Source organism: Pleurodeles waltl, chromosome 6 (genome assembly GCF_031143425.1).
Source record: "Pleurodeles waltl isolate 20211129_DDA chromosome 6, aPleWal1.hap1.20221129, whole genome shotgun sequence".
In the NCBI taxonomy this organism is placed as follows: Eukaryota; Metazoa; Chordata; class Amphibia; order Caudata; family Salamandridae; genus Pleurodeles; species Pleurodeles waltl.
In genome coordinates, this window is record NC_090445.1 from 598,271,542 (window position 1) to 598,415,720 (window position 144,179).

Sequence of the window (144,179 nt, forward strand, 5' to 3'; positions counted from 1 at the left end):
GCCCCCTGAAGGCCAGATTCTGGTGCCTCCATCTGACAGGTGGATCTCTGTACTACTCACCCAAGAAGGTGTGCCAAATCATCGTTGCTATTGCATGTTGCACAACCTGGCCTTGAGATGCCAGGTGCCTTTTCTGCAAGAGGATGAGCCTGGGGATGATCGTGTGGCAGCGGTGGAGCATGTGGACAGTGACGAAGAGGAGGCAGAGGAAGAGGATGTGGACAACTGAACTACAATAATCCAACAGTACTTCCAGTGACACACAGGTAAGACACTGTAACTTCACCTTCCATTGCAGTTTTGTGTTAGACATTGTACATGGCAGCCTGATTTCCCTAGTTCCATGGCCACTTATTGTACCCTTTGGTATCTCTATTTTCAGATATCTGTGTCCCACCCTGGGTCCTGGTGTGTTTACTGCTGCCCGCTAAAGGTCATACCTATATAAATAGAACTGTACATTTGAATTGAAATGTTTACAGCTTGTTTAAGTAATACATATTTCAATCAATTGACAGACTCCATTCTTGTATTTGTTCCAAGCGTGTTTATTTCTGTGAGAATATGTGTAGGGGGTATTACAATGAGCTGGGTTGATGGTGGAGAAATGTCTAGGATAGAGTCCAGTCTATTGGTATCACAGGTGCATTGTCCAAGGGGGCATAGGAAGGGGAGCAATGTCTTTCCTGGCGGGGGTCTTGGCAATGTTCTCTGACTTCTGCCTGGATCGCAGGGACCTTTTGCATGGTGGTTCTCCCTCTCCAGTGGGTGGGGTGCTGGTGGCCTGTTGTTCCAGTGGTGGGGCCTCCTGCCCACTAGCATCGGCAGAGGTGGAGGGCTGTTCTTCGGTGTTACTAATGTCAGGAGCACATTGGTGTGCCACAGCCTCCCTCATGGTGTTGGCCATGTCTGCCAGTACCACTGCAATGGTGACCAGGGTGGTGTGGATGTCTCTCAGGTCCTCCCTGATCCCCAGGTACTGTCCCTCCTGCAGCCGCAGGGTCTCCTGCAACTTGGCCAGTATCTGGCCCATAGTCTCCTGGGAATGGTGGTATGCTCCCAGGATGTTGGTGAGTGCCTCGTGGAGAGTCAGTTCCCTTTGCCTGTCCTCCCCCTGTCGCAAAGCAGTCCTCCCAGCTTCCCTGTTGTCCTGTGCCTCTGTCCGCTGAACCGTGTGCCCACTGCCACTGATCCCAGGTCCCTGATTGCCCTGTGTTTGTGGGGTTGCCTGGGGTCCCTGTAGTGATGGACACACTGCTGATTGACGTGTCCTGGGGACAGAGGTATGGGCCCGCTGGGTGGGTGCTGTGCTGGTGTTTCCTGAGGGGAGAGGCTCTGTGGTGGTTTTGAACTGTGGCTGGGTCACCGACTGTCCAGAGGTCCCTGATGGGCAAGGTTGGTCATCCTGATCCAGGCGTGCAGAGCTGCTGTCATCACTGTGGGCCTCTTCTGTGGGGGGACTGGATGTTGCTGGCACCTCCTCTCTGGTGATGTTGTGTGGAGGTCCAGTGGGGATGTAAATGCAGTGTTTCTGCGTGTGCCATCTTGTGCATGGGTATGTTTCCCTCTATGGTTGTTATTAGCAAGGCAGCTTTGGCTTGTGTGAGTAGTGATTTGGTTGGCTAAGTGATTGTCACTAGTGTGCATGCTGTGGTGATGGGTGTCCATGCATGTCTGTGATGGGGGTCCATGCATTGGTGTTGCATGCATGGCTTGGTATTAGGATGGGTGGATTGTGATGGTGGGGTATTAGTGAGGTGGTGGAGTGATGGGGTGAAGGTAGGGGTAGGAGTTTGTGATGGCATGCAGGTAGTGGGGGATAAAGTAGTAAAGATTTGACTTACCAAAGTCTAGTCCTCCTGCTACTCCTACCAGGCCCTCAGGATGCATGGTCGCCAAGACTTGCTCCTTCCATGTTGTTAGTTGTGAGGGAGGAGGTGGGGTCTACCGCCAGTCCTCTGTACCACTACCTGGTGTCTTGCTACCATGGAATGCACCTTCCCCCGTAGGTTGTTTGACCTCTTCCTGATGTCATCCCTTGTTCTTGGGTACTGTCCCACGGCGTTGACCCTGTCCACGACTCTCCGCCTTAGCTCCATCTTCCTAGCAATGGACATCTGCTGCACCTGTGATCCGAATAGCTGTGGCTCTACCCGGATGATTTTCTCCACCATGACCCTTAGCTCCTCCTCAGAGAATCTGGTGTGTCTTTGTGGTGCCATGGGTGTAGTGTGAGTGGTGTGCGTGTGGGTGTGTGGGGTGATGTGTTGGGGTGAGTGCTGTGAGGTGTGTGGATGGTGTATGAGTGATGGTGTTTTGTGGCTCAGATTCAGTGGGTACTCCTGGCTTGTGCCTCTCTCAGTTGGCAATATTTTATTCATTGTAAGGGTTTGTGGGTATTGTGGGGGTGTGTTTTATAGTGTTGTGGGTATGTGGGTGTGGTGTGTGTATGTGTGTCAGGTGTGTGTAGCTTGAATTGTCCAATGTGGTGTAATTTTGTTAGTGTGTGTGTATTTTGAGCACGGCAGTCTGTACCGCCAATGGTTTACCGCAGTTGAATGACCGCAGCAGTGATTCGTGGGTCATGATGCTGTGGGCGTATTTCTGTTGGCGTAACGGTGTGTTTTTTTTTATCACCAGTTTATCACTGACCTTTGGGCTGGTGGACTTATGTGTTGTGTCTGTATAGTGGCAGATTTCTATGTGTGGGTCATAATACCCGTAGGCGGTATACCGCCACGGTCGCGGTTTGTTGGTGGAAGTCAGCATGGCGGTAAGCGGCACTTACTGCCAATGTCATAATGAGGGCCTTTGTTTTTTATTTATTTCCTGTGCGTGTTACGCTGTGGGTGGGTGTTCAGCTGCTGCACCCGTAGATTTATTGTATTTTCCCTCGCGTCCCCTTCTTTTCCTGTTGTTACTGCCATCCTTCTCCCACCTCCTGCTCAATTTCTCAGTTACTTGTGTTGTTTTCTGCATGGCAGCCACTTTTTTTGTTCTACTCATTTACAGGTCTCTCCTTAAGCCATACCCTTGTTTGCCATTGCTCCCACTACTCGTCCCTGATCTGACATAATTTCATCTTTAGATGCTGCGTGTAGGAGGCTGGCCTGGCTTGTAGTGGATACCAGAGGTACTTACACCTTGTGCCAGGTCCAGTTATCCCTTATTAGTGTAGAAGAAGTGTTTCTAGCAGCTTAGGCTGATAGAAGGTAGCTATGGCAAAGCAGCTTAGGCTGAACTAGGAGACATGTAAAGCTCCTACTATACCACTGGTGTCATATGCACAATATCATAAGAAAACACAATACACAGAAATACTAAAAATAAAGGTACTTATTTTTATGACAATATGCCAAAAGTATCTCAGTGAGTACCCTCAGTATGAGTATAAGTTATATACACAAGATATATGTACACTAACCAAAATTATGCAGGTAAAAGCAAAAGGAAGTAATGCAAGCAATGTTAAGTTACAGTAGATTGCAATAGGAGCACATAGGTATAGGGGCAACACAAACCATATACTCCAAAAGTGGAAGGCGAACCACGAATGGACCCCAAACCTATGTGAGCTTGTAGAGGGTCGCTGGGACTGTAAGAAAACAGTGAGGGTTAGAAAAATAGCCCACCCCAAGACCCTGAAAGGTAGGTGTAAAGTGCACCTACTACCCCCAGAGAGCACAGAAGTCGTGATAGGGGATTCTGCAGGAAGAACAAACACCAGCAATGCAACAACAGTGGATTTCCGGACCAGAGTACCTGTAAGACAAGGGGACCAAGTCCAATAGTCGCGACAGTGTTGAGAGTGGGCAGGAGCCCAGGAAATGCAAGCTGAGGGTGCAAAGAAGCTGCCACCTGTTGGAAGAAGCTTGGAGTTCTGCAAGAAAGAAGAGAGCTAGGAACTTCTCCTTCGGGGGATGGATGTCCCATGTCGTGATGATGCTTGCAGAGGTGTCCCCACACAGAAAGACTGCAAACAAGCCTTGCTAGCTGCAAGGGTTGCAGTAGAGGTTTTTGGGTGCTGCTTGCCACTTGAAGGAGGAGACAGAGGGGGCGCCCAGCAACGTAGGGTGCCCTCACAGAAGCAGGCAGTACCCACAGAAATACCTGAACAGGCACTTGGAAGAAAAGTGAACCGGAGTCCACCCGAAGTCACAAAAGGGAGTCCCACAATGCCGGAGGACAACTCAGAAGGTTGTGCACTGCAGGAAGGAGTGTCGGGGACCCAGGCTTGGATGTGCATGAAGGAAATCCTGGAAGAGTGCACAGGAGCCGGAGCAGCTGCAAATCACGCAGTACCCAGCAATGCAGTCTAGCGTGGGGAGGCAAGGACTTACCTTCACCAAACTTAGACTGAAGAGTCACTGGACTGTGGGAGTCACTTGGACAGAGTTGCTGAGTTCCAGGGACCACGCTCGCCGTGCTGAGAGAGGACCCAGAGGACCAGTGATACAGTCTTTTGGTGCCTGCAGCTGCAGAGGGAAGATTCCGTCGACCCACAGGAGATTTCTTCAGAGCTCCTGGTGCAGAGAGGAGGCAGGCTACTCCTAGAGCATGCACCACCTGGAAACAGTCGAGAAAGCTGGCAGGATGAAGCGATACAAGGTTGCTAGTAGTCGTCTTGCTTTGTTGCGGTTTTGCAGGCGTCCTGAGCAGTCAGCGGTAGATCATTTGGCAGAAGGTGAAGAGGGAGATGCAGAGGAACTCTGATGAGCTCTTGCATTCGTTATCTGAAGAATTCCCCAAAGCAGAGACCCTAAATAGCCAGAAATGGAGGTTTGGCTACCAAGGAAGGAGGACTGGCTACCAAGAGAGGTAAGAGCCTATCAGAAGGAGCCTCTGATGTCACCTGCTGGCACTGGCCACTCAGAGCAGTCCAGTGTGCCACAAACACCTCTGTTTCCAAGACGGCAGAGGTTTGGGACACACTGGAGGAGCTCTGGACACCTCCCCTGGGAGGTGCAGGTCAGAGGAGTGGTCACTCCCCTTTCCTTTGTCCAGTTTCGCGCCAGAGCAGGCCTGGGGGATCCCTGGACCAGTGTATACTGGCTTATGCAGAGATGGGCAGCATCTGTGCCCATCAAAGCATTTCCAGAGGCTGGGGGAGGCTACTCCTCCTCAGCACTCACACCTATTTCCAAAGGGAGAGGGTGTTACACCCTATCTTAGAGGAAGTCATTTGTTCTGCCTTCCTGGGCCAGGGCTGCCTGGACCCCAGGAGGGCAGAAACTTGTCTGAGGGGTTGGCAGCAGCTGCAGTGGAGACCCCGGAAAGGCAGTTTGGCAGTACCTGGGTTCTGTGCTAGAGACCCGGTGGATCATGAATTGTCACCCCCAATGCCCCAATAGTATTTGCAGCGCCGTCCATACCACGCCGAAAGAAACGCTTGGAGACATCTGAGGCTTACCATGGTCCTCTAGCCTCTTCTTACTCGACCTCCTTCTCAAAACATAAGACTTCAATTTGTCTCTGGTACTTTGGAATATTGAGCTATTTATCTGCATCATAGCCTTGATAAAGTCTACCCAGACGAAACACGTGTCGGCTGTTGTCTATTTGGGCTGATGTTCATTTGAAAAGGATTTCTGTTGTCATCTCTTGATTCTGGCTCCAAGATGTTACCTTGGGCCACAGATTATTGTTTCATCTAAAGACATCACGAGGAATAAACTGGAACATTATAACCGCTTGGGATGTGCTGTGGTTTTTCTTCTTTGCATAACCCTTAACAGAGGTGGATGACATCTTTTGCCACTGGTCGGCTGAAGTCCATCCTACTATGCACACTTGACTCTCAGGATGCCGAGGGTAAGCATTCCAAGGCTTTTCATAGAGGTAGTGTGGAGGGCAAAAGCACCAACCTCAAAAATCAAGCAACACACAAAATTGCATTGCCCAGCACAGTGCAACTCTTAGTAAAAAGAAAACGTTTTAACAACACCACAATACATAATATTAAAAAGTTTAATTGGGCTCAGCTAGAGAGTTTTGATTTCAATTACGCTTCCAGGGTAAACATTTTCACCCTCTAAGGCACCCTCCTCCCATGTTAGCAGCTTCTTAAATGTCTATAAGAACTCCAAACCAAGTAAAGGTATAGGAATATATGTGCAGATCACTAGGGGGGTCATTGCAACATTGGCGGTAAAAGCCGATTACTGCCGTGCAGAAGACCGCCAATACACCGCCGCGGAAATCCGCCACAGCTATTATGACCCACATCTCGGAATCCGCCGAAATGCAGACACCCACACAAGTCCGTCACACCAAAGGTCAGTGATAAACTGGCGAAAACAAAACCTCCACCGTCACGCCAACAGAAACACGCCCATGCTATCACGACCGACGAATTCACGCGCCGGTCTTTCAACCGCGGTATTCCATTGGCAGTACTCACCGCCGCGCTCAAAATACGCACACATCTCCAAAACACCGCCACATTGGACAATTCCAAATACACACACCTGATACACATACAAACACCACTCCCACACACCCAACACAATATAAAGCACACACCCACATCACCCACAAACCCCTATGACCAAAAATTATTGACGAAGGCCAGAGAGACTGCACAGCATAGACAACCCCACCACACAGAGGCACACAACACCATCACCCACACAACTTCCACGCACAAAACACCACACACCACTACACATCACCACACTCATCACCACATACACCACCCCACACATCACCTACACCACCCCATGGCACGGCAAAGACACCACAGGTTCTCCGAGGAGGAGCTCAGGGTCATGGTGGAGGAAATCGTACGGGTAGAGTCACAGCTATTTGGATCACAGGTGCAGCACACCTCCATAGCTAGGAAGATGGAGCTATAGCAAAGAATAATCGACAGGGTCAACGCAGTGGGACAGCACCCAAGAAATCGGGAGGACATCAGGAAGAGGTGGAACGACCTACAGGGGAAGGTGCGTTCCGTGGTCTCAAGACACAACATCGCGGTACAGCGGACTGGCGGCAGACCCCCACAACTAACAACATGGGAGGAGCAGGTCTTGACCATTATGCATCCTGAGGGCCTCGGAGGAGTCGGTGGAGGAATGGACTCTGGTAAGTCAAATCTTAACTATCATATCCCCCACCCTACCTGCATGCAATCACAGACCCCGACCCTCACCCCTTCCCCTATCACTCCAACTCCTCACTAATGTACTAATAACACAAACTACACAACCCAACACCAAGCTCTGCATGGCACAACAAAGCATGGATACCCCTCACTAAAGCATGCCCACTGCACATACCCATATCACCCCCCCAAACATCATCACACAAGCCCCCACACAGGAATGCTAGCACTGGGGTACACGCTCACCCACCCATTGCACACCATGACACACACAGATGCAATATTCATGCTTTTACACCCCTGCAGGACCACTACCCAACGTCACCAGACAGGAGGGTCCAGACATCTCTACCCCACCCACAGAAGAGACCCACAGTGATGACAGCAGCTCTGGCCAACTGGATCCAGATGTCCAGCCCGGACCATCGTGGGCCTCGGGACAGTCGGTTCCCCTCGCACAGGCACAGCCCAACACAGACCTTCCACCCTCTGGTAACACCAGCACAGCACCCACCCAGCGGGCCAATACCCCCGTACCCAGGACACGTCAATCAGCTGTGTGTCCACCACTATAGGGAACCCAGGATAACCCACCACCCCAACAACAACAGGGACCTGGGGGCAGTGGTAGTGGGTACACGGTCCAGGGGACGGAGGCCCAGGATCACAGGGGAACTGGGAGGGCTGCTGTGTGACAGGGGGCGGACAGGCCAAGGGAACCCACTCTCCACGAGGCCCTCTCCTCCATCATGGGAGCGTACCACCACTCCCAGGAGACGATGGCTACGGTCCTGGCCAAGTTTCAGGAGACCCAGCGCCTGCAGGAGGAACAGTATTTGGGGTTCAGGGAGGAACTCAGAACCATCAGCTCCGCCCTGGGCACCATCGTAGGGGTGCTGAAGGACATAATGAACACCATGAGGGACACCGTGGCACTCCAATGGGCCCCTGACGCTAGCATGGACGATGAACTGCCCACCAGCTCCGCCGGCGCTAGTAGACAGGACGCCCCGCCACAGGACCACCACACCAGCACCCCACTGTGGGGTCCCTATTTCGGTGATTCAAAAACACTTCTATCTTTAAAAACAGAACATTGTGTAAGATAGATCTTCTTAACGTCTTCAGCAAACACTGTACAGCCCTCAATGGTGTGCATCTAATCAGGGTATGACAATCAAATCTGGGAGGCCATGCGATCCAAAGTGAGGTACCCTAAGTTTAAAACTGGCTACTATATGGTCTGATATACTCTCTGACTCTCTTGCTTTTTCCGACTTCTTTTGCTTTGCTTTTTCCTGTTGACTGATATCCTCTTTTTAAAGACTAGCACCTTTCAGTCATGTTGGTTTCAATTCCTCACTTTTGGACATCTGATTTTTTTACTCTGCCATAGCAGATGCCTGCCTATTAGGCAGTGCTTAATTTGAGCCGTTGATTGCTGGTGGGGGGCACCACCACCTATTTTTGAGAGCTGGCACTTACTGCAAGCAAAAGACACATATGGGAAAGACGGAGGAAGAGAAAGATGGAAAAGGGGAGAAAGTACAAAGCTGCAAGAGTGAGCTGACAGTGCAGGGACTGGCTGGAAATTGATTAAAGAGGCCCAAGATGGTTTTAGGATTATGTTGCCGCAATATTCTTTGCTCACACATTTAAATGCAGCAACCGAGTGTTGAGGTTGTGAACTTTGGGCACTGCCACGTTTTTATATACAAATTAAGCATTGCTATTAGGTGTAGACACATGCACTCTAAACCTAAACCTTTATATTTTCAAAATGCCTATATTTTCAAAATGCCATAGCTATCACTCTAGTAAGATACATTTCTGATTGGAGTTCCTTTGCATCAGGCACAGATATGTATAAAGTAGAAGTCAAGGATGTATTTCTTCTACCTCCTTGCTGAATATAAAGGGCCCAATTTAGAATTTGGCAGAGGGGTTACTCTGTCTCAATAGTGACGGATATCCCGTCCGCAAAATATAAATCCTATAGGGTATTAATTGTTTTTTTTTATTTCAGTGGACAGGATATCCGTCACCGTTGTAACAGAGTACCCCGGTCAGGCCCAAAGTGATTTTTAGATTGCATAGTTTTCTAGCCATCATTGCTACAGGATGCAGATCCTACTATATAACATATGTCCTATCGGTGATTATCAGAGTATTTTTCACATTCTATTCCTTGTTCCACTGACGTCTGCTGTGACCTGGTGAAGATTCACTGACCAGTTTGTAACAGACATTCGGATCTTGTCACTGGCATGGCTGGTGCAGTATTGCTGCCTGAGATCTTCTCTACAAAAATGTTAATTTCTTCATCATCACCCATGATTCCTACATTTTGTAACAATGCTTCACCTGGCAGCGAGCTGTGGAACTTGTGGCTGTGGTGAATTGTGTGCTTACCGTTAAGTGATTCCTGCTTGCTTTATGGATCTGTGTTCCACCATTCTCACAGAAGCTTTATTTTTGCTGGAAAACATATGTGTGTAGCACGCTGACTGTTAGAAATGGGGTTTTCGGTTGGCAGTCAGGTTACCACCTGTCTAAGCAAGGAGCTTGGCACTGAGTAGTCAGGCTTAACTGCAAGAAGGCAATGTGTAAAGTATTTGTGCATAAATCATTTCAATAACACAATATAGCACCACAAAAATACACCACTCAGGGGGTCATTCTGACCCTGGTGGTCATGGACCGCCAGGGCCAACGACCGCGGAAGCACCGCCAACAGGCTGGCGGTGCTTCCTGGCCAATTCTGACCGCGGCAGTAAAGCCGCGGTCAGAAAAGGGAAACCAGCGTTTTCCCGCCGGTTTTCCCCTGGCCATAGGAATCCTCCATGGCGGCGCTGCAAGCAGCGCCGCCATGGGGATTCCGACCCCCTTCCCGCCATCCTGTTTCTGGCGGTTCTTACCGCCAGGAACAGGATGGTGGGAACGGGTGTCATGGGGCCCCTGGGCATGGGCAGTGCAGGGGCCCCCTCACAGGGCCCCATAATGATTTTCAGTGTCTGCTTAGCAGACACTGAAAATCGCGACGGGTGCCACTGCACCCGTCGCACCCCAGCAACTCCGCCGGCTCCATTCGGAGCCGGCTTCATCGTTGCTGGGTCTTTCCCGCTGGGCGGGCGGGCGGCCTTTTGGCGGTCGCCCGCCCGCCCAGCGGGAAAGTCAGAATGACCGCCGCGGCCGAAGTTGGAATGACCCCCTCAGTGTTTAGAAAAATGTTGAATATTTATCTGGATATTTGCAGGTCAAAACGATCAAAGGTGCAATAAGTAAATGTGGAGATGTCACTGAAAAGTGATATAAAGTGTCTTAAGTCTTTTTAAAGCAAAGTCTCTTTCAAGCACAAAGTACCTGGTTTGCGTGAAAAATCTCTGCAAAGGGCCACAGAGGAGGAGAAGCGTGGAAGCAAAGGTGCATGCGTCCAGTTCTCGGGCCGCACACGGCGATGTGTCGTTTAGTTTCCACGCAGGGACGGCTGTGCATCGATTTCCGGCTCTCGGTCATGGATCCTTTTCGTGTTGCAGGGTTTTCAGATGCCCCGGGGTCTGTGAGTGGAATCCTGGGCTTGTGGAGCAAAGTCACAAGCACAGCATCATTCCGGTCGGTGGTGTGTGGAAGTTTCTTCCTCACCGCAGGCGCTGCACTGATTTTCCCTCTAGTAGTCGGGCTGCATCGTCCCAGGTCGGCTGTGCATCAATCACTGGTCCGTGCATCAAAGTTCCGGTCACAATACAGGCGCTGAGTATATCTTATCCTTGCGAAGTTGCCCAGCATCGTTCCGGTTCGGCGTGTAGTGAATTTCTCACCACAGGGCAGGCTGTGCGTCGGTTTTAGCAAGCTGTGTGTAAAATGTTCACTACACAAGGAGTCCAGTTTCAAGAGAGAAGTCTTTTTGGTCCTGAGACTTCTGGGAACAGAAGGCACGCTCTATCCAAGCCCTTTGAGACCACTTCTTCACCACAGCCACAGAGCAGCGAGGCAGCAGGGCAACAGCACGGCAGTAGTCCTTCACAGAAAGCAGTCAGGTGAGTCCTTTGGGCAGCCAGGCAGTTCTTCTTGGCAGGATGCATGTTCTGATTCCAGTTATCTTCTCCAGGAAGTGTCTGAGTTGGAAGGGGCAGAGGCCCTGCTTATATACCCAAATGTGCCTATGAAGTGGGGGAGACTTCAAAGAGTGGCTTAGAAGTGCACCAGATCCCCTTTCAGTTCAATCCTGTCTGCTAGGGTCCCAGTAGGGGGTGTGGCAGTCCTTTGTGTGAGAGCAGGCCTTCCACCCTCCCAGCCCAGGAAGACCCATTCAAAATGCAGATGTATGCAAGTGAGTATCCTGTGTTTGGGGTGTGTCTGAGTGAATGCACGAGGAGCTGTCAACTAAACCCAGCCAGACGTGGATTGTAAGGCACAGAAAGATTTAAGTGCAGAGAAATGCTCACTTTCTAAAAGTGGCATTTCTAAAATAGTAATATTGAATCCAACTTCTCCAGTCAGCAGGATTTTATATCACCATTCTGGCCATACTAAATTTGACCTTCCTACTCCTTTCATATCAGCAGCTACCACTCAAACAATGTATGAGGGCAGTCCCAATGTTAGCCTATGAAGGGAGCAGGCCTCACAGAAGTGTAAAAACAAATTTAGGAGTTTTACACTACCAGGACATGTAAACTACATGGGTACATGTTCTGCCTTTTGCCTACACAGCACCCTGCCCGATTGGTTACCTAGGGCATACTTTAGGGGTGTCTTATATGTAGAAAAAGGGAAGTTTTAGGCTTGGCAAGTACTTTTAAATGCAAGTCGAATTGAGAGTGAAACTGTACAGACAGGCCTTGCAATGACAGGCATGAGACAAGGTTAAGGGGCTACTGAAGTGGGTGGCACAATCAGTGCTGCAGGCCCACTAGTAGCATGTAATCTACAGGCCCTGGGCACATATACTGCACTCTATTAGGGACTTGTAAGTAAATTAAATGGTCCAATTGGGTATGATCCAATGTTACCATGTTTAAAGGGAGAGAGCATATGCACTTTAGCACTGGTTAGCAGTGGTAAAGTGGGCAGAGTCTAAAAAACAGCAACAACAGTGTCCAAAAAGTGGAGGGAGGCAGGCATAAAGTTAGGAGTGACCACCTTAAGGCTGTCAGGTCTAACACTGTCCAAAACTGTTAACAGTACTACACTAATTTAAAGATTTCACAGATTTTATAATACTAGCACATGGTCTGTGCGAGGAATTGGAATCAAATAGTTATCGTTTGCGCATGGCAGCTTGCTACAACACATTTTGGTAAAAGACAACTCTTCTTGGACTAACAGACACAAAGCCTAATCAGTGTTGCCAGATTTTAAGACCTGTCCAACGCCCAAAGTTGTCCAAATACAAACCGAAATTAGCCCAACCAAGACTAGCATCAGCCTAAAATAAGCACAAAGGTGCAACTCTCACATTATGCAAATACATAATTCAGAAAACATTTTAAGGATAATTACAAAAGTCTATTTAATATACGTATAGTGGGAGGAGGTACACTAGGCACCAATGGACTAATTCAATTCTGCCCAAATTTTATTAAAAACACTTTTTGTGAAGACAAGCTTCTTCTGTAACCTTCTAATTGGCACTTCCATCACCACATATCCCAACAAGCCTGGTATTAATGAATTAACTCTACAGAAGCAGATTATAATCCACATCAATGAAATTTAAGAAATGGAACAAAAGAGAATTTTCAGTAGTGTGACTCCAAAAAAGAACATTCAGCGGATCTTGCAGAATTAACACCAACAATTGTACACATTTTAAGAAACAACCCTTTTGTGATAGTAATTCTATCATTTGTTTGGCAAGATTTGCATTCTATTGCCTTTCCTGGAGATATTAAAACAAAAAGGCTCTTTTGCAAAGCATTCATGGCAGTATAGTACAAGAATACAAATACGTATTGTGGCAAACAATTTTAAAAGCAGTTTTTATGTAAAACAAGTGTGACTGAATGTGAATGGACATATTGACAGTCACTTATTTTGATCAATTCCCTTCCTTGCCCTCCACTCCAAAGTCATTCCCCATGACTACATAATCTGTCAATAAATGATGTACAGGGCCTGTGTCGTAGCTTTCATGTTGCAAAAACAAACTGGACTAATGGTCCCAGGCGTGACAAGAAGCAGATGGGTTTGTCTGGGGTCTAAATGAAGGAAAGGCTATTGGAGCAGAAAAGAAAGAGTCATTTTCGTAGAACTTTTGGCAAAACCCTCTCCCCAACATTTCAACTGTGACACTCCCTCAACTTTGCTGACACTGTCATTACTACTCTTGTCTTATCCCACCCTACTCAAATTTATCATTAGCACTGTCCGGCTATCATACCATCGCTGACCTGGGCACTCTCATGAGGCTGTTCAGCTCCATTATGGACTTTCAGTGTGGAAGGTCCTACAACTGCCTATGAAAGAGATTCCTATATTCATCTTCTAAACTTTAAAGGCACAAGCATTAATCGCTTTCTTAACAAACACTGGAACAACCCTATAGTAAATCAGGTCAGCAAAGCAGTCCCTGTGTAAATTTCACATGCTTTACTTCACTCATGAGAAAATGTACTTTTTCCAGATGTTGTGTTTCTGTATTTTTGTTTTCATGCAAAAATGTACTTGTATTGAACATATTGTGAACTGAGTCACCTCTGGGTGGTTGGCTGAGTTCGGACTTGTGGGTGGGCGTTTATGATGGGCGCAATTGACAGCCCGAAGGCTGAAGGCAATACAAGTTTCTCCCTGTGCCTGTCAGTGGGTACATAAGGTGTCCACACTACTTACACCTGCAAACCTAGTCCTCTCTGCAGAGAGCACAGAATGTCAGTCACATATATGCCAATTGCCAATAAAAGCAGTATTGCACATGTGCAGCAGGAGGCAGGGTCACGGCCAGTTTTGCATGCCCATCTGCGTGAGGTGAGGCCAGGGCTGTAGGGCCCTTTTATCCCTACATCTTTCTCAAACCCTCCATTTGCATACCTCACGTCATCTCTTTCCTCTTCAGCACCAGTTTGAACTCTCTCATTCTGTACATATTTCCTTTGATCAGTGCAAGAAATGAGGAGGATCAGGGAGTTATTATTGAGCTGGATGTGGACCAGCATCAGTAAAATATTATAAATGTGTCTCTGTGTAATTTGTCTGATTTACTTTCATGGCAGCAATATGTAGAGGTTAAAGAGGGCTGTATGTCAGTGTGTGTAATTACACTAATTATGTAAACACCACCTACTAATTTATGTTTTTATTTAATTTCTTTTATAGTGTGATTCCTCCTATTGTAGGGTGATAAAGCACTTTATGTTACACAAACATATTACACTGAGACAATGAATCATACATGTGTGTAATTCAATGTACATAGTGTTTTTACATAAGCCAATGAGAGGTAGGAGGTGAAGGAGCCATATATCATTCATAGATGGTAGGCATTATATGTGAAGAGCACTTGGTCTGGAGAAACAAAGACATCTAAAACAGAATGCAGTGGTTGCCTGTGCTAGGCCTGATTTACAGTTTGGCAGAGGGCTTACTCCTTCACAAATGTGGCAGTTATCCCGCCTGCCTTATTATATGTCCAATAGGCAATAATGGAATTGCAAACAGTGAACAGGATATCCGTCACTTTTATGATGGAGTAACCTCCTTCCCCAAACTCTAAATCAGGCCCTAAGACTTGTTTGCTAACCAACAAAACCCTTTTTAGCAACCTGGGAATAAGGAAAGCTTTAACAATATAAGATTCTAATCCTATGCCTTGAAGTTTGCATCATCTGCAGTTCCTTGATGAATGTTCATAGCTCAGTGCGATATATTGAAAGGAATGTAACTTATTAACTTTAAATAATATCAGGATGTCTTTGACAAAAACAGTATCCCAGTTAAGAGAACAACATACAATACAAATCTGCATGTTAAAAGTAGGGTTACTTCATGGCCTGATTTTTACTGGCTTGGCCAGTAGTTTAAGGTCGCAGGTGGTACAAAATTGCCAAAAGCCAGAATACTTCCCCTCATATGTACATACTTTAAACAGTAAATAAACATATTGGTCCGTTACTGTTAATTAGTATATACAAAGACAGAAAAGTCATGTTGCCACATCCAGAACTTCGCAGTATCTCAAAACATTAACATTTTTCCATGGGAAAAGAGGCAACCTTACAAGTTGTGTTTTACACTGCCATACTATGGCCAGAGGCCGGAAGAACTTTTTCTGTGGGGGTGCTGCCACAGCCAAACATTTTGCACATAATCGGCAAATAAAACCCTAATTTGTTTAACCTGCCCTGAGAGTTATTTCCCAAACGCCGAAACGGGACAAATATCACCAGTTTGTGCGGGAAATAGCTAAATCTGTAAAGACAGCACCTAATGAATGGAAACTTGCTCTAAGTCCCACAGAAGGTGACGATTGTGATGCAAACATGCTATTTTTTTCTCAAGTTTGACAATGTGGGAAAATCACAGTTATCAGAACATTTTGTGCTAGGTTTAAAGAGTTTATATGAAACATTTCACTCAATCCCTGTCCGAACATGCTTGAACAAAACTAGATACATGAACATTATTGTTTTATATGAATGAATAGGTACTGTGAACCAACAGAAGGAGTCTGATAATTGTTTCAAGTTGTGACTGAAATTTCATCAAGTGCAGAATATCAATAACAGTAAAAATAAAATACTTCATGTGGGTTACAGAGTTTGCAAGAGAAGTGGGCAGAGGTGGGGGCGTAAGTATGAAGGACAAGGGTGATTTACATCTTGGACATGATGGCATTTGCATCAAAACTGTGATCTAGGTAGTGTATATTAGAAAATACACTTTACAGATGATAGAAAATGTGTTTCAAAAGCAACAGTGCTATATCAATGTATGCATATGAAATCATGTGGGAAAACAAATTCTGCACATTGTTAACGATTCCCAAAAATATATAGCAACATAAATCTTCTACAAATCCCCCTCCAATTATTCTGTAATCACAAAAAACACTCAATTAATATGGTTATTTTAATGAGAAATTGTAACACAGTCTACATCAGTTTTTGCTTCTTTCTGGTTGACTTCTACATCAACGTTAACTGGTTGTAAACACGGTTCTTGAGATTTGCCATCTAAAACTCTTCTCTCTTTTGCTTTAATGAACTTCTTTTATCCTTAAACCTACAACTTAAAAACAGACACTCAGTAAATTTAAACAAGATAAATAGAACATTTATGCAAACTATTACAATTATCACAGATGTTAAGATAAGAGTTACCCCCTTTCCCCATTGAAACTATCAAAGCATTTGCCTACCTTGCTAAACCCCTTCGCTATCTCACTGACCCAGGAACCTACTGTTTTCTCAAGTGGAGCTCTAAAGCTTTGGCTTCACGAGAAATGTTAGTAATGTTTTGTACATTGCTGATATCACGTATAAAGGTACAGCAGTCTTTTACCTTCAGTAACTTGCAAACACTGCCTTTATTCATGAGGATGATATGTAGTGTTAAATAGTTTTTTCATAATCATTGCTCGCATTTCAATTAACTCTGAATATATTTGAGTTATTCCTCCAGAGGTGATTTAGAAGAAGCAAGTGTAGACTTGAGTCTAATCTTTACATTCATAGCTACACCTATAAGTGGAATAATGGCACCTAATATATTGTTGTGGGTTCATTTTAGACTCTATTACACACATTTTAGTTTAGCTTAGGCCTACGACCTCTTTTCTTCCACCTACACATGTGCTCTGATTTCTTTTATTCAGTATTAATTTTTAGTTAGCCTCCTTTCAGCAGGGATGTTTTTATTTTCTAATCAGCTGTAATTTTGTGATTCTACGAAAGCATTGTTACTATTATTGTGTATATGACATTTCACCATGTACCTCTGCCCAAGGCTGACGAGAACAGTACATGATAATCCAGGTAGCAATTCTCACCATAAGAATATGTAAGTCCGACACTTAGGCACATGCCCACATCAGGCATTTTTTCATGGAATGAAAATATGTTTCTGATTAAGACACTGTATAGGCCAAGAGACAACAGAGAGGTCATTCAAGCCAGGATTCCGTCCACTCTGCATGCCATTTCATTGCTGACCTCAGCCCTGTCTCTACAGCTAACCCAGGAGATGGTGGGCAGACCGCTTCCAGGTAATAGGGGTGGGTACTCCTCTCATGGACTAAGTACGGACAGATTGGGCTATTGCTCTCAATTAGGAGCTAGGGGTTAGGTAGAATTCATATATATATGTTATTCCAATATGTTGTGATTGTTTATTTTTTTCTCCCTGGTCTCCACCATTCTAATCCTGTTATGTCTCATTGCCCTAATAATTGCAGCTCATATCTTTTATTGTAGATTGCAGTATTTTCATTAAATACATTGAAAACCATCCTGCATCTCTTTCTTTTGCCTATGTGTGTTTATGAGACATTTGGTAAGAAGAGAAAGGGGTGGGACTTGTCAACCACAACTTCCCCTGAGAAGTCATAGAGTCTCATGTTTGAGGCTACTACAAATCACCTTTTCTTTCAGGTTTTGGTGAGGTGCTGCTAGCTAGTCCAAAGGGCTGTGCTGAGAGATGCCAAGATGTTGTGGGAGTGACTCAGTCACCCAAAAACAGTGGTGCTTCCGACCCTGGTTCAGCTTTTACATCACGAGCACTTGATCTGTTTGCACTTTGTTCTGTCCTTCTTTTGTGGTGATATGATGGGGGACTCTTTTTATAAATTTTTGTGTATGAGTAAAGAATATATTTTGTATATATAATAAAGGATGTTTTCTTGAAAGATTATGGGGCTCATTCTGACCCCCGCCGGCGGCGGATGCCACCGGCCTGGCGGGAACCGCCAGAAGACCGTACTGCGGTCGAAAGACCGCGGCGGTCATTCTGAGTTTCCAGCTGGGCTGGCGGGCGACCGCCAGAAGGCCGCCCGCCCGCCCAGCGGGAAACCCCCTTCCACGAGGATGGAAGGGGTGCGACGGGTGCAGTTGCACCCGTCGCGATTTTCAGTGTCTGCCACGCAGACACTGAAAATCTATGTGGGGCCCTGTTAGGGGGCCCCTGCAGTGCCCATGCCAATGGCATGGGCACTGCAGGGGCCCCCAGGGGCCCCACGACACCCGTTCCCGCCAGAACCAGGCTGGCGGGAAGGGGGTCGGAATCCCCATGGCGGCGCTGCTTGCAGCGCCGCCGTGGAGGATTCCCAGGGGCAGCGGGAAACCGGCGGGACACCGCCGGTTTCCCGTTTCTGACCGCGGCTGTACTGCCACGGTCAGAATGCCCATGGAAGCACCGCCAGCCTGTTGGCGGTGCTTCCGCGGTCGTTGGCGGGTCAGAATGACCCCCTATATATCTATGCTGCATGTAAGAAATAAGGGGTGTTGTGGTTGTTATGTTTGTATTTGTCTCCTACGGGGTCAATGTTGTTTTGTAAAAGTTTCTACCCAGACCCTTTGGGTTCTTCATGGGTTACCCTCTGTTGTTTTTAATAGCAGTCTCATTCTAATAATAGAAGTCCTACGATATGGCACTGCCAATGTTGGTAAGGCACTAATTATACAGGTCCCCTGCGTACGTTTGTCTCTCACACACTAAGGTACCCTAAGTACCATTTTACAGAGATACCAGTGGTCTCAGGGAGAATCCTCCTCAACTGAATAGGGAGCTAGGTTGCTCAAGCTTGATTTCTTCATTGGTGTTCCTTACTCTGATACCTATTCCTTAATATGGCACAACCAGTGGTGCTGCTGCCCCTAATCTAGCAGTTTTGTTCTAATAACGAGAGTCTTACAACAATATCTAATACTATCTGTTCAAATCCATGCTTCACTTTTGTCAAACTAACTGCTTCATTCATTCCCCTCTTGTGATAAACTGCAGGAAACACTGAACCACAATAACATGATCCAACCCAATTACAAGGCAAGCTGAAATAAGCAGTCTTACCATACACATAACAGATTTCTCTCAGAATCAACTCTTCACTCACCAGAAAATCACCATGTATAACATAAATCCTTGCACACTCACTTTTTCCAACAAGCACAATTGTCCCCATTTTAGTAGAATCACAATGCAAGATACACATTTTTGCCATTTTTCTCATGATCCTTCGTCAACCTTGGATGCAAATTCGACAATCTAAATTCATCATGCGGCTTAATCTACTCTCTTATCTTCCTTTCATCTCTACAACCTTTCACAATTTTAACTCTCCTCTCATTTGTAGTTTTTAACAAACCTGAGCTTCTCATTACCTAAACTGCTCACATATTCCTGGTTAGTACTTTTAATTCTTTGCTTAATTTGTGGAATTGTGTGCAGAAATGTACATCATCATATTCAGAGATAGATAGCTCTTCAAATGAATCAGATAAATAAAGAGAGAAACATAATTTTTTATTAAAAATACTAACACTACAGGACAATCCGAGAGATATTGGTAATTGTATGTAGGTAGCACCTTCACCTGCAGAAGAGGGAAGAAAGGTACACACAAAGCAATCTTTGACTTCCATAATTTCATCATATGCATTCAACATTTTAGTATATTATCATGAAAACTACTATCTACGTTTTCCTTATGTGTCAGTGTCTTGTGTTTTAATTCATGATATACTGTAGTTAATTCAATGTTTGTGGAGCCATAGCCCACCGGAGAAAGGAGTCAAAACAACAGATCATTAGCATGATTAATAAGATGATCTGACTAAAAAATTAGCAATTTCTGCTATATACCATTTTCTATTTGTGCTAAAAACAAAACGCTATTGCGAGACTCCAAAAGTGAACAAAATTTTCTTCAAAACAATAACATTTTCTTCCTTTTTTATACCTTTGAAAACAATAATCAAAAATCAAAATAAAACTTCAAATGAGTTTTTTTTTTCTTTCAGTTCATTCAGTTTATGGTCTCAAATGATTTTTCCCATTCCTCTAAATCTTGTTTTAGGAATTCTCAATATTCTTCTTCTTCTTCTGGTTCACTTCCAAGGAGTACTGGCAACAGAACGTTGGACTGTTGGTCTCTGGTTCTGGTTCTTCTTCTTCCTCGCATACTGATGCTACATACACTGATTCAGGTGAAACATACTTTTAGTTTAGAGTGTTTTTTCTCATTGGTCTTTTAGCAGCTGCTGATTCACTTTCACTATTTTCAGAGTTAACTTCAATAATTTCAGATTTTTCATTAACTGGGTTTAGTCTTTCACTCTGCCAGTGCTTTCTTTTACAAGTTAATTTTAGTGACTTGGTTACTTCAGCCCATGGATCTTCACTTGTGACTACTCCTGAATTTTCTCCAATTACTGATGAACTTGAACTCTGATCAGCATTACTAGCACAATTCATTTTGAACTGTTTCCTTCCTCTGGAAGTTCTTGTGACTCTAATTTTTAATTGAAGTCTTTCGCTGTTTGCATCACAGATTACTTATTTTGCTGTCACTCATGCCTATAACGTTGACGTTTTGACAGCTCTTTATTCTCATCCTAGCTTTGAAACTGGACACCGTTGCTAGTACCTTCACCAGGATCTTCACTTTCAACAAAAAAAATAATTCTGTAACTTTGTTGTCTTCACTAGTTTCACTTTCAAGTTGTTTTTCAAGTTTTTACCCCCCTGTGGATCCATGTTGTGAACTTGAGCTTGACTTTGTGAATTAGTAGTAGTTTTAACCACTTCTTCATCCACTGCCTTCACTCTTTTCATGTGATCTGCATGGATCCACAGAGAGATTCTAGCACACCTCACAGCAATTTTAGCCACTAGTCTAAAATGACAAGAGCCACACCACCTTTCTTTAAGAAAATTCCTGCACACATTTCTTCTGACAATGACCCAATAGCCTGGGTTCAACAATTTGCATTGAATGTGAATTTATTTTAGCAGTTTTGTTGCCACGGTCACCTAGTGAGAAATTGATTTCACCATATTCGCTTGACCTGTTCAGTAATTGAGAATAATGGCACCAATAATTGAAACTAGTGTAGCTGAAGTAGTATAAGCCAATCTCATTGCTATTCCATTAGTACTTAGTGGGGTGAGAGACCAGTCCTTTTGTTAGGGGTACTTCTAATACTCATCAAAACAAGATGAGGAGTGTCTAGTCATTTCAAACCAGTGAAACCACATACTTTGGCCAGTTTATTTTTTATGGTTCCATTCATTCTTTCAACTAGTCCAGAAGACTGATGATGATAACTACAATTTAATCTCTGATCAATCTATAGATTTGTATAAATCAATTGTAAAATCTCTTTTGTAAAATGTGAGTATCGATCTGATTCAATAGAGGCTGGCAGGCCACACCTCAGTTTTAATTCCCTCAACAAGAGTTTAGCAACTGTCAAGCTGTCTGATCTCTGGGTGGGATAGTCCTCAATCCATATAGAAAGCAGACAGACAATCACAAGACTGTATTTATGACCATCACAAACAAGCATTTTAAACAAAATCTGCTTGAGGTCTTGTAAATGGGCCCTTCCAATATGACTCATAAGAATGCTAGTCTTTTGTTCCTGATTATTCCTTTGACATGTCAAACAGCAATTGCACAAATCTTCTGCTACATTCTAAATTTTGTATTTGGCCAATATTTAGAAAAAGCTTGCACTGTGGAATCTCTCTCTGAATGTGATGTAACATGCAAACACCTGGCCATAAGATAGAACATTTTGTCAGTCAATACATAGTTATATTAAGGAGGGGTTATAGACCCTGGTAATTTTTCTTACACCCCAACATTTCCCATTTTCTTTTTTGAACTCAATTTAACAAGAAGCAATTCACATCTTCTGTGTTTACTATGGAATTTACTCTTGCTTCTTCTTGTTCTGATCCTTGGATTACTGTTTCGTTCTTGATTGCACAATATCTGGCCACCTGATCAGCATATTTATTTCCAGCACTGACCATATCTTTTCCAGTTTTATAGGCAATGCACTTGACTACAGCAAACTCTTTTGGTTGTTGGATTGTTTTCAATAAATCTAGTAAATAGAGACTGTTCCTGATGGGAGATCAGAAGATGTCACAAATCCCCTTTGTGACCACAGTTGTCTAAAATCATGGGCTACTCCAAAGCTATACTGACTGTCTGTATACATTGTCACTTTCAACTTCTAAGACAAGCAGCAAGCTTTTGTCAATGAAACAAATTCTGCTGCTTCACCTGAAGTTATAGTCGTCAGTAGATATTATCTTTCAAGGATTTAAGAAATGGGACATAGTGTATAGACAGGCTTCAGTGCTCCATAATGATCTCTTAACCCCTTGGCAGCTAAGCATTTTTCCCTTAAAATGTTTCACCCTTTTTTTTTTTTGGTATTTGGTATACTTCGCTCCTACAATTCCATAACTTTATTCCGCCTATCTTATCCATGCAAAATTTGCGTATTTTTTCCCCAGCATCATGGATATTCTAGAGGTACCCAGGGTTTGAGAATTTCCCCTGGTGAGGCCAATAGACGAACCAAATGCAGCTGAATCAAAAAACAATTTTTACCACAGTTTTGGCACATTTCACAGAAGTAGGCCATTTTTCATAATTTCTGAGCTTTCAACCTACTTCCAGTTTGTAGTGGAAAATACATGGGTGATCCTGGAAAGTTATACATTTATTAAAACTACATAAAAGTTTGAATTCAGCATAGGGTCTTTGGTGTAGATCCCTCAAGATTTTCCCAAATTAATTAACTGTTACAATAAACAAATATTTAAAATGATTAGGAAAAAAAGCAGTTTTTGATAAGGTTTTCCTCTGTCACATCTTGTTACGATGGGCGATTCATAAAAGCAATATACCATTACGTCCAACAGACCCTTCTTTTCATGGAGATATAAAGGGATTGTAAGATCTTGAAGTTCCCAAGGTACCCAGAGCCAACAAGTGAGCTGTGCCTTACAATGGTTTTTCATTGTATACCAACCATATAGCAGTTCATGTGGTAAAAAAAGATATGAAGGAAAGCAATGTATTTCTGTAATGTACACAAGATACTGAGTTTAAGATCAGTGGTTATTTGCACATCTATGAATTTGTGGGTACTCATACTACTATGTGGTTCAAATGGCATTTTCTTTTAAATGTCTTCTTTCTTATACACTGGCTCACATTTTGAAGGCATAAATGTGGGGAAATCCAACTAGTAATAAAAACGGTTCTACTATTCTGAGTTCCCACATGTCTCCTGATAACGATGGTACCTCACTTGTGGTGAATGTCCATGACAGGAGCTGGCCCAAAACACAATATAGACACAACACATGTTTACACTGAAAACTAACCCTTTTTTTGCAATGAATGTACTTATGGATTTTTAGCCCTAGCTCAGCCAGCACCTTGGAAAACCAGGCAAACCTGTACATTTTTTTAAACTATATACTCTAGATAATCCAGGGTGGGGTTACTTGTGTGACGCCGCAGGTTTTTTAAAATCCAGAAGCACTTGCAAACCTCAAACATTTCTGTGATGTAAACATCCGGGAACCACAAAATTCCTACCGCCCAGCCTTCCTCCCTTGTCCTGCTAAAAATGCTGCCCCACTTGTGTGGCTAGGCCTAGTGCCCGCAATAGGAATGGACCAAGCCAGGGTCAATGGGAGTACTCACAAATGGATTCCCATTGAGCCTGTTTTGATCTGTGCCTGTTATGAGCACTAGGCCTAGTCACACAGGTAGGGTTGCGTTTTTATTGTTACCAGTGGGGGAAGGATGGGTGGTAGGAATGTTGTGGCTTTCCAAGGTTACCGGACTTTTTTCACAGAAATGTTAGGAAAAAGTGAAATCTTAGACAAATTTTGCAGTGTGCATGGCATTGTGAACAAGAAAACGGCATGGATCCCAAGTGAGGTACACTACCCTGGACTTCCCTGGGTGTCTAGTTTTCTTAAATGCATGGGTTTGGTAAGTTTCCCTGGGTGGTCGCTGAGCATCGGCCCGAAAACCATAGCTACCCCTTTTATTAATGTCACACAACACATTTTGGACCCTTTTCTGTCACAGGCACTAAGCCCACTCACACAAATGAGGGTCCATTTGTATTGGGAGATATGTGTAAATGCTAGGTGTATGGAAATATGAAGAAAATGTGTGTGTTTGAGGTTCCAAGGGCTTCTCTGTAAGAAAACCATGTGGGGTCTATTCAAGGCACAAATATTTGGGTTTGGTAGGTTTCCCTTAGAGACAATGTAGACCCTTGCAACAAACATCAGACAGGCAAATATTACTACACACCTATCCAGTACTCAAGTAAATGCACATATTGATTGGATTTGGCACAAGGGTGAGTGAAAAGTGCAAAATGGCAATTTTATGAACAATGATTTCATGAAAATCAAATGCAGAAATTGCTGTTAATAATAAAACTGAAATGTCAGAATCTTAAAACCTGTAACTCATAGCTCGTAAGCGATTCACACGCCTTTGATGCATTACAAACAAAAAAACATTCACACTGCCAACCGTGGGCCTAGCACATTACAGCACTCACAATCGGCACCATTCAAGGGTCTTTCTCCATCATACACCCATAAAGCCACACATCAACCAACTTACAAACACACAAGCAGCAAGTCACTAAACAAATTGCAAATGACCCAACACTACACACATAGCCAGACAACCACCACAACACATACGCCAGCAGTCAACTGCCACCACATACCGCCAGCCTAATACCATTCTACACACACTGCCGGCCAAACAACGGTCCACACACAATCAGCCAAATGCCAGTCCACAAACACCGCTAGACAAACACCAGTCCACACACAAAGCCAGCCAAACGCCACTCAGATATTGCCATGAAGCACCACACCACTTTAATTTCTAAAACACTCCCAAAATCGACAGATTACACACACAAAGCACACACAGAGCTTACAACAGATTACACACAGAGCACAATGAAACATCCAACCAAAAACAGCACATTATTTTCAGTACTTTTAAAGTTAAATCACCCACCTAGTGGTAGAAGATGAAAAGTCATCTATGATAATATGCACAACAGATTTAACTAAGCATATCAAACTATTGGCAAGTTGGTGTCTAAAGCGAAAATATATTTTGCACTTCAGACCATAGTCAGTTGCCTTTTACTCTCTCTGTTGCTCTCAATACTTGAGTTGCTCATGGTATAGTTTAAAACATGGAGGCACACATAGGCCAGAATTAGAAGGACATTTGTGGCAGTATATACAACTCTTTGGTCGTACTCTTCATCAGACACAGATTCTACATCTTCAAAAAGAAAAGTTTATTTTGGAATGTATTCAGAAAAGTGACAATCTATCAACTTAGCCACATCCTCAACCTCTCTGATTCTAGGAACACTTGCTTACTGCAATAAGGGAGCCTATTACTGTGCGCTGAAACTGTACAAAATGTCAGCTTGGTTCTGCAAAATGATTTTTGAAAACAGACATAAGCATTGATGGATGCCAAAAGAAACAAATAAATATTCAATGTATTGTACTAGACGTATGGCTTTCAAGCATCATTGTAATGCTCCAACCTTTGATCTACTTTACAGGTGCAATACTTTCATTGTGAATAGCTGTGAGCATGAGGACATCTCGTCTGTCTGAAAATGTAAATGTGAGTAATTTTTTAACCATGCAAGGCACAGATCTGTCCCCTTTGAGCATTCTTACACATAAGCTCTTTGGAGCAACCTTTGTGGTTAGAGCGGGTTGTGTCACATGCCACAGTGCCACTTTGAACAATTCTTTAAATAATTGCATACCTGTATAGAAATTGTCCATATATAATTTGTGGCCTTTGTGAAAAGGTGTTCTGGCAAGGTCCCACACATTTTTTCCCTGACTCCAAAAGTGGCTGGGCATCCAAGGGGGAGTCAATCGAAAAATCCCTACCAGTGGAGACCCTGAAATTATACACATATCCATGGCACTTTCACACAACATCTACAGCTTACTACCATAATGTGCTCTCTTGCTGGGTATGTTGTGTCTAAAAAAAAGAAATGGCCTTGAACAGAGAACCAGAGACTCAACCATAGATATATTGTGCCCTGAAACATAGATCTCTGAGAAATGATCAACTAAATGGTCAAGGATAGTCCTAATCTTGAAGAGACAGTCACAGTCAGGGGGATCTTGTGGCAGTGTAATAGCATTATCCACAAAAAAACAGCATCCTCTGCAGAAGCAAATACCGTTCTCAGCTCATGGTTTCTTGAAAAATATTTCTTGCCATAAAGGGAGTAGTAGACTAATATACAGACAATGATGGATTCCTTAGAAATATTTTCAAAAAAAGTTAAACCTCAGAACTGCTTCATTTCATGGAGATTTGTAGGACTCCTCCGGACAACTCTAGATTGGGTCTTAGGTGTCATACTGTTGTCTCTCAAAAACTATTCTGAATAAAACCTGGTCTGCTAAAAAAATATCATCCAAAATCACATCATCCATATAGAGCTGAAAGATATTGATGGGCAAAATGTTCTCTGTATTACCTTGACGCCCTAAAACACCATAAAAGGCATGCAAAATATGCTATATGTTTGTGGTATCCCCGGGGTCAATATTTCCAAAAGAAAGCCTTCCTGACCCTGGCTGCAATCCAGCTTGCTCTTGCTGTAGTACAGGCACATCAATGTCCTCCTCTAAATGAGGCACTTCATCTGTGCTAAAAAGGGATTCGTCAACAGGTGATCCCTCTTGGACAGAATCTGCCACTTGGTCCTCTGTTTAAGATGCAGAATCAGCCTCAGAGACATGTTTGGAAGCAGACTCAAAAAACAAATCAACAGCTTGCTGGGTGGTCAGCATATGAGCAGAAAATGCTTACTAGTAAACCTGTGACAAAAAACAGATAGCTATAAACAGCACTGCATCAAATTAGAACTCAACAAACAGTGGTTGTATCAAACAGCAAATGCAACTATTGATATATAATGGTCTGGAAATAAACTATCAATGTAATCCACACAATGAACTTTCAGCTACAAAAATATATCTAGATACCTCTTGCCACGGACAGGATGACTGAGGATCAACTGCACCCACTTTGCACAGTCACTGCACGCACCAAAGATGTGCCAGTAGGAAGGAAAAAAATACACATAAGACAACACATAGTCGATCTTGCACAAATCCAAATATGAATTTCAATTAAAACATAAGCTAAATATACAAAAATTATTACAAAAGTAAAACAAAACAGTCAAGCAGGGCAATGATACCCATTTCAATGAAACATTACAAAATAGCGTCCTTACCAAACTATGCAAACTGCAGATCCACCAATGCTAAAAACGCTAGCAGGGTATGCCACAAAGAAAAGCAAAAACTCTGCACTTTAAAAAAAATCAAGGTCATAAATGCACACAATTAGAAGTAAAACAATTAGCATAAAAATAAAGAAGTCTTCTCCAATTGGCTGGTTGGAATAAAAAAAAAGGATGATCAACAACCGATTGGGTGGGGGGGCACAAAGTGAAGGCAAGCAATTGGCACACTAGAATGGAACCAATCCTTATCCCAGGGGCAGCTCCCCTCATATATACAGAAACGTATTCCCTGGTGTCTAATGTATCTCCACCACCTGAAAGCAACAGCCAATCGCACACCAGGAAGGGTGGAAACAGATGAAAAATGACTCCTTTAGGGCTGCTCCCTGCAAAAACATATGCACACAAATTCCCTGGTGTCTAGTGGGTTTCCACCCCCTGAAACAGATGGGCTTAAAAAAACAGTTGATATGCCCCAGGAGGGCAGAAAATTGCCCCTTGAAGTAAACTAACCCTTTTGCCAAGGGTCGCTCCCCATACACATCAAGATTATTATATCGCTGGTGTCTAGTGAGGTTTCACTAGGGGGATGATTGGCCTAAAAACAGCCAATATACCTGCAAGGTGGGGGGGCAGAAACAAAGGAAAATTGCTCCTTGAAGTGGAGTGACTCTTACCCAACAGAACTCTCTCCGTACACATAAATATTATTTCATCCATGGTGTCTAGTGGGTTTCCACTGTCCTACCCCGGGGGCAGATCGGCCTAAAAATGGCCAATCTGCCCTCAGGGAGGTGGTAAATGGCCAAACCATGTTCCACATATATTGGGGAATGACCCTTGCGAAGGGGCCACTTTCCCACCAAAAACAACCCTGGTGTCTAGTGGTTGCATTCCTACTGTGCTATCGCTGTTTACCCCGTGATTCAGCAGCACTCATGCACTGAAGACTGACACAGCATGAGTTACTAAGAACATGTCCTCTCTCTAACTGCACTGGAAGCAGTTGGCTTCCATCACACTCCTGGTGAAGTGGTGTATCGTGAGCATGCTTATGTCGTCAGATCACCAAGGGAGGGGTTGGGGTAGCAGCAGAAGTGCTTCTGCTGCCATTTACCTGAAGGCATGTCATGGAGGACCCGTGGGGACAGTCTCAGTGCTTTCCCTAGGTCAAGAGGAAAAGTCCTTAGCACCTGAGCAGCAGTGAGAAGGATGTGTCCAGGGCATCCCTGGCACCCATACGGTTAAACGGAAACCATCAACAAACAAAATCTATTTGCTTTCTGGTCTTAGTTTGGTACATGTTATGTTATGTTACGTGGTTTTGTAGAGTGCACTTATCATCCAAGGGGGTTAATTCTATAATACTGATGCAGTCATGCTCTGGTACATCATCATCATCATTACTACTCTTTTTCCTTCAAAACTTTTGTTTGGAATAAAAGCAATGCTTCAGGGTTCAAAAAAATCAAATCTTCTAATTGAGATGTTTTCAGCTGCCAGCATGACTTGTTAAATTCTGGTCAATCAACTGTTTGTCATTTGCTGAGTTTGGAAGAGTCAGCAAAGAATCAGCAAAATCTCAACAGGGTGTGAAACAAATACATTCAACATATGTGCCATCACAATCCTTTCACGTTTTTCAGTTATAGTGCAAACAGCTGCAACAGATTTCAAACAGCTAGGGAGACTTAGCGCAACTGGATCCAACACAGCCACTGGGCTCCTTATTCCTCCATGTTCTGGGTTAAAATTTCAAGTGTTCATCTGCCTTTTTCATGACAGATAAGGTAAAATCCAAATTACAATCAGGAATTCGAAAAGTGGGTATATTACATTAAGTAGACCAGAGTGGCCCATATATTGATGTTCACGGAGAAGAAGGCCTGCCTCTAAACATTTCTCCTCAGATGGTACTGGATCTATGAAGTCACCAAGGGCCAACCCTACTAAAGGTTTTGCAGTCGGATAAACGTTTGGGATCCACTGATGGCATTAGTCAGCAAGTCCTAGGAACATCCCAACTTCCTCCGGGTGGTAGGAGGTTTAATTTCTCTTGAGACTTCCGTTGTTCCTTTTTCAATGTGATGGCCAAGATAAATCAATTCCTTTTTAAAATACTACATTGTTGTAGGGGGAAGCCTTGGGATCATTGTCAGCTAAATGATACAGCAAGGCAATTATGGTAAGCTTACAGTCTTCTTTCATCTTAGAGGTGACCAGTAAGTTAGTAATATATTGCACCAAGAGTTTGTTACAGGGCAAGCTTTGATTTTCCAGGTCTTTCTTTGGGATTTAACTAAAATTTGAAGGCTTTTGGTGTACTCTTGTGGAATCCAACACCAAACAAGAACTTTATTTGGAAATGTAAGCACAAATAAGTATTGACTGTCTTTGTGAAGGGGAATGGAGAGGAATCCTTGTCATAAGTCAATGACTATATACCATTCTACATCTAATGGAATATGGATTAAGATTAGTGTTGGATTCGGTACTAATGGACAACATGGGCACACCATTTCATTTAATGTTCACATATCCAGCACCATTCTCTATTTGCCACTTGTGTTCCTAATTCCCAAAGCAGGAGAGTTGCAAGGACTACCAAGCACTCCCTGATCATTTGCCTGTTCAATTATTTTTTCAATGACATGCTTCATTCCTACCTATGCTTTTCTTGAAAGTTTGTATTGTTTAGTTCTTGGAAAAATAGCTTTAAGTTTTACATTTATCTTAACAGGCTATGAACCAGTTATTAATCCTAACTCTTTACCAGAAAAAGAAAACCCTTTCCTCTTAATTGACAGCATAGCTTCAATTCAGAGGTAAATCATATTTGGTCAGGACTGGGAACTGTTGGACTTTTGAATCATGTGAATTAATTTAAATACAGAAACTTCATATTGGGTTTTAATTGTAACACCATGTGATGTGCAATAAATCACACAGTTCATATCGCAAAGCAAGTCTCTGCCCAACAAGTTCACAATAGGCGAACCACACAGAATGAACTGATGATTTTTCTCCATTAACCCTATTTTGACAGGTGCATCTGCTGTGTCCTGATTAACAATCTGTTTATTACCAATTTCTACAACTTGTACTTCTCTTCCTGAGAGGGAAAGGTTTGAAACCATCACAGAATACACTGTAGATGGGGTAAGCCCTATATCTGCAAAAAATAAACAGGGTGGTGCTGACTTCACTTTTAATACAAGGGCCACTCTGTGCTACTTCCAGTACTGCTTCAAGTAAGCAATGCTCTTCCTCCTCCGGCACTGTCATTGGGAATTACTTTCTGGGGAAATCTGAGGAAATCATGATGTAGTATCAATGGATTCTGTTGATAAACTGCATCATATTGCATTTTGTTTTTCATATTTGCTGTAAAACTAGGGCTGTATGTATACTTAAGTAAAGCTGTCTCCGATCATATATGTTCTATAAGGAACTGATTTTGCTAGGGCCACATTTCTTTGCATCTGGGAAATAAAATCATTCTTTATTTAATCTAGAGTTTGTCAACCTTCCTGTTTCTAGTGGCTGATTTTAACACAGAAATGACAAGCAGTGCTCATCTTCAGCATGTCAACATTTGCATTAATCCAGATATCTTTTCACACTCCCTCTTCCACAACCCTGCATCTGCATCATCCTATTTCCCATTTTCACACATTTCACACCTTGCATTGAGGACTATGCAGTTATTACAGCATTGTCAAATTGTACATATCCAAAATTAAAATCCATCCACTGTATCCTACTGTTCCTCCCATACTGCTTTGTCTGGGCAACCACCAGCTTCTCCTTGATTGTTTTCTTCTTCATATCAAACCGATCACTGGCAAATTTCAGGATTTCCCCTACACTTTGTCTTTCAGCATATCAAACACTGCTGAACATGAGAACTAAGATCAGGATACAAATCCATCACAAAAGCAGCCACAAAACCATTAGCACTATCTCTCTCAGGCGTTTAGACTCCACACTGCTTCTTAAAAATCTGCATAGGTCTTTTAAAGTAGGAATTAACTGACTCCTTTGGCTCTTCTGAGGATCCCAAAATCTTTTCCAAATTAATGCCTTTCCCTGGCACCTTTTTTTTCAAATGCCCTATCAAGTCCTTGTATTTTTCAACAACCACATCAGAAGGAGCATTATCAGGTGCAACGCTAGCTAGTTCTTCAATCTCTCAAGCAACACCAACCTTACACTCGGACCACTAATCACTAGGAACCAGAATCTCAAGCAACTAATTGAGATCAGTCCAGAGTATTTCTGAAATAGTAGTCTGCCCATGAACCTCCTTGTATCACTCTTCAGGTTCCTCTCGCAATTTTGGAAAAAATTTTGTAAAAGCATAAAGTTCACCTCTAGTCCAAGGTGCTTGCACATTATTCCCTCTATGTACTTATGTAGGTATAACTTCTGAAGTTTTCTCTATTTCTGAATCACTAGTTGAGCCCCTTTGCTTTGTGTCTGTCTCTGGAATTTTCATTCTAGTAGTAATTCTGCTCTTTCACCTTTATTTGTATTTCTGTAAGTCACTCCACTCTGTTCGTCTTTTCAACTAAATCCTTAATATGAGTTCCTACAGTTATTCAACCCAATGCTTTTATTTCTTCATTAATCAGATTCATTTTGTAATTTCTCCTCACATTCTTCATTTTACTGATTTCTACTTCACACTCTTCAGCCAATTCTTCAAGTTTGACTTACACCTCATTTGCACATCTTGCTGCGTCTTTGATCAAATATCTAATTTAATCTATACTGTATGACAATAATCTATTCAGGTCAGTTGTCAGATGTAAAATTGACCCAAATTCAATTTTCAACAGTCAAATAATAATAGCGCTCTTTTAAGGAGGTGCTTCAATAACAGCAGTATTAACAGGCTGATAAATTGAAACAAGAGAAACAGCTGTTTTTCCCCACTAGTGCTCTAGCAATGATGTCAACCTCAGTTGGGGTATTCACAGTCACAGTTGTAGTTGATGCCTGCACTTGTATACCCACACTAACTCCTGCTGCACCTGTATCTGGTACCACAGGAGGGCCAGGTCCTTGACTATGTAGTCCACCTGTATAAGAAGGGGGTCTTGAATTTAAAAGATTAATTAAAAAAGTATCCTCCTCATCTGAATCTTGATTCTGTTTCTTGCAGCCCCCCTCTTAAATGTTCCTTTTATTTTTTACTATTGCAGGGGGAAACTCTGACTCCCTTCATCATATCCTCCCTCCAGCATCTTTCCTGTGACTCTCACTTGTTCTTGAGCCATTTTGTTAAGAAGTACTCTGGACAAAGTGTGAAGCTCGGCGGTGTTCTGTTGGCGGTGTGGTGTCGGCAGAGCAGCCCCCATGGCTCCCGTCCCCTCCCGGAGGATCGACGGAACAGGTAAGTCGATCGTCCTTTAGGGGAGGGGGTGTGGGGGTGTGTTGTGTGTTGTGTGGGTGCATGGGGGTGTGCGTCTGTGTATGTAGAGGGGGTGTGTGAGTGCGTGTATGATTGCGGGGGTGTTGCGTGTTTTGGGAATGAGTGCGTGTATGTCTGTATGGATGTGTGCGTGTATGTTTGTATATGGGTGTGCGTGTCTGACTGAGTGTGTGGATGTAGGCATGTATGTCGGTGTGTGTGCGTGTGTGTGTTGGGGGTGTCTGCCTAGATTGCAACCGCTGCAGACAAATAGGAGATTGAGACATCCCCCCGTGTACAGGCCCCTGGTGGACTTGGCAACAATGGAGGACGGGCACATTATCCTCACCTATAGACTGGACAGGGCCACAATCACAGAGCTGTGTGCCCAATTGGTACCTGGCCTGATATCTGCTATCCGTCAGCCGAATGCAATCCCCCCTCTTGTGCAAGTCCTCTCTGTGCTCCATTTCCTGGCAACTGGCTCCTTCCAAGTGACAGTGGGCTTGGCAGCAGGAATGTGTCAGCCAATGTTCTCAATAGTGCTGCCCAGAATGCCGCCTGCCCTGATTAAATACATGCACAGATTCATCGTTTTCCCCCAGGTGGATGATTTGGCCACAGTGAAAGCTGATTTTTATGCAATGGGACATATCCCCAACATTATTGGGGCTATTGATGGTACACATATTGCATTTGTCCTCCCCACCCCCCTGGAGAAATGAACAGGTGTTCAGGAATCGAAAGAGCTTTCACTCCATGGATGTGCAGATAGTGTGCCTGGCGAACCAGTACATCTCCTATGTCAATGCAAAGTATCCTGGGTCTGTGCATGATGCCTTTATCCTGAGGAATAGCAGCATCCCATATGTGATGGATCAACTCCAGAGGCACCGGGTTTGGCTAATAGGTGAGCCCTTGTTCCCACCCAGTAGGTGTTGATGTATGGGTATGGTGTGGGCCCTAAGGGTTAGTGTGTGTCTAACAGCTGTCCCTCGATATTTGCAGGTGACTCTAGTTACCCCAATCTCTCATGGCTACTGACCCCTGAGGAATCCCAGGACAAGGGCAGAGGAATGTTACAATGAGGCACATGGGCAAACAAGAAGAATCATAGAGAGGACATTCGGCCTTCTGAAGGCCAGGTTTCGTGGCCTCCATCTAACAGGTGGATCCCTGTACTACTCACCCAAGAAGGTGTGCCAGATCATCGTGGCATGTTGTTGCCTTACATCGCGAGAGGCCTTTTCTGCAGGAGGATGAGGCTGGAGATGGGCGTGTGGCAGCAGTGGACCATGTGGACAGTGAAGATGAGGAGGCAGAGGATGAGGACAACGGAAGTGCAATATTACGACAATACTTCCAATGACACATAGGTTAGACACTGTAACTTCACTTTTAATTGACAGTTTTGTATTTGACATTGCCACTGGCAGACAGTTTTTCCCACTTCTATGGCCACTTACTGTACCCTTTGGCATCTCTATTTTCAGATATTTGCGCCCCACTATCGCTCCTGGTGTGTTGACTGCAACCAACTGCAGGTCATTCCTATGTATACCTTGCTGTACAGTTGTATTGCAGTGTTTAAAGCTTGTTAAACAAATACATAGTTCAATCATTTGACAGACTCTATACTTGTATTTATTCAAAAGGTGTTTAATTAAGTGCTAATAAGTAGAGGGGGATGTGCAATGGGCTGGGGTGATGATGGAGGAAAGTCTGGGGTAGAGTCCAGTCTATTTGTATCACAGGTGCAATGTCCAAGGGGACATAGGAAAGGAAGCAATGGCAGTTCAAGGTGGACCGGGTGACAGAGTGGGACACAAGGGTGACAATCAGGAGAGTCTTATTTCCTGGCGGGGTCTTGGCAATAGTCTCTGGCTTCTGCCTGGATTGCAGAGACCGTTTGCAGGGTAGTTCTCCCTCTGCAGGGGAAGGGGTGCTGGTGGCCTATTGGTCCTGTGCTGGGGCCTCCTGTCCACTAGCGGCAGCAGAGGTGGAAGGCTGTTCATCGGTTTGGCTACTGTCGGGCCCTGTGGTGTGCCATATCTGCCAGCACCCCTGCAATGGTGACCAGGGTGGTGTTGATGTCCTTCAAGTCCTCCCTGATTCCCCGTACTGTCCCTCCTGCAGACCCTGGGTCTCCTGCAACTTGTCCAGTATCTGTCCCATCGTCTCCTGGGAATGGTGGTATGCTCCCAGGATGTTGGTGAGTGTCTCGTGGAGAGTAAGTTCCCTTGGCTTGTCCTCCCCCTGTCGCACAGCAGTTCTCCCAGCTTCCCTGTTTTCCTGTGCCTCTGTCCCCTGTACTGTGTGCCCACTGACCCCAGGTCCCTGATCGTCCGGTGTTTGTGGGATGGCTTGAGGTCCCTGTAGTGGTGGACACACTGCTGATTAACGTCTCCTGGGGACAGAGGTATGGGCCTGCTGGGTGGGTCTGTGCTGGTGTTTCCTGAGGTAGGAGGCTCTGCGATGGTATGGGACTGTGGCTGAGTAACCGACTGTCCGGAGGTCCCTGATGGGCCTGGTTGGTCATCCTAATCCAGCAACCAGAGTTGCTGTCATCACTGTGGACCTCTTCTGTGGGGGAACTGGGTGTTGCTGGCACCTCTTCTCCAGTGACATTGGCTGGGGGACCTGGGGGGATGTAAATGTAGTGTTATTGTTTCTGCCTGTGACATCTTGTGCATGGGTGTGTTGCCCTCTATGGTTGGTATTGCCCTGGCAGCTTTGCCTTGTGTGAGTAGTCATTTGGTGGGCTAGGTGATTCTCTCTAGTGTGCATGCTTTACTGATGGGTGTCCAAGCAGGTCTGTGATGGGGGTTGGTACATTGGTGATACATGCAGGGCTTGGTATTGGGAGGGGTGGGTTGTGTGTGAGTTGGTGGAGTGATGGGAGTGAGGGTAAGGGTAGGAGTTTGTAATGGCATGCAGGTAGGGGGGGTGATAGTAATATAGTAATAGAGATTTGACTTACCAGAGTCAGTCCTCCTCCTACTCCTACCAGGCCCTCAGGATGCATGATTTCCAAGACTTGCTCCTCCCATGTTGTTAGTTGTGGGGGAGGAGGTGGGGGTCCACCGCTAGTCCTCTGTACAGCTATTTGGTGTCTTGCTGCTGTGGAACATACCTTCCCCCATAGGTCGTTCCACCTCTTTCTGATGTTGTCCCTTGCTCCGGGGTGCTGTCCCACGGTGTTGACCCTGTCCACGATTCTCCACCATAGCTCCATCTTCCTAGCAATGGATGTCTGCTGCACCTGTGATCCGAATAGCTGTGGCTCTACCCGGATGATTTCCTCCACCATGACCCTTAGCTCCTTCTCTCAGCACCTGGGGTGTCGTTTTGGTGCCATGGGTGTAGTGTGAGTGGTGTGGTTGAGGGAGTGTGGGGTGATGTGTTGGGGTGTGTGATGTAAGGTGCATGGATGGTGTATAGATGATGTTGGTGTGTGTCAGTGATCTTGTCTGTGGTCTTGCTGTCCCTCTGGTGGCACTTGTTTGTAGTCGTAAAGGGTTGTGGGTAAAGTGTGTGTGTGTTTTATAGTGGTGTGGGAGTGGTGGATGTATGGGTGTCAGGTGTGTCTTCTTCAAATTGTCCAATGTAGTGTTGTTTTGTATGTGTGTGTGTATTTTGATTCATATGTACCGCCAATGGTTTACGGCGGTTGAATGCCCACCGCAGTGATTCGTGGGTCATAATGCTGTGGGCGTATTCCTGTTGGTGTAACAATGTGGGTTTTGCTACCGCCAGTTTAGCACTGACCTTTGGGCTGGCGGACTTGTGTGTGTGGCTCTATAGTGACGGATTGCTATGTTAGTGTCATAATATGGGTAGCGGTAATCCGCTGCGGTGGCGGTATGTTGGCAGCAGTCAGCATGGCTGTAAGCGGTACTTACCGCCAATGTCATAATGAGGGCCTATGTTTGTTGTCAAATTCTTGCTTGTACTTGTGCAGGTGAAGCTTGACAACCAGTTGATTAATTCTTTGTGCCTGTTTTTTTAAGTTGAACCAAGATAGATTCAATTTACTACCAGTCAATCTTCCTTTTATATACTGAAATGGAGATACCTTAGTAATCAAGTTAGGAGAGCTACAATGTGCCCAGAGTTTCTCTCTGCACACCACTCTTAATGAGATACCATTCTCCACAGCAGTTTGAGCACTAGCCTTAGCCAAGCATGAATGCTTAATAGCAAGATTATCCAAAAATTCTCATTTCAATTCAAGCAAACTGTACACATTTATCAATAATGATGGTCTTGGGTATGCTTTCACATGCAAAAACCTCACACAAAAATTCTATTACATTCCTGGGTGTTACTAAGCTTACACAGCTTGCTGTGACCCATTTAGAGGTGTAGTCCATTTCGACTATCACAAACCTCCCATTGGGAGGTAGCAATTCAAACAGACCTACAATGTCCAACCCCAACTTACTCCAGGGCTCAGCTGGAACCTCAGCAGGGGACAAGTGGGCTGTGCTGACCAATCTGGTCTTTTCACTTTCAGCACATTGTAAGCAATCCTTAACCACCCCTTTTATTTGCCTACCCACCCCAGACCACCAGTAACATTCCAACACTCTTGACTTGGTCAAGGGCCAGGTGTATCATGCATTTTTGTGATTGTTTGCGATTGCAAAAATGCATTTTGCTGTGTATGAATCCCAATTTGCGATTCAGTAACTTGTTACCGAATCGCAAATTGAAATTGTGACTACATACCAATTCGGTATTAGGAAGGGGGATGTCAAGGGCATCCCTTCCTGATACCGAATCGCAGTGGTATGTAGGAATGTTTTGTGACCGAATTGCGGTTGCAAAACATTCGCATTTTTCCACCTACTTCAAGTAGGTGGTAAACCATTCACAAATGGAAAGGGTTCCCCAAGGGACCCCTTCTACTTTGTGAATGCATGCGAAAACATTTTTTACGAGTGGGCAGTGGCCCTGCAGACCACTGCCCACTCTTAAAAAATAAAAATAAAACTTGTAATTGTGATTTTTTATTCGCATCCCGTTTTCCTTTGAGGAAAACAGGCTGTAATTTATTTTTAAAAAAAGATTGCTTTATTTAAAAACAATCACGGACATGGTGGTCTGCTGAGCCCAGCAGGCCACCATCCCTGTGATTGTAGCCATTCACAATGGGTCACAAATTGCAACCTACTTCATGAATATTAATGAGGTAGGTCGATTTACAAGCCGTTGGGATTCGCTAAATGAAATTCCTGGAGTTTCATACATTCAAATAGCGATTACGGCAATAGCTCTTAGGAAAAATGATACACCTGGCCCCAAGTTCCTACCCAGATGCCGTTCATGTGCCTGGTTGATGATTTTAATTTTTAAGCCCTCTGGTGGAACCATGCCTTCTCCATGACACAACTCTCCAGTAATGATACACAGTTCATCTCTGACACCACAGAATGGCTTAACTTCATCACTGTTGCTTCTAATATCAGGCCATCCCACGACTAAAAAATGCACAATTTTGTTCCTCAACTTATCATTTTCTGCCTCCAAACCCCATTCATTCTTGTTTAATGCTGTCACTTGACACACATAATCTGTTGTTCCATTCCATCAGATAAAAACTGTGGATGCTGTGACATACATGGCGCTGTTGTTATAAACTGCAAAGCAAACAACAATAACAAATCAAAGCAATAGGATAAAATAACAGGTCAAAATAAGAACTCTGCAATAAACAAGCTAAAACAACAACTCTACCAGAGACAAACTAAAATAACACTCCAAAATAACAAAACTAGCATTGCCTGAAAAAAAAAATTGTAATCCTTCCTCAAGCCAAATAATCATCACCTTTGCGCTTACAAACAGTTTACTCACTGTACCAGGCAATCATGAACTGGATATCTAATGTCCATAAAACAAAGAACCGAGAAGAGGTTTCACACAGTTCATTGAGGGATGTTGGTAGAATCCTGCCCCTCACAGGACCTTCGTTGCCAATATTAAGAAGTATTCTGGACACGTTTGAGTCTTCTATTGTTTCCACCAACATTTAGTGCACAGGTAGCTCAGCCATGATCTCTTCAACCGTCCTCCTCTTTCTGGCTTTACAGTTCTCCTGTCATCATGCAGTAGGTTACAACACATTGCCCCCTTCACCCGCTTCAATGTTCTCTTTCTCTTCTACTCTGTATCCATCCAGTCCCATTTGTTCAATGTCTTAAACAGTGTAGGTAACTGCTTTCTATCATTAACAGTTTATCTCAAGACACCTAACTGTAACGCCGCGCTCTGACGCGGCGTCTCTTTCTGTCCTCGCGGGTGGAACGCGCTACCGATATTCGGAGCGCCGTTCTCCGCGTTTTTTTACTATGCTTTCTGGGAAGCCTATATTTTGCTCCCGGTCGCGCTACACTTACTTGTAGCCTTTTTTCTTCTTTTGTTGTTGGTGGTGGGTTTTTTGTTGGGCCTTTTGCCTGTCTCTATCCATGTTGTGTCCATCTTGTCTTCTTCATGTTTTTGTCCCAGCATGCTCTGTTTTCTTTTATACTACTTCCTTTTTCCTATACTGGTCTATGGGCTTTTCCCAATCCAAGATGGTGTTACTTCCCTTTCCTGTGATGTCACTTCCCATATTCTCAGTATATACGTCAGTCAGTCTTGTTCCTCCTTGCGTTGCAAACACTTCCTTCTGGTTGTGCTGTTCGCTCCTGTTCTTTGTTCCTGCTTTTTTTGCCTTGGGAGATTTTTGCCTGTTCTTTGTTCCTGATTTTGCCTTGGGAGATTTTTGCCTGTTCTTTGTTCCTGCTTTTGCCTTGGGATATTTTTTCCTGTTCCTTTTTTCCTGCCTTGTACCCTGGATATTGCCTATTTTTGTTCCCTGTTGTCAAGTCCTGTTTTTTCTTGTTTTCCTTCAGGAGTTCCTGTTAGAGGTATTTTTCCCAGTGTTGGGGTTTTTTCCCTCTGGGACTCCTTCTGGAGGATACTGTCTGCTTTGGCGTAGCCTGTCAAGCAGCACCGTGGCTACTAGAAGGGGTCGCCCTTATCTGGGAACATCCAGGACCTGTAGATGACTTGGTGTATTCGCCAATCCGAAATCCAGAGGTGAGAAGTCCAGCGCAGTACGTGACAGATTGCAACGCCAACATTTTCTGCGTTGCGAAAGCGCCATGGAAGAGCCACAGGGAGAGGTGTCAGAAAATGCTCAAGCTATGTTACAGATTGTCCAACAACAAGCCCAAGAGTTACAACAGTTACGGGCAGAGAACACTGCACTACGACAGGTCTTGTCTTCCCGATCAATGGACATACCACCTGTACCTGCTACTATTCCTCGATATTCCGGAGATCCTTTAAAAATGAAGGAATTTTTGGACGCCCTGACAGTTTTCTTTGCCTTTCGTCCACTCCAGTTTTCTTCGGATAAGACTAAGGTGGGCTATCTGATCAGCGCCTTGTCTGGTCCAGCGCTTGCTTGGGCGACCCCTCTGGTTTCTGCAGATGACCCAGTCCTGGCTAACTATTCCGCTTTCCTGACTGTTTTCAAACAAATGTTTGAGAGACCTGGGGTAGAAGCAGCAGCTGAAGAAGCCTTATGTGACATTCAGCAAGGTAATCAGGATGTACTGCAGTATATAACCCGCTTCAAACAGCTGGCAGCTGAAACCTCCTGGGTAGAACGCACCTTCGTAACCCTTTTCTGCTGAGGCCTGCGTGAAGAAATTAAAGATGAGCTTGTACACTCTTCCCCAGCTTGTTCTTTGAAAGAATTAATGGATCAATCTATGAACATCGAGTATAGACTTCGAGAGCGCAAGATGGAAAGACATAGAACTAGAGCTCCATACCAGCCCGGTACCTTCCGTGCTAGAAGTCGGCGAACGGAAGATAGTCCATCTGAAGCCTCTCCACCTCCCCATGAAGAGCCCATGCAGATAGATCTGGTTCGTGGGCCATTGACGGAGTCAGAAAGGGAGGAACGACGACGAAGGGGACTTTGCCTATACTGTGGTAAGGCTGGCCACCTGATCCGTAGTTGTCCGGTACGTCCCTCAAGGCCTGCGGGAAACGCCAGCTCCCGTCCCCTGTAAGGAGGAAGGAGACGGGAGGAGCTGAAGTACCATCAATATGTTCCTCCAAAGAAAGCATGTCCACCCTGTTTATCCTCTCGGTCAAGTTACAAAGTTCACAAGATCAAGAAGAACATCTTCTGGCTCTCCTTGATTGTGGAGCCAGTGGACTCTATCTGGATGAGACCTGGGCTACTAGTAAAGGAATTCCTCACATTCCTAAAGAAACCCCTGAGCAGGTTCACACAGTGGATGGCTCTCCGTTAACCTCAGGACCTGTGGTGGCCTCAACTCCTACTCTTTGTTTGACATTTGGGGGGCATCAAGAACACGTTACCTTTGATCTCATAGCCTCACCAAATGACATCATGATTTTGGGAATTCCCTGGTTAGCCCAACACAACCCCTATATCAATTGGGAAACACGAACTATATCCCTAACGTCTTCATTTTGTCAACAGAATTGTTATTCTACTACTTCTTATTGGACTCCAAGAAGGTCCTGTCAGTCAACTAAGGATAACACTAACTCTATCAATATTATCCAGGGGGCTCCAGATTGTTATCAGGAATATATCAGGATTTTTCAGAAACCTAATAATCCTATTTTGCCACCTCATCGCAGTTATGACTGTGCTATTCCTTTAATTCCTGATGAAGTCGTTCCCTTCGGTCGAATGTATTCTCTGACAGACCAAGAAAAGAAGGTGTTAAGGGAATATTTAGACGACAACTTACACAACGGTTTGATTGCTCCTTCCACGTCCCCCGCTGGGGCTCCTCTCTTCTTCGTCCCAAAGAAGACTAAGGATCTGCCTCCTTGTGTGGATTTTCGTGAACTCAACAGAATAACGATTAAGGATCGATATCCACTGCCTTTAATCAGAGATATACTGGATGCCATTCAAGGAGCCAAGATATTTACTAAATTAGACTTACGGGGTGCCTATCATCTCCTTCGGATCAAGGAAAGAGATGAATGGAAGACTGGTTTCCGTACCCCTTTTGGCACTATGAGTATCGTATTATGCCCTTTGGACTGACCAACGCCCCTTCTGTTTTTCAACGATTTATGGATTCAGTGTTCTCTGATGTACTCAATCAGTATGTAGTCATTTATTTGGATGATATCTTGATATATACCCGTGATCCTGAGCACCATGTAGATCATGTACTGCAAGTCCTGGAAAGACTCAAGAAAAACCAATTGTTTTGTAAACCTGAGAAGTGTGAGTTCCATAAATCTGAAGTAAGGTATCTCGGGTTTTGTATTAATCAACACGGAATATCCATGGATCCTGACAAGGTCAGTGCCATATTAGATTGGCCTTCTCCAACGTCCATTAAAGAAACGCAATGTTTTCTTGGGTTATCAAACTTTTATCGTCAGTTTATTCAGAACTTTGCCCACCTACAAAGTTTCATAACACAAACAATTAAGAAAGAGAACCTGAAGAAGGGTTTCATTTGGACCAAGGAGGCTGAACATGCGTTTCAAGAATTAAAGACAGCCTTTACCCAAGCACCCGTGTTGCGTCATCCTGATAATACCAAGAAATTTATCATCGTGACTGATGCCTCAGACAGAGCTATTGGAGCAGTTCTGCTGCAGAAGCAAGACAATGATGGATTGGAACATCCTATCTTTTATCTGTCGCATATTCTATCAGAGGCTGAACGAAATTATTCTGTACTGGAACGAGAACTACTCGCTCTCAAAGTAGCTTGTAAGGAATGGAGGCATTTCCTGATGGGTTCCAGAGAGCCTTTTGAAGCTAGGACTGATCACCGTAATCTCCAGTGTCTTCGGAGCTTTTAGTGTCGCAACAGTCGTCAGGCTCGATGGGCTTTCTTCTTTAGCCAGTACGATTTCGTGATCACGTACATACCTGGTTCCCAGAATTTAGTGGCAGATGCCTTATCCCGCAGATAACCTGACATAGCCCAGAACTCCTCTCCACATCTTATTGAGTCTAGCAGGATCATCGGAGCTACTCAATCTTTTCAAGAACGCGTTCAATCCGAGTACCAGTTTCTGTCTGCTTCAGAATGGGATAAAGTGACTCCTTTTTTGCAGAAGAAGGACAACTACTTCTATCATCAACATGCTCTCTTCCTACCTACCAAGAAAGTGCAGACAGAAGCCCTGCAAATGTGCCATGATTTTCCTATAGCCGGTCATTGAGGTATCAGGAAGACCCAGGAACTGCTTCAGCGATCTTTGTGGTGGCCTTCGCTAAAGACAGACACTGAAACCTATGTGTCAGCATGCCAAGTCTGTGCCCAGACTAAGACACCCCGAACTAAGGTGGCAGGTTTATTAAGACCTTTACCGGTTCCTTCCGCTCCTTGGTGTACTCTATCCACGGATTTCATATGCTCTCTACCTACTTCCTCTGGTAACCAAGTAATCATGGTAACCGTAGATTCATTCACCAAGATGGCCCATTTTTCAGCCTTGAAGAAACTACCAACGGCCCCAGAAATGAGTCGCATTTTTCTACGAGATATTTTTCGCCTTCATGGTCTTCCTCTAGAGGTCATTTCGGACAGAGGACCTCAATATGTATCACGTTTCTGGAGAGCCTTTTGTGCCTTCTTTAACATTGAGATCTCTTTATCCTTGGGTTTCCATCCACAAACGAATGGGCAAACTGAACGAGTGAATCAAGAACTTCAGCAGTATCTGAGATGTTACTGTAATGCCACACAAAGCAATTGGTCGGAATATCTTGCTCTTGCCGAGTTCTCCTACAACAACACAATACATAGTGCGACCAAGACCACACCCTTTTATTGTACTTATGGATTTCATCCGAGGACTTTCACTACTGTTTCTCGAACATCCTCTTCTGTGCCTGCAGTCACTTCTTTTTCACGACAGATCGTCGAATCCAGGGCCTACTTCACACTACTCTCCTAGCTTCGAAACAAGCTATGAAGCGAAAGGCGGATCGTTATCGACAAGCCGCACCTTTATATCAAGAGGTCCACAAGGTATGGCTTTCTTCCAGATTTCTACCATCCCGGTTTTCCACCAATGAGTTCAAACCACGTTTTTATGGACCCTTTCGAATTTCGCACAACCTGAATCCTGTAGTTGTGCGTCTCCGCTTACCTCATACATGGAGGGTTCATCCTGTTTTCCATTTGTCCCAGTTAAAACCCTTTGTTCCTGATCCCTACCATCGCCAGTTCCAACGTCCACCTCCTCTTTCTATCAACGGACAGCCTGAGTATGAAGTCCAGGAGATCTGTGATTCCAGAATTTTTCGACGCAAACTACAGTTTTTGGTCCACTGGAAAGGATACCCCCTCAGTGACTGTTCGTGGGAAGATGCTTCCTCAGTCCATGCTCCTCGTTTGGTTCGCCTGTTTTTTGACAATCATCCTGACAAACCTGGAGCCTCGGGGAGGGGACCTACTGTAACGCCGCGCTCTGACGCGGCGTCTCTTTCTGTCCTCGCAGGTGGAACGCGCTACCGATATTCGGAGCGCCGTTCTCCACGTTTTTTGACTATGCTTTCTGGGAAGCCTATATTTTGCTCCCGGTCGCGCTACACTTACTTGTAGCCTTTTTTCTTCTTTTATTGTTGGTGGTGGGTTTTTGTTGGGCCTTTTGCCTGTCTCTATCCATTTTGTGTCCATCTTGTCTTCTTCATGTTTGGCACTGCAGGGGCAGTCTGCCATGCAGACACTGAAATACGCGACGGGTGCCACTGCACCCGTCGCACCCCTGCAACTCCGCCGGCTCCATTCGGAGCCGGCATCCTCGTTGCAGGGGCATTTCCGCCGGCCCAGCGGAAATGTAAGAATGGCCGCCGCGGTCTTTTGACCGCGGTGCGGTCATTTGTCGGCGGGACTATGGCGGGCGGCCTCCGCCGCCCGCCATAGTCAGAATCAGGGCCTTGGTGTATTCGCCAATCCGAAATCCAGAGGTGAGAAGTCCAGCGCAGTACGTGACACTAACTGTCTAATGTTAAAAGGTATCCTCTAAAGTAAACTGCTAGTCTTTCCCTGAACCAGTATATTTATGTTATTAAGAATATAAGTACATGTATAGAACCAAATATCCATCATCATCTCATAGGGTTTCCTCTTCAGATGATTTCTGGCCATTAGTAGAAAGTACACTAGGGGCTTTAGGCTTTTTCAACACAACACCGATTTGTTTTTTGTTTTTTTTGTAGCTTAAAACAATCCAAAACGATGCAGAATAAACTAGTGAACAACAACCAATCCTAGTGTGACTCTGTCAAAGGAAAATCAATCACAGAGCTGCTATGTCAGCAACCAGCCAGTGACAGCACAACTTTGTGGTGACGTCTCAACAATCCCAATGCAGCACCTTGGCTCACTAACCAATCGCGATGTGACTTTTTATATGAATGAGGAAAACAATTTCAAAACCTTTCTCAATGAATTCACACTAAATGAACTATATCAAGCATTGACTGCTCAACATAAATAGGAGGAATATCAGCAAGTTAGAGTATCACAAATCTCACAAACAACAGAAACAAAAGCAGCACATTTGCAGCACTGATGAGCACAATTCACAGTCCCTCCCCGTAAGTGACAGGAGTGACTTTCAGCTTGAACTAGATGTTGTTTTTATCTAAATTGTGGCCTCGTTAACATAAATTAGAAAAACACACTTTACTACATTTTAGAAGATTGTTTCAAAAGAAACAGTACTATAATAGTGTATACATATGAAATGAGGCATATCTGTGTATATACATGAAATGATGCACAAACATATAAACCTACAAAAATATTCTACACCAGCACCCCAAAATTGAACTTGAAACACATGTCTAGAGATACACAGCACTGCTTGCACCAACAAAAGTAAATACTAATGACTGTCAACTAAAGTGAGCATTATCACGCACTGCATTTACCACAAAACATCTGGGCGAATTGTGAGCTGGTGTGCAAAGCAATGTGCTCCTTTACCCTTTCTAAGTTTATAACTTTTTTAAATACTTTTTTTCGTTAATGCTTTGTTGAGTTTCTAATTTCATTATATAAGGTGGAGGATGTGTTATTTCAGGGCTAATTTAAGTATTCTTGCCTTTCCTTTCTTTGTTCCACTGATGTCTGCTGTGAAGCAGTGAAGATTTAATGACAAGTTTCCAATGATAACTCTGGTAACTCCCCACCGTGAATGCCTTATTAAATGCAACCAGTCTCCCTATGACCCACCTTCCAGCCCTATCAACCGGACCCTCCTGAAGGGAGCTATTATGATGATGTTTTATAATAATCACAACATCCTCCTACCTCCCGTCTGGCCTGAGCATATTATCTGTTGCAACCATCTACATGACCTGAACAGCTCAAAACTCCTGTCTAGAGAGGTGGGTCTCTTGCAACACTACTACATCCGCTCTAACATCTTTCACGTATTGCAGCAACTTCCTTTGTCTGTTTACCACCCATAAACCATTCACATTCACTAGGTAGCACCCTAACATATGTTCTTAATGAGGGAGCGACTTTTAGTCTATTCGAGCTATGAGGACGTGCTCTCATTACTTTCTTATCCAAAGGGAGTTCACCCTTACCACTTTCCTTATCACCAACACTTTTTGGGGCCTCAGAAGATTCGCTCAGCATCTCTTTTACACTCAGTCTCTCCTTAGCGCCATACATTTTCATACCACTCCTCAAAGATACACAGGGCTTCTTCCAAACCTCCTCCTTCGCACTACCTCCCCTTTTAATTTTAAAGGTGACAGTCTCTCTGTGAACCTTACTGTACTCTGCCCCCAATGGATTCAGTGTACCTCAAACACCGCTCCTCTAATCCCTCAGGGGGAAGCACAGTACCTTGACCATCCAGCAGTGAACTGACAGTTCTACCAGCTTCTCCAACCTTCCTCGATCTCCCCCACAAGCTAGAGTCGCTTGTGCTGACTCTGACACTTTTTCCCCGGAGGGGAATCCTTGCAGCTGCCTCCCTTCCTCTCCTAACGTCTGTAGCTGCTCTCCCCCAGAGCGCTTCTTGGCCTGGCCTCTGTGGCTCCAGGCCCCCTGCATTGCGGCTCCTACAGCAGCACCTCCTAAAGGTAAGGCACCCTTCCCAAGTTGTGTCGCGATCACGATCTAATTCTATGTCAGGACCGGAGGCGAGGATTATGCATATCTTTCTTCACTTTTTATTCAAACAGCAAGTTCAAAGTTAAACAAAAGAAACAAAAAACGGCAATGAGCTCCACGAGACTGCCACCATGGAAACCATCATCCAATGAGGGTCCAGTGTTGCCGGCAGTATATATATCCTCAAGCCTGTCAATCTTCCTCTTTCTTCACTGCTCAGACAAGATAAGTGCCTTTCTGCCTCTGAGCGTTTATTATTCTACGCGCTTTATTTCTAACGCGTTACTGCTTGCGCAAGTTCTGCCTTGTTGAATTTGTCTGTTCACGGTGTTTTTTCAGCACGTCTCCTCAGCGCAGCAGGCTTCTGCCCGAGCGCATTTTTTCTTCAGGAGACGCGTCGGACCCTCTAGAGGGTACGCGCTTCACATTCCTCACATATTTTACTCGCGTGTTGAGCGCTCGAGAAGCCTCGGCACACAGCACATGATTTTTTCACAGTTTTGAGGAAATAATTAAGCCTCAGCTTTTCCCCATCCAGCGGACACCGTTTGTTACCGTAGTTATTGACCCCATTGGGAGGACTTTGTGTGTTTTCAATACATTATGGCTTTTGGCTGCTGGCAGAATTGGATAGGGGTTTTTCTTACCCTTTGTAGATTTTTCTGGGTGTTTTTTGCCTGTCAAAATCCTATGAGTCACAAGATGCAGTCCACTCAGGACAATGAATCTATCGCCAATATGTCCCCAGGTGAAGGCCCATCTCACCATTCCCTTCCCCCAGGAATGGATGTGTTGTTTTCTCAAGCCATATCTCAAGCCCTCGCTCCTCTTAGAGATAGCGTAGCGCAACTCACGGAACAAGTTTCCAAGGGAACGGGCATGTTTGGCGCGACGGGGATGGAAGGTAGATCCTCTTCAGTCCCCAAGAAATCGCGCAAGTGCGATGCGGGCACCTTGAAGACGTCTTGCTGTTATCTGGTGCCTTCAGTAAGAGTGCGCGCATACCCTCCCGGGAGGGTTTGTTACCCGGCATAATGGGTGAAAAGCTTCACCACAAATGGGACCTTGATGCTGGGTCTCCGAAAGGCATCACTGGTGACTCATATGGGGACTTCTCCTCTTAGGAGGACGATGAGACCGGTCGCCCTTTGCGTCCTGGAGCTTCTTTGCAAGAAACTTTCAATTCAGAGGATTCTGAATCAGACATGTTCGAACCAGAAGGAATTTATCACCCTTGTTCTTCGGAATGGATACCAAACCACAAGGTGGCTGAGTACGTGGCCTCAAAAATTAGACAACCTCTTGATAAAGAGGTGCGCTCCCGGTTGAAGGCAGAATGCCTACGTCCCACATTAACGGACAAGGTGGCAGCCACGCCGGATATCAATCCGAAGTTATGTACCTTTTTTTCCAAGAACATGAAGGACCCTAAGAAGGGTATAGATAGATCCTGGAGGATGTGCCAGGACAAACTCCTGGATGTGTTAGGCCCCATTACTCAGATAATTCAGCTGGCAGAACGTGCCAAACAGTCAAACTCACCCCTTCCAACTGACGTTGTAGCGGGGTGGGCCCAGAGAGCTGTATGTCTCCTGGACAACGCAAACTGTGCCCTCTCGGCTGAAAGGCGCAGATCATTGCTGATAAAAACTGACCCAAAATTGGGGGAACTTTCCAACTCGGAGGCAGGGGCTATTGCCCAAGGCAACTTATTTGGTGATCCTTTTGTGAAGGAATTGGGGAAATTTGTGGCCACCTTCTCATCACTGGATAAGGCGCAGATGTCTATTAAAAAGATCTTTCCGAATAAGGTTTTTGGAGGGGCCGGACAAGGCAGGGGTCGCTCTTCCGGCCGCCATTTCCAACAAGGCCCCGCTTCCTTCAGAAACAACGGTTGGCGTGACGGGCACCAGGGAACTTTCTACCCCAACAGAGGCAGAGGAAAAGGCAGAGCGAATAGACTCGCCTGGGGAGCAAGTAATGCCCCGGGAGGACCCTCTGGTAAGGCTTACCCCTTTTTCCCCTCAAAAGTTTGGAGGGAGGTTACGCTTCTTCAAGGACGCTTGGAAACGTATCACCTCCGATGCTTGGGTGCTACAAACCGTCTCCGGTTTTTAAATAGAATTTTGGGGAACCCCAATCCAGGACTCTCGCCCCATTCCTTTAGTTTTTTCAATGAAAGAGTCCAATCTCATAGATACGGAGGTTCAGGATCTCCTCCAAAAAGAAGCCATATGTGTCACGTCCTTGCATCCCAGAGGCTTCTTAAGCAACATCTTCCTTGTAGAGAAGAAGGACAAAGGGTTTCACCCAGTCATCAATCTCCGATCTTTCAATGAATGGGTAACATACAGGCATTTCAAAATGGAGGGCATTCACTTGCTCTGGGATCTCCTACTGAAAGAGGACTGGATGGTCCGCCTAGACCTCAAGGATGCTTATCTTACAGTCCCGATCTTTCCGCCTCACTGCAGGTTTCTACAATTTCAGTGGAGGGATCAGGTGTTCGAGTTCACCTCTCTCCCATTCGGTCTGTCATCGGCACCATGGTGCTTTACCAAACTCCTCAAACCTGTAGTGGAGGTTCTCCGGTCGCAGGGAATTCGTCTTATCATTTATCTGGACGACATCCTTCTTACGGATCAATCCAGATCCCAGCTTATCTCCAATTTGAACACAACTATTGTGCTTCTGCAGACACTAGGTTTTGTGATCAACCAACAGAAGTCAGATCTTCTCCCTTCTCAAACCATGATTTTTCTAGGTTTCCTGATAGACTCCCGGTCAGCATCCCTCAGTCTTCCGAGTCCGGAGATCTCCAAGATCAAGAAGGAATTAAAGAAGGTCCTAAGACGCAACAGGATTTTGTTGCGTTAGTTGGCCAGAGTAGTGGGTCTGCTTTCATCATCGATTCAGGCCATTTTTCCGGGTCCCCTCCACTACAGGGCCCTTCAACGTCTCAAGGCCTATCACCTTCGACGCGGGGTCACACACTCCGAATTAATCTCCCTCTCTATGGAGGCAAAGACGGAGTTACATTGGTGGCTGGACCACATGGAGGCATGGAATGGCAGAGCCATCTTCGGAGCCTCCCCAGACCTGGTGATAGAGTCGGATGCCAGTCGCCATGGTTGTGGAGCGCGTTGTGGGAACATCTCATTCGGGGGACGCTGGACCCCTCGGGAGCTCGATATGCACATCAATTGCCTGGAACTTCTTGTGGGCTCTTTTGCGATCAAGTCCCTAACACGGGACTGAATTTAATGTGTTGTTCCCCTACGCATGGACAATGTCTCAGCGGTTCAGTACATAAACCGCCTGGGTGGGACACGTTCGAAGGCTCTAGCGGATCTAGAGAAAGATTTTTGGCATTTTTGCCTTCAGCATCAGATATCTGTCATGGCGGAGTATCTCCCGGGGGATCAGAACGTCGTGGCGGATTGGAGTTCCCGTTTCCTAATGGACTACAGTGATTGGCAACTAGACCACTCGATTTTTCAGTCAATAATGAAACGATGGGGTCCTTACTCAGTGGATATGTTTGCATCCAGATGGAATGCCCACTTGCCTCTGTATTTCAGCTGGCGCCCGGATCCGGAAGCCTCAGCAGTGGATGCATTTCTCCAGAACTGGGAACCGCATCTAGGGTATGCATTCCCCCCGTTTCTTCTTACCCCGGGGGTTTCGGCTCAAGTTTGCCGTCAGAGAGCGACAGTGGTTCTGTGTGGACAAACATTTCGATCCCATGGGGGCCCGCATTACTAACATCATTAATTTTCTTGCTGAACTAGCGGAATCAGGTTTGGCTTACTGTACGATAAACTCTTTTCTGATCAGCCATCTCAGCGGGTCATCCTCCTATTGATAATCAACCGCTCGGGGAACATCCTTGGATATGTAAACTTCTTAAAGGTATTAGACTTTCCAGGCCTCCGCAACCTAGATATTCGGAGCTCTGGGACATCAACCTAGTTCTTAATTTATTATCCTCGTGGCAGGACAATCAATACTTGTCAAGGAAGGAGTTGTCGGCAAAACTGGCCATTCTTTTATGCCTCATTTCATGTAAAAGGGTGTCGGATATACGCGCTTTGGATATCTCTGCTAGAGTTTCTTCTCCAGAAGGAGTAACTTTTACGATTTCTAGAAGAACTAAGAATAATACAAGGTCGGTATCTTACCCCGCTTTCTCTAGCGCTCCTAAGTTATGTGTATTGCATTGCCTCAAGGCCTACGAGGATGTAACAACGGAACTTAGACCTCCGGGGGAGAATCAACTTCTAATTTCATTAAAGAAACCTTTTAAGGCAGTCTCATCCCCCTCCATCGCCAGGTGGGTTAGATGGATTTTATCTGAAGCAGGTGTCAATATACAAGTGTTCGGGACACACTCGACTCGGGGTGCCATGGCCTCAAAAGCCATCCAAGTTGGGGGTCGACTGGAAGACATTATGAGTGCAACAGATTGGTCTTCAGAATCTACTTTTAAAAAGTTTTATTTTAAACTGATACACGATGCAGCATCTCTGGTGGTAAGTAAGCTTTGAACTTGCATAATCCTCGCCTCCGGTCCTTACATAGATTGTGAAATTTCCTAGCTATCGTGAAAGAAAGTTTAAATTCTATTAAGGACACGGAGGCAAGGATTATCCCACCCAACACTGGACACGTGTTTTCCCACCCGAACTTCACGTCTCCTCGTACTGAGGTAGTATATATATATTTTACATATATAAATAATCGTATGTTTGCTTTAACAAGTTTAATGGTTAAAATGTTTTCTGCACTGGGTCTTGACTTGTATTCTTTCTGCAATAGCTAAAGATCTTATAGATATACAGGTTATTTGTTGCTCGATATTTAGCATCGTTGGTCAGTCTACTTTAACCTCTTATATCTACCCATAGGATCAGAGACAACGGCCTCTTGAGACATCTACAATTCCTTTCGCAGCGAAGTCGAGGAAGATTGACAGGCTCAAGGATATATATACTGCCGGCAACACTGGACCCTCATTGGACGATGGTTTCTATGGTGGCAGTCTCGTGGAGCTCTTTGACGTTTTTTGTTTCTTTTGTTGAACTTTGAACTTGCTGTTTGAATAAAAAGTGAAGAAAGATATGCATAATCCTCGCCTCCATGTCCTTAATAGAATTGAAACTTTCCTTCACTATAGCTAGGAAATTTCGCATTCTCTTTGCTTCTGTTCTTTTCTACTTTCCCCTCCTTCGCTCGCGCAGTCCTGCAAAGCTCCTCCTGCGGCCACTAGCTAACGACTGCCATGTTCTCCGCTATCCCCAGAAAGTGACCACATTCCAGTGATAACATAACTTGTAAAAAAACTTTGCTAATAAACATCCACATGAAAGCGGAGGCAAAAAGCTAAGCCTCTATGAAAAAGATTTTTTTCTCCACAGCGTCCACTTTGTGTTTTTTCCCACTCCAAGGTTTTGGTGAGACATTCCAAGCCACAGCAGTACTGCTCGATAAAATAAGCAAACCTTGGTGAGCCCTTGCCAGCTTTCAGGTTACCCTGCTAAAGATGTCCTTCCTCCAGGAAAGTTTCTACATCTGAAGATACAAACATTCAGTAGAACCATCACTTTCTGTTGGACGCCTTCTCCCCGTGAGTCAGCTTGGAGGACACTTTTTTCTAATTATTTTACGTGTCCCATGAGACAGTGTTTACTTTCTTTATAACTTTTGGTACTTAATTTAGATTTTCCTCATAATTGTGACATTTTGATTGATAAATATTAGCCTTTTATCCAACTTTGATTATGCCTTTTGAGTTCTTTATTTGCTGTTTTTGTGCTATTTCTACCCATGTAACGCATGCATTTTCTATAAGCAACACCATTCAGCATCAGCCAAGCTGCAAAGTCTGAGCCTTGGATTCTTCAATAAACCCAGTTTACCTTTTGGTTCAGATTGTTTCGGCCTTGTTGGAGTTTAATCACTGCTCACACCAAGGCTGTGGCCTTTGTCACCCGTAGTATAACACCCCCTTGTCTACATTGTCCTGAGTTTATAATTCTTGTACCTCTAGTAAGGTATATTGATGTGCCTCTGTTTGATTGTGCGTCTATACATGATACGGTTGCAGACATCTTTCATATTTTGAGATTTGCTAAAGATGCATACCATGCATAACACTGCATGACAAGTCCCAGCTCTGACTTGAGATTCAAGTTGTTTTCCACCCACTCTACATTGAAGCTAGAGCTTCCCCTACGAGGAGATCAGTGAAGAGCAAGCGGTGTCTGTACAGCTCTGGAAACTTAGAGCAGATGGCGAAAACGTTTCTGTGCATCAATTCTTTTCTCCTACCTATTTTTTTTTGCTGTGTATTAGGTGTTCTCCCAGATGCTGGGATGAAAACATGAGCAGTAGTTCCAGAGTTCAATGAATTATTTATTCGGCTGTGGTCTTGGCAAGTATTACTTTTGCCTCCTGGAGATTTAACAACAGCTATTAATTCAGGCAACATCTGTGAACAATTGATTTAGCAGGGAGGGGAAGTGGGCATAGGTGATCAGCGCTAAGGATAATCAGTAGGCCTGGGAGTGAATTATAGGTAGGATAATAACTGGATATTAGGAGATGGAGGGCAGGCAGGTATACACTACTTACTGCAAGGCAGAGAGTGGGCAACTTTATTAATATTCATTGGGCACTGGGAGGCTAGGTTTTCCAAGGGATAACAGTTGCTGTGGAATTTCTAGAATGCTCCTGTACTTTGGTACTTTATAAGAAGTTGAGAGCGCTAGTATTCTGCTGGGGAATTTGCTCATGGTTCCTCTTCTCTGCTGGATGGAACTTGACTTTGTGCATTAAATTACTTATTTTTGAGGGTCGAGTGCAAGGCTAATCTCTCTGTGGGCTTTTAACCAGAGCCATCAGTTTGGATGGTTAGTGTGCTGGCCGTCTAAAATTCGCTTGATTTAATTAGTGAAAGGCATGAATACGCCATGCTTTTTTCCGGTATTTAGCCCGCCTCAAGCACACTGCCCACTACTGAATCATACGAGGCTCCATGTTTTCGGTATGGTTTCTAGACTACTTTTTCTCTTTATTTCGTAGGCATCGCAATCTCGCTGGGCAGTAGTCAAGCTCTTTGCATGACATCGACCCTGTTACATGGATATTTGCACTTTTGCTGGATACGTGGATAATTGCACTTTTACAGATTATGTGGAAATTGCACTTTTGCCAATATGTTTCACTGAGAGCGAACTTCTGTTTCCTTTTGTGTGTCTGCTTTGCGCTCATGGCGACCTTCGGCTCGCTTATGTGAAACGATTTTACTTTTCATTTTCACTTTATGAGGCAAAAAAAGTCCAGTTAGGTATGTGAAACTGTTTTACTTTTCATTTTCAGTTTACGTGGCAAGAAATGTGCAGTTAAGAGTTTACAACGCTAATAGCTTTAACTCGAGCAAGTGCGACAACCATTGCATTGCAAATGCTTGTTATGCCTTGCGACTGCTTCTTCGCTTTAGTGGCTCAGGACACCGAGAATGAGTGGAAAAATTTATGTCAATGGGTAAGTGAAAGTGATCAGAAATATCAAGTTGCTTAGCTCCTAAACACCAAGGTCATATAAAGCTATAGACCATCCCCAGTTGCTTTGTGACTTGGGCGGACAGGGACAACAGGTTTCTCTTTTAGACTGAAAGGCCTGTGGGTACACAGTGTCACATGCCAGTGTGAAAAGGAGTATGAGGTGGGATACTGAATTCACCAAGGAGGTTAAGAACAGAGAAACACGCATTACTTCCTTGTCCTACTTCCTCTCACAGTCTTTAGGTATGAGGTTATCTCCATTCATGCAGAACTTAATTACCAAACTTGACTAGTCCTCCCCAATCCAAAGGTAATACAAATACCTCACTTCCTGGGGAGGACTTCCTGTTTGTTTTTTCTGCAGCCCATTACCATCTTTGTTACAGGTATGTTTTTCTATATTTCTTTTGTTGTTAGCAGACTTGTTGTAGTGGTTTATTTTTGTTATTTTGTGGTCAAACTCATGCGCAGAGCATGCAAGACCACAGGGGGAGTCTGTGGCCTTCTGGGCAGCCTGTGACAGCCACACATGTGTTGTTTTTTTATGTGTTGTTTTTTTATGTTATTTTATTTTTTGTTTGTACATTTTAAATTTTTCCCCTGGTTCTCTTCACGGCATTTATAGCTTCTATGAGGGATGCACAGCACTTCTTGGAAATCCCGGACGGATTGTGAATGAGATCTGCGGATGCATGGCACCTCCACTTTGCTGCTGCGGTGCATCACACAACTTCCACATGTCCTTTGCGGGTGGGGAGGTGTGCGGTGAGGAGCGACATTGTCATGGCTTCCAAGCTTGCTTTATCAGGAAGTTGATTCCTGTGCCAGTCTGGATCCCGCTTCATCTTGGCAGTGTTTGGTGGTGTTTGTTTGTGGTCTTTGGTGCCCTTTGTCTTTGCTGACTTTCTGGTTAATGGATTGGTCTTTGGCAGCCATGAGTGACTCAAAGGAGTTCCCAGTGGTGGCTGTGCGATTTACAAGAACCTCTTAACCTTCGATCTCCAGACTACTATTGCAGCTGCAGTAGAAGCTGCATTTAAGGGCCTGGAGTGGGTTTCTCCTCCTGCAAAAGTGCCCATATTGGATCATTCTGTGGAGGGGTATGAGGATGACCTGAGGGTCATTTTTGTGCAGGGCGCAGATCTGTCCGAAATCCTCTGCTTGTCTGAGCTTTGCTGTGTCAGGTCAGGCACCAGCTGAGGATGACTTTTCCTCTCTGTATCAGCTGGCGGAGCCTGAATCTTTGTCTTTATACGCTCCTCTATTTACCACATCCTCATGAATGAATGGAAGGATGTTGAGAATGAGTCATTCCCTCACTTCTTGTTGAAATGTTACCCTCTGGAGAGGTTTGGGGACGAATTCCCAGCTTCCGTGAAGATTGATAACATCATGACTGGGTTTTCCACCCCAGGGGCTGTGGTGTCGGATGATGCCTTTTCTTCTGACACTGTTGACAAGAAGTTGGAGGGGCAGTCAAGCAAGCTTATGTAGCTTTGAAATTTGTGGTTCATGCAAATGCCTAATCTACGTATGCTATTTAGTCCCTCCTTATGGATTTCCATTCACTGGTGGTGAAGGTGAAGGAGGGTAAGGATTTTTCTGCCCTCTCAGCTTTGATAGAGGAGTAGGTGTGATTTCTTTCAGACATCACGTTTGACAATCTGTGCATCTGCGGCAGCTTTGAGCAAAGCCATTGCAATATCTGGATCTGCTCTTGGAAGTCGAATGCTGCTCAGAAGGCAGTTCTTTTGAAACTTCCATTTACTAGTTCTAAGTGTTTGGCAGTGATTTGGAGGAGCTTATCAAGAAATCAGCGGAAAACAGAAAGGTGGCTACTCCTGTTTGGCCTGTCGCTATGGGCAGGGGCTTTGTTTACAAACTGGCTTTCCCGCCGGGGGTAAAGCTCCTCATCACCAGCCCTTTTGAGGCAGGGGTGGGGGCCATAGCACCCCAACTCCTGACAAATACTAGTACTCTGCTGCGGCCGCAACTGCCCCCACCCATCCAAAGGCATGACTGCTTGAGGTTTTGTCTAGTGGGGGGTTGTCTACTGTTCTTTCAGGACAGTTAAGCTTGTACCATTCAAGATGCATGGACAGTCCGAGTGGTCTCAGATGGATACAGCATACATTTCAGCACGACTCCTCCTTGCCCTTTTTGGAGACTTCTGCTCCTCGCTCCCCAATGAAGTTGGATGTGCTACTCCAGGGGATTCAGTTGCTACTCCAGAAGCCTGCTATCATTCCAGTTCCTCTTGAGGATGTTTTCCATGGTTATTATTCCCTGCTTTTCCTGGTGCAAAAAGCCAGGGAGTTCCATCCTTTGCTGGACCTGAAGGGAGTCAACCAGTATATCACTCCTATGCCAGGATGGTGTCCCTCCAGCTGATTCTGCCCCTCTTATAGAAGTTTTGGTTTCTGACCTCCTTTGGTCTCTTGGATGCCTGTCTCCATGTCCCGGTGCATCTGTCCCAACAGAAGTTCCTCTCGTGCGCTGTCCAGGGCACCCTCTACCAGTTCTGGTTTCTGTCCTTTGGGCTGGCATCTGCACTGAGTGTTCACCAAGCTTTTGGCATCATTGGTGGGTATTTTTCATTCTGAGGGTATTTAGCTCTTTCCTTACCTGGATGACTGGCTGATTGCCTCTTATTCTTAATCTAAGGCTAAGATGGAGGTTCTGTTACTGGAGTATGTCTTATTGATCATCTGGCAGAAGTCCCAGGTCTAGCTGTTCCAAGATCTCCTGCTTATCGGGCCCAATACTGAATGGACTTGGGAGAGGGCTTTGTGTCAGAGGAGCATTTTGTTTGTCTCCACTCCCATTTGTCCTCTCTTCTTCTGCGTCCTTCAACATCTGCAAGGACATGGCTCTGCAGTCAGGGGGCTTGTCTTCCACATTGGCCCTTGTACCGTGGGGGAGGGTGCACCTGTATCCCCTTGTTCACCATCTCCTGGGGCATTAGACCCTGTTGTTTCAGGAGTATGAGACTCTGGTTCTGGTGACTCCTCAGATCCACAGAGATCTCCAATGGTGGTTGGGCCCCACTCATCCAGCCGGGTATTTTTCTTTGGTTCCTCTTCCTGTCTGGTGCTCACGACTGATGCCAGTGGGATGTGTTGGGGTGCCACTCTGGTAGACTCCATTGCAAAGGGGAGATGGAGTCAGTTGGAGGCTCTTCAGTCTTTCTAGCAGAGGGAGCTGGCGGTTGTCCTAAAGGCCTTTTATGTTTTTTTCATCCCCTGTTGTTGCAGACTGCTTTGTGTGTGAGAACAGACAATCAGATGGAACGCTACTATCTTAATTGGTAGGGCGGCATGTGACCATCTCTGTTTCTGCTTTCCGGGAGGATTTGTCTTTTGGTCAAATCCCATCTCCGACCTCTCTCGGCAATCTGCCTTCCAGGGAGGGAGAATGGGCATGCAGATGCTCTAAGTCAGAGGTTTCTATCCTCTGTGATGATGTGTCTAGATCTGGTGGTCTTTCAGTCTATTCTGTTTCAGTTCAGTCGCCTTTGGCTGAATATATTCACCATCGAGGAGAATGCCCTCCTTCCTCAATATTGCCACCTGGTTCCGTCCTTGATGGCTTGGGTGATAGATGCTCGGTCCCTGGCCCAGGGGTCTCCTTTATTGTTTTTCACCCTTCCCTCTTCGCCCTCATGTGGTTCAGAAGGTGGCAGAGATTCTGTTGATTGCCCTGGCTTGGCCGAGGCGCATGTTGGTTCCCTTATCTTCTCTGTCTTTCTGTCAGGTCCCATTGGATTATGCCAGTCCATCCATCCCCACTGCGTCTGCTGCTTCTTCTGCTGCACACTCCATGCAAGTTAAGGCTTGTGGTCTGGCACTTGAGCGGCAATCCCTCTTAGATCAGTGGTGTTCTTTGGAGGTGGCGGCATTGATACTGCAGTCCCAGCAGCCATCTACACTCAAGGCTTATGGCCATCATTGGGAGTTTTTTTCATTTTGTGTCAGGCTAAGGAGTTGTCTGCTTCTTCTAATGACCCTACAGCTGCCAGAGTTCTAACGGGACAGTTGTCAGCTAGGTTTGGCTGTCTGTACCCTCAGTAGTCAGTGGGTGGCTGTTCAAGCATTTCACAGAGATAGTGTTCTATCTGTTGCCCCTCTGGTGGCTCGCTTACTGCGGAGGTGTTCTCTTCAGCGGCCTATTGTCCATTCCCCTGTGCCTCTTTGGAACTTGCAGCTGGTTCTGCAAGATTGGCAGGGTGCTCTGTTTGAGCTTTTGGACTCTGCTCACTTCAGGTTTCTTGCAGTCAAGGTTATGTTTCTGGTGGCCATTTATTCTGGGAGATGGGTGAAGGAGATTGGGGCTTTTTTGTCCTCCACACCATTCCTTTGTTTTCTTCCAGACAAAGTGGTTCTTCATCCTAGTCCAGCCTTTCTCCCTAAAGTGGTGTCTTCTTTTCATTTGGATTCTGATATTGTTTTGCCTACCTTTTGTCCCTCCCCATTGCCTGACAAAGTGGTGCATTTGCATTCCCTTGATATGAATTGTGTGCTTTCTGTGTATTTTCAGTGCACAGCTGTTTTTCGCAAATCTGGTGCTTTGTTTGTCTCCACTGGTCTGATGAAGAGGGGTCTCAAGTTATCTCTCTCTGCTTTGTCCCATTGGATTAAGTTGGCTAGTTCTCAGTCTTATTCCTTGGTTGATCATCTGGTCTCAGAATCTTGCCCTGAGGAGGTCTGCTAGGGGTGTTTCTGCCATCTGGGCAGCATTTAAGGGGGCTTTCATTTGTTACATCTGCTTTGCTGGCACTTGGGTTGTCTCATACTTTTATGACCCATTATCGTTTACAATTGGGGAGGATGTCTCCTCTGATTTGGTTCTGCTATTTTGAGTTCTGTTGATCCACCTGCAGAGTGATGTATTTGAGCCGTTGCATTAAAATGTGCTTCTTTTTTAATGTCCTCTGGTTGCGTTTTGTTTTTTAAATCTGTTGTTTGGCTTGGGTATGTACTCCTACGTAAGGACTGTGAGAGGAAGATGGACAAGGAGATTATGCCCTGTTAATCACCAGTAATTTTCATTACTCCAAGTCCATGTCTTCCTTGTCACAGTCCTGATTTCTACTTACCTCTCTCTGTGATTCAACTGATTTCTTTTTTAGGCATTGTTATTTCTGGAAGTCATCTCCAGGAAGTGAGGTAGTTGTATTACCTTTAGATGGGGACCATCTTATATTGAGGAGAAATAGTCAAGTTTGGTAATTGAGTTCTGCATGATTGGAGACAAATGTATACGTAAGGAATGTGACGAGAAAGACAGGGACTGAAAGTAAAGAAAAATTATGGGTGAGTAACCGGGCAGTGTCTAGGCACTGGGATACAAACCTTCGCTGGGATCTGCAAAAATAGGAGCAAACAGTCACAAACACTGTCTGTGGGCTCTTAGGAGGGATAGAGTCCACAATTACTTGGAATACAGAGCAAGGGATCTCTCCATGGGAGGAAGAGGCTCTGTTTACGCAGTAGGGGAAAATACTTCCAACTTAAATTATTGTGGCTCGTAAAGAGAATTTGAACAGAAATCCACTACAATTACCAGTAGTAAAAACATTCTTACCATGGCATTCTGGTCACTAAAGAGCCTTCCTGCAGGTCTTTACCTGGTATTTTATCTAAGAATAAGGGGATAAGAAGAGGCTTACATTCAAAATGTCAATGTGTTAATGGGCAGTGCCATTTTTAAGGTTTATTGATTCCAAGCTACAAAGTAGAAAACATAAACATTGCTGAGAAAAGGTGAAATATGACAAAAAACGTATACTATGAGGCGAAAGTGTGTGATTAAAGTGAAACATTATTGGAAGAGTGTGAAGGTCAGAGAAAGGGCGAGAGACAAGGTGAGATAGCTATAGTGTACTATATTTAAATTTTCTTTTACACCATCATACTTTATTTGCCTGTGTTTAATGTTATTTTTCCTGCCAAGTGGCATTTCAGTTTGAGTTGGAAAATGATACGTTCCATAGAACCTTGGGAGCGGGCAGACAATTGATCAGCATTGGTATTTCGGGAAAAGGCTGAGCCTGAGGTATGACTATTAAATTATTCTGGTTACTTACCTCAGTCGCATTGAGTTGGTAACAGAGAGGAAGAAAGAGTGGAATAGAGAGGTAAATGTTAAGCCTTAAAGCCATGAGTAGAACTTCATGAATCATAGTGATCTGTTGTTCAAGTCTGAGCCTGCTGTTCCATGAAAAGGCAGTTGATTCCTGGCTGGCAATAGAAGAGCAGGCTCATCACAATATTTTATGACGATGAATTGGGCAACCAGATGTTGATGCAGGCTGTGGTAGCCCGAACCCCAATTTACTGAACCCCAAAATTTGATCCCCCTATTATTACCTCAGTTATTTCAGCTTCATGATTTCTTGTTGATCTTGCAGTAAGAGACCATCCTCTCAAACATTAAAGTTTAATACAGAATTGTTAATAAAAATGATACAGGAAAATGCACAGTTTACCATGAAGGCTCAGATGCAGAATCATAAACCATAATAGAAATCCCTTTTAAGGTAGTTAAATCTTTATATGATAAGTGTCAAAGTAATTAGGAGTACTGGCAGCATCCTAAGGGAGAAAAAGAAAGTATCAAAATAATCCTACAAACTCTCATGAGGAAAATAAGGAGTTGCCTTGGAACCCTTAAAACCAAGGGTTTTTATACACAATCTATGCAGAACAATTAGCAAAAAAACACAAATTGTGAATGGTATCCTTGAGGTTTGTAGGGGAGCCATGAAAGTCATCACACCCCCTGATTCCTCCAGGAGTCTAGTTTTCAAAAATGTGCAAGTTTGCTAGGTTTCCCTAGGTGCAAGCTGAGCTAGGGCCCAAAATCCACAGCTGACATCTTTGCAAAAAAAAGGAGTCAGTTTTGAGAGGAAAAACGTGATGTATCCATGTTGTGTTTTGTGCTGTTTCCTGTCGTGGGCACAACACCTACCCACACCAAGGAGGTACCAGTTTTATTGGAAAAGTTGGGAGAATAGTAGGTGGAAGGAAGTTTGTCGCTCCCCACAGATTCCAGAACTTTCATCACAGAAATGTTAGGAACATGTGTTTTGTCAAAGTTTGCAAGGAATTCAGGGTAAAAACCATGTGAGAGCCACAGAAGTCACCTCACTCCGGAGTCCCAGAGGTATCTAGTATTCAAAAATGTGCATGCATGTTTGCTAGGTTTCCCTAGGTGCCTGGTGGACTAGGGCCTAAAATCCACAGCTCTACACTTACAAAAAAAAGTTGCTTTCAGTGGAAAAATCTGAGGCATCCATGTTGTGTTTTGGCCCATTTCCTGTCACGGACACTAGGCCTACCCACCCAAGTGAGGTACCATTGTTATTGGCAGGCATGTGGGAGCATATAAAAATAGAACATTTGTTATTACCAATTGGATTTTGCAGTATTTGTGTCTTATAAATGTAATTCAGTGTGTAAGACAGAAGGCATTTTGAAAAATAACTTCAAAATCATACGCTAGTAGGGGCACCCACAAATTCAGTGATGTACAAATAACCACTGCTCCTAAATTCCATATCTTGTGCCCATTTCAGAAAATACATAGGTTTTCTTGCTACCCATCTTTCACTCTCCATACTTCACCATATGATTTTGTCCATAATGAAAAACCATTGTACGATGCAGCTCACTTGTTGGCTTTGGGTGCCTTAGTTGCTTGGAGAACCTACAAACCCTATATATCCCTGAAACCAGAAGGGTTCAGCAAATAGGCCCCTGTGACAAAATGTTACAGAGGAAATTGTTGCCACAAATGTTGGTTTTCTCCTACTAATATTCAATATTTCTTTAGTTCAACAGTTCAAATATTGAGGGCTCTACACATATGACTCCTTTCTAAGTTCAAAATGTTGTCTAGTCTTCAGAAATCTGTAGCTTTCTTTGACCACCCTTGGTTTTTACAGTGGTTTCTATCACAAATTGGAAGTAGGTTAAGAGCACAAGAAATGCCAAAAATATGGAAAATATTAGTTTTTTTTAATTCAGCTCTGCAAATTCCTAAAATCTGCAAAGATGGTGACACAGCAAAACTTTCGTTAATGTCATTTTTAGGGGGAAAAAAGGCACTTTGGTCCAGAGTATTGTTTTCCTATTGTTTCCCAAAAAACACAAAGTTTTGCTGTAGTTTGCCTATTTTCTCAGTCCTTCCCAGTGGAATACACAAATCCTGGGGACCATTAGAATCCCTATGATATTGTGAAAATAAATTGGCATGGATACCTTATGTGGGAAAAAGCTATGGAGCTCTATGGACAAACAACTCCACATGACCTCAAAAGGGCTCACCACTTGGAGGGCAGTCCCAAGAGTTAAGGAATTAATCACATCAAAGTGTGTAGGTCTGGGCATCATCTTTGTATCATACATGATTTGTCTTTAAAAATTTAACTTCCTAATATTAAAGGTACCCTCTGATTCAGGCTGTAAATTGTCATGTGCTTTCTATTTATTCCATTCTGAAATACAGACACACTTGTGGTACCCAACCTTCTTCATCATTTCATGGACTACATACCTTCAGCAGCAATTTTCTCACTCTCTCTGGGCATCTCTATAACTTTAGGCTTAATCAACAAGCTTCCCATTGTTTATTCTCAAAACAAATAGCCTATAAGAACAAAAATCGTCTTTAAACCACAACAAACAGTTTAGCGGACAACAATCAATAGCAGAGCGACTCTGGTCAAAGATCAACCTACCACAGTGTGGCTTTGTCATTAACCAACCAATCAGATTACTGCTTTCTGATGACATATCACCAGTCCCAGTGTGGCTCCCTGGCTGTATAACCAACCTCAGCACAAATTATCTGTGAAATTGGAAAACAATTGCAAAACATCGCTTACATCAAATATCTAAAAACTGTTTCTCTGTTTACCCTCGAAAGAAAAGAAAAGTCAAGTACAGTAAATAAATACTTCTCCAATACTAAATCCAAAGACAAGAAACCCAGTTCTTTCAACTCGCTTTTCATTACATAGAGACTCCCATCCAGTAGTTGTCTACCACAAATAATGAGCATGCTCATGTGCATTTAACCCCTTAGCTGCTGGGCCTTCCCCCCTCCCCAGTACTGGGAAACAAGGGCTGCAGAAGAAAGCATGTGTTTTTTCCATAATAATGGCATCAACAAAGGGTTTGTGGTGCTAAAATCACCATCTTCCCAGCTTTCAGGAACAGGCAGACTTGAAATAGAAAACCACATTTTTCAACACAATTTTGACATTTTACTGGGACATACCTCATTATTACTATTTTTGGTGCTTTTAGCCTCCTTTCAGTTAGTGACAGAAATCGGTGTGAAACCAATTCTGTATCCCGAACAGCTAAACATTTCTGAAAAGTAGACAAAAATTCTGAATTCAACAAGGGGTAATTTGTGTAGATCCTACAAGGTTTTACTACAGAAAATAACAGCTGAAATAAAGAAATGTTGAAATTGAGGTGAAAAAAAATCTGTTTGCTCTACGTTTTACTCTGTAACCTTTTCCTGCAATGTCATATTTTCAAAAGTAAGTTACCAATATGTCTGCTGGACTCTTCTGGTTACGGAGATATATAGGGCTTGTAGGTTCATCAAGAACCCTAGGTACCCAGAGCCAATAAAGGAGCTACACCTTGCAATGGGTTTTCATTGTATACCGGGTGTACAGCAAATCATTTGGTGAAATATAAGAGTGAAAAATAGGTATCAAGGAAACCTTTGTATTTCCAAAATGGTCACAAGATAAGGTGTTGAGAAGCAGTGGTTATTTGCACATCTCTGAATTCTGGGGTGCCCATATTGGCATGTGAATTACAAGACATGTCTCAAATAGATGTCTTTTTTACACACTGTCTGACATTTGGAAATAAAAAATGTAGAGAAAGACAAGGGGTAATAACACTTGTTCTGCTATTCTGTGTTTCCCCAAGTCTTCCAATAAAAATGGTACCTCACTTCCATGGGTAGACCTAATGCTCGCAACAGGAAACGCAACATGGAAACATCACATTTTTACGTTGAACTCTGACGTCTTTTTTGGGAAGTGCCTAGATGTGGATTTTGGCCTCTAGCTCAGCCGGGACCTAGGGAAACCTACCAAACCCGCTCATATTTGAAAACTAGACATTCGGGGAATCCAAGATGGGGTGACTTCTGGGGCTCTCAGCAGGTTCTGTTACCCAGAATCTTTTGCAAACCTCACAATTTGGCAAAAAAAACTCTTTTCCCTCAGATTTCAGTGCTGCAAAGTTCTGGCATCTGAGAGGAGCCACAAATTTACTTCTACCCAGCATTCCCCCAAGTCTCCCGATAGAAATGGTACCTCACTTGGGTGGGTAGGCCTAGTGCCCGTGACAGGAAATGCCCCAAAACACAACATGGACACATCGTATTTTCCCAAAGAAAACTAACCTGTTTTTTGCAAAGTGTCTAGCTGTGGTCTTTGGCCTCTAGGTCAGCCGGCACCTAGGGAAACATAGCAAACCTATACATTTTTCAAAACTAGACATCCTTTCAAATTCAGAATGGGGTGACTTGTGGGGCTCTCACCAGGTTCTGTTACCCAGAATACTTTGCAAAGCTCAACATTTGGTAAAAAAAACACTTTTTCCTCACATTTCGGTGATGGAAAGTTCTGTAATCTGAGAGGAATCACACATTTCCTTCCATCCAGCATTCCCTCAAGAAGCTCGATAAAAATAGTACCTCACTTGTGTGTGTAGGCCGAGTGCCTGCGACAGTAAATGCCCCTAAACGCAACATGGACACATCAAAGTTTTACATTGAAAACTGACTTAATTTTTGGAAAGTGCCTAGCTGTGGATTTTGGTCTCTAGCTCAGCCGGTACCTAGAAAAACCTACCAAACCTGTGCATTTGTAAAACTAGACACCTAGGAGAACCCAGGATGGGGTAACTTGTGGCGCTCTCACCAGGTTCTGCCCAGAATCCTTTGCAAACCTCAATATTTGTCCAAAAAAAACACCTTTTCCTCACATTTCGGTGATAGAAAGTTCTGGAATCTGAGAGATCACACAATGGACAATGTTGGTCCTTACATGAGGGCAACTGTTGACCCTGGGGTGATCCATTACTGACGCAGGCACTAGGTACAGGCATTCAAGTGGGGTAGCATTTTTATCAGGACAGGTGGGGAAACACTGGGTGGTAGGAATTTGGTGGATTCCAGCATATTCCTGTAGTTGGTGTGACAGAAATGCAAGAACAAATTGAGTTTTTATTCAACATTTCACTTTGCAGGGTATTCTGGGTAAGAAAACTTTGGGAAATCCACACAAGTCACACCTCTGTGGACTCCCCTGGATGTTTAGTTTCCAGAAATGTCTGAGTTTGGTAGATTTTCCTATATCTCTGCCGAACCCAGGACCAAAAACGCAGGTGCCTGCCTTACAAAACCAGGTTGTTTTGTGATAGATAATTTTGATGTCTCCACAATACGATTTGGGCGGTGGAATTTGGGGCTGAACTAAATTGGGGAGCTCCCAAGAGAGCACTCTCTCTGTGCCTGCTGCCGCGTGCATTTGCTCTCGCTGTTGGGCTAACCATCTATTGTCCCGCTGCACAGTCTGTGCTTGCGAAGGGACAGCCGGAGAGTCCTCATCACCTCCCTCATAATCAATGGAAGAGGAGTTATCAAATGGGACTCCTCCAAATGAAAAATCACTCCCAGAGTCTGCACCATCGTCCTAGCCCTAAGATGCTGTCTCTGCATCTGCTGTCTCAGTCTCTGATCCTACGTCAGAATTGTCCTCTATAAATTGAGTGAGGGCTTGAGCAGCAGTCATCCAACGAGATGCCATCCCTGCTACTGGCTAAACACTAGCCTACATAGACAGTCACAAAATTGCTGGTGGGTGTGTGTGTGTGTGTGATACGTGCAACAGTAGAGGTCACCTTACCTTCGCTTCTTCCCTCAATCAGCACGTTCTTTCAAGACACTCAAAAAAATACACACTATTACTTCACCTCGTCACATATCAATCATCGCAGTCTTTCGCGCCTCTAGCGTCCAGTCCAACAATCATTATAGGTGCTCCCATGACCTCCTCCTCGGATTCCTCACTAACACCCAGCAAAAGTGCCCTTCACCTCTCCATTGCCCCTCTGCACATACATTTAATTTGTATTATAGCGCAGGTAATGGCAGACTTTATTAATTTACTCAGCTACTTACATAAAATACAGATTAGATTTTTGCAGTAGGCATATAAACCTTCTGCACTATTTTATGGCATCAAAACTCCCACTAGACAAAATGCAGATCTTTTTGTAGCAGAAACATAATCACAAGACTTACTTGACTTTTTTACTGCTGCCTAAAAGAAGCTACAGTTGAAATGCATCGGTTGAAGTATGTGCATTGCTTTGAAGAAACAAGCTGCAACTGCAAGAGAACTGGTGGCGAATATATATAGGGAAACCATACAACTATTAAAAAAAATTATTGCCCCCACAGTAGGGTTGCACTGCTCACGGCGGGTGACGCCCTGTCAATTTCATTTTTTTTTTTTTAAGCCCCTGGGGGGGGTGCGATCCGGTGCAATCATGCACCCCCCATGGGCAAACCTACCTTTATTAAAAAACAAATATGCCCATGGGGGAGTGGCCCATTTTCCGAGGGGGCCGACCCCCCCCCCAAGTGAAATCCCTGGTGTCTAGTGGGGTTTCCTGGCACTCGATCACCGCTGGTTCAGGAAGGAGAATCTAACCTTTCAAACGAGGCCCTCCTGAACGTCGGTTAGGCCGTTTGGGCCTAACCGGAGTAGGAAGCAGCTACAAGGCCACTTCCTGCTTTGGTAGAGAAAACAAAGAGTGATGTCAGCGCGCCTCACAACACGCTGATGTCACAAAGGGGCAGGTGGAGGGACAGGGGTGAGACACGGAAGATCTTCCGGGTCTCCAGGGTTTTTTTTTAAATAAAAAAAAAAAGCCACGGGTGCAACACATCTGAGGATTTTTTAAGCCCCTCTCTGGTGTAGGCCACTGGTTGTGACCTGCACCAGGGAGGTAGTTTACTAAAGCGGTAAAGATCAAGCTACACAATTGAGATATTAGTTACACAACCTAGAAAAGGAAATCTGTTAGTTCAGGATCCCTATTAATGTGTAAGCTGTGCCTCGCTCTGCACACCACAGTGACAGACAAATAATCAATATCTCAAGATCTTGGATTTATGATGAATCTGATAACAAGCTCAACTCAACTAATAACAATATAACTTCAAATATGATCACAAATATGAATAGTACACCAACACTACAGTAATCAGTCCAACTATTGAGCCCACAATCATCATTTCACATAGAAATAACTCAATACAAAAATGGAAATTTATCACCACTGTCTTATACTTCAATGTGCAATCACAAACTCATTTTCTCCCTATTTATACTTCTACTCCCAATTTGCTCAGGACCGCATAGGCAATGCAGCTAGACACTTGCCAGAAAATCCAGCACCAAATAGTTGACAAATTTTCAAAAACTTTTTTCTTCCCAGAACTGAGCATTAAGAACTCAAAAATGACAAAACAACTTTTCGGACCACTTAATGAAGAGGTACTCTTACACTAACCATCCTCTGCTACAAAATTTGTGGGAGCCCAAGCCCCATTAATTTACTGAGCCCAAATATTTTATGCACCCCAATGTTTACCTCAGGTAGTTTGGCTCCATGATTTCTCGTTAATCTAGGTGTGAGAGATCACTCTCCCCAACAGTAAGCCCAATAATTAGCAGAGTAAAATCGAAATAGGAGCACTTAATAAATTTGATCTAGATCAAAATTAAGATTAAAACATTTAATATTAAAATGTTTATAACAATGATACAGGAAAATGTATAGTTTGCCATGAAGGCTGAGACACAGAATGCAGAATCATACATAGTTATAGAAATTCCTATTTAAGTAGTTTAATCTCTCAAGATTCTAAGTGTCAAACTCATAAAGAGTACTGACAGCATCCTAGGGGAAAAGGAGAAAGTCTCAAACTAATCAGACAGAGTCGCAGCCCCTGAACATTCATAACTGGGGGGTTTTATACACATTTTACGTGTAAACAATTAGAAAAACTGCAGATTCAGCATGACATGACCATGCTTAGGTCACACTGGGAAGTCAAAAGCAACTTTGAATAATTACAAGTTTTAACACTAACAAATTTCTTAAGGTAAAAGAAAATCTTCTGCTTGCTACCTCAGCAACTGCACTCTGAAGATATACAACACAATATGAAACATTTCTCAAACAAAAGCTCATAGAAGTACTGTTCTTCTGCAAGCCTACATTACTATGGAACATGGGTACATAGTAGAAATTTTCATTCACAATACATGCTTTCTTCAACAATTTAGTATTTACCTCAAAGTACCTAGTGCTTCGCGGAGACTATGAGGGGAGATGACTCGCATCAGGTCCTTGATTGGGAGAGCAGATGAGCAGAAGCATGATGAGCAGAATATCTGAAACATCATCCATTCTATTAAATTGTAGTCTCACGTGAAAATGTGGCATAACGATCTTGCATTTTTCATCGCACTTCTATCCCACCTAATTAAATTGTCTCAATTGCATTTTCGTTAGTACATAAGTTACAACCATATGCATCATTAAAATCACCAATTCACACAAGTAATTGCCACCCAAATTTGCATTAAGAAAAAACTTGAACTGACGCACAAGGTGATCTGAGGACCAAGAACCAACTTAACTGAGTACATTTCTTGCAAAGTCTCCTATGCTTCTTCAAAAAAGTCACTATGTCTCAGATAAGTCAAAATGTATTTAAATTTACAATGTAAATGACCCGTACTATGCTGCTTACCTAACTTATCTGCATCAATAATAGGATCAACCCCTAACCCCAATAAGGACTGTGTATAAATTATTATAAGCTCAACAAAAGCCCTACCAGGTATCATTGAAGACAAAGTAAGAATTAAGTGGATTTAAGAGATAGTGTTAAGTAATATCAAAGGGCAAAAATTGCCCATAACATTTTCATGGAGGCCAAGTATGTTGCACATTTTGCTTGTGAAAACAATCAAACATCATATGTATGAAGTATTTACATAAGGTCTGCATAAACAAATAGTGCTCTGTGAGTGGCATCATTCCAAATGAAATTAATAATTATTCAGCAGAGCATTAATTTGTTCCATAAATTCAAAATAGTTAGGTAAGCTCCTAGATTGGCATCAATGTTTCTGTGAAGTTTTTTTGACTTGTAATGTCAACAGTATTTCGACCGATAGAAGATAGTTCTAAAATCATCATCAGGACAAAGATTATTCAAAGCACACAGTAGATCCTATAATATCAAGAACACATACAAATACAAATTATTATTGTTAGCAATTGTGTCTCTAGTTGCCAGACCTATGCACCCTGTCAAAGTAGGGAACACAATTCTAGTCAGGGTAAGACACAACACAACCTAAATTATCCTGTGCTCACCCTCTGCTAGGGCAGGTTGGCTTAAATTATAAGGTAAGTCTTGTGTGCAATACCTCATACAGTAATACAGTGCAACACCACAAAAAGACTCAACACCAGGTTAAAAAAATAGAGGATCTTTATCGGGATAAGGTAAGGCAGCACAATAAAAATACCACCTGTGGTGTTCCAGATATCAACTTTGAAAGTATGCCGGTAGAAATACAGTGCTAGAGCAATCACAAGCAAAAAATGTTCCACAGTGGATTGGTAAAGGTTTGCAAAAGTTCCTCTGTAATAATGTGCCCAATCTGCACTCATTTGGGAGACTGCACAGGTCTTTTTGAGACTGGAGCATGCGGCACAGCACAATGTCAGTGCTCGCGTCGGGCACGTTCATGGATCTCACAAGTTGAGGTCCAATACACATATCTTTGTTCTGTAGGATCTCTGGTGAGGGGAGGCAATGCAGGGGTGAGTCACACTGTGCTGTCCATGAGGAATCAGGGTCGGTCCGGGCTCAGCAGAGCACTCTGACACTGCGGTCCTTCTCCGAGTGGGCAGGGAACAGCTGACTGCCATTGGACTCCTCCGCATTGTAACGGCAAACCAACGAGGTGAAGCTGGAAGGAGTTTCCTTCGACGCAACAGCACCTGGCCAGCAAAGTCGCACTTGAAGGGATTTCTGTCAGTGTGGCTGTGCCTAACTACACAGCAAAGAGCTTTGGTATCGGAGTCACAGGAACAGCGCTCAGGGGTTGTTTTTCACCTAGTTGATAATGAGGCACACAATACCTGAGGGAAGTGCGTAGAGCTCGAGCTTCTCCTCAGACAGAATGCTTGTCATATAGAGGTGCCAGATTCAAAGCAGGCCAGTTGAGTCCCTTAAGCAGCACAGCAGTTCTTCTGACAGAGTTTCAGTTCCAGGTCAAGACGTGTTTGATTTGATGGGGTCAAAGACCCAGTACTTGTACCCAAATGTGCCTCTGAAGTGAGGGAGACTTGAAAGAGAGGTTTTGAAGTGCACCAGTTGCCCTTTCAGTCCAGTCGTGGGGGCGTTTTCAGACCTTTGTGTGGGGTCAAGCCATTACCCTTTAAAGTGTAAGAGAGAGCCCCTCCACCCATCCTGCCCAGTATGCAAATGGATGCAGATGCAGTTGAGTGTCCTGTATGTATCTGGGTGGAATGCACAAGTGGAGCTGTCACCCAGCACAGGCCAGACATGGATTGGAAACATGCTTGAAGGTACATAGAGCAATAAGAGAAGAGAAATGTCTATTTTCTTATAGTAGCATTTCTAAAATAGTAATGTTAAATCTGACTTTACCAGTAAAGAGGATTTATCAGTAGCATCCAAAGATATGAAACATGATGTAACCACTCCTTCCTAATCAGGAATTAAAGCTTAAAAGTATATTAAGGTATTACCAAATGCTGGTCTATGAGCGGAGTGGGCTTCACAATAGTGAAAAATGACTTTGGAAGTTTTTTCACTACTAGGACACGTACAACTTATAAGTGCATGCCCTGCCTTTTAATTACAGTGCACCATATCCTGAGGGTCACATAGGGCCTACCTTAAGAGTGCCATACGTAATAAAAGGGGAGGTTGATGCTTGGCAAAGGGTTTTAAATGGTAAGTCGTGGTGGCAGCAAAACTGCGCACACAGGGCCTTTCAATGGCAGGCCTGTGATATGATTAAGGGGCTACTTTTGTGGGTGGCACAATCAGTGCTGCAGGCCCACTAGTAACACTTAATTTAAAGGCCCTAGGCACATATAGTGCACTTTACTAGGAATTTATAGGTAAATTAAATATGCCAATTGAGTAGGAGCTGATGTTACCATGTTTAAGGGAGAGAGCACAAACTCTTTCACACTGGTCAGCAGTGGTAAAGTGCGGACAGTCCTAAAACCAGCAAAAATGCAAACAGAAAAATGGAAGGAGGCAGGCAAAAAGTTGGGGGAAGATCACCTTAATGCTGTCAGATCTAACAATTATGAGGAGTCGAATGAATCTAAAAATATTAGAAAAGGTCTCCGAGAAATTAAAAAGAATCAGCTAGAAATCCAGTAAAAATATATTCCTGAAAAAATAATGTCTAGATAGGGTTGAAAACAAAGCCCCAAGAAAAGCGATAAATGCATATGATGGAAAAAACATGCAAATTGCGAATTTGTGGAGAGTAAATTTGTATGGGAGATAAAGTTGTTAAATTATTCATATGTATATAAGGTTCTTTGAAAACTGAGTTACAATGAAGACTGGACGTGCCAAAATCCACAAAAATCACACGACTTGGAGCATAAGGTTTGCTTGAGTTAGCAGGCATCTCTAATTATGAGCTATGGATTTAATCTGTCAATTGAGTGAGTGAGAAGGCCAAGCCCCATGTATTGAGCTAGCCAGTCTGTTGGGTCGATTTACTAAAAAAAGATGTAGGAAAGGCTGGTCAAAGAAAGAGGTCCTTGAAAAGGAACAGGAAGATTCCCAGAAATCAATAATTGCCATAAAAAGAAACTGTATCTGTGCAATCAGTGCTGCAAGAAATCAGTTTGAAAAAATAATGCAACTCCTTGTTGCGGACACAAGCTCCACATCAACTTCAAAAAGGAGACTTAGCAGCAACAAAAATCTTTCTGATGAAAGACCGCATATTGGGAAATAGAATATGAACAATGCGGAAATATACTGTATATGATGACGCAAAATGTGTCATAGAGACAAGAGACATAAATGGAAATTGATGATGGACAAAAAACAAGTATTGGCAAAGCAAGGGCTATTGACTTAGCCAATTTGTTTTAGTCATGTGTACACCAGCATGGCTAAACATAAAAGAGAGTAGTGTGGAGTGTTGTAAACTGGAATGGTGAATAGTGGAGTAGAGTGTTGTAGAGTGGAGTGGCACAAAGTGTTATTTGTTGGAGTGGCATAGTGTGGAGTTGCATAGACTGGTGTACAGTCGAGTGGCATAAAGTAGAGTGGACTGGTGTAGAGTGCCTTGCCATAGAGTGCTGTAGAGTGCAGTGGCATAGAATGCAGTGGTGTAGATCGCAGTTGCATAGATTGCAGTGACATAAATGTGCAATGGCACTGAATTCAGTGGTGTAGAATGCAGTGTGGTAGGTTAAAGTGGAGTATCACAGTGTGGAGGGAAGTGTGTGACAGGGAGTGGAGTGGCATTTTGAGGAGTGGCATTGCATCAAGTGGTGGTGTGTGATATGGTGTTGCCTGGAGTGGTGCTGCACGGAGTGGTGTTGCACAGAGTGGCGTGACGTGGCAGAGAGTGGAGTGGATTGGCGTAGAGTGGAGTGGAGTAGAGTGAAGTGCAGTTGTGTGGAGTGCAGTTGCGTATAGTGGAGTGGCACTGCATGGAGTGGAGTGACACTGCATAGAGTAGAGCGCAGTTGGGTTGAGTTGCGTGGTGTTGCATAGAGTGGTTTGGCATTGTGTGGAGGTGGGTGGCATAGAACAGTGTGGGATTATGTGGAGCAACATTGTATGGAATGGTGTGGCATAGAGTGGAGTGACGTTGCGTGGTGTAGCTTTGCATTGAGTGGCATTGTGAGGAGTGGCATTGCATCGAGTAGAGTGGCATGCCATGGAGTGGATTGGCATGGCATAGAGTGAAGTGAAGTTGCTTGGAGTGCTGTTGCATAGAGTGGAGTGGAGTGGCATTGTGTATAGTGGAGGGGTATTCTATAGGGTAGAGTGTAGATGCGTGGACTGATATTGAGTGGCATTTGTGGAGTGGCGTAGAGTGGAATGGTGTTGCGTGTAGTGGCATTGCGTAGAACCAAGTGGCATTGTGCGGAGTGAAGTGGCATTGCATGTGCCGAGTAACGTTGAGTGGAGGGATGTTGCGTAGAACGGAGTGGCATATTGTGGAGTGACGTTGCATAGTGTGGAATGGTGTGGTGTATAGTGGCATTTTATTACATAAAGTGGGGTGGCATTGTGTAGAGTGAAGTGGCACTGTGTGGTGTTTGCATTGTATAGTGCGGGGTGGTGTGTAGAGTGAAGTGGTGTAGAATGGAGAGGACTGGAGTGGCGCCATGTGGAGTAGGGTGGTGCTGCATGGAGTGGTGTGGTGTAGAGTGGTGTGGTGTGGCATAGAGTGGAGTTCAGTTGCGTGGAGTGGTGTGCATTCTGTAAAGTGGAGTGGTGTTGCACAGAGAGGAGTGGCATTGCATGGAGCAGAGTGGGGTTGAGTAGACTGAAGTGGTGTTCCGTGGAGCAGAGTGGCATAGAGTGGAGTGGCCTGTAAAGAGTGAAGTGGAGTGGCATTGCGAAGAGTGGAGTGGTGTTGAGCGGAGTGGTGTGGTGCGTGGAGTGGCATTGCACAGAGTGGGGTGGAATTGCATCGAGTGCAGTGCAGTTGCATTGGGTGGTGTTGCATAGAGTGGAGTGGTGTTGTGAGGAGTGGAGTGTCATTACATAGAGTGGAGATGCGTATAGTGGAGTGGCATTGTGTAGAGTGGAGTGGCAAAGCATGAAGTGAAGAGGCATTGCATGGAGTGGCATTGTGTAGAGTGGAGTGGCATTGTGTGCAGTGGAGTAGCCCTGTATAGAGTGCCATTTAATAGAGTGCCATGGGGTAGAGTGGAGTGGCATAGAGTGGCTTGGTGGAGAGTGGAGTAGCAGAGTGGAGTTCAGTTATGTGGAGTTCTGTTGCATAGAGTGGAGTGGCATGGCATAGAGTGAACTAGTGTTGTATAGAATGGAGTGCAGTTGCATACAGTGGTGCTGCATAAAGTGGAGTGGCATAGAGTGGTGTTGCATGGAGTGGCATTGCACTAAGTGGAGTGACGAGGAGTGGTGTTGCGTGGAGTGGCATTGCATAGAGTGGTGTGGCATAGAGTAGAGTGGCATGGCATAGAGTGGAGTGCAGTTGCGTGGAGTGGCATTGCATAGAGTGGAGAGGCATCACGTACAGTGCAGTGGCATTGCATAAAGTGGAGTGCCATAGAGAGGGGAGCATAGAGTGAGTGGCATCGAGTGGAGTGGCCTAGGGTGGAGTGGTGTGGCATTGCATAAAGTGGAGCGGAGTGGCATTGTGTTAAGTGGAGTAGCGTTACCTGGTGTGGCATTGTGAAGAGTAGAGTGGAGTGGTGTTCCTTGGCTGGAGTGGCATGGAATAGAATGGAGTTCAGTTGCATGGAGTGGAGTTGCATAGAAGGAAGTGGTGTTGCTTAGAGTGGAGTGGCTTTGCATAGAGTGGAGTGCAGTTGCGAGCAGTGGTATTGCGTAGAAAGGAGTGGCGTGGTGTAGAATGGTGTTGCGTACAGTGGAGTGGCAATGCGCTGCATGGAGTGCGTTGTGTAGTGGAGTGCCGTCCTTCGCACATAGCCTGTGCCCCATGTTAGTTGTCATTAGCTCATATTTTCCCATGTCATGTATTTGCTGTCCCTGGCTTGGCTGGTTCCTGCAGTTCATTTAAATGTTGCTGTGTGCTACAAAAACTCTCCTTCTTTGAATGCACAGCAAAAGTGACTTTAAGGAAAAGTGACAGACACTGAGGTACCTTGGCAACTAGAGCAGGAGGGTAGGTTTCAGTAACGAGGTAACGAGACAAGAACAAGCGTGCAGATTGCTGCTGTGGTTTATGGTGAAAATGTAAACGGCCATGATTAGCACTGAGCCAATAGTGATATAGTGTGAGCCCAACAGGAAACAAGCTACAGTCAGGGCCAAAACCAGTGTCTGGGGATCTGCCGAGCTCTTGCAAAAGAAATGAAGGTGGCTGGGGACATGGGTGTGCTATAGTTGTTTTGGAATGCAATGTTATCAGGCAGAAAGTGACAGTGGCAAGCCCTGACCTGATGAAGTTGACCATGGGTGAGGGAGAAAGAGGACTAGAGACCATGTTATTCAGATATATAAAAAGGAGGACACAATGAAAGAATATTAAATAACAAGGCCGCAGTTATTGGTGCTAAATCAAAAGTTAAGCATATGTACAATGATTTGAAAAATTTATGTACTGAAAGTTTAGGTAATGCCGTGCTCATGTGCAAATAACAATAAGCAACACCAATTACATATGTAAGCTGTACCACATTATTTACATATTGATATTTAAAACAACCAGGCCATCAAGTCAATAATGAAACTATAAGTAAAAGTTTAGTTTGGGGAATTATTACAACACAATTATCAAAGTAAAGTAAGTATACAAAGTAGGAAAACATCATAGACAGTGCCTATGCAAGAAATTAATTTACATAATGTAGTCAGAATGTTCAAGGATAATGGACAACCATAAGTACAGTTCTCATGACAGAAATGGTAACATATACAGTAACATGGACATAATTCTCATAATGTCATCAGGATATAGAATATATGGCAGACATATCCTTAGCCTATACTGGTATTAGATTAAAGTATTCCATTCATCCAAGGACTTAAGTCCCTGAGTCGTTGCTGAGCACTTCATGATCTATTTGGACTCACATCAATTCAGAAGCATTTGTAAGTTCCAACCTCTTGTCATGGTCTATGCCTTGCCATTTGAGTGATGTTTCAGAGGGAGCCATATTAAAAGAATGGGCAACCTGGGTCTGTATTGCCATAAGGATGCAATTTCAGTGTTTGCAATTTGGCCCACCTTGAAGGAGGTGTACCAGGCAAAAACAGGAAGGGTTCATCCTATTTAAGTGAATGTGCTGCCACAAGGGCAGCACAATCCATTGGCTGCTTCAAAGCCGCTCCATGTTTCACTGTGCAGGCAGCAACCTACCTGCACTATAATGAGGGATTAGAGATTAGGGATCCCCTTGCAGGCGGGTGCAGTGAGTGACTCCACCTGCCGGCAAGGGGATGTCTGGGGTTCCTAGATCCCCTTTCTCCTCTCCAGAGGGCTGCTTCTGGGAGGTGCACCTTTACGTAGCGCACTTTCGATGTGCTTCCTAAAGGCATGTTAGCCTCTTCTCCTGCTTTCACAATATGGGGTGGGTCCCTCATTTGCATGGCACCACAGCCCCATGCAAATGAGGGAACGTCCTCTTGAGATGGTGCTGGTGTTTCATGTGTGCTAGCACTATCTGAATTACAGATTACAGAAGGGGTCGCAATTGCATCTGTGGCCCCTTTTGTAATACCAAAGTGTCCTGGAGGTGCACAAAGTGGGTGCACATGCCCCTTGAATCCCAGGGGCACTTCTGTAATACGGCCCAAGGAGTGCATTTTGAACTTGTTTCCTGATGCAATTCCTGTTCTTAATGATGCAATCCTTAATTTTCTGAGTGCTTAAGACGATGTATATTATGTTACAGGGGCACAGAATTTCATAAACTATGTTGGCGGAATTGCAATTACTGAATCTAGTTAGTGCGTGTGTGATATTACCATACTGGAATATTTTTGTTTCCATAGTTTGATTACACACAGAACATTTATGACATTTAAAATATCCAATAAAGGGCGATAGTCCTAGTAATGTTGCTGTAGTGTCCTGTGTACATGTCCAAGTCATAGCTCTTGCCAGGTGATCATGCACATATCTGCCTCTATGAAATGATAATAATGTATTCCCATCGGCCAATCCACTGGTGGTAAGAATGTTCCAATGTTTTCTCACAACGTTGGAAACTTTATTGGAAACTATGCTGAAAGTTGTTATGCAATACAGATACACATTGGAAAGTTTTGTTCTTTTGAAGGGCTAGATTTACTATTCCTACCTAGGCTCTTAGGTTAAGTCATGGAAAGATCACATTTACTGTTAAAACTCTATATAACCCAATGTCATACCATTAAAATTATGTACCAGACATGTACTTACAAAACATATTACAGATAAAAATAGAAAAGTTACAATATAACAAATAAATTGCCAATTAAATGTAAAATATAATGAACATTTTAAATAATCTAAAAGAAAAAGACCAAACTAAAAAAGAAAAAACAATTGAAAACTAAATACAAAAAACTAACAATTTATTTAAACTTATACATACATTTTATAAATATAAACTAAAAAAATGTGAGTATTGTGTGTGTACAATTTGAAAAAATATCAAATAACATACAAATGATCAAATAAAAACAATATAAAAACATTTCTCTACTAATCCTACAATCCTCTCTTAAAATATCTCCAATCAAAATAACATAAATAATATCAAATTTAAGAAAGCATCTAAATTACCAATTATTTAAACTATTTGTAAAAACTCAAAATTAAGTACAATGATAATACAATTGAATGAAAAACAGTATTCTTGCCTGTGATAAAATATCCTTTTGTATAAATGACATCACAATATCACAATAAAGATGATATTTTTGACATGTTAAGGTAGAAAATAAGATGTGGACATATAAGTGTAGGTAATTTTTGAGTGAAATTAAATTAAATGAAGTGGAGCTGGACAAAAAACTTTATGCTGAGAAATATAGAACTCAGATAACATTACCTTGATTAAAACACTGGTTGCCATTGTTATACGGGTGGCCGATGTTAGCATAGCATGTGCCTTTTAAAGGGATTATGGTAAACTGCTGCTATGGCCTCATCCCTCCTTTTGCCTCAAAGGCCTCAATTTCAAGTGCCCTGGAGGAGTATGAGACACTTATCTCACCTGGTAAAAGCAGACACCATCAAGTTAGAAATGTTGCTATAAACTGGGATACCATGAAGACATTGTGGCTTCTTGCACCAAAATACCAATGTGCACATTTACTAGATGCTTCCCCTTGAAAAAATTTGACAGGTTGGACCTATCAACATTTGTCTCTGAAAAATAGTAGGAGTGAAGTGTTTGCCACAAAACTCATAAAACCAATATGTGAGGTAGCACAAGTTGCTGCACATACTACAATTTAGTGGAGCACTCATAATCGGGGCCATAGAGGGCATGTATCGTAGCTCACTAGCACACAAAAAGTTATCTTCAGACATTGTCTTCCTGTGGCTTAGAGATGATGTACCCAGGAGTATCTCTAAAGACTTCCATGTTACAAACTTACAGCACTTGGAGTGACTCTGGAGTTCTCCATGGAGCCCAACTTTCATACAATAATATTGGTCCACTAGAGTCTCAAATTTTCACAAATTAAGCTACAAACCAGTCTGTGTAGCAAGGAATAGGGTCATAGCCCACAAGTTTTTTTCTGGGATGGCGAAGGTTATGGCTAGGGGCTTAAAATGTAATTTTACTATGCTTTAGTTACAAGACATTTGTTAGTTTTTTCCGCCAATGACTAGACTTTGATCTTTTCTACATCTTTACAATAAATTGCCAATAATCAAGCTTTCACCCCATAGTCCAGCAGGGTCCTACTCCAAGATACTAGGGGCCATATTTATACTTTTTGACGCAAAACTGCCCGATGCAGTTTTGAGTCAAACATTTTACCGCCGGCTAATGCCATTTATTTGCGCCGCTCGCAAATTTATACTTTGCTGCACGGCGGAGCAAACCACAGGTGTGAGTCATTTTTTTTACTCAAACCAACGCGTCACGTCATAAAGAAAAACGACGTTAACGTGGCGAAAATGACTGTGAGCCGGTTTACGACATTGCAAACCTGATACGCGCCTTTTTTAGCGCAAACACAGCAAAATGTGCTAAGGAGAGCCAAAATGGATCCCAGATGCTTGGACAGAGCACAGGAAGATGAAAACAGACCAGGAATCAGCCAGGAGGACCCACACAAGACCCATGACAGGGAGAAGAAGAAAAGAAAGTGTTGCTTCAGTGCAGAGGAGCAGGAAATTCTGGTGAAAGAGGTGACGGAACACCAGCACCAAGTTTTTGTCACCTCAAAGTTGCCAATTAGTAGAAGAGAGACAATATGGCACAAATTGCTGACAAGATAAACAGTGTGGCAGAAGTACGGAGAACAGTCATTGAGTGCAAGAAACGCTGGCATGACTCCAAGCGCAGGACAAAGGAAAAGATGGCCAGAAACAGGAAGGCAGCACTGCAGACTGGAGGTGGGAGTCCTGCACCGCAGGAGGCCCTGGACCACATGGAGGAGATGGCAGCAGCCGTCATCCCTGAGGAGATCGTCACAGGGATTCAAGGACAGGACAGCGCAGACTGCCAGGAGACAACACAGATGCAGGGTAAGTCGCATGGGGAATTAAAATACACAAATGTTAACTGCAAGCAGGGGGGACGAAATACCTACTACACAATGCATGTAAGTCATGATATTCAGGGAGTGGCATGGGTAAAGGGGCACTGCACGGGGGCATGGGCTGTTCAGAGTAAACCTGGGGCACAGTACTACACTACACAAACAACCTTTACATGGGGGTATGCTGCCATGCCAAGGATGTTAGAAAGGTAAAGCCAATCCAGGAGGGTAGGGTGCAACGTAAAACTGGCCTGCTGTCACACGACAGCTGGTATTCTCCCTACATGAACTAGGGCTCAATTAACAGTCAAAGGCCATATCTGCAAGTGGAATTTAACATTGACAACAGTTGCCACTACCACCTCTGCTGTGTCTGCTGTGTGTGCAGGTCAAGTAGCTATTGCCAGTAACGTCCCCATGGATCGAACACACCCAAATTAGAGGGTTCAGGGTGACAACGTTATCAATCCCCTGTAATCAATATAAATGTTCTAATCCAGTCAAATGTTAATGTCCATAGTTGCTACAAACATCAGCCATTGTCACAAACATTATGAGGTACACAGCACTAATGTCATACCCATGCTGCATATGTCAGGCTCCACCCTGTGCCTGGGTCACAATAGCTCCAATGACACCATGCAACATCCCAAATGTCATACTGATCAGGCAACAGCATTGAGGGGGAGGACATATGTCACCGGCTAGTGAAATTGACCCTCACAGTCAGAAGAGGAAATGGAACACTGCTAGGACCATCAGTGCAATCCAATGTAGCACACATTCCCCAACATCAACATTACACACAACCAATGCTGACATCTGTAGTGTGCCATGCCAATGCTATACATAGTATATATCTAGGTCTCAGCAACATATAGCTGGATGTGAAATATCTGAGACTGGCTCAGTTCCAGATTGTTAAGTGTGGTGCAAATGCCATCAGAACAACCACAGCCTGTGCAAGGCCCCGCCTCGAGAATGGAAGTAGATGGAGGGTTGAGTAGGAGAAGAAGGTGGCAATATACAATTTGGGCAGAACCTACACCTAGAGGATGTGATGCTGACAAGTCCCCAAACTGACCACACTACATGTGACATGCAGGTGGGGCATAGGCCTGGGAGAACGCTAATATTAAAGTCAGGAATAATGAACAGGAACCAAGATCACAATGTGCAACAAATAGGAAGGCAGGCACGTCACATTACAAATCCCACAACACAGACACACTAATTGTACAATATCTCATTGCAGAGGACGATGGCTCTCCTGGGGATATGCCTGTCCTGGACTTCCCTGATGACATGGATGACGAGCTGACAAACATCAGCCAGCAGACCCTCCAAGATGTCCTTGGAACCCTCCAGACCCTACCTTCTGTCACAAGGAGGAGCACAGATACAGCAGCCATCACGGAGGAACCACCCACCACCCTTTTTGTACGACCTGCCAGCTCCAACCCAGCTGAGGACTCTGACGACACTGGCACCAGCTTTGAGAGAACTGTAGTTGGAGTACAGCGGGAGGTGGCCAAGGAGGTGCAGGTGGGGATAGAAAATATGGCAGCCAGCCTAGAGGGGGTGCGTTCGTGCATGATGTCAACTGCAGAACAGGCTGCAGCCATGAAAGGGCAAACAACAATCTTGCAAGAAATAGAAAAAAGTGTGAAGGAAATCAGCCCAGCTGTAAGAGAGTTGACACAACACCTCCAACAACAAACTTTTCAACTTGTGCACAACTGTAATATTGACCCCCTCAGGGCTGACCTGGCTGCCTACCACAGTGATGTGGCTGCTATTCTTAAGAACCAGCATCTCCTCCTTGCTGCATTACTGCCCTTAATAGCCCCACAGTTGGCAGCTGCCGGGATGTCTGACTCCACGTCTTCAAACACTGAGGTGTGTGTTGCCCCTTCACAACCACCACCACCAAGGGCAGAGGAGGCAACACACACATCAGAAGATGAAGACGTGGAACAGATCACCTTCACCCTTAAGAGTTCCCGGTAGCACTAGTCCCTGCCACCTGGCCACTTATAACCAAGGTCCTGTGCTTTGTAACATGGTAGTCTTGCAACAGCTGCTCTCAAGCACTGTTCTCCAGCACACTGTTTATCTTGTCACTCTGCCCTGTGATTGTCTCTCACTAACTCATTGGCAAATCATGTCCCTCTGCACTGTCTGACACTTCACCCCAGCATGTCCAATAACATATCCTTTTGCACTTGTGTAGGATCACAATGGACGGTGTCACACTAATGGACTCACAATCATGGACAGTGTAAATATAGCACTACAGCACTTTATAATAAATAGCACTTACACAACCACTTTGTCTCTGTGTAATGTGACACATCAACCGTGAGGTAGACCAGTGATGTTTGCCTCATGTCAATGATTATAGAATGTCAGTACAACTGCCCTGAAAGAATGTGGGCTGATAACTATGCACTGTGGTCTGGATTGTGCCATCATCTGCCCTTCCTGAGGGTTAATTCTGTGGGAAATAGAAACTATACAGTATAATGATGTGTTGGACAGAATAAGTCTTCCTCAAGTGATGTCTAAGCCAAACATTATTGTCTTCAAATTGTTCTTCAAGCCAATCTTTACGTATGTGACATTTGACCCACAATTTTCCTAACACACACCATACAGCAGGAATGGATGTGTATGAGTGTATGTGCAAGTAAGTAACCTGGCTGAACAATGTAACAAATGATAAGTGTGAGTTATGTATACCATACTACATGAGATCATACCACCACTCACCTTATAAGGCTTCACTTGAACATCAGGCTGCAGGCAGACGTAACACAGTGTCCTCAATACCAAATCTGGTCCCAAAGTATGTGAGAGTGAAAACATACATCAAAAATTAACAACACTTTGGGATCCATAGTAACCTTGAGTGGTGGGTGCAATGGATGGCGGAATCTTACCAAAGTAGCTCTGGTGTAGCTGCCAATGTAACAGCTCAATTGGGAATTGGTTGCAGGATGGGACACAAATGCAAATACTAAAGAGACACTGATCAGCCATGGCAAGGACCTGATCCAAAAGCATTTGACACATACTGTAAAGGATATTTATTTAACAGTAAAAAAGGAAGATAAAACCTGGGGAAGCACCTTAACTAACCTAACCTATCCTAACTACACATTACCCACAACAGGCCCTTATTAACCTTAGCTAAACTTACTTTTCACATTTAACTAAACACTCTAAACATCAGCTCGACCCCCCTTATAAGAAGGGACACATGGAGGACAACATATACTAACCTAAACACATACTATCTTATACTAAACAAATATATATTTTTTTGTATTTTTATATATATTTTTTTTAATTTTAATTTTTTTTTCAAAACACCAAAACCCCAACATCATCAAACACACATAATAAAAAACATATTAAAATTATCATACCCTACCCCCAACCCACTACTACTAACTAAACTAACAGCCTACTCTAACCTAACACTAAGGGGGTCATTCTGACTTTGGCGGGCGGCAGAGGCCGCCCGCCAAAGTAACCCCGTCGGAAGACCGCTCCGCGGTCAACAGACCGCGACGGTCATTCCGACTTTCCCGCTGGGCCGGCGGGCGACTGCCAGAAGGCCGCCCGCCGGCCCAGCGGGTAAGCCCCTTCAGCAATGAAGCCGGCTCCGAATGGAGCCGGCGGAGTTGAAGGGGTGCGACGGGTGCAGTGGCACCCGTCGCGATTTTCAGTGTCTGCAAGGCAGACACGGAAAATCTTAATGTTAGGGGGCCCCACGACACCCGTTCCCGCCATCCTGTTCCTGGCGGTAACAACCGGCAGGAACAGGATGGCGGGAAGGGGGTCGGAATCCCCATGGATTCCCTTGGGCAGGGGTAAACCGGCGGGAAACCGCCGGTTGCCCTTTTCTGACCGCGGTTTTACCGCCGCGGTCAGAATTGCCCATGTAGCACCGCCAGTCTGTTGGCGGTGCTACCTCCGGCCTCCACCCTGGCGGTCTATGACCGCCAGGATCGGAATGAGGCCCTAAGCCCCCTAAACCCACCAATTAAAAGAACCAGGAAAGAGGAGGGGGGGAGGGATTCAAGGCAGAGGGTATATTTTTTCACAAGTTCGCCCTCCGCAGGGTCTTCTTGATGGCACACACCCTCTTATTAATTTATGCCACCTCCTGCTGCAGCCTGTTCATTTTCCTCAACATACGTTGCATGTCACATTGCATCCTTTGGAAATCTGCAGGGTCAATGACTGCAGCAGGGGTGGTCTGGGTGCCAGTTGCAGATGTTTGTCTGGTTGTCGGTGCCTTGCTTGTAGGGGAAGGTGCAGGTGGTGCTGTCATAGGTCCGGGAGCAGTGGAGGTTGATGGTCATGCAGTGGTGCCTGATATGCTTGGTGCCACCTTGGTGGTAGTGGTGGTGCTGGTGGTGGTGGCTGTTGTGGACACCGAAGGGCACCTTGGGCAAATGCCCTCCACAATCCGGAGGCTCTTTCATGGCGATAACGCTGTGCTATGTGGCTGAACCCAGACTCCACATCCAGAATGTGGTGGTAACGCATCGCCCAGTGCTAAAACTCCCGAATCTGGATGGCATTCATATTGGCTGCTGTTAAAAAGGATAAAACCAAACATTAGGTACTTCATTGTGTGATATAGCTACTGAAGTAAATCAGACAATACATCTAATGTGGCTGAAACAGGCCATATCACCATAAAGATCACAGATTCACCCTGAGGAAGTACATGCCAACTCAGCCTATACATGTCCTATCTAACAGCACAGCAATGCTCTAAAAGATGTGTAACAACTTAAATGACCTATGCATCATTGTTCAGCCATTTGTCACGTAATAAATGCTGCAAGTCCTCCACATGTGACAGGCCAACTAATGACTATCTTCTGGATGACAATGCCAGGATGGAATGCAGTTGCTAATCATGAGTGGGTATCCCAGTTTTGGACAAGTGATTTACAGATTTACATGTCTGTGTACTAAACTTGGATCATCACTCCTAGGTACACATTTCATAAACCTAAGCCAGTGCCTCGGGGGGGTATGGACAAGTAAAAAATACTTTCCAACATTTAGGACACCCAGGAAGCTCTGGACAGCTGTACATGGGTTTCAGCAGTCCACCACAGGTAAGGAGGATGCCCAACTAGGATACACCCAAACCTTGGACAATCCTATCCACAGTTATGTTTGTAAATGCAGACATTTGTCAACATCATTTAATACCACTAATACATGTCTAACAACAAGCAGATAGATGCAAGCACACATCTGGCCATGAGCTGCATGCACACCTATGACATTGTACTCAAGTGCCACATACATGTAGCACAAAATGTGGAGCTACATGCTGCTAGGAAGTCAAACATACAGTTGAACATGTTCATTAGTGAACAGGGAGGCTCAAGTCTGTGGGTAAGACTTTGGCATCCATATTCTGTGAGATTCAGAGTCTGACTTGCTGACTAAATCATAAATGTGGCCCTCTGCTAAATTTTCTCAATAAAAAATGTAACAACAAATGTCACCCTATTCACATGGCCATGCCTAGAGGGCTGCACTACAATCCCAAAATATGACTATACCCTAATGATTGTCCAACTCAAAGAGGGAAAAAAGTGATACTTCACTCAAGTAACATATCCGATCATTTGGCAGCACATCATACCTTGCTATGTGTGTCCAACACACAGGAGTCAATCACACAACAGCTTCAAACACAACACAGAACTGAAATATCAACACTTACTGGATATGTCTGGGTCTGCAAATCGAGCCACCTCTACGATAGTGTAGAGGGCAGGTCCACTTGTAAAGCATGGAAGGGAGAAATGTGCTCAATGACTGTGCACTGTACAATACTTCCAAATTAAATTACTGTGTGTAACATTAAATCTGAAAGTCCAGCCTCTCAGGCATGATGATACTGCAACAGACATACCACTGCAAACATGTACAGACCAGGTCACTTCAGTGAGTGATACACACATATCTGCACACATGCAGTGGCCCTAACTATCATGTGGTGGCAAACATGCTCCATCAATTGTTTGCAGACTCATTTATGGAGTGTACTCCTCTCATCATTTGTAGTAGTGAAAGACATGCAAAGCCACTTTCCTGGAGCACTGCAATACCAGTCACTAAGGTATTGTGGCTTGTGCATCAAAGGACAATAATTTACTGTGTGATGTACCTTTGGGTTGATTTAAGGTCATGATTCATCATGCTTTCTATGGTCCCTTACATGTAGGGCCTGTGTTGTGTCTAGGTTACATATGCTACATTAACAGTGTACCCTGAGCCACATATGCCCCCTATGACACCATAATGGCAGGGATACTGTGCATTATTTGGTGACAGTTTGAGGCTAGCCATGGATTGACCAGTTTCAATATTTGCATACAACAAGGAGACATATGTTGACAGTGTATATTGTAGTCATCCATGACAGACTGCATGGGCACAGGTGTAGTCATTGTACCTGAAATGTGTCACTCATTGCCCTGTGTACCATTTATGGGTTTAGGAAATCACAGTGAGCCGTATTCATCATCTTATATTTGCCAAGTTGGTTGATCAGCGGATATACAGCAAACTGACAAGGTGATATTATTAACACATGGTTTAGCAAATGTACCACTGTGCCAATCATGATAATGTAGGTTTCAATTTGTATGTACCTTCACAGAAATGCTGGTCTTCTGATCTTACCATACACCCATGTCAGTGATAGCCTCCATCCTGGGAAGTTAGTTATTAAACATATGCTGCACTAGATCAGCCGGGGTGTGCCAAACTAAACTAGCAAAGTATTAGTGAACTTTATATGTATGATGGAATTGGTCAAGGGTCTCTTGCACGACATCATGCACGTAATACATTGTGATCATGCATTCCCCAACGTCAGGTATCTCATGATGATCCCATAACTTAAGAGGAGTTCATGGCTATAGAGTAACACAGATGGCAAATGCATTAGCTCTGTTCCAGCTATTGTGCCGAAGGCCAATGTAAAACACACAGGTACAATTAACAGAGGGCCATGGACAGTTGTTATCCCTCAATTTGTATCATTTGCTTCATTTTATGTGCCACAGCTATGGAAAGTAGCACCAAATATTTAGATATGAACCCGTGTGCATTAATTTTGGCATCCATCCCTAATTTAATTGCAGCACAACCAAGTCAAACTATCAGCCTAAGATGTTACCTGAGGTTAGAAATAACTTGTTACGTATGTCAGAATCCAGTTCAGACATGTATCAGAAATAATTGTGGGACACAATAATTCTTAAAAATATATGCATTAAAATTAAAAACATGTCTTTCCAGGTATACTCACAGACCATGCCTAAAACATGTGTTAGAGCCAAATTTGCATCATCTATTGACTTGAAGGCAGCACTAATTTACAGGCTTCCGTTGTGTTTTGTAACTCAGGGCAGCTGTTGTGTCAACAAATGATGGTAATGTGTAGCAATTATTTTATAACTCACGGCCACTGTATGTTTAACTTGCATTCCACATGTCCAAAAACATTGCGTGCAGCATATGAAAAAATCTGCTACTGTCACTACAGAGCATTTAAATGTGCACATTACTCTGAATTGTACTCACCAACAGGGCCACCAATCACAGTCCCCAGGTGGTCCATCAGGTCTTACTCGCTGGCTACAAGGTCAGCCCAATGGTGCTTTAGCTGGTGGTCGTTGCGCGGTGTGTTGTATATGCATTGCAGATGGTACAGGACCTTTGCCCATCGGAACCTTCTTGCCTCTGTGTGATACCCCTGTATCACCCGGCCACCTGCTTCTATCATCAATAGGAGGAAGTGACACACCAGCGAAATAAATCCCCCCAGCTGCTCCTCTCCCATTCTACCGAGACGTGGCCTACCCAACATGCTTGAAAAAATGAAGGAATTAATGGGTACAGAGGATAATGAAGGGAAAGGAGGAGAGGGAAATGAAAAGTATATAACACTACAACAGCCCAACTATCCCCAAACTAATACTACCCACAACAGACTCCCAACAGTACAAAGACAAAATTAGACACCAGAAATGACAAAAATACACTTACACAGGATACCACAGACACTTAAAAAACACCAAAAGACAATATAAAGAGCACACAGGAGACAAATTCACAAAAGTCACAGAGAGACAAGTCCAAACACAGCCACACAGTCAAGTAAAATCACAGACTGCAAAGTGGAAGTGAAAGTACATCCACTGTACCAATTCTGTAAACAGGATATCCTATTACATCACTTCCTGCCTCAAATGTGGTGCATTTTTATTCTGATGCGTAAAAATATTATAACGCTTACAGTCTGTTAGTAATTTTTTTGACGCACATGCTTAGAAATGACCCTACATCCATTTTTTAAAATATTTTTCATAGTTAACTAATTTTATGGGGTACAGTGTGGGAATTACCGCTCAGGGCCAATGGATGTATCATGGCAGTGAGCGTCATTTTTCTACGCATATGCTTCAAAATTTATGTCTTTTACTGTGTTTGGGTCATTTCTCAAATTTTATAGTACATGACAACTGTAACTATACAGGGATAGGCTGTTTGCACCTACATTGTGTATTCCGGTGTATGGGCACATGTGGCAGACCATGCTACTGCGGACCATGATCCTCTAGTTGTTGTACCGGATTTGCACTCTTCACTGACGCAATAGATCCCCAAACTTTTGGAATACAAATTGGTATTACCCAGTTTGAGCAGGTTGTGCGTCAATAGAGGAGAGCAAGGCTACGAAACTCAATACAGTAACTCATTGTCTGTGTGTCAATGTGTGTGAATTGGCTATTACAATTTTAGTTGTCCCACTGTGTGAACATCACAAGATGTGTTTTCATAAATGTGCTTTGTATGCATGTGTTGTCAACGTGGACAACCATCAGATGCTATTCAGTGTGGAAATGAGTAAGGAAATGTGTTTGTCATACGCGTAGCAACAAATGCTGTGTGAACTTCCCAAATTATTGGGACATAAGCATCTCCCATGGCAAACCATGCACCGGATGGATAGAAGACGGTTGATCATGTCAATGTTCCAAGACTAAGCCATCGCATGTCCTGGACTGTTGGATACCACTTCCTGGTCACTTATTTGTATACTACCCATGAGTCAGGCATTTGAAAATGCTATGTGGGTACGGTGTTTGTGACACGGAGTCCCAAAACCAATCCACAAATGTAATGTCACTCCACAGTTTGAGTCGTATAAATGACCTATGTTTCTCCTGTGGCAGTGGAGGACCACCAGACCATGCAGCACGTATTCACACATTTCCAGTGGATAATTGCACAAAGGTGTCCAGTTCAAGTATGTAGGCCCATGTGTAGCCAGTGTCATTATTTTGGTCCATGTTGTCACAGTTACGTGCAGGTCTAGTCATGAGTCTGTGGAGCCATTCCCTGCATTAACAAAGTATCCTTCACAGCTGAATTGAACAAAAGCCAAAGAGGAATTGAGAACACACATGGGGATAGTCCAGCTATGGCACTGCAGAATTTTTATGAGACTGAAACAGGGCAACCTTGGTGTGCTAACAAAGTTAATGGATCAGGAATTTTAAACCGGCAGGTTTCCTCACAACATTTGTACACAGGGTGGCCTCTAAAATTCCCACTGCAGCCGGGAACATCAGTGCCTCTATGCTGATTAATCTCACAGCTATTCACCTCGCAAGCCCCATCAATATTTTGGGGCCGATGTGAATCAGTGTGTGGACCGTCAGGGTACAAACATGTGTTGACATTTCATGCACATTATCTAACTTTGTTTGTTGTGCTGGAGGCACCATACCCACTCCATGCATACAGCCATGGTATACTGTCACTATTTGTCACTCATGCATACATGAAACCCAGACAAGGGCTGGGCCATGATTAGGCAATTTGAAGACAAGTTCCACCCCATGATACGATAATTAAACTGATTACGCTACGCAATGTATTTGAGTATTCATTGTAGACTTACCTGACACAATACCCCAGGAGGAAAGTGAGGGTATGGAAAGCAACTATGAGACAAATGTAGCCACAGGGAACCCTTATGGTAACGCAAAGATAGAAACTAGTCAGGCTAACAGGATGCAGGGTCAATCAGGAACAAAAATGAACAAGGCAAATACACACTGAGCATACTGAGACTGGTCAAAGCTGGAACAACACTGTGGAAAATGTAAAGTGTTTTTGTCCTGTGTGCTGCAACATTACACAATAACCCAAGGCCTGTGTTACACAAGTGATTTATACGGCAATGCATAACAGTGATATACATATAATGGCAGTTTCTATGCCGTTCCAGGTAGCAGCAAGGAAAGTGCATGTTCAAATGGCTGGTCTGCATGGAGGTGTTCACAGGTGTGTGCAGCTTCAGTCTCTCACAAGTCCTGTAGGTGAGAATCAAGTTCAAAGGGCCAACAGTACCTTACACATGGGAAGCAATGGACAGGTGATTACAGGTCCTGCAGACTACAAGGTGGTGCATTATCCAACCAGAAGTCCATGCAGATAGAGGAACAATGGCTATGTCAGACCATACTAAAGAGGGAAGCACACTGGAGTCAGAATGTGAGTCTGGGTGTGTGTAGATGAGGGATTATCTTGGTACAAGTAGTCCATTTCCAGGGCCCCCTCGAGAAGGGTGGGGAGAGACAGAGAACATGGCAGTGGCAGATCTTATGACCTGGGATGGCATGTACAGGGGATGCCTTGTGAGCAATGCTAGTCATACCTGGGACTCATGCTATCCATTTGCTGCTTACATGGATTTCTTGTCACACATACTCCTTGCAAAGATAGCTGATGTCACATTTACTGCTTTCAAGGGTCTGGTCATACATTCCTGTTATCAATGCAATAGCACATCCACTGCCTCATGTATGAGGCATTTTGTTTCCTTAGTGAATGATGGTGTCTTTGTTGTGTGCCATATGCTGCAATGAACCATGTTGCCAACATGTATGTGTGAAATAGCTGTGGTCCTCTGCTATTGACCTTCAAATGTGAAATTGACAGGATATATGCTATGTACAGTGTGTGTGAAGTTGGCTGAACATTCATACCCATCAAATGTGATGTGGATTTTTCAGTATCCTAATATGTATTTCTGCAATGCTCCATGAGGCTACACTCTGATTATGAATCTTAGGGATAATGTGATGCACAAATGATTACCCATACCATGACATAGTGATTAGAATAGGTGTTTAATGACACATGGTAAGACAGTGGTGATGGTGACTATAGTTAAAAGAAGTTTTGGACAATGTGTTGTCTCCGACGCAATCCTGCTGCTGTGTTTGGATGGGCCCCCTCATGTTGGTGGACAACGTCCTCCTCTTCCTCCTCTTCAGGCATTTGTGGGTCTGGTTCATAGAGGGGAATGTTCTTCTTTACACAAATGTTATGCAGGATGGCACAGGTCAAAATGATCTTGCAGACCATTTCTGGTGGGTATAGGAGGCTGCCTCAGGTGATGTTGAGGCACCTGAATCTTGACTTCAGGATGCCAAAAGTCCTCTCGACTATGGTGCATGTCCTCCGATGTCGCTCATTATAGGCACGTTCTGATGCTGTGCTTGGGTTTGCAAATGGGGTCATGATCCATGGCTGGATCCCATACCGCTGATCAGCTGAAAGAGAAAATGAGTGAGAAAATGTTGATGTTGCTAGCACCATGATTATCACTTTGCATGGCAGTTGTTATCTTGTGTTGTCTGTGACTCATCTGTGTTTGTGTTATTGTGTGGACTCCTAGCCTTCTAGGATGTACAATTAGCATTGGGTTGTTTCATTATCTGAACTGGTGATTGGCTGATTGACCGGATGTCAGCGGTATTTTTGTAGAGTTGCAGTACATTGTGTACTCCCTTGCATTATGTTACGTGAAAGAGGTGTCCATGTGTCTTAACTGGCAGTGACATGATACTTCCATACACAGAATCAATTCCACAGTGGTGGTAACACGGTTGCATCTATATGGCCTAGAGCTCCCATCCAATTTAACATATGCAATAGAATTTGTTAAACATCAGTGAGGCCCTTTGATTTGCCAAGGTGACAATGTACAACACATCTCCATAAGTTGTCAACAATGAATTGTTGACAATTGACAATGCACAAATATCCCATGTGTGACAAGTTCTCTGCAGACCTATTTCTCTGCCCTTGCCGAGTTGACTCATGTTCAAATGTGTACCTAGGCTACTGACCCTGGTCCAGTTCAGCTGGCTAACTTGGTTGTGAGGTTGACATTTGAGTTTCAGAAGGTCCATATGCCTGTACATCTGTTGTGTATATGTGTAATTGTCTCAAACCATATGTGTAAGAATGTGCACTTTCAATATTGTCACATCAATATGTGTTCTTAGAACAGTCCACTTGCTTATTGTTAGTGGGCAATGTCAGAGCAGGAGGGATGTGAGATATTGGTACTGTCTCAATGATTTCATGTCACCTTCATTGTAGTCATCATCATCATGCTATGTGTCTCATGGTGTTTGACCTGCAGCAAAACAAATTGCACACCCCTTACACAGTACCTATTGCTTGGAAGGGTGTTTGATTGAGTGCTATTGATGTGATATTGAAAGATTATTCTTCCAAGTTGTACTGCCAGTTAAGGCCATGTCATTGTGTTGTTTTAAATTGTTCCCTTGTGTCTGTGGAGTGGCATCTGTTGTTATTTGGAACTGTCATTTGTCCATAGGTGTGGATCCCATTGGGTCAGAAATTCAAACATGCCTAGCAGTGTCACAACCTCAGTGTATTCCTGGCCAGGTGTCAATGCAGTGGTGTATGTGTTGTGTGTCCTACAGGGTTGCTGTGCTGTGTGTATATATATGTAGGTTTTTGTACTTACCAACAAGTAGGCCATTTCCATATCATCCATTCTGGAAGTGTTGATTGATGGTGCAGTGGTGGAAGATGAATGAATCATGTACACTCCCAGGATACTTTGCCTCAATGTTGTTGATCAAACTCCGGTGATCGACAATGGCCTGCACATTGATGGAGTGTGAGTGCTTCCTGTTGCAGTATAGATGTTTGGTTGCAGCAGGTGGCACAATGCGTACATGTGTGCAGTCAATGGCACTCAGCATGTGTGGGGAGCCGTTGATTTGATAGAAGTCCTGTTTGGTCTCCTGCTGCTTCTGCTGTTTGTTGGGGAAGCTGATGTGGCGGTTGTGAGGGAGATGATGGCATCCAATACCTTGGGTAGGAAGGCAGAGAATGAGGACTGTGAGATCCCGGCAACCAGGGCAAAAGTGGTTTGAAAGGAGCCACTTGCCAACATGTGGAGGACAGCTAGCAGCTTGGTTTCTGGTGAATTGGTGTGGGGTGTCTGCAAGCTGGGTGCCAACTGTGGCTCAATGTTGCGCAGAAGCTGCTGAAGGCTTGCCAGTTGAGTCTGTACCTGTAAATGATGTCTTGTTGCCGGAGTCCCAGAAGGGTTGTCCTGGTGCGGAATATCCTCTCCTGCCTTCTGTGTTGCCTTTGGGGTCCCTGCTGGTGTTGTGGAAGCTGCTGTTGTTGGTCCTGTGCTCTGCGTCTGCGTGCATGCTGGATGAAAAGCTCCTCCATGTCTTCCTTTTTGAGCACTGCTGTTGCTTCTGTGTGTTTTCCTTAAGTAGTGGTGTGTTTGCCCCATTTTAACGCCTGCCCTGACCCAGGCGTAAATTTTTGGACGCAAATTGGGTTGTGTGCTGTTTTCCAACTCCGCCTCCCAGCCGTGCGGGACTTTTGCACAGTAGCATAAATATGGCACATGGGTGTTTAAGTCATTTTTTGGATGGGAACGCCTACCTTGCATTTCATTAACACAAGGCAGTTTCCCACATCCAGAAAATGACGCACACGGCAGAATTTTGGCGGGCTCGGGCGTCATTGTATAAAGATAGTGCAAGGTTTGCGCCGAATGTGAATCAGAGTATAAATATGTTCCTAGGGCCCTTAGTTATACTTTTTTAGTGCCGCATTTGCGTCATTTTACAAACGCAGCAAATACAATTGTATTTTATAAGTTTGCGCCGCTTTTGTGTCAAAAAGTGACGCAAATGCGGTGCTACAAAAAGTATAAATATGGGCCTAAGAGTAGTATGATCGTTGACCACGAAGATTCTAACACTGGTGGCACCAGAGCTGACAGCTAGGGGGTCTCTAAGATTCTGAGACATCAAGTGAGAAACCTTTCCAATTTAGAATTTTGGGTGGACGAGCAGGGTGAAAACCAACAGGGTAGACTTTCATCCTTACTGTGCCATCAACGTAGCTCATAAGGGCATGGAAGTAGGGATTGGCGCGCTTGCCACTTCACGTGCTGCGCATGTCTGCCCAGAAGTCTGCAGAGCTCGGCCATGCAGCCCTTTAGCAGAGACAGGGTGGAATAGAGATAAATGGACCTGCGTCCCAGAGTAAGATAACTAAAGCCCTGCAGCGCTCACAAGGTTGGCCCTACACGTTGTGATGAATTAAAGATACACTCTGGGTTATCCAGAGATGAACAGCTCGGCCTGGAAAGTAACATTATTCAAGAGAAAAGCAGCCGTGTCAGACAGCGGCACCCGTCTCCATGCTCTGATAACATCATTAACACGGGCAAGGGACAGCAGAGGCTGTAACACAGTAGCAAGAAAGATCGCTCAGCAGATTGCGAGTGTTTCTCACTGATGTCACATGCACAACAGTGAGAAAGATCCCGAGCGATCCTGACACAGAACGCGCCTGCCAGTCCGAGTCTTCAGCAGCAAGCATGAATTAGGTGCTGCATTGTGTGTGTATCTCGTGCTCTAGCGTTCATGAAAGAAGTCTACTGCTGCCGGGTTCATACACGTGTGCCACAGCTGACTACCGGTGACCCTGAGCAGATGGTCCAGATGCCTGAGTAGGCAAGCACGAGCTGAAAGGTGTTATGGGGCAGCAATCTGCAACCTCAGTATGGGGCTAGTGTCAGGCCAGTTTTCTAGGACACATGGGATTTCGTGTGATAAATACGGTTGTTGCCCTTAGAGCGACACTATCCAGAAATGATTGCCATCTCACAGAGGACTTCAGGCAGGTTGTGACCCGGGCGGGCCTAAAACTCTAGGATTGAACTAAGGCAGCTTTTCAGTATACTACCTCCTCTTCCTTTCAGAACACATAAGCAGCCGATCTCCATCTCAGTTCTAGATCATATTCCTTACTTTTTTCGGGGAAGTAGGCAAGGCATACTGCCTCCTGTCTAATACTTTCCCTGTACATTTGTGCAGAGCTTCTACAAGTTAAAATGTGAACTTAGAGCTGACCCATAGGCCCAGTTTGTATTCAGAAACAGTGGCAGTTGTTCAAGCTCACTAAGCACTCAGATGCAAAGTTGCTCTCAAATACATAAGCGTAGGAAGCAATACTGAACAGCAGTCCTCGGAATATGGTCCAAATACTCAAAACCGGAAGAGTCAAGTCATTCTTCTGTTCAGATGTAAAGTGCCTCTGAAACCCCATTAGACTTTATCGAAATGTGTTCTAACTCTGTGTCCTGCCTTTCAAAGGCCTGTCAGCAGAAACTAAAGAGGTTGTGCAAAAGGATTTACTACCTTTTACCAGCTGGAGCAGTATCCCTTGTGAGGGTACATTGAGTGGAAATCAAAGGTACAGACACCTGCACCTCTAATTTTTGTGCTTGTGCAGATGAAATTCTATCTAGAGGGGAGTAGGCAGCGGTGACCATTGATTCCTATCTCTTAAATGAGCCTTATTTATAATCCAACGTTATTTTACCCATATTTAGCTAATAATAGTCATAGCAGTCTCACATATTTATATTTTGAGAGCCAGTGCCTCAACTCCCCGGTAATGATGTAACAACGAGTTCAAATGCTAAAAAGTCCCTGAAACAAACAGGGATCTCAAGGGGCAAAAAGGAAATAACTTTTCTGTGTTCAAAATGTGTGAGGTAGGTGTGTGCAAGATGTCATTGTTGGAATGTGGGATGTTGGAGGATTCTCTGAAATGTGAGGCAGGTTCCCAACAGTGGTAGTTGGAAGAGACGTGATGGAGAGAAAGCTGACAACATCTCAGTATTGGTGTCCTCACACATCTTTAACAGAGGAGTTTACCATATTTTTGGCTCAAAACCGTGAATTTAACAGTTGAAATAAGTCCTGCATGCTGGTGTCACTTGTGGTGTTTCTGCTCAGACAAACGTTTTTGTAGGATGCACATAATTCTAGAGACAGAGGCTGAGGTCCCCAGAAAGTTTTACATCCTGAGGGAATACTGCTGCACTAGAGCTGTCTGCATATACAATCCTGAGTATGTAAATTGGTGCGAGCTCATTTCTGGTCATCCGTGAACCATCAAGTGTACGCAATGCATATACAGAGTGAACCTTTTCATTGTATGCTTGAGTGTGAGCCATTTAAGTATTGCTACACACTCCCAAGTAGCAGTTGCACTCCCAGGTGTCTGTTACCAATGCCTGGTCAGGGTGCATCAAAGGGTTTTCAGCAATAGAACACACAAACTTCAAGCTAATGAGAGGAGGAACCCAATGAATGTGAGCAAGTGGTCGCTTAGGCGGAAGAACAAGAATGTGTCACACAGAACCTGTTTAAAGTCAGGCAAAAATGTTGGCTTTTCGGGTGGAAGTATCACATGTAATACATAGCTGTGAAATATCAAGTACTGGTGATGGGACATGGGCTCAGGAAGTGAATCAATGGGAAACCATTACAAAAAAAGAGGAAAGCATGTGAACTGTGGAACCCAAGTTTTGAGCCTGAAGTAGTATATTGTGAGCAGGGAACTGGAACGCATTGGGCATCCTGAACTTTGAACTCTTTAGGGGTGTCAATAGCAGTGCCATGTTCTTGGGTGTGTTTTCAATTTCCATTGAAGCCTTTGTGGTGTTGTATGTTTTGTGCTTGAGTACATATGTGTACACACAATTCACTGTGCATGTGTGTGTATTTCTCTGTATTTGCATGAATGTCCCCTTTATGATATACAGTTGTGCTCCCCTGTCCTGAGTACCTGACTATGTGTATCTGGTATCCTGTTTTTTTTTATTTTGGCCCTAGTCTCACACTAATCTAGCATGTAAAGATGCCTGGGCTTTTCTCTTCATATGAGTGAGGGTTTGGACCTGTCTTATAACTTGAAGGAGAGCACCAAGCTTGTCCCAACTGTACAGGGAGTGGACTGCTATCCACTGTCCCAGGTTTAACACACAGATTGGTAGAGGCAGGGGACTGTGTTTTGCAAACTTATAGTTGTGATAAATTTTTTTTATCTGTTTCACTGGAGAGGAGGCCTACTAACCCATTTATGTAAAGTTTGGCTTCTGTGTGCTTATCCAGGTAACAGCACTAACATCCAAAGTCTATAGGTCATTTTCTGTGTATGTCAAGGAAAACATATTTGATGGAATGCTTGAATTAAGGTCATCAATGGTAAATATTCAGGGCCGTATTCCAGTCAGTCCTTATATTGCACACCATGCCACCTCAGTTTGGACACAGCCAAATGCAAATCAGTCTTGACCCTGCTTCAATATGAACAAGCCCGAACTCCTAGGCAATGTCCTCCCTGAACATGAACACAAGCAACCCAAGACTGGTGGGCAAAAGTACGATGGGTTGGCATGCTACACATTGCAATCTACAGTGGTTAGTCTTATTGCAAGTATTCCTCTAATCACCCTAAGTGCAATGGTGTGCCCAGGCAATAGTCCAGTGCTCACTGTGCCACTGGAATTAAGCTGAATGCGACTGAAGAGCTCTAATCAGGGCAAAATAAGTCTTGGGTTGCTTGTGTTCTGGTTCACTGAGTACCTCGCCTCGCAGTTCAGGCTGAGTGAATCAGAGTAAAGGAGGTCTATGGGATTGATTTTGAATGCCCCTGGTCTGGCTTTTAAACAAGATGGAGGTGAGGGTAATTTCCCAGACAGTGGAAGTGTATTGCTGACCTTTCCGAAGCTGGAGGAAGGAGATCTAGACACTGATTTGAGATGAGAGGAGACAAGGCTCCTTTAGAAATTCAATTAGCTTTTTGCTGAGCAAGTTGTTGCTGATTATTCTTTCTGAATGCTGGACCTGTCCCTTTCTATGGGGTTATCCCAGATTTTTCCCTTCCTTTGTTGAACTTGTTTTTGTTGGCTTTTACAACTGTGCACTTTTCCCTGCTAACTATTGGTGAAGTGCTTGTGATCTCCTTGAAAACATGGTAAGAAGGTCTAATCTTGATTGGTACATTTAATTTTCTTGTAATTTTTTATTAAATGGTACTACCTGTATATAGGACCTGTAAATGAAATGCTACTAGTGGACTGCAGCACTCATTGTGCCTCCCACTACAGTAGCCTTTTAAAACATAGCTCAGCCGGCCACTGCAGCCTGTGGTGCAGTTTTAAAATGCCATTTCAACATCCCAAGATAATCCTTTGACAGGCCTAAACCTTCGTTTTTTAGGGCAATGTGCATGATATTAAAAAGTAGGGCTTGCTTGTTTAGGTCTACATGTCTTGACAGTGGAAAACTCCTAAAGTTGTTTTTTTCATTGTTGCAAGGCTTAACTCGCACATAGGCACTGCAATCTTCAGGGTAACACGTGGTTACCCGATTTCAATCAATAAATGCTAATTTCAGATTGGGAGCAGATAGAAAAATTATGTTTACACTCACATAAATTTTATTTTAAAATCCTCTTCCATTGTAAAGTCCGATTCCATAATTTTGAAAATGCCACATTTAGAAAGTTAGCATTTACCTGCCCAACATTTCTGAAGCCTTTCTATCAGTTTCCAGCTGCCTGACCCTTTAATGGTCCCCCATCAAAAGTGTGTTTTGGTCCCAAACAGTGAACAATAGTACCTTGGTGCAGCTGGGCGAAGGTCTTCTTGGCAGGGCTTGAAAGGAGCAGCACACTTCCCTAATTACATTTTGAAGGAAGTTGCCCACAGCACACACATAGAAACCTAATACCAGGCCTGCCCTCCTTTTGTTACACTAGACAGGTGAAGGGTCAGAACTGACAAGAACTGATTTTGGGGGTAGGTCATGCACTTTCTGCACACAAAGGCTGGCACCATGAATGAAAACAGTCCCTTCAGAATCACTCATCAGATCATTCCTGGACCTGTGGAAGACCTCCTGGACCTCTGGAAGATTCTGAAAAAGGACTGCCCGGCTGCCAGAAGGACTGCCTTGCTGTCTGATTAAGGAAGCTTAGACCAGCTTGCTTTGATCCCAAGCTACCCAGAGTGATTCCAAGGGCTGGATGGCTGACATGGTGAGCTACAGGGACAGAACAAGCTTCCAGAGGCCTTCCTCCAACTGTCCATCTGACCAGCACCAACTGGTCCTGCCTGGGCTTGTTTGAGTCCTACTGCTGGCCTCTGCTGAAGTGAGTCCCGATCCCCAATAGGTGTCCTTAGGTCCTGGACCCTTGGCTGGTATCAGTAAGAGCCTACCCTGAAGAAGAAAGTGAAAATCCTGAAGTTTGGGGTCCTTGTGACTTTGAACATGCCGTTTGCATGGAAACTCTGCCGCCCAGGAAGTACACCAATGCAAAGCTCCAGTGAGACGAGCTCTTTGCACAGACAGTGAGTGTCTCAAATGATCATCCAACGTGAAGCTCCTGCGATGACCAGCTTTAAGAGCTACAGCTATGCCGACCTGCTTTTCATGCATATGCCTCCTCCAACATGAACTGAACTCTTCACGCCAGGACTTGAGAAGGTAACTTTTCAGTGGGATTAACCTGGTCATTGTAAATCTTGAAAAACTGATGTCTCCAGTTGGATTTGTGTTGTTCTGGCTTCATTTTATTTATTTAAATGTAATCTATATCTCTAAATTGTTTTGGGATTTTTCTTGCGTTGTGTTTTCACTTCATAACTGCTTGTGCACTGCACATATACTTTACACATGTTACTGAAGGGGTTGATCTTAGCCCAGTTTATAGAGCCACAGTAAGACTGGCCTCAGGACATTAGAGACAAACAAGCCGAACCTCTACAGTTGACACCCAACAGCTTATGCAACATGGCCCATCAAACGAGGTCTGGCAATGTATGCAATGTATGTATGTTTGTCTGTCTGACTGTGTATGGTCCATGGGTGCATCTCTACATTTAGTTTGTTCGTCTCTAAGAGAGGGAGACAGAGAGTGTGTGTGTGTGTATGCCCCACTACTTATCTGTAATTGCATCACTCTGAGTCCTCTTCCCTCGCTTCTATTCATTACAAAATGAGGCCATCCCACCTCACCAGACATTGATATCACATGTTGGTTGAAAATAAAAGGACCCTCCACTCCTCCTGTTCACATAATAAGTCTTGATACAACCCAAATATTTGGTTGGCCTAGGACGTTTGTGAGGATGAGAACGGATGTAATGAATAGAAGCAAGGGAAGAGGATTCAGAGTAATGCAATTATTGGTATGTAATTGGGGAATTACATCTTCATCCCCTCCCTCTCTCCCTTTCATTACAAGATTAAATATACAAAGCAATGACAGGACCACCAAAAGAGTTGATGCAAGAAAATCCATTTTATTAAATACAAAACAAATAAATATTGTTATGCTGCTGGTGGCCTCTGAGCCCGGGGCATCACATTCCCGACCTGCGGTGTGGTCCAAGGTTCGCTTCCCAGGATGTCGGACCCACCAAGGGCCACTCGCTCAGCTGCGGCGTTCCTTTTTTTCCCTGTGGTATGGTTGGGTGGCCTGGGATCCGGCCACTGACCTCGCCACAGTCAACACGCAGCTTGGTGTTGAGTCATGGGTGCCCCTGTACCCCCCCCTATAAATACCTACCTGCCTGGGAGTCCTTGAAGCTTTGTTTGTACTTTTTCCTCTTTTTTCTCCTGAATATTGGGGCAATATGTTTTCTTCCCAGAATGCCATCCACCTCCTTGCATGCATTGTTATCTTCTTCTTTCCTCTTTCAAGATGGTGTCCTTTCCAGTTTTTTCTATGGTACGTTCCCAATCCAAGATGGCATTTTTCTTTTTACCTGTTTGTCACACTCTGTTTATCAGTATATAAGGAGCCCGGATTCTTTTCTTCCTTGCATTTCAACAAATCCTGTTGGTGGTGGTCCTCGTTCCTGCTTGCCATTCCTCTGGAGTATTCCTGCTTATTTCTCCTGCAACAACCTGTTCCAGTCCATGAAGTCCTGGTATCCTGACCCTCTCTCTATCCTGCTTATCAGAATTCCTGTGCAAGAGGTTTTTTCCCTTTGGTGTTTTCCTCTGGGTCTCCTTCTAGAGGGCACAGACTGCACTGGAGTCTACCTTGTCAGCAACACCGTGGCTACCATGAAGGGTCGCCCCTATCTTGGCCAGACCAGAACGTGCAGAACCTGAAGTCGCACCCAATTCCATCTGGCAAAGGCGGTAAGAGAAGGGTTGAATGTAACAAATATATGACCACTAAAAAGACTTTGTAGAGGCCGAAACTCTAGAACCAAATACATCAGAAAGTTCAATTTCCTGCATGATCCTAAAGTGGGAGGAAAAGTCAAAGAAGATGACCAGGTGGCTGCCCTGCAGATTTCAGCTATGGAATCCCTTGTATCTCAACCCAGGAGGTTGACATGACCTCCCTGAAGCTGTATATGAGAGACCTGACCTGAAGCCTTTTAAGTTAAAAAGATCAGACCTTGTACCCGCTGAATCAAAGAAGTAGATGGTTTTAACCCCTTCTTTACTGTTCCGAAATCCACAAACAATTAATCAGAAGCTCTAATGGAAGCTACCTTGTCCATATATATAAATCAGAAGAGCCCTTCTGACATCCAGATGATGTAGCTTCACCTCCTCTTCAGAGATAGGTGAATCAAAATATGAAGGTAATATCAACTCCTGATCCTTGTGAAAAGGAGAATTAATATTACGAATGAAGGACAAAAGAAGTCTCAAAATAATTATGTCTTCAAAGATCCTGCAACAAAAGTTACTTACAAGATAAAGCAACCACTTCTCGCAAGCGCCTGGCTAATAAAAAGAAAGTACTAAGAGCCAAGGTCCTGAGATCAATGAATTCCATAAGTTCAAAAGAAGGACCCATCAAATTTTCTAAAACTAGGGACAGATCCCAAGAAGGGAAGTATTTTGTAGTGGAAGGAAGAACATTTCTCAGACTCTTGAAAAGATGACCAACCAAACCTTCCTTACCCTAGTAGGTTATATTTACTGCCCACTGAAGCTGAAGGGTAGTTGCCTTTACCCAGGGAAGCACCATCCTGAAGAAAAACCATACCATAAAATAAATGTGAAAAAATTGAATCTAACTCCATGGGATGACATCACTTATTGAAGGAATGCCAGTATCTTAAATATGATTTAATACTTGAAGATTGCCTGTAAGCTTGTAGAGTATCAGTCAAACTTGCAGGAACCCCTTTATCTAGTAACCTAGGCCACTAACTTAATACTGGACAGGACTTCTTGTTGTAACATTGGGACTAGAAGTGGGGAGGGATTCAGTCATAATCTCTCATCGCCATGTACCCCTGTCCATGCCCCTCTAACTGACAGACTGGCATCTGTTGTAATAATTTTGGGCGCTGGGAGTGAATGAGGGATTCCTCTTAAACATGCTCCCTCTTTAGCTAACAACTCAAATGTACCCATATCTAGGGAAAAATAAGGATCTGAACAGTCAGAGGTTCTGAAAGACGGGACCAGTGTGTAAACGTGAACTATTGTTTTTGCACATGGGATCTTGCCCATAGAACCAGAAGCACTGTTGCTGCCAAATCCCCTTGGACCTGTAGCCATATGGAAGCCCTCTGGCTCTTCAGAGCTAGAAGATTTGAGATGTGAGATTGAATTTCTGTTACCCTTTCACCTGGCAAGGTAACTAAACCCATGTCAGTGTGGAATCTTGCCCCAATAAACTATCATTCCAGTTATGGCTTTAGGTTGGATTTTCCCACATTTATAAGAAAACTGTGTCTTTGCAAAGTTCAAAATTCCATCCCTGTATGTGTTTGGGCCAGATTTTTGGATGGAGCATGAGTCAACCAATTGTTCAGGAACAGATGAAGGACATTTCCTTGACGCTGAACTAAAACAACCAATGGAGCCAGGACCTTTGTAAATACTCTTAAGACTAACTTCAGACCAAGTGACAATACTGCAAATTGAAAATGATGATCTCCTATAGTGAACTGCAGAAACGTCTGATGCTCTTTTGCCATAGGGATGTGTAAATAAGCATCCTGTAGATCTATTGATGTCATACAGTCCTTGACGTTATCATTTGTCTTATGGACTGTAATGTGGCCATCTTGAAGTGGACTGTTCTGACCCATTCGTTCACCCTTTTTTAGATCTAAAACTAGCCTGAAGTCTCCAGAAGTTTTTTGTACTAGGAACACAATGGAAAAGGTTCCTTCCCCTTGCTCTGAAACCACTGCTCTCTTCTTCAAAAAGCATAAACCCTTAATCACAGAGTTTGTCTTTTTGCTGGATCCTTGGGGACAGGAGTTCAGGGCAGCAGACTGACAAAGTCTACATGATAACCGTTCCTGACAATACTCAATACAATTTTTCTTAAGAGTCTGCTCTCCAATCCCTCATCTGCAAATCTCTTCTTGTGATTACCACTGACATTAAAGCAATTGCCGAAACCCTTAGAATATCTGAAGATACATCTACTAGACATTTTTTGTCTTGCCCCATATCCACCAGCAACTCTGAACAGTCGGATACCTACTAAATAGCTGTAGCCAACTTCTCAAAAAGTCTGAGATTAGTGATTGAGGCGCATAGGCTGAATAGATCCTAGCCTTTAATGGCAGACTCTCTGCAGAAAAAGATTTCTTTAAAGCACCCTCCACCTTTTTGTAGGTAGCATCAGAAGGTCAACTGTGCTTGGGCTTTATGACAGTTCTTCCAATCAGAGTGGGCAGCATGGCATCTATTTTAATATTATGAAGAAAGGATTATGCCTCCTACTTCAAAGAGTAGAGTTTTTGTGAAAACATTAGCACTTAGGAATAGTCCAGCTCTCGCCACTTTCCTATGACTAAGGGCCATATGTACTAAAGCATTTTCCCATAGACACAGAATGGGTAAAATCCTTTGGTACATCTGGCCCTAAATCCGTAATCCTACCATGAAATGGCATGGCCAGGATTGGAGCTTTAACATATTAAGGAAAGAGGCCCCTTGAGGTCTCTTGAGACGGAAAGGGAAAAAACCATGCATTTTATGGTCTGAAGGGCAGGTTCTCATTGTTGATTTCCCTGACATTATCCACAAACATTACCTACAGCAAGCACAAATGCACCCTTTCTCCCATAGCCCTCTAAACACCTTTATAGAGTGTATTTTCAAGTTGAAAGTCTCTTTGATTTGCAAATCTAGGCCATTTTCTTAGCTATTGGATTCACTAATGGAGCCAATTTTATTTTGGTACCAAGGCCTATTTTCTGTCACAGTCAGACTAAGAAAGAGATGGAAGGCCTTGGTGTTTTCATTATTGAGGATCAAAATCGCAAACATCCATTAATCTGCTGAGGTGAAAGACACAAAGGCCAAACAATATGATGTATGCCTGAAAACTCTGAATGCCCACTATGTATCCAACCTCAAGCTACACAGCTGGGCACACATCTTCCCTCCAAACTTCACAGCTCATTGGACTAAACAAAGAGAAACTCAGCATATCACTTTGCAAACTAACAAGAAATTTGGAAAGAATGTTTGCCTTTATCAAGCTCTTCATCTATTTAAGACAAATATTTATTTGTTCTGTGGGAATGTCAGGTATGTCTATGTAATTACAGTAACTATAACCATGTATCTAATGCACAATACGAGGGGAATTGTTGTTAACACTCAATAGTAAGTGTTTGTTACTGCCCAGCAGAACTCGATTTTTGAACATTAGACAAACAACTTGGCCTGGTGCACAAAAGACCTTGAATTCTCTAGACATATTCTGTTCTAAGGACATGCAAAGTCTCATCTCACAGTGTTCAACGTAGCAAGTTAAGGTCAGGAAACGAGCCACCGTAAGAAATCAAATGAAAAATCACCTCTAATGAATTTGGAAATATATTTAAAAATGCAAAGTTATTTGAACTTGCTAACAGCAGAAAACGTTGCCCCAGGCCAACCTAGGTGTAAAAAGATGTAAAGCAAAGGTGTGCCAAAGAGAAACGCAAATAGCCAAGAAAGATATGCCGTCTAGATGGGGCCGAATTCTACAATCTTTTACCTGGTCTAACTTGAATGTGAATGCCTCACACTAACACTGGGGACAAACATACATAAAACTATACCCTATCCTTAGTCGGGGCAAATTTTAATTAATTTTGCCCGACCCATCTCCTAACCAGCATCAGATGGGTAGACTGCCATGCTCATTTGCTTGGGGAGCAGGGAACCCTCGACAGGTTTCTCATTCATGGCCTGTGAATGAGAATAGCCATGTGCAGAGAAATGCCTGAGAGTGTCCCTTGGAACCCCTTGCCTCCTCCAAAAAAGGCATCCTTGGAAGTGCACTAACTGTACAGCACCAAGAGGCACAGTTAGAGCACCAGTCACATTGACCCCAGGTCTGCAGTGGTCAACACAGTTGCAGGGGTAAAATCATGCCATCATTTGTATGGGGCAGTGGCCTCATGAGCATGAGTGAAAGACACCCTAAGATCTTAAAAACGCAGCATGTGCAAAAAGGTAATCTACAGCAGAGAAAGGACTATCATCAATATGGCCATGCCCTCATTTAAAGTCTGACACTAAAGCTCTCAATTAGTATGTTGTTCAGGCTTCCATGCTATTCTCCCTTTTATTTAAAATAGGTATGTCCTCTTTCCCAATCTTTAACTAAATTTATGGGGAGATTCTCTGTGTACACAGAGGACTTCCAACTGACCTTTGAGTTTGTAAGAGATTGCTGTACTCCATGGCTCTATCCCATAGCTTTCATCTCTTATATTGGTAGATATTGCAAAACTGGCTTGAAATTGAACCCATCCAAAATAAAACAAATTAATGTTTGTTCCTAATTATGCATTCGATAATGAATCTCTATCCTGGCCCATACGAATGTGCTCTTTTTTATATAGTGCAAAATCTAAGCATTCATCGCGATATTAATTTCTGCTTGCCCTCGTGTTGCTTAAGTTACAAATAACCCGTTTTTGCAAGCTAAAAACAATTTGAAATATCCCCCTGTTTGTTGTCAACAGACTTCATTTCCCTGCATTATCGCATTCATTCAATCCCATCTTGATTTCAGAAACTCCACTCTTCTATTTATCTTGAAAAATCCATCAGCTAGAAACAACTAGCTGGCATAGGGTTTGCTGCAATCTAAAGTTTAATGAGTGGTTTCTTCTCACTGTTCCGAGATCAAGAACAACCACTTTCGGCTTTTCTAGTGGGCGCTTCAGAGAAGTGGAACTCACTACCTTCATCTATTCGATCTGAATCATCACTCATCTGCTTCTGGAAACTATCGAAAACTTTTTTGTTTGTCAAATTCTCTTCAACTTCTATATGGAAAGACTAGGTTATCATACTGCCAAGAAGCTTTGGTGCATATGCGCTTCACAAGTAACCTAAAACATATACTACACAAGCACCTAAGGTGCTGTTGGTTAAAAATCACAACAGCCCATGTGCATACACCTTGCCGAAGGTCGGCGATTGGCTGACACAGATACTGCTAAGTGCCTAAATGTTATTACTTGCTTAATGCTACCAATAATTGTCTTGTATGTCATTGCTAACCATGGGTAAGGGCAAAACATATATTGAACCTCTATAGTCTGCTAGGGTTGTTTTAGAACCTAGGGCCTCATGTACGAAGGAATTTTGGTGTCGCACAGCCTGGGAGCCACAAAATCACAGGGTTTTGACTGCAAAACACTGTTTTACTATTTGCAAAACCCGTTTATGAGTTGGAAAAGAGTTTTTGCACCCCTGCATTTATCACAAATAGGAGAAGAACTGAAATAAGCATCCTCATTCTTTTCGCGATTTGGAGAATAATGTATCAATGGTTTTAAACTATAATTGTAGTCACAAACCGTCGATCAGATACCAACACATCAAAGGGAGTGGTACCTCATCTCAAAGGAGAAGAAGATGATATTTTGCGAACCCTTGCAAAACATACAATTTGTGATGTGATCCATTAGTACATAGGTTGCATCACAAATCGCATTACCATTTGCAAACCAAGTGGGTGTGCAAATTGGACATCAATAGTTTGTGAAAGGCAGTACTATATCAGGCTTCTGCTCCCTGCTTGCTCATCATCTCTATCTTTGCTCATCAGTGTGACTTAACTATCCTGTCTGCCATACTGGGCATTTTAAAAAAATGTTATTAGTGCGTTCATTCACTGCTATGCCATCTTGCTGTTCAAAGAATGCTCAACCTTTCAGCAAAAAGGTGCTCAGTTGTGTTATTCTTGAGCCATCTAGATCTGCCTCGACTCATGAACCCTGAAGTAACTAGAATGCATTCAGCTCAATCGTGTTACTTTCTAAGCCTCACTGATCAGCCTTATTTCATGACCCTTGCCTTACTAGCAAGAGGTGTGTTTTTGCAAGGGGTGGGCATAGGTAGCAAGAGCAGGGTCAAATAAACATGCGCCAACTTGAGCAAACAACCATTTGCTAACATGAACCAATAGCTGACATTTTTTCTCTGAAAAAAGTGGCAACTCTTTCTCTGTCACTACACTATGACTAGCGGGTCACTTGCCAGCGCTGGGTGAAGGAAACAGGCCAAGCTGCTTGCACTTTGTGAAAAGTGTTCCTGGTGACCTACGACCTGGAAATGATGTCCTCAGAGCCATATTTAAGACTGACCTTTATAGCAAATTTTAAGGAATCACAAAGTAGCGATTTGCTTAGCACATTAGTCAACTCTAAACATTCCCTAATGTGTGACAAATGTCCATGTGCATGGGTCTCTAAGTGAATGGGGTTACAAAATTCACTAGATTAGCAAATTCTTAAACTAGTTGATACATCCGGTCCCACTGTTCAAGACAACAAATATTCAACCTCATGCCTTGCATTTTACATGCTGCTGTTTTTTATATTAAGCTGTTTTAGTATGACCACAACAAGTGGCCTGGAGGTTACACAAGGACCTCTGCAAGAAGGGCGTTGCACAGAATTCAGCTCTATGGTTTACATATCATGTGGTACTCTACAGCAGACACCAGGAGATGGAGGATGGTCAGACTCTTGTTCCAGGCCCGCATCAGCTTCCTTCAGTCCAAGGAGGTGCCATCAACCCCGTGGCAGGTCTCCTCAATGGTTTGGGAAAGCGTCCACCCCCCGCGGCAACAGCAGTCGCCCGTTAGTTAGGTGCGTCCCATGCAGTGCGGCCCTCCAGTCGGTCTCCGCCTGCAGCAGTGCCCAGGAGATCCCAGGTGGACCCACGGTAGCCGTTCCCTCACCACCGTGGGCCACTGTCACACTCGGTCCCACTGGCACTCGCACTGGCCCGCTCACAACCGTAATTTGGTAACTAGACTTAAAAAACTCTATTTTCAGAGTGTGCATGTAAAACAGTAAAAAGGAATAGAGCAGCAGCTGTCTCCTCCCTTCCCACAGGGGCTGGGCCTAGCTGATTGGCTCTCTGATTCCCAGGCAACCTGAGCCCTCCTCCAACACCTGCTCTGGCCCCTTAGGTTTGTGGAGGGAACCCCAAGACAGCCACCTCCATTTTGTGAGCCCAGCATTTTCCCTGTGCCCTAATACAGCCCAGTGATCAAGGATTCCTAAAAGACCTAGGTAAGGAGCCACAGACATTTCTGGGAAATATTCTTATTTGTTTAAATGTGTTTTTTACTGCTACTCCTGCCTGTTTACTGAAGACTCTCTGTGTTTCAGGCAGCTTGGCCTTTTAAAGTGCTGTTTTTTTTAGCCGTGACTGTTTGAAATTTCTCTCCTAGTTTGTGGCACAAGACTGCATAAAGCCCCCCTCTTTTCTAAGTAAAAAGGCTAAATACATCTTGCAGAGTGTGTTTAGGACACTGCTTAATCTGTTTCTGTTATTTAAATTGTGTTTAGAAACTATCTGCATCCCCTGTTTGTGCCTTAAAAAAGCCACATTTCAGAGTGAGCGGCAAGCAGTATTTCAGTGTTTTTTAACAATCTCTTCCTTACCTGGAAAGTAGACTTTGAAGTGTGGATTCAGCCTGTCTGTATCCTAGGAGATTCTGAATAGAGCAGCAGCTGCCTCCTCCCTTCCACCAGGGGCTGGGTTTCAGTTAATTTGGCATTCATATAGGTTTCTATTGCTTGTTGCATATGGTGTTGTGATAGGTTGTTGGGGGCTGATTTTTCTATTGGTTTAGGGATTAGAGTTGGGCTTGTTATTGGTAGTAGGGCTGAGATTCTGATTGGTTCCTGGTTTTTAGGGCTGGGCTTGTGATTGGTAGTAGGGCTGAGATTCTGATTGGTTCCTGGTTTTAGGGCTGGGCTCCTGAATTGGTAGTAGGGCTGAGATTCTGATTGGTTCCTGGTTTTATGGCTGCGCTTGTGATTGGTAGTAGGGCTGAGATTCTGATTGGTTCCTGCTTTGAGGGCTGGGCTCAATATTGGTAGTAGGGCTGAGATTCTGATGGGTTCCTGGTTTTAGGGCTGGACTTGTGATTGGTAGTAGGGCTGAGATTCTGATTGGTTCCTGTTTTTTAGGGCTGGACTTGTGATTGGTAGTAGGGCTGAGATTCTGATTGGTTCCTGGTTTTTAGGGCTGGGCTTGTGATTGGTTGTAGGGCTGAGACTCTGATTGGTGCCTGGTTCTAGGGTTGGGGCTGTGATTGGTTGTCAGGATTAGGGGTATGACTGGTGATTAGGGTTGGGTCTCCCATTGGTTGTTTGAGTTAGGGTTAGGGTTAGGACTAGGTTTCTATTGGCCAGTAGGGCTATTTAAGCCTAGGGCTCAGAGTGTCTCAGCCCGTAAGTTGAGGCTAAGGGAGGAGAGGACAAGGGCAGCTGCCTGTTTGGGCCTGTTCAGGACTGGTAGGGAATAGGGCCAAAAATGCTGCCCAATTTCTGATTTATCAGAAAGGAACTTACTCCCTACACATCCATCAACATGCAAGCACATTATCTGCAAAGACATCCGACTCCTGCATCACAAACTGACTGCATACAGATTGCAATGTCCCATCATCCAACACAATACCTATACACATATCTACCACAACTACAACAGTAAAACACTTTCATTCTCACAGCAACCACTACTCTGTCCACTCCCACTAACACAACCTGCCATCACCCACACCACACAAAACCACACTATAAATTACTTTCAACCTTCCAGATACACACTGCCTGTTCATACAAACCAACAGCACCATCCTCTATTTGCTCCACACAGACCACCTTTCATCATGACAATTCCTAAACCCAGCCTTCCAACAAACCTTCTACAAACACCCTTCCTCTCTCCAACAATTACACTCAGTCATACAATCCTCCCACTCCACTCCACCACACATATTACCTCTTCCCGTCATCAGACCTAACACAAACTCCCCTGACACACATCCATCCCCTCTTACACACGTCATACATTCATCTCCAAAACACATTAACACCCCCTATAATACTCTAATTCCACTCACCAGCACTGACTCACCTGCAAATCCCTCACAGAAAACCACTACATCAATATCCCCTCTCACGATTTCACAAAGACAATACAGACCACACACATCAGCACATCAAATCAACACAAGCTTTCATTATACTGATCATCACACCCACTCTCACCCTCATGACTACACAAAGAATACAAATCCCATCCAATGTTTACCCCTACATTCTTACTCTTCACAAACATCTACCACAAGCACCCCAACACAGCAACATTCATTCACCCGCCTTTCATCCATTGCACAATTTAGAGCCTGACATCATGATCCACATGCTCCTCCACCACCCTTAACCCACATTTCAGCCACACTAAACAGATGCAAACAAAATAAACAACATGCCACTCTTAACAACTTTGCAACCCCTTGTCTATTACTTAATAAGGCTACCCTACAAAAAACAGTACACTCTTCATGTCTCTCTCAGCCACCAAGTCCACCACCCACACACACAGACCCAACAAAATAGCTCCTAAACCTGCTGGAAGAGGAACACTATATTGACAAACAAGACTATTGTGACCCTCACACAGTTATCACAACTTACACACCTGCTACACACCTGCTTCAAGCTCAAAATATACGGCTCACCCTTCTCCTAAACAAAACAACACCGCCACTAACACACTTTTTCTAAACTGCCAGCTCATAAATGCTCGGTCACTCTAAAAAAACAAGCACCACATCTACGACCTGTTCACAGACACACAACTTGACTTACTATTCATAACAGAATCATGGTTGGGAGATGACATGGCCCCAGTGTTGCATGAAGCCCTTCCTCCGGACTATCAAACCATCACACAAAACCGTATAGGCAAGAGAGGAGGTGGACAAGCTATTATATTTAAACAGGCAATAAATCTCAGTAAAACAGACAACATTTCCATACAAGGTTGTGAAGCCCTCCTCACCAGATGCCATCCTAGTCCAACTTCCTCCTGTAACTTTCTCCTACTTTCCAGACCTCCACCTAACAACTCAACATTCCCAGACGCTTTTCTAGATATACTTTCAAACCTTATTACATTATACTCAAACCTATGCATTCTTGGGGACCTAAACATTTGGTTTGGCAAACTCAATATGCCCCTTCCAAAAGCTATCACCACTGGCCTAGTCGCATTGAACCTACATCAGATTGTACACAATCCCACACACATAGCTGGACACATCCTAGATGTCATTTTTGCTAAGCCTGAACTAGTTACCGTTCATAGCATCATGCCAATCACATGGTCAGACCACCATTTGATAACTTTCCGACATAAAACACCACAAATCAACACACCCCACAACTACTTACATACATGCACCTATCGACCTTGGAGCAAACTCAATTTTGATGACTTAGAAACACAACTAACAGCCAACACAGATCTAGATACAGTTAATTCTGTTCCAAAACTTTATGAGTGGCTACAGGAAGCTTTTGATTCCCTAATACCACTCAGAAAAACTAAACAGGACAAAAGAAAACCAACACCTTGGAGAAACACAGAACTTAAAAAGATAAAGCAACAAATCAGAAAGTTGCAGCGGACCTGGCTCAAAACAAACAAGAGTCAAGACAAACTGCAGCTACACAAACTTAAAATAATATACAAATCATCAATAAAAAGCTAAAAAAGGTACTACTCAGACAATAATCATAATGCTAAATCTGCAACTAAAGAATTTTATAGAATTCTCAATGAATTTCGAAAACCTACATGGTTGGAAGGAAGTCATCTCACTACTCAAGATTTCACAAACAAACTGGCAACTCATTAAACAACCAAGGCAGACACATTGGACTCCTATTTAGAACTGAAGAAAACCATCAGGACCAACCCCTTTCCTAAAATTCCCTCTCAGAATAAACCAACCTAGCATCTACAGTCCTTCAAACAAACATCACAAGGTGAATTTATGGATTTGGTCAAAGCAAGCAGACCTTCCGGTTGCCCTTCTGACCCTAGCCCACCACACATCTTCAAGAACATTCTTTTATCTACTCCCGCTGCCACACCTGTAAGAAAAATCATCAACAACTTTTTAACTACAGGAACTTTACCTGTAGACCTGAAAAAGGCATAAATACGACTGTTATTAAAGAAAACAAACCTAGACCCGCAAGACCCCAACAACTACAGACCAATCACAAAAGGACCTTTCCTGGGCAAACTGATAGAAAGAGCAGCATTCACCCATATGTCACAATTCATTGAAGACAATTCTTTACTTTCAGACTTCCAAACTGGATTCCGCCCAGGAAGAGGCACTGAATCGACACTCAAAGCAATCTTGGATGCTCTTAAAAACACAGTTGACTGCAATGGGGTTGCTGCACTACTTCTCTTGGACCTCTCAGCTGCCTTTGATGCGGGTGACCATGACGCCCTAATTCAAAGACTCCACAAAGCCAGCATAGAAGGGACTGCTCTTGACTGGATTACATCCTACCTTCAAAAAAGAACTAATATCATCTATTCTCCTCCTCTTCTTGTCCAAACCCTACCTCACAAAAGCATGGGTCCCCCAAGGATCAATCATCTCACCTTTGCTTTTCAACATCTACATGATATCATCACCAGAACTGATCAATGATTTTCATCTCACATGCTACAACTATGCAGATGACACACAAATACTACTAAAATTAGAATGCCCCAAAAACATTGAAAACTCATTAATCTTAAGTTGCCTCAGAGCCGTTGATCAGTGGATGACTTGGAGCCATCTCAAACTAAATGCCTCCAAAACAGAAATACTCATATGTGGTGACTGGAAATATTATGACCCACTGTGCACCTGGCCTGACGATCTTGGACCACCTCCTCAATTATCCAAGGAAGTTAAAAACCTTGGAATCAACATGGACTCCAAGTTAACTATGAATGCCCAAGTGGACAAATGAGCACAAACAAGCTTCATCACCTTGAAGACTCTATGACGCATCTTCCCCCACCTTGGATTTCCACTCAAGGTGCAAGCTACTATCTTGCTTGTATTAACCAAACTGGATTATGCCAATGGCCTCTACCATGGATCATCTCTATCTATTATGAAAAAACTACAACGTATTCAGAACTCTGCAGCCAGGCTACCATTATGAGTAAAGCCACAGGCCCACATCTCCCCTGCCTTGATAGCACTACACTGGTTACCCATTGCCAGAAGATTCACCTTCAAGCTGCCTTGTGTCACCCACAAAGCTATACATGGAACAGGACCACTTTTTATCAGAAACAAAATAACCAAATACATTCTGCAAAGAAACCTCTGCTCAAGATTGGCACCCTGCCTTAGAACAGCATCATATGAGAACAAGCATTTACACTGCATCGGGTCTCGCGTTTGCTCATGTTAGAGCTGATCGCGATGCAAACTCCTAACCCGACTTTTCACCTATCGGGCAAAAGTGCATTTATGTACATAACCCGAAAAGTGAAATCAAGTATGTAAAGCGCTCGACTTCTGCCAAGCGAGATCGGGCTTGTAAATTAGAGAAAAAAAAGTCCACGAGCCCGATGGAAAACAGCGAGCCTCGCATGTTTTAAGTACTTGGTCGCTGCGCTGAAGGAGGGCTAGCCACCGGAAAAGGCATGACATATGCGTGCCTTCGACTAATGAAAGCAAGCAGATTTTATTAGGGAAGCCCACCAACCAATAAAAAACACTGACGTGAAGTTGACAGGGCTCCGAGCCCTTTTCTAAATACAAAAGAGTCTCGCTGCGAAACGCATGCGCGAGCGCATGCAACGCAGGCTCGACCCTAAAAAGACTATAAGTGGTACATCCTTCTCCGTTCAAGCAAACAAACTATGGAATTCATTACCCCCAACTATACGAGCCGCAGATAACTATCTTGTCTTCAGAAAACTACTCAAGAGTCAGCTCTTTCCTTCATAACCCCCATATTCTAACAGCTATGGACTGCATATGCCTATGTTGATACATATGTTTTATCTGATTATGTGTATGTTCTAGTTATATGTAGTTCTTTAGAAAATATGGATAGCTACTATGTCATAACAATAAACTACACACATACTCTTTAAACCTGTTTAACTAATGTATATTTACTCATGGTTTAAATATGTGTATGTATGTACATATATGTGTGAATATGTTTGTGTATTCATGTGTGTGTGTGTGTATATATTTATGTATGTTATTCTATGCTTAACATGTTCATAGGTCATTGCATATCTGCAAGATAAGTTGTTATATTAGATACTTATGAATCCCTGCTCTCATTTCATATCACACTTTGTCTACCCATCACCATATGTCATGTCTCTATCAATCTATCCTCCATTCCGACTCTGACTCATCCCAAATCCATTCTACTACTTCCATCTCCCAAATGACCCTGCCTAAGCTCTTCCCTCCTCTTCCACATCTAACACACCCAAACCTCACTTTAATACCATGATCTCCCAAGTAACCCTATTAAATTCTCCCTCATTTATCTCACCTTTAACTCATCCAAACCCCTCCTGCTACTATGATCTCCCTAACCCTTTCCACAGACTCTTCCCTCTTCCATCTCCCCTTTACTCATCCCAAGCCAAAATCCTATTACCATAAACTCCCAATTAACACTTCTGGATTCTTCCCTCCTCCACCTCTCCATTACTCCAGTCAATCCAGCTAACAAATTCACATATTCGCTGCTCAAATTAACTCATAATAATACCAAAACTGTACTCATTTTTCCCTATACTAATCCACCACTAATTCCTTTTGGGTTCCGCAGTAGCGTGCTACCCGCCAAGAAGCGCTTCGACACCTCGTCAGGGGTAGTAAGCACTATATAAATACCATTACAATACAATACAATACAATTAAAACTTTAAATTATTCTGCTTGATAACTCAAGCCAGTGACCAGAAACTACAAAAAAGTTTCAGGCTAGTGAGTTACCCGAACGCGTCCTCTCCTCTGAAATTGACGGCCTCCGCAAAACATCTGTTTGTTTAAAGTGGGACCCCATCTAGCCCTACAGTGCCCCCCTCCCCACTGACACCCAACCTCTCCTCAGTCCCTTCTAGCCCTTTCTCCCCTCCTTTGTTGTGAATCGTCCAGCTAGACCTCTCCCTTCGGTCACCAGCTCTTGCGCCCCTGTGGAATGTAGGTGGATCCCTGTGCTAAATTAGAGGTATTGCAGTTTATAAATTGGAAGTAACAAAATGATCACGGTGTCAAAAGCAGTAACTGCTAAATTAGAAGGATTGCAATTTATGAATTAAAAGTAACAAAATAATATTGGTGTCAAAAGCAGTAGCTCAATTACTTTTCTCTATAAAATACAAAACTGTGATCTGCAAATTACAAGATGAGATTTGCAGCAAGCACATTAACCCTCTGTGCTACTTTCTGAGACAAAACTGACTGGACAAAACACAGACTTCTCCCTCAACTGTGTTAACCTTTAGAGTTATATTGACATTATTATATGCCACTCCAATTGCTGGGCACACAAATAGCTCTCCAGCAAGGGTATTAACCAGTCTTCTTGTGGCCTATCAGGTAAGTAAAACAGATTTACTGTCTCTCAAGTGCATAGCGCCAATTTCGTTTTATTAAGTAAATGCGTAGGCTGACTGTCAGACTCTACTTTTCAGTTTCACAACTCGTGACTCCAACACCTTTCCTAATCCACCCCTTGACCAGCAATGTATGGGTTCCTGGAGTATTTATTTTTCCTATTGCACCACTGCGTGAACGCCTCCCCCCCACCCCCCCGCCCCCACCACCCCCATCCTCCCCTTTGAGTCTCGCCCCCACCACCCCCATCCTCCCCTTTGAGTCCCGTGATGCCAGGTCTACACTTAACTCTCCATTCAAGCTCATGGGACCTCTGTATGCGACTCCCAGGTGCTTTCGGGTGCGCGGCCTATACTATCGATCAGGTGCCTGAGGGGCGGGGGCTGATGGGTACCGCTCATTCGTCGTTGAAAAATAAAGCCTCGCGAGCGATTTGTCGTCTTGACAGATTGAATTGTGGTTAAACGGCAGACCAAATGGGCAGCAAATTGGAAGCCGGGCTGCGGGCAGACACCGCATCCGTCAGTGTGGCGAGGACGAGCCGCTCTCGATCATCCCTCGCATTACATACAGCCTCTCGGCGGCTGGGGGGATTTATGTGGAGCGCTGCACTCTCTCCTCGCGCTAGGCACCCCGCTTCGTTATCCCTCGGGCTGCCAGGCACTCTATCACCGGGCAAGCACCGGCCTGTCACACGGCACGCTGGCAGGGGTGACTAATGGACACAGATGGCATATGGAGAGCCTGGCAGCGGACCAGGGAAAATTTTTCATGACAGGAGAAGGCGAGGGAGGTATTTCATGGCCAGCGTGTTTACTGGCGAAAGGTGGTAGCATTTACCTAAGTGTATAATCCCAGGACCGGTCCCGGAGGAGACTACGAGCACCTTGACCACTATCAGCCCTCTTTGGACAGGGCACCCTGCCAGCGAGCAGACACCAGAGGGCCGTTTGTTCCTACGCCACCCCATGGGCGTAGGAAGTGTGGGGGACGCGGGGGATGTATCCCCCCCAGATTTTGGAGGGTGGGGGACACGGGGGACGAAGGTGGGGGGACAAGGGGACAAAATAATTTCCCCTTTTACATCTATTATCAGAGGGCCATTAGCGCACAAAAGCGCTACTTACCTGTACTGACCATCCTCCAATCTGATGGTAACAGAATGAAGGTGAGTCAGGAGGCCCCCTGCGCCCTCTGCCTTTTGTTTGTCCTGTTTACAGCTGTGGGCATTAAGGGTGCTCATAAGAACAAAGGGCACAAGGAGGAGAAGAGTTTTGGATAATTACTGTCTGCATCACCTGCTGCCGCCTTGAAGAGGGGCACTGCAGGACGCCTTCAAGAGGAGCTGCAAGACAATGAAGAAGATCTAAAGAGGAAACAGAGTCCCACTCAGCCTGATGGCTGCAGGCTAGAAAGGAGACTCTGTGAAATACAATATTTGTATTTGACTAAGATCACACCAGTTGGTGAAGCAGTGAAGTCGAAATTGGGCCCGGATTTTACCTTTTCACACACCAATTTAGCTATTAGAAGGGTATATTTTTCTAAGATTTATGTTTAATGCTTATTTATCTAGATAATGAAGGGCTTGATTTTAGCATGGCTAAGAGGGAGAAGCCAGATTTCATTTTGGGCCATTATGCCTAGCATTATTATTTATGTTGTTGTTATCACTGCATACTTCAACATATTGAAGTATATTATCTTTTCTCTATCTTTTCTTCACTGTACTCTGAAACAATCTACCCTATGCCACTGCACCCTACACCAGTTTTCTCCACTCTGTGCTACTCTACGCCACTGCAATCTATGCTGTACCACTCCACATCACTCTACTCTGCAGCACTCTACACAACGCCACTGCAATCTATGCTGTTCTACTCTAACCATTGTACACTACACCCCTGCACTCTGCCAGTGCACTCTACACCACTTTACTCAAAACCAATGCACTCTATCCCACTGCACTCTATGCCAATCTACTCTGCACCACAGCACTCTATTCCACTGCTTTCAATGCCACTGTACTCTGTGCCACAGCACTCTAGGCGACTGCCCTCTATGCCACTCAACAATACACCAGTGTACTCTGCGACCCTCTAATCTGCAACATTGCACTCTGCCACTGAACTCCACGCCACTCTACTCTGGACCACTGCATTCAATGCCACTGTACTCTGTCCCACTGCACTCTTTTCTGCACCACGGCACTCAAATCTACTCTACTCTACACCACTCCACTGTAGGCACTTCACTCTACTTTGAAATCATCTCCTCTATGCCACTGCAATCTACGCAACTCCACTCTATGCTATGCCACTCTAATCTACCCTGCACCACTCCAATGTACCCTGCGCCACTCCAATCTGCTCTGCACCGCTCTATGCTACTGCACTCTACATCACTATGCTCGACTCTGCAACAATCTACTCTTCACCACTATACTGCACTCTGCCACAATCTACTCTATGCCACGGCACTCTATGCAACTCTATTCTACTCTGCACCACTGTACTCTAAGCCACTCTTCTCTACTCTGCATCACTCTACATCACTGCACTCTACACCAATGCATTCTATGCCACTCTACTCTACACCACTGCCCTTTATGACACTCTACTCTGCAACACTGCACTCTGCCACTGAACTATACTCCTCTCTACTCTGCACCACGGCTCTCTACTCTGCACCGCTCAGCTATATGCCACTCTATTGCACTCTACACCAACGTACTATATGCCACTACACTCTATGCCACTGTACTCTGCATCACTGCGCTCCACCACTGCACTCTACACCAGTCTACTCTACTTTGCACCACTCCACTCTACCATGCACAGCATCACTCTATGACACATCACTCTGAACCACTGCAATCTATGTTGTGCCACTCCACTCTGCTCCCCTCTACTCTTCACCACTCTACGCTACTGCACTGTACGCTAAACCAGTGCAGTCTTCGTCAATGCACTCTACACCACTTTACTCAAAACCAATGCACTTGATACTACCACACTCTACACCAATCTACTTTGCACCACTGTACTCTATGCCACTTCACTCTAGACCACCCAACTGCACTCTATGACACTTCACTCTGACATTACACTCCATGATACTAGACTCTAAAACTCTATTCCATTAAACTCTAACACATTCTCCACTCTGTAACTCCCTACACAACTCCCTATACGCCACTCCATTCCACTTTACTCCACTCTATGCCACTCCACCCCACTGTATGCCATTTCAATCTACGATACTCTACTCAATGCCACTGCACAACCCTCTATGCCACTCCACTATACAACAATATACTATGCTCACAACACTCTACCCAACTTTCTCTATGCTAGTTCACGTTACTTTATTTCACTCTACTCCAGTTCACTCTTATTTATGTCTTTGCACTCTACGACACTCTGCCACTCCACTTTGACACTCTATTACACTGTGACACTACTCCACTCTACTAATACTTTATGGCATTGGCGCTTGATTAGAGATTCAGATCTCCATTGATTGCCTTGTCACTCATATGAAACGTGAGTCAGATTTATCTTCACCGTTTTGGTTACAAGCACTCTGTAACCCTTTTAACTCAAGCTTAACGAAGGCGTAGGATGATCCTGATACTTGTCTAGGGGATTTAAATATTGTCGGCCAAAGTACCTTGACTTGAATTTGTGATATTGTACATAAGTTGGCATAAGCATAGGTACTATGAGCTAATGACTTCTTGATTCACTATTTGAGTAATTCATGTAAAAGTCGGTTTATAAAAGCATGTAAATCATTATTGTAGATGCTAACCTTGTAGGAAAGTAGCATCTTTCTAGCTTGGTTACCCCCACATTTGGCTTGTTTGCCAGTGTGTTTGAGTGTGTCTACTGGGATCATGCTAATCAGGACCCCAGTAGTTATGCTCTCTCCCTTAAATTATAGTTGTTGCATACTGGTAACCCAGTATTTCACCCAAGATTGGCATACTGGTGCCCCCTTATAAGTCCCTATTATATGGTACTTGGGTACCCAGAGCATTGGGGTTCCAGGGGTTCCCTATGGGCTGCAGCATTTCTTTTGCCACCCATAGGGAGCCCATGCAAAGGCTTCTACAGAACTGCCATTGCAGCCTGCGTGAAAAGGTGCATGCATTCACTGCCAGTTACACTGCACCAGGTCACTTATAAGTCACCCCTATAGCAGGCCCTCCATCCCTGAGTGCAGGGTGCAGAGTACCTGTGTGTGAGGGCACCCCTGCACTAGCAGAGGTGCCCCCACCAACTCCAGGACCATTTTCCCAGATTTCAGGAGTGTGGGGATGCCATTTTACACGTGTACTGGAAATAGGTCACTCCCTATTCCCAGCTACATAATGGTAACTCCGAACATAGGTATGTTTGGTATCAAACATGTTGGAATCATACCCCAAGGCTTTTGCAAGCATTGGTTGTATGATTTCATGCACTCTGTGGGGCTCCTTAGAGGACCCCCAGTATTGCCATTCCAGCCTTCTGAGGTTTTCCAGGCAGCCCCAGCTGCTGCCAACTCTCAGACTGGTTTCTGCCCTCCTGTTGCTTGAGAAGCTCAAGCCCAGGAAGGCAGAACAAAGGATTTCCTTTGGGGGAGGGGTGTTACACCCTCTCCCTTTGGAAATAGGTTTGGAAGGGGTAGCTTCCTTCCCCAGGCCACTGGAAATGCTTTGAAGGGCAAATTTGGTGCCCTCCTTACATAATCCAGTCTACACCAGTTCAGGTTCCCCCAGTCCCTGCTCTGGCACGAAACTGGACAAAGGAAGGGGAGTGACCACTCCCCTGTCCATCACCACCCCAGGTGTGGTGCTCAGAGCTCCTCCAGAGGGTCCCTGGGTTTTGCCATCTTGGATTCCAAGTTGGCAGCGAACTCTGGGAGCATCTGAGTGGCCAGTGCCAGCAGGTGGTATCAGAGCCGTTCCCTGATAGGTGCTTACCTGTTTAGCTGACTAATCCCCCTTTCAGGGCTATTTAGGGTCTCTCCTTTGGGAGGTTCTTCAAATTCAAATTGCAAGACTCCAGCAGGAATCCTCTGCATCCTTTACTTCGCCTTCTCACCGAAGAAACTGCATCTGGACCCTCCAGGAACTCCACAAACTGCAACAACGAAGCAAAGACGACTTCTGCAACATTGTAACTTCAGCTCCTGCCAGCAACTGCAGCTGTTTCCCGGTTGTGCATCCTCAGAGGACAGCCTGTCTTCAGTCTGCACCAGAAGAATGAACGAATCTCCCTTGGAGTGAAGGAGTCACTCCCCTGCTTCAGCAGGCACCTCTCTACAACGATGACCATCTGCATGGGTCCCCTCTCCTGACGAGTTGCATGCATCCTGCATCACGGGTGGTAGACTGAAGTGGTCCTGATGGTCCTGACGTCCTACTGTCCAACTTTGGTGGAGGTAAGAGCTTGCCTTCTCACGCAAGACAGTACCCCATGCACCATGTGTTTTTCAGTTGCCAAGGCGTGTGGCATCCTTCTATGAAATCCTTTGTGCACAATGTAGCTCCGGCCCCCAGCACTCCTTCCTGAGATGCACAGCTTCCTGAGTGGTTCTCTGGCGGCGTGGGATCCTTTGTTTTTGTGCTGCGTGGGCCTCCTTTTGCAACTCCTTTGTCCCCGTGCTGGGGGACTCCTGTGTGCGTTGGCTGGTATTCTGTGGGCTCTCTGAGTTGCTGAGAGCCCCCTCTGAGTCCTCCTCCTGGGTACAGTCCACCAGGTCCCTCCTGGTCCCGGGCAGTGCCATTTTCCGCTAACCATGAGCTTTGCCTGTGCCAAGGCTTGTTGGTGGAATCCAGCGATGCAAACCAGACTGCAATCATCCATCTGGTGTGGGATATCATCTGCACCAACCACGAACCCGCATCCATCTTCTTGGGTGCAGTACTGACTGTTGTTCTTCACCAGTGGTTCTTCTTTTGCACCTTGATTCGGGTTAGCAGGGGCTCCTGTCCTCCCTGGACTCTTCTGTGCTTCTTGGACTTAGTCCCATTCTTCCACAGGTCTTTAGGTCCAGGAATCCACCCTTTGTGTCTTGAAGTATCTTCTGGTTCTTGCATTATCGTCTTTCTTGTGTTCTTGTGTGTTCTAGGAAAGTTACTGTGCTTTACTCCTGCTTTCCTGGGCTCTGAGGTGGGTTCTATTACTTACCTTTGGTGTTTTCTAATACTCCCAGCGCCCCTCTACACACCACACTTGCCTAGGTGGGAAACCGACATTCCATAGTACATAGGGGGCATATTTATACTCTGTTTGCGCCGGAATTGTGTCGTTTTTTTTAACGCAAATCCGGTGCAAAACTAACTCCATATTTATACTTTGGCGTTAGACCTGTCTAGCGCCAAAGATCTTGGAGTTTGCGTCATTTTTTAGCATGGACACCTACCTTGCATTAATGATATGCAAGGTAGGCGTTCCCGTCTAAAAAATGACTCCGAGGCATGTGCGCCGTATTTACACTCCCGGGCAAAAATGACGCCCGGGAGTGGGCGGGTCAAAAAAAATGACGTCCAGCCGTTTTAGCGTCATTTTTTACCGCCTGGTCAGGGCAGGCGTTAAGGGACCTGTGGGCTCGGAAGGAGCCCAGAGGTGCCCTCCCATGCCCCCAGGGACACCCCCTGCCACCCTTGCCCACCCCAGGAGGACACCCAAGGATGGAGGGACCCATCCCAGGGAACTTAAGGTAAGTTCAGGTAAGTATTTTTTTTAATTTTTTTTTGCGGCATAGGGGGGCCTGATTTGTGCCCCTCTACATGCCACTATGCCCAATGACAATGCCCAGGGGACATAAGTCCCCTGGGCATGGCCATTGGGCAAGGGGGCCTGACTCCTGTCTTTGCTAAGACAGGAGTCATTTCAATGGGGGTTGGGAGTAAAAAAAAATGGCGCTAATCGGGTTGAGGCGAAAATTTTTCCTCAGCCTGACTTGCCCCATTTTTTGGCGCCTAAGCTCCATTTTCCCCTACGCCGGCGCTGCCTGGTGTAAGTCATTTTTTTTGACGCACACCAGGCAGCTCCGCCGGCTAACGTCATTCCATAAATAAGGCGCCCGCATGGCGCTTTGGAATGGCATTAGCCGGCGTTAAATTTTTTGACGCACAACTGCGTTGGCGCAGTTGTGTGCCAAAAAGTATAAATACGGCCCATAGTTTGTGTTTCCCCTAGGCCCATTTCTAACCATTATGATTTTCACTAATTGCACTGTTTTCTAACTGTTTTTATTGCTATTGCTGCATACTAGTGTATATAATTGGTGTATTACTTACCTCCTAAGGGACTATAGTCTCTATGGTATTTTTGGCATTTGTGTCACTAAAATAAAGTACCTTTATTTTTGTAACACTGAGTATTTTCTTTCATGTGTGTGAGTACTGTGTGACTACAGTGGTATTGCATGAGCTTTGCATGTCTCCTAGATAAGCCTTGGCTACAGCCACCCCTAGAGAGCCTGGCGTCTAGACACTGCCTACATTTCACTAATAAGGGATAACTGGACTTGGTATAAGGTGTACGTACCATAGGTACCCACCACAAACCAGGCCAGCCTCCTCCAAACCACTGTACTATATAGGTTACTTTTTACATTTTTCTTGTAATTGGTGACATTGGGTCATCCAGATAACTTGTGTAATGCCCGAATACCAGTCTTTCTCGATTTCCCCTGTTGATGTTTTCCCACTACATTTGATCTTTTATATTTTGATTGAATAAATGCATAAAACATTCCATTTGCATACTACTTTAATATCATTGTTTATGGGAGTGGTGTTGCATTTTTTCAAGGGACCCCTGTTCCTTTAAAGTTAGGTTTACTGCTCCATTCTAGGACACTACTTACTCCATGAAACTATGCCACACCAGTCGATGACACATCATTCTCCTTTATGCCATTAACTTTGGGCCATGCTGAATAGTAGTCTCACTAGTGTACAGCATGGCTAAAACACATTGGCAAAGGCAATAGAACTTGTGTAGGCGAGACCTATTGGCTTTGTCAATGCTTTTTTTCTAAGGTATGAACTTTAAGATGACTTGCAATATCCTTATGTACACAGGGGGTATTTGACCCCATATAATACATGGTCACGCCACCAACTTTCCCACAAACCACTTAAAATCTTAGTGCATAGCTTCTGTCATTCCAAGCTATTAAAGTAGAGCAGAAGAAAGAAAAGCAGCATTCCATTTTTTGCTTTAAACAGCTTTATTAATTATGCTCTGTGACCTGTTCTACCTTCTACCATGGCTGCTAGCTCTGGCAGAAGGCATTGTGACGTCAGAGCTCGACTGTAATAACCTTGTAATAGTCCTTTTCTGATGTCTTTTCTTTATAATCAGTGAATGTCTTTTCTTTACACGCTGTGACCTGGTGCATCACAAACAGCCGTTTCTAAAGAAATTAGTGACTGCAGTTTATACAGAGATTAGAGAATCCATGTTTATATTGCCTGTAACTCCAAGAGCGTCTTCAGTTGAAATGCTCCTAGTTATGACTGATGTGGAGCTGAGCTGCCCAAGATCACACACAGGAGTAGACGTGTTAGTAGAGCTATGGTTTCCGAGCACAGTTTACAACTGTTGTACCTAATCGCTTTTGATCTCTCCAGTGCAGTTCCAATTGGCATGAGGCAAAGGGCATGATGGGTATGGGGCGCAAAGGGTATGTTCTTCCTTTTTACCCTCCTACCTTGATTTGCTTGGTGCATGAAGATGCAAGGTTAATCAACATGTTATTTTCACATTTGAGCTAATTACTTTGTGAATATAAATAACAATAAAATATACTTTCAGACTGTGAAAACATGCCTTCCTTTCTCCCTATTTCACTTCCAATATATATGATTGTGTATATTTCTTGGACCCTGCAGTTCGTAAACAACGAGCAATTTGTATAGGGTTGATTGAAAGTCCCCAAGGCTGTCCCTGTCCCCCCCAGAACTTTATTGTCTCCTACGCCCCTGCGCCACCCTACCATCATGTGACTGCCAAAAGAGGCATATGCCAGGACACCGGCCTGGCAGTGATCCGGATTTATGGGCTTCTGGTAGGGTTACCAACAACAGAGAGGTTAACATGTTGCTGTTACATCCTGCGTGGTAACTGACGTGTCCACCTGACACACAGCAGGTTTACCTGAAATCGTATGAGCATAAGAGACTAAGGTGGTCATCACAACCTCAGCGGTCTTTTCACAAGACCGCCGAGGGACCGCCGTGTGGAAGACCGCCAGTAGTGGCGGTTTGCCCCTCGGCGTATTATGACTGTTGGGTGCTCACCGTCTGTTTCCCGACGGGGAGCCGCCAACAGCCATACTGGCGGCCGGCGGGGAAGTGGAGGTTGCTCCACCTCCACAGCCACGCCAACAGAACACCGCCCACCGAATCACGTCCTGTGATTCGGCGTGGCGGTGTTCTGTTGGCAGTGTGGTGTCGGCGGAGCAGCCCCCATGGCTCCCGTCCCCTCCCGGAGGATCAACGGAACAGGTAAGTCGATCATCCATTAGGGGAGGGGGTGGGGGGATGTTGTGTGTTGTGTGGGTGCATGGGGGTGTGCGTCTGTGTATGTAGAGGGGGTGTGTGAGTGCGTGTATGCTTGCAGGGGTGTTGCTTGTTTGGGAATGGGTGCATGTATGTCTGTGGGTATGTCTGTATGGATGTGTGCGTGTATGTTTGAATGTGGGTGTGCGTGTCTGACTGTGTGTGTGGATGTTTGCATGTATGTCGGTGTGTGTGCGTGTATGTGTGTTGGTGGTGCCTGCGTGCGTGTCGTGTGTGTATGAATGATGTTATGTTGGGGGTCGGGGTTGGGAGGGGGGTCCTGCCACCTTTGGGGGGTGGCAGGGATGGTGGGGTGTAGGGGCAGGAGTCGGGGGGGGGGGGTGGGTGAGACCCATATCAGTGCCAGGGAAGGTATTCCCTGGCACTGATAGTGCTTACTGCCATGGATTTCATGGCGGTTCAAACCGCAAGAAATCCACAGCGGTAAGCCGGGTCAAAATACCGCCGGCGGTATAGTGACGGCCGCCGGGCTGGAGACCCAGGTCTCCAGCCCGGCGGTCGTCTCTGCCCTGGCGGGCAGAACGAGGAAGCGGCGGATGACCATGGCGGTAACCGCCATGGTCATAATACCAAAAAAAAGACCGCCAGCCTGTTGGCGGTCTTACCGCCGCTTCTCCGCCGTCCGCCAGGGTCGTAATGACCCCCTAACTGCGAGAGTTGGTACCAACGCCAGAGGAGCCGCACTGTGCCGTTCCACATTGGTATGGTTAGGGACTGAGTGGTGCACTGGAGCCATGCCTGGACTGTGGGTGGAACTCTAGCCATCAAAAGGCGCATTGCATAGGGCCATGCTGCAGGCAGCCATTATAGGCTGAGGTATTGGGCAATCGCCTGTTCCCCACCTGTTATACACCACACAGCCAGCAGTCATTGATGGGCACATTTGGCACATGCTGCGGGCTCTGGGACAAGTGCAGGTGTACGATCTGGTGATAATGGAAGAGTAGAGGATGAACTCTTCTGGCTGAGGAGTTCCATGGTAAAGAAGCATGTTTGCAAATGTACCCATGTAGTATTAGATTTCGGCATCATCAGGGGCGCATGGGTATTGATTGAGATATAGGAAACTCTACCAAAGATACAGTTAGAGGAGGCATGTCACAGACCTCCCTCTTAGGCTCAAGCACTTAGTCACAAGTGATGTACCGACTACTCCTCCAGCTTTATGCACCACAACTCCAGCTGTGACAGATGGGCAGTAGTCTCATGTGGCACATACAGATATAGCTTGGTTCCAGTGGCACAGTGAACCCGGAGCCCACGTCTGGGTATACCCAGCACACCTACAGGCTTACATGCAAAAACAATAAGGTAACGGATGGACTGCTTGGCCAGGTATATGTCCTGTGTCTGTTATTAAATATACATTTTCAAGGCCCGGTTAGCATAGCTCCTTTTCTTTTCTTAGCCTTAAAAATGTTAGTATTTGATTTTACAACAGTTCTGTAGCAATTGTACCACCTTCATTAATGTTTTCCAAAGCTTTCCTGTAAAGCACCGTAGAAACAAAGTAGCACATACACAATTGCCTCATGCATGGAGCTCTACTATACGCCATTGACCCCCACTGTATGGCATCTGTGGTCACCAGATGCCAGGGATAATGTTCCGGGAATTAATAAAAGACATAAAGCTGACACATGCTAGTGTAGAGAGTTTTATAAGATATTAGAACAATGCTGATGGTGTTCCTGATCTACATGTCCTTTTGGCCACCCTCATATGGTAAACAATACTCTTTACCTGTAATGAACCAAATACCACACCCCTTGCATGAAACGTTGACTTCAAAGTCATGGAACCACCAAAGGTCTTTCAAAACCTTGCTGACCTGGTACCTATAATCCTTGGCCAGCAGAGAAAATATGCAGAATCACAAGGGAAATGACAATGTGCTCTATAAAACCATGGTTATTTAGTAAAAAAGCCTACTTTGTGGATCAGACTTTAAACATCAACGGACATTGAGCATAGCAATGGAAGAGAAATGATAACATGCCCATATAATGCTCAAAACAACCTGGCTTTGACGTTGACCAACTTTTACTATTACATGCAACACTCTATTGCTCCTGTGTTAGGAGCATGCATTATATTCAGTGCTTAATTTGTGCTTGTTGTTTCTGGTGCTGAGCACCGGCACTTATTTTTGAGGGCCGGAGCTTATTCTTCTGCCGCAGGCATTTACTGCCAGCAAAAGACACATATGGGAAAGATGGAGGAAGAGAAAAACGAAATAGCGTCAAATCGGGAGAAAGCAGAAAGATTTAAGAGTGAGGCGAGGGGGCAGGGACTGGCTGTAAATGGATTAAGGAGACCTGAGATGCCTTTAGGATTATGCTGCCTCAGTATTCTGTGCTCCCACACTTAAATGCAGCAGCCAGGTGCTTAAGAGGAGAGCTTGGGCACCGATACATTTTTATTTACAAATTAAGCACTGATTAGATTGGATTTCATAAGTACCAAAATACATATATTTCTATATCACAAGTTGCCATTCTTGCCTCAGTAGCTAGGTTGGACCCAAAGTGTGCAAGAAAAGCCATACTTTCATCTGAAATAAAATAGCCTCTCATAATATAGCCTCATGACCATTTGTCAGCAGACTTTGCAAAAGCTGCTAAAGGAGACTCAGATAATTCCAAATACAGTACTGTTTGATTTGGAAAGCAAAGTTCTGAGTTCGGAGGTCCTCAAAAACTGGTCTGCATGCTTACCATTAGGTAAGAGTAGGAAACTCTCCCCCATGTGAAGTCTGGCAACATTTCTGGCTTTGATTAATTTTGCTTCTAGTGAAGATATAGCAAACAACCAATCAGTGGAAACAATTTCCTGCCACACGATGTCCCAGGTGGCACTCTTCAAATGTAGCAGTGCATGGATGCTGGGCACAAACACCAAAGGGCATGGTGTGAATGGAATGGGTCTTGGCACTCAGTAGTTTGCCTAGGAAGTGGTGTGGGCTCAGACCATGGGACTGTGGGTAACTGCCAAGGGGCATCACAATAACCTTGGCACTATCCGGTGAAGCAATTTGTGAGAAATGCCCAAACACGTAGCTGTTCAATAAATATGTGAGCAATAGAGATATCAGCTGCAGTGGCTGCTGCAAATATCAAGGGGAGGGGTGGGGGGGGGCTGGGGGGTAATAAATAAAAAAAAGACTTACCGTTTGTCGTTGCCGCCGCCGTCCTCTCCTGTCGCCTCGCTCATCCTCCGTGCCTGTTCTGGTGTCCCAGCATTTGCTGGGACACCAGAACAGGCTGCTCAGCAATCCTGGTGCTGCTTACATGCTAACATAGCATGTAAGGAGCGTCAGGATTGGTCTGAGAGGCAGTGACTGCCGCTCAGACACAACCCTGGGACCTGTCCAGTTTCTCCAGCCCGGCTGTTCAACACAGCTGCGCTGGAGAAACCTAATTGCACATGTGTGTTTGGACAGCTGTCCAAACATTCATGCGCACTAAGTGCACTTAGTGCGCTCTCTCCTCACCCCCCTCCCACCTCCTGAGGCCCAGTCCCGCCCCTCCCATCACATGCTGGCTGAGTCAGCAGCAGAAAAATAAAACAATATTCAAGTAGTTTTATTTTTTTGCTGCTGGCTCTTAGCCAGTGGGCTGATGCTACTCCGCTATTGCGGAGGAGCCACCCCAGGATTACAGTCAATCACTTTGAGATTATTTAATATTTTTAAAAAGTGCAAAGTAACCCCCTGATTGACTTATTCCAAAGGTCATCTGGTTGGCTGTATTACTCCTAAAATGTACAGTGGGCAGCATTCTTGTTTCCCTTGAATTTAATCAGAAACATCAAGATGTTGACAAATTATCCTCTAAAGTGTTGGTTTGCTAATAATACTATGTGTAATGTGTTCAAACACCAAGGGCCAGATGAATCAAAGGTTTTTACCCATTCTGTGTCTATGGTAAAAAGTGTTTGTACATATGGCCCCAAGTGCTTAGAAACTTCTCGCAGGCATTAGATGACTTCCATTTTCAGGCCGCTATGATAAGCTGCTGGGGAAGAGTTTCTCTCATAGCACAGGGCTGTTTTTTATTTGTAAATTACCATAAGAGTGGTTGATACAATGGTGTCTACATTACTGAAAGTGAAAGTAAAAAGAGCCTTTTATCAGCTTATGCTTTCACTCTGTGTAGTGTGTGTTGACACAGTGTGGCATTCTAGGACTAGAATGTATTTCTTAGAATACTAGGGGTCACCTAGGTGATAGCAACAGTTGGAGAGGAGAGAAGGCAGGAGAAGACCGGAGGGAAGATCGTCTGCAGGCTGAGGTGTTCATCTGTATCAGAGACTTGAATAAAACTACATATTTCAACAAGGAAACAGGATCACCTACTTTATTTCACTGGCGACAAGGATGGTGAAACTCGTGGTGGAGTCGTGATCTGAACACCTCAACTTTCAACTCTGGTACGTTGCGACTCCAATTGACTTTTGTTTGTCACGTTTTTCTAGCTGCACTGTGGTTGCCTTTTATTAACTTTGTACCTGCTGCTTCTTGCCGAATAACCGGGCTGGCACACGCTGGCTTTAGACACGCGGCGTAACCAACTGCGCTGGCGCGCGCTGTCTTTGACACGCGCCGTCTTGCTCACCAGCTGGCACGTGCTGTCTTTGACACGCGCCGTCTTGCTCACCGGCTGGCACGCGCTGTCTTTTGAAATCCTATGAACAAGAATTCCCTGATCTCTTCCAGTCTAGGCTTGAGTGTTTGAAAGGCTATGTTCATGAGATTAAGATGAAAAAAGGTGTTACTCCTGTAGTCAGTAAGGTGAGAAGTGTTCCTTTGATTGGAAAGGTTGGAACTGAATGGAATAATTGAGAGGGTAGAGGCCACTGAGTGGTTGGCTCCGGTTGTGATGGCGGTAAAAGCTAATGGCGAGCCAAGATTATGTGTTGACTTGAGGGAGCTAAATAAATGGGTGATAATTGATCACTATCCCTTTCCCAACATTAACGAAATGTTAGTTCTTCTTAGTAATGTAAAATGTTTTTCATCCATTGATTTGACCTCTCCCTACCACCAGATTAAGTTACATAAGGATTCACAAGACTTGACAGCATTTATTACACCCTTTGGTACTTACAAGTTCATCCGGATGCCCTTTGGTTTGGTCTCTGCGGCCGCTGTATTTCAACGTGCCATGGAGAGAGTACTTGAAGGAATTCAAGGCATCAAGGTATACCAGGATGACATTTTAGTACATGGCAAGGATGTAACTGAACATAATACGAGAGTTCAGCAAGTTCTTCAGAGACTGAATGAGTGTGGTCTAACATTGAGAAGCAGAAAAATGTAAATTCAATCTTGATGAAACTGATTATCTAGATCATAAGATCTCTTCTCATGGTATTGGGCCTGAAAAAAGCTTAGTCAACACAATTGTTAACCTTGCAAGCACACCTTCAAAAGAGGAAGTGACTAAGGGGGTCATTCTGACCTCGGCGGTAAAAGGCTCTTACTGCCGGTCAGAAGTCCGCCATTCTACCGCCGCGGCCGCGGTAAACCGCCACGGGCATTCTGACCCACAACTGCCAAACCGCCAAAAACCCGACATCCACGGAAGGCCGCCTCATCAGCGGTCAGCGATAAACTGGAGATGGCCAAACCTCCACCGTCACGCCAACACAAACACGCCCATGCCATTACGACCTATTCCACTGGCGGTACACACCGCCGCGGTCAAAATACACACACCTTTACAAAACACAGCCACATTGGACAATTCGAAATACGCACACCTGATACACATACATACACCACTCCCACACATCCAATCAACTATAAAACACACACCCACATCACCCACAAACCCCCACTACTAGAATTTCGGAGAGAAGGCGAGAGAGAGAGAGAGAGAGCACAGCTATCGAAAAACCCAACACACACAGGAACACAACATCATCACCCACACTACATCCACGCACAAAACACCACACACCACCACACACACACCACACTCATCACCACAAACACCACCCCACACCACCCCATGGCACCCCAAAGACACCCCAGGTTCTCAGACCAAGAACTCAGGGTCATGGTGGAGGAAATAATAAGGGTAGAGCCCCAGCTATTCGGCTCACAGGTGCAGCACACCACAATAGCTAGGAAGGCGGAGCTATGGCAAAGGATCGTCGACAGCGTCAACGCTGTGGGACAGCATCCCAGAAACAGGGAAGACATCCGAAAGCGCTGGAATGACCTACGGGGGAAGGTGCGGTCGATGGTGTCAAGACACAACATCGCTGTGCAGAAGACTGGCGGCGGACCCCCACCCACTCCACCCGAATTCACAGCATGGGAGCAAGAGGTCTTGAACATCCTGCATCCTGAGGGCCTCGCTGGAGTAGGCGGAGGAATGGACTCTAGTAAGTCTAATCTCAACTACTTCACCCCCCCCACCCACCAGCATGCTAACCCACACCCCCGACCTCACCCCCAACCCCCCAGCACACATCCTCCCTGCCAATGTCTCACCAGCACAACCCACCCAACACAACCCCAATCCCTGAATGCCACCACAAACCATGGACACCCATCACCTAAGCATGACCACTGCACATTCCCATCCCCCCTCACAAACCACCCTCACAACTCCTCCCACAAGGGAATGCCAGCACTGGGGGACAAGGGCACTCACAAATCGCACGCCATGGCACACACAGAAGCAATAACCATACTCTTTTACCCCTGCAGTGCCCGAACGCCAACACACCGGCCAGGAGGGTCCAGATTTCTCCATCCCGCCCCCAGAACAGGCCCCCAGTGATGACAGCAGCTCTGTCGACCTAGAACCTGATGACCAGCCCGGACCATCGGGGACCTCTGGACAGTCGGTTCCCCACACACAGACACTGGCTACAGCAGACCCAACCCCCTCTGGGAATACCAGCACAGCTCCCACCCAGCGGGCCCATGCCTCTGTCTCGCGGACGCGTCAATCAGCGGTGTGTCCGCCACTACAGGGCACCCAGGCTGACCCACCACCCCAACAACAACAGGGACCTTGGGGCAGTGGTAGTGGGCACACCGTCCAGGGGACAGAGGCCCGGGGAAACAGGGTAACTGGGAGAGCTGCTGTGCGAGAGGGGGTTGACCGGCCCAGGGAACCCACTCTCCAAGAGGCCCTCACCACCATCATGGGAGCATACCACCACTCCCAGGAGACGATGGCGACGGTACTGGCCAGGTTCCAGGAGATCCAGGCACAGCAGGAGGAATGGTACATGGGGTTTAGAGACGAACTCAGGAACATCGGTACCACAATGGGGACCATCGTCCTGGCCCTCAACCAGATAGTCGCCACATTGCGGGACCATGTGGCACCCCAAAGGGCCCCTGTCACCAGCCCGGACGACGAACAGCCTACCACCTCCGCCGGCGCTAGTGGACAGGAGGCCCCCACACCACGACAGGCCACCAGAACCCCACCTCCTGCTGAAGATCAACCACCCCGCAAGCGGAACCTGAGATCACACAAGAAGACAGAGTAGGATGCCAAGACCCCCGCCAGCATAAGATACCCCCTGATGTTATCCCACTGTCCCACATTGTCACCCTGTCCAACCTTGAACTGCCCCTGCTCCATCCTTCCACAGGCATATGGGCAATGCACCTGTGCTACTGAGAACTGGACTCTGCCATGGACATTACTCCACCCCCACCCATCACCGTTTTACTATCATGGACCTATACGCAGCACTTTAAATAAATCACCAATTGCACTTCAAATGTCAGGAGTCTGCTTGTATTCTTTACAAATGTATTACACATAACGGTGCAATAATGTTCATTTACATTGTGATGACAACATACCAGTGTCAATAAGCATTAGTCCATGGGCAAACAAAGCAGAGGTCACGCTGTGGGTCATACAGCTCTGAAAAGGGAAGGGAAAGTCAAAAATCAGTGAAAAGGAACTGGGGGGAAACACAGAAAGTAGAGATGCAGGAGGCCAGAAGTAAATGTAAAATGGCGTGGGTGATTCTTACCTGTGTGCTACTGAAAATACTGTTGTATAACTGTGTCCCTGTTGTCCGTGTCGTCCCCGTCGTCTTCCTCCTCTTCACTCTCCACAGGCTCCACAGCTGCTACAACACCACCATCTGGACCATCCTCCTGCAGGCAAGGCACCTGGCGTCGCAAAGCCAGGTTGTGAAGCATACAGCAGGCCACGATGATCTGGCACACCTTCTTTGGTGAGTACATTAGGGATCCACCAGTCATATGGAGGCACCTAAACCTGGCCTTCAGGACCCCGAAGGTCCGTTCTATAATCCTCCTAGTTCGACCATGTGCCTCATTGTACCGTTCCTCTGCCCTGGTCCGGGGATTCCTCACTGGGGTCAATAGCCAAGGCAGGTTGGGGTAACCAGAGTCACCTATTAGCCACACACGGTGTCTCTGTAGCTGTTCCATCACATAAGGGATGCTGCTTTTTCGCATGACATACGCGTCATGCACTGACCCCAGGAACTTGGCATTTAGATGGGAGATGTACTGGTCAGCCAAACAGACCACCTGGACATTCATCGAATGGTAATTTTTTCTATTTCTGTACACCTGCTCATTGTCTTTTGGGGGTACTAAAGCCACATGGGTCCCATCAATGGCACCAATGATGTTGGGGATATGTCCAAGGGCATAGAAATCACCCTTCACAGTGGCCAAATCACCCTCCTCAGGGAAAACAATGTATCTCCGCATGTATTTCATCAGGGCAGACAACACTCTGGACAAAACCTTAGAAAACATAGGCTGAGACATCCTTGATGACATGGCCACTGTTGTCTGAAAAGACCCACTTGCCAAAAAATGGAGTACTGACAGAACCTGCACCAGAGGGGGAATCCCTGTGGGTTGGTGGATGGGGGACATCAGGTCAGGCTCCAGCTGGGCACACAGTTCATGTATAGTGGCTCGGTCAAGTCGGTATCGAAGTATAATATGTCGTTCTTCCATTGTCGACAGGTTCACCAGCGGTCGGTACACGGGAGGATTCATCCTTCTCCTCGCAAGTCCCAGCGGACGGTGCCTAGGAAGGACAATATGGAGCACAGAGTCAAGCAACCCACAGGTTCGTTCACACAGCTTGCACAGTACACGAATCGCTATGCATTGAAAGGCTTGTATGAGTGGCAATGCAAGGCCTAGGCCTGTGTGACGCAGTAGAAATTAAGATATGGGGGCCCTTGAAATGGCGGCTGCCTGACCTGTGAAGTGTGACAGTGGGATGTGAGGTCACTCCGCTGGCGTGGCACACCGTGGCGGTAGGCGGTCGAAGACTGCGGCGCAAAGCAGCATTGGTTAACATTGAACCCTATGGGTCTCAGGAGCCAATGACGATGTGCGCCGGCGGGCGCAGTACGCACCGCCGCGGTACGCACCTCCGCGGGCGTGACCGCCATTTTCTATCTGATTAATCACTCGAGACCTGATCATCCACAGGAGAGGACCTATACTGCAAGTGCTGCTGTGACCTCGGTCTGGAAGAGACAATGGCTGCTGCGACTGGGGAAAGGGCCCCTGCCTTCACTTCAGAAGAGTTGGAGAAACTTGTGGATGGAGTCCTGCCCCAGTATGCGCTACTCTATGGTCCTCCAGACCAACAGGTAAGTCCACTGGGTGCACGTTGAATGGGCTATGCCTGGGTTGTGTATGGTGGATGTAAGATGGTGGGGTGGGGAGCGAATGAGGAGTGCAAGGCACGACAGATGAGAGCATGTGCCACATGGCAGGGTTGGGGAGGGTGAGGCAATCACATCTAACATGCAGAAAAAGTTGAAATTTTCTTTCCCACCCTGTACATGTCAAATAGGTCAGCGCCCATCAGAAAGTCGACATTTGGCGTGCCATCGCCAAGGAAGTCCGGGACCTGGGGGTCCACAACAGACGGGGCACCCACTGCCGAAAGAGGTGGGAGGACATCCGCCGCGGGACCAGGAAGACCGCCAAGTCACTGCTGGGGATGGCCTCCCAACGTAGGAGGGGTGCCAGTCGTACCTTGACCCCCCTGATGTCCCGGATCCTGGCGGTGGCCTACCCCGATTTGGATGGGCGTGTGAGGACATCACAGCAGACACAAGGGGGTGAGTACCAGCACATTCTGCTATCTTTACACGCAGTGGAGGCGTCTGGGTGGGGGAGGAGGGCTGTGGGTGACATTAGGCCAGGGCGCTTTCTGTAGTGTAGTCCCCTCCTTTAGGCATGGCCCTGTGCCCCCGCCCCCCACCTCTGTAAGGTGCCAAGTACAGCAATCCATGGTCCAGCATCACCCATGTGCGCATTTGTTGTCCATAGACCTGTTGGCCTAGTCACAAGTACTGAGTAGTGTACCCCGATTGCACGGCGTAGTGCATGAGGCTCCTGTGTCTGTCCTCTCCGCCAACGGTGTTGTCAATGCATGCAAACTTGTTTTTATTTCTCCCCCCCACCCTTTTTATTTATCTTCTTGTGCATTAGCATCATCAGGCGGAGGAGAATTGGCATCGGAGCACGAGGGAGCTGCAAGTCACAAGGCCCCGGTGGGCCATGGTACAGACACGGAGGTCACCAGTGATACGGAGGGCGAGGGGAGCACCACAACAGGGACCCGTGGTGACACCAGCGACACCGACACGTCCTCGGAAGGGAGCTCCCTAACGGTGGCGGCAACATCCGGGCCCCGCCTCTACAGGTACAGCCGCCACCCAGCGCACCAGCTCCGCCCTCCCAGCAGCCCCTCAGCCTTCGCTCCGTGCCTGCTCGCCCAAGAAGGCGGGCATCTCCTTCGCCCCAGGCACCTCAGGCCCTGCCCCTGTTACCCCTGCTGCCCTCAGTGAGGAGGTCATTGACCTCCTACAGACCATCATTGTTGGGCAGTCTACCCTTTTGAATGCCATCCAGGGGGTAGAGAGGGAGGTGCATCGGAGCAATGCATACCCGGAGGGCATTCATTCGGGTCAGGCTGCCCATCAACGATCGTTCAATGCTCTGGCCTCAGCACTGACGGCAGCCATTGTCCCTGTTTCCAGCCTCCCTCTTCTGACTGCCTCCACCCTGTCTCTGTCTCCTGTTCCTCAGCCTATCCCATCCACACCATCAGACCAGCCTGCACACACCTCAACACCCAAGGGCAGCTCATCCAGACATAAGCACCACAGATCACACAAGCATTCACCCAAGCAACACCCAGATGCAGACATGCCAACTGTCACTACCACCCCTGTGTCTCCCTCCTCCTCGTCTCCCTCCTCCCTCCCTGTGACGTCTCCACTCACACCTGCATGCACACCACCATCAGCCAGTACTTCCATCACCAGCACACCCTCAAGTACAGTCCGCACACGTGCAGTCACCACCCCCACTGCCATTTACACGTCCCCTGTGTCCTCTCCCACTGTGTCTGTCACCCCCTCTTCCAAGACACACAAACGCAGGCAGCCACCCACCCAACAGCCATCCACCTCACGCCAGCCTCCGTCACAAGCACCTGCACCCAAAGACAGCACACCTGACTCTCCTACAACCACATCCTCTTCCTCCACTCCCATACCCCCTACACCTACCCTTTACATTAGTCCTAAAAAACTTTACCTCTCCAAACTTAACCTCTTTGCCCCGCCTGACCCACCCCTCCATCTGCTAAGAGTCCCAAGAGCACCTCAGCCACCACCAGCCCTGCTTCAAGTGTCAGCATTGTGCACGGGTTTTGGAGTCCACCCTTTCCCAGCACTGATACATCGGCCAGCAGCAAGGGGACAGCCAGCCCCCCCCTGGAAAGAGGACCCGTAAAATCAAGGGCCGCCGCGAGAAGACTGACACGGCTGCCCCCAAGGAGCAAAGTCCTGGGCCGTCACCTGCCACAACATCCAGGGGAGGCAAGGGCCAGAGAGCCTCATCGAAGGAGGGCAAGGGCAGCAGGGCGGAGAAGACAGCCAGCAGGGGCACGGACCAGGAGGGACCCACAAGCCCCATCCCGGGTGTGAGGGAGGACATCCACGGGCCCAGGACTCCGTCACAGAAGGGTCCAGCAACTGCACGGTCGGAGGGCGACTAAGCAGGGAGTCCTGGCCAGGTCTGGCTCCCTTGATTGACTGGACAAGGACTGCTGAAGAGGGCCCCGCCGTGCAGCAAGGCACCGCTGAAGAGGGCCCCGCCGGGCAGCAAGGCACCGCTGAAGAGGGCCCCGCCGTGCAGCAAGGCACCGCTGAAGAGGGCCCGCCGGGCAGAAAGGCACCGCTCCGCTGGGCCCCGCCATCTCAAGCACCGCTCCGCTGGGCCCTTCCTGTCAAGCACCGCTCTGCTGGGCACTTCCTGTCAAGCACCACTCCGCTGGGCCCTTCCTGTCAAGCACCGCTCCGCTGGGCCTCGCCGTCTCAAGCACTGCTCCGCTGGGCCCTTCCTGTCAAGCACCGCTCCGCTGGGCCTCGCAGTCTTAAGCACCGCTCCGCTGGGCCTCGCAGTCTCAAGCACCGCTCCGCTGGGCCTCGCCATCTCAAGCATCACTCCGCTGGGCCCCGCCGTCTCAAGCACCGCTCCGCTGGGCCCCGCCGTCTCAAGCACCGCTCCGCTGGGCCCTTCCTGTCAAGCACCGCTCCGCTGGGCCTCGCCGTCTCAAGCACCGCTCCGCTGGGCCCTTCCTGTCAAGCACCGCTCTGCTGGGCCTCGCCGTCTCAAGCACCGCTCCGCTGGGCCCTTCCTGTCAAGCACCGCTCCGCTGGGCCTCGCAGTCTCAAGCACCGCTCCGCTGGGCCTCGCAGTCTCAAGCACCGCTCCGCTGGGCCTCGCCGTCTCAAGCACCGCTCCGCTGGGCCCCGCCATCTCAAGCACCGCTCCGCTGGGCCCTTCCTGTCAAGCACCGCTCCGCTGGGCCTCTCTGTCTCAAGCACCGCTCCGCTGGGCCCTTCCTGTCAAGCACCGCTCCGCTGGGCCTCGCAGTCTCAAGCACTGCTCCGCTGGGCCTCGCAGTCTCAAGCACCGCTCCGCTGGGCCTCGCCGTCTCAAGCACCGCTCCGCTGGGCCCCGCCGTCTCAAGCACCGCTCCGCTGGGCCTCGCCGTCTCAAGCACCGCTCCGCTGGGCCCCGCCGTCTCAAGCACCGCTCCGCTGGGCCCTTCCTGTCAGGCACCGCTCCGCTGGGCCTCGCCGTCTCAAGCACCGCTCCGCTGGGCCCTTCCTGTCAAGCACCGCTCCGCTGGGCCTCGCAGTCTCAAGCAACGCTCCGCTGGGCCTCGCAGTCTCAAGCACCGCTCTGCTGGGCCTCGCCGTCTCAAGCACCGCTCTGCTGGGCCCTTCCTGTCAAGCACCGCTCCGCTGGGCCCTTCCTGTCAAGCACCGCTCCGCTGGGCCCTTCCTGTCAAGCACCGCTCCGCTGGGCCCTTCCTGTCAAGCACCGCTGGCCCATTGACAGTGCTGGTTCTGTATCGAGCTAGTGTTCACGCTGCACTCGGGGCACCCTGCCTCCTCCATTACCTGTGGAGTCTGTAATCCACCTGATGGCCTGTGTCTCTGCACTCCCCAGGATGGCAGAGTGGGCAGACCACCCACTGTAGAGACTTGTGAGACTGTGGCTTTGCACTCCCCAGGATGGCACAGTGGGCAGACCACCCACTGTAGAGACTTGTGAGACTGTGGCTTTGCACTCCCCAGGATGGCACAGTGGGCATGGTGGACCCTTCGTGGATCTGGCGTCGTGGACTCATGTGGCTGAGGTGCCCCCCCTTCCCTTCCCCCTGAGGTGCCTGTAGTTTTGTCATCTGATGCCCCAGCAGTGTTCTCTCCAACGGACTCAGGTCTCCTGTGTGGGCTTTGCCCATGTGTTGATACACTTTGGCCCACGGACAGTGGAAATTTAAGTGACTGTGCAGGACTTATTGCCTATGTTTATCGGTTTCGCAAGGTTCTTACTTGATTTTTTTGAATTCATATTGATATTTTACCATGACTTCAATGACCCTCTTTTATACATAAATTTTGATTCTCACTTTAATTATGTCTTTGGATTTTTCCGGGGGGTTTGGGTGGTGTCACTGTGACTTGGTGCTCTGCATTGGTGTGTAGATAGTTGGGGGGGGGGTCGCATATGTGTGTGCACGTAAGCTTTCGTCCTCCCCCCTCCCCTGTGTCGTAGGTGCAGTACTCACCGTTGTCGTCTGCGCCGGCGTTCGTACTCGTGGTAGATGAGCAGGTAGACAATAGCTGGTAGGATGTTTAATTCGGGTTCCATGCTGTTCTCCGTCCTCGTGGAGTGTGTATAGGTGAGCGTTTTCCCGTTCGTAGTCTGTTTCCGCCGTGTTTTTATCGGCGGGGCTCCCGCCCCGGAAAAGGTGGCGGATTGGTGAGTTGTGATAGTGTGGGCGGTACATTGTCTGCCGCCTGGCTGTTGGCGGTGACCGCCGCGCTGTTTGTTTGTACCGCCGTGGCGGTCGGAGTGTTAAAGCGGCGGCCTGTGTTGGCGGTTCCCGCCAGGGTCAGAATTCCATTTTTTGGACCGCCAGCCTGTTGGCGGGTTGGCCGCCGCTTTAACACTGACCGCCAGGGTCAGAATGACCCCCTAAGTTTCTAGGGATGGCTGAGTTTTATAGTAAATTTGTAGACAACTTTGCAGATAAGACCAAGGCTATTAGAGGTTTAGTTAGGAAGGTTGTTACATTTCGATGGGATAAAGCATGTGAGGATGAATTTATGAATGTGAAACATAACTTGAAGTTTGCTTCATGTTTACAAAGCTTGGAACCTGGCCAACATACTATAATTATGTCTGATGCTAGTACCAAAGGACTTGGTGCTATTCTATTACAAACTCACAATGATGTAGAGAAAACTATACTTTTCATCTCAAGGTGCTTAAGAGGTGGGAATTAAATTATTCTGTGATCGAGAGAGAGGCACTAGCTGTATTTTGGGTTGTGAACAAACTGAGGAAATTTATTTGGGGTAGTAAATTTTTCGTAATAACTGACCATAAACCTCTGAAAGACATTTTTGAAAAAAAGGGTCTAGATGCTGTTTCAGGAAGGAGTAGGAAATGGGTGGTGACTTTTCAAGAATTTTGTTTTGAAGTCCAATATATACCTGGCGCACGGGATCTTATTGCGGATTGCTTTTCTAGACTTTTGAATGAGGTTTGAGATTCTGAGGATCAGTTTGTGGGGAGATTTGATTAATTTGATGTTTATATGATTAGGGAAGGGATAATTAAAGAAAGTGAGTGGATGGCTGAGCTACTTGGTGATGTAGTTTTAGAAAAAGTTCTGAAGAAGACCAAAAATGGATGGGATGGCACTGAGAAGCAAGATCAACTCTTAAGTGGTTTCTGGCGGGTCAGAGAAGAATTATCCCTCATAGTGACTTATTATTGAGAGGGACTAAAATCGTTCCTCCAGAGAAGCTAAGGGATGAACTAATATTGATAGCACACAAGAGTCATCCTGGAATCTCTAAAACTAAGGAAAGATTAAGGCTCACGTATTGGTGGCCGGGAATAGATGTTCAAATTGAGTGGAGTGTTAGAGAGTGTATAGAGTGTTCCAGAGCTGATAAGACCTTGATGTGTAGAGTTCAACCTATGGAAGTGAGGGAACTACCAAATGAACCTTGGCAGGAAGTTTCGTTAGATATCTTGGGGCCTATTAGATATTCCAACACTAACAAGTATGTGATAGTATTAATAGACACGTACTCAAGGTGGCCTGAAATTGGGATCACATCTTCAGTAGAAACACACGTTGTCATAAATTGTCTTAATCAGATCTTTGACAGGGAGGGGTTCCCATCTTCCATCCTCACTGACAATAGTTTACAGCTTGTTTCTCAGGACATGGAAAGGTTTCTTAGTGACAGGAGAATTAGACATAAGAAGGCTTCTCTCTATCATCCTGAGACAAATGGTATGGTGGAGAGGTCAAACAGAGTGTTAAAGGAAACTATTCAATTAGCTTTAGTCAATAACAAATGTTGGAAGGAGGAAATTTTGAATAAAATCAAGAATTACTGGTTGACTCCACATACAAGCACAGGCCTTTCACCTTTTGAGTTGTTTAGGCATAGAAAACTAACACACTAGTATGCCATTCATTGGTAAACGATAAAGAGGGTTCGGAGTCTGAAACTGTGTGTAAAGAAGAGCACAAGTTTAACAGAGTACTCAGAAAAGCTCTTGAAAGAAAGGCCAATTTTGATAGACGGAAGGTGGTAAAGAAGATAGTGATTTGTGTAGGTGATCTTATCAAGGTGAGAAATCGTTGTCTTGGTCTATCCAGTAGTCATTCAAACTTTTCTTCTCCTCTCAAAGTAATAAAGGTCATGAAAAACGCTGTGAAGACTGAGGATCATAAAATATGGAACATTGGGAAAGTGGTGAAAATCAATGAAGATGGAGAAGATAAATCTGTGGAAGGTTGTGGGAGAAGGTGTGAACAAGATGATAACCGTGTAAAATTGGGAAAGAGCTCTAGAATCATTTAACGTCCTAAATCTTTAGATGACTTTGTATAATGCATGATGAGGGCGTAATCTAAAGGTTCTAAAAACTTTGCTTACCTTTGTATAAGATATAATGGCGAGTAAGAAGATAGTCATGAAATAGAAAATAATAAGAAATTAAGAAAGAGCTTTGGAACCTTAAAATGTTCTAAAACTTTAAGTGACAATGTATATAATTGTGTTATTTGTTTCTTTACTGTAATGTGTTAAGATTGTATTTTTTTTAATTTTATTTACTTAACTTACTGTTCTTTTAGTTAGTGTGTTGTTGGTGAGGGGAAGATGTGTGGCATTCTAGAAGTAGAATGTATTTCTTAGAATACTAGGGGTCACCTAGGTGATAGCGACAGTTGGAGAGGAGAGAAGGCAGGAGAAGACCGGGGGGAGGATCGTCTGCAGGCTGAGATGTTCATCTGTATCAGAGACTTAAATAAAATGACATATTTCAACAAGGAAACAGGATCACCTACTTTATTTCACACAGCTCAGCCATCGAACACCAATTTTGACAGAAGAGGTGTCAATGAAACTTCTCTAGTTACTTACCGATAATCTCCATTACTTTGAGTCCAAGTTTCCTCTATACAGTCCTAAGATGCCCACCCTCCCATACCTTGGGAGTTGATTATAAGTGATTAATATTTATGGGGTTTGCTTGGTACTACAGGATGTTTGGTGTGACTACTTCCCCTTTGTAGTGGCCCATGGGTAAAGAGTCATGATGGTCATGTTGGGGGAATCATTTCTTGTTGTCTAGGGAGTAATACCTGCTAGGAAGAGATGGGATCTCACGTGTAAGGACTGGATCGGGGAAGATGGATGAGGACGTAATAGGAGAAACCCTCTTGTCCACTTTCCAGACTGATTAGTGCCCTGGTATTTCTGCAGCCATTCACATGGAGTAATCAAACTCATTTGGCCATCACTGTCTAAAGGCATCCCCACAGACAACCTGCCCTGTTTATGCAAAATCAGAGCAAGTTGTCCTCAAGAGGACATGGGGCCTTCTTGGGTGCAGCCCTATTGAAGAAGCATTGCATCGGTTGACTTTTAGTCCTGCAACCTGAGCTTCTCACCTGAGTCTTACTCCAAAATGGATCCCCTTGCAACAGTCCCGCAACATTCCTGCTTCAAGTCAATTTTAGGATTCTCGTATGGAAGATTCCTCTGCAAGAACATGTTTCAATGAATCACAGAATGCAAACCTACCAAACAAAAAAAGGCAAAATATTAGTCTGACACACATGCACAAAGACAAGTATAATTTACTTTCTATGCATAACACAGCAAAGGTTAACAAGGCATCATAACGAGGTAAAGCTTAAAAAGTAAGACTAATGTTCACTTTGAGCAATGAACTCAATCAGAAGATCGATGTGTGATGCTAAATTTTTCATTTAACGAGAAACTCAAATGAAAAACAAACTAAAACATATCAGAAATTCCTCAAATGTGATTGGCTACACTCAAATACTATGTTTTTTACTGGAGATTTTTAAATAATAATGCTCCACCTCAGAGCAAGAAATCAACTCAATCTGGAAGTATGTCCATAACAGTGTAATTTAAGGTATGTTTGGTATTGGAAGAGTGAATACAGATGCCATTTTAGGGTGTTAGAACTTTAGAGTGACCTATGTTTTCATTGTATGCTTTAAAAGAAAATGAATAACTGAGTAACACGCAAATAGCTACTCAAATAATTCCCCCTGTCCAATTCAGTCTGAAGCTGCAGGATTCTGCAGAAGCGAATG